This window comes from Physcomitrium patens, chromosome 11 (assembly GCF_059467195.1).
Source record: "Physcomitrium patens ecotype Gransden chromosome 11, ASM5946719v1, whole genome shotgun sequence".
Classification (NCBI taxonomy): Eukaryota; Viridiplantae; Streptophyta; class Bryopsida; order Funariales; family Funariaceae; genus Physcomitrium; species Physcomitrium patens.
This window is the reverse complement of record NC_143420.1, coordinates 2,466,791-2,610,969: the sequence shown is the minus strand read 5'-3', so window position 1 is coordinate 2,610,969 and position 144,179 is coordinate 2,466,791. Positions and strand designations below refer to the sequence as shown.

General features: G+C 36.7%; 6 protein-coding genes, 8 long non-coding RNA genes and 1 pseudogene across 15 annotated transcripts; 4 read left to right on the top strand and 11 right to left on the bottom strand.

Annotated features, from left to right (window-relative positions):
- The first annotated feature begins 6,333 nt into the window (after nucleotides 1-6,333).
- Nucleotides 6,334-8,510, top strand: LOC112278636 (mitochondrial uncoupling protein 5). The gene has a single exon (XM_024512244.3). It carries the CDS (start codon nucleotides 7,193-7,195, stop codon nucleotides 8,123-8,125), a length of 933 nt encoding a protein of 310 aa, XP_024368012.2. The 5' UTR covers nucleotides 6,334-7,192; the 3' UTR covers nucleotides 8,126-8,510.
- Nucleotides 8,511-38,946: 30,436 nt separating this feature from the next.
- LOC149988104 (uncharacterized) lies at nucleotides 38,947-40,220 on the bottom strand. Its single transcript, XR_016505381.1, has 3 exons — nucleotides 39,984-40,220; nucleotides 39,737-39,750; nucleotides 38,947-39,482 (listed from the first exon to the last, which is right to left on the bottom strand). It is a non-coding gene; the product is annotated as an uncharacterized LOC149988104 (long non-coding RNA).
- A 3,147-nt stretch (nucleotides 40,221-43,367) lies between these two features.
- Nucleotides 43,368-44,145, bottom strand: LOC149988103 (uncharacterized). Its single transcript, XR_016505383.1, has 3 exons — nucleotides 44,007-44,145; nucleotides 43,760-43,773; nucleotides 43,368-43,505 (listed from the first exon to the last, which is right to left on the bottom strand). It is a non-coding gene; the product is annotated as an uncharacterized LOC149988103 (long non-coding RNA).
- A 2,852-nt stretch (nucleotides 44,146-46,997) lies between these two features.
- Nucleotides 46,998-48,271, bottom strand: LOC149988102 (uncharacterized). Its single transcript, XR_016505380.1, has 3 exons — nucleotides 48,035-48,271; nucleotides 47,788-47,801; nucleotides 46,998-47,533 (listed from the first exon to the last, which is right to left on the bottom strand). It is a non-coding gene; the product is annotated as an uncharacterized LOC149988102 (long non-coding RNA).
- Nucleotides 48,272-51,022: 2,751 nt separating this feature from the next.
- LOC149988101 (uncharacterized) lies at nucleotides 51,023-52,296 on the bottom strand. The gene is made up of 3 exons (XR_016505379.1): nucleotides 52,060-52,296; nucleotides 51,813-51,826; nucleotides 51,023-51,558 (listed from the first exon to the last, which is right to left on the bottom strand). It is a non-coding gene; the product is annotated as an uncharacterized LOC149988101 (long non-coding RNA).
- Nucleotides 52,297-55,445: 3,149 nt separating this feature from the next.
- On the bottom strand, nucleotides 55,446-56,223 carry LOC149988100 (uncharacterized). The gene is made up of 3 exons (XR_016505382.1): nucleotides 56,085-56,223; nucleotides 55,838-55,851; nucleotides 55,446-55,583 (listed from the first exon to the last, which is right to left on the bottom strand). It is a non-coding gene; the product is annotated as an uncharacterized LOC149988100 (long non-coding RNA).
- A 2,849-nt stretch (nucleotides 56,224-59,072) lies between these two features.
- LOC141045051 (uncharacterized) lies at nucleotides 59,073-60,346 on the bottom strand. The gene is made up of 3 exons (XR_012216967.2): nucleotides 60,110-60,346; nucleotides 59,863-59,876; nucleotides 59,073-59,608 (listed from the first exon to the last, which is right to left on the bottom strand). It is a non-coding gene; the product is annotated as an uncharacterized LOC141045051 (long non-coding RNA).
- A 2,751-nt stretch (nucleotides 60,347-63,097) lies between these two features.
- On the bottom strand, nucleotides 63,098-64,371 carry LOC141045052 (uncharacterized). Its single transcript, XR_012216968.2, has 3 exons — nucleotides 64,135-64,371; nucleotides 63,888-63,901; nucleotides 63,098-63,633 (listed from the first exon to the last, which is right to left on the bottom strand). It is a non-coding gene; the product is annotated as an uncharacterized LOC141045052 (long non-coding RNA).
- Nucleotides 64,372-67,520: 3,149 nt separating this feature from the next.
- LOC149988099 (uncharacterized) lies at nucleotides 67,521-68,298 on the bottom strand. Its single transcript, XR_016505384.1, has 3 exons — nucleotides 68,160-68,298; nucleotides 67,913-67,926; nucleotides 67,521-67,658 (listed from the first exon to the last, which is right to left on the bottom strand). It is a non-coding gene; the product is annotated as an uncharacterized LOC149988099 (long non-coding RNA).
- A 7,666-nt stretch (nucleotides 68,299-75,964) lies between these two features.
- On the top strand, nucleotides 75,965-77,721 carry LOC112278637 (uncharacterized). Its single transcript, XM_073532081.2, has 3 exons — nucleotides 75,965-76,102; nucleotides 76,764-77,133; nucleotides 77,233-77,721. Exons 1-2 carry the CDS (start codon nucleotides 76,077-76,079, stop codon nucleotides 77,131-77,133), a joined length of 396 nt encoding a protein of 131 aa, XP_073388182.1. The 5' UTR covers nucleotides 75,965-76,076; the 3' UTR covers nucleotides 77,233-77,721.
- Nucleotides 77,722-87,214: 9,493 nt separating this feature from the next.
- Nucleotides 87,215-89,379, top strand: LOC112289059 (mitochondrial uncoupling protein 5). Its single transcript, XM_024534000.3, has one exon. The coding sequence runs from the start codon at nucleotides 88,074-88,076 to the stop codon at nucleotides 89,004-89,006; it is 933 nt and encodes a 310-aa protein (XP_024389768.2). The 5' UTR covers nucleotides 87,215-88,073; the 3' UTR covers nucleotides 89,007-89,379.
- A 1,548-nt stretch (nucleotides 89,380-90,927) lies between these two features.
- Nucleotides 90,928-93,195, bottom strand: LOC112289061 (large ribosomal subunit protein uL16). 2 transcript variants are annotated; one of them, XM_073537294.2, is made up of 5 exons: nucleotides 93,097-93,195; nucleotides 92,221-92,722; nucleotides 91,873-91,954; nucleotides 91,566-91,678; nucleotides 90,928-91,423 (listed from the first exon to the last, which is right to left on the bottom strand). In XM_073537294.2, exons 1-4 carry the CDS (start codon nucleotides 93,104-93,106, stop codon nucleotides 91,601-91,603), a joined length of 672 nt encoding a protein of 223 aa, XP_073393395.1. In that variant the 5' UTR covers nucleotides 93,107-93,195; the 3' UTR covers nucleotides 90,928-91,423; nucleotides 91,566-91,600. The 2 variants fall into 2 exon arrangements, with proteins under 2 accessions (XP_073393395.1, XP_024389769.1); XM_024534001.3 differs by lacking the exon at nucleotides 90,928-91,423 and having other exon boundaries at nucleotides 91,515-91,678.
- A 4,924-nt stretch (nucleotides 93,196-98,119) lies between these two features.
- On the top strand, nucleotides 98,120-100,626 carry LOC112288483 (glucan endo-1,3-beta-glucosidase pseudogene; annotated as a pseudogene).
- Nucleotides 100,627-104,211: 3,585 nt separating this feature from the next.
- LOC112288161 (universal stress protein A-like protein) lies at nucleotides 104,212-107,550 on the bottom strand. The gene is made up of 6 exons (XM_024532051.3): nucleotides 107,412-107,550; nucleotides 106,941-107,052; nucleotides 106,161-106,438; nucleotides 105,834-105,955; nucleotides 105,451-105,569; nucleotides 104,212-104,842 (listed from the first exon to the last, which is right to left on the bottom strand). The coding sequence occupies exons 3-6, from the start codon at nucleotides 106,435-106,437 to the stop codon at nucleotides 104,734-104,736; spliced, it is 627 nt and encodes a 208-aa protein (XP_024387819.1). The 5' UTR covers nucleotide 106,438; nucleotides 106,941-107,052; nucleotides 107,412-107,550; the 3' UTR covers nucleotides 104,212-104,733.
- A 3,087-nt stretch (nucleotides 107,551-110,637) lies between these two features.
- On the bottom strand, nucleotides 110,638-112,738 carry LOC112289116 (peptide methionine sulfoxide reductase A3). Its single transcript, XM_024534066.3, has 3 exons — nucleotides 112,261-112,738; nucleotides 111,428-111,534; nucleotides 110,638-111,312 (listed from the first exon to the last, which is right to left on the bottom strand). The coding sequence occupies exons 1-3, from the start codon at nucleotides 112,718-112,720 to the stop codon at nucleotides 111,061-111,063; spliced, it is 819 nt and encodes a 272-aa protein (XP_024389834.1). The 5' UTR covers nucleotides 112,721-112,738; the 3' UTR covers nucleotides 110,638-111,060.
- Between the last annotated feature and the right edge of the window lie 31,441 nt (nucleotides 112,739-144,179).

Here is a 144,179-nt window from a genome sequence, read left to right as displayed (position 1 = left end):
CTATAGAACGTCGCCACGTAGCCCCTAGTTAGATAGTATATATAGAGACAAGAGTGAAGGCTTCTTCACTCTTGTCAACTCCTTTCTTGCTTCTAGTCTAGTTTCAAGGGTCTCTAGTTTTCTTGTCTTTTGGCAATAGCCATTTTAGTTTCTCTTTCAATATATATACTTGTTTATTTATATTTTTTTACCTCTATTTGAGTAAAGGCTCACTTGTCTGAATTGTTTTTTCATCGAGTTCTTGTCCTTGAAAGTTAGTTAATTTCACATTATCTTTAATAAAAATCAAGTTTTAGAATTAATGAGATTCTAGTGGTGGAATACATATGTGAAAAATATAATAGGAAATCAAACTTTTATAAAGTTGATGCTATATCTAAAATAAAGACTTATAAAAGTATTACAAAAGCTAGAAGATTTTTAGAGGCATGTGTATTCTATCACATTTGGATGCTTTACTTTGTCCATATCTCAGAGCCTTTATTCAAATTATAAAAGACGATAAGAAATTTGTTTGGAAAGAAGAATAAGAAATAGCTCTAGGAAATTTAAAAAGGATATTGAATTCACTATTTATATTTAAAGAAGTAGATTATTAATATGAAAGACCAATAGTTGTAATAGTGGATACAAATTCTATAGCAATTTGTATCAAGAACATGAATTAGAAGAAAGATTCATAAAGTTTAAAAATCTGTATCAAAAGAATAGTAACAAAATAGAAATAAAGAAGTATGTATATTAAAAGAAAACAAGAATGGCTATTACTAAAAAAAAAAAAAAAAAAACTAGAGACTCTTGAATTTAGATTAAAAATAAAAAAAGAGTTGACAAAAATGAAAAAAAATTCACTCTTACTTCTATATATACTATCTACCTAGGATTTATGTAGCGACGTTCTATAGGATCTCCAAAAACGTGTTACCTTTGCATGACATATATCTTAACTTGCAAGGCAAGTTTTTTATATGGCCGCCACATAGTTAGCTTGTTTCACAAGCTACCAACACATGTGGTACATGAATAGCTTGTTGACCAAGTCTTTAAACAACCAATCAACTACAAACATATGTAAAGTCAAAGAAATATCTACAAAGCTTTTAAGAAGCTTTTCTAGAAGATATTATGAAATTAATCTACTTTTATTTAATTCTACCTATTTAGATAACAATTACAATAGGTATATATCCATTACAATTGAATGGACTATTAAACAAGTTGAAATAAAAAAAAAAAATTGCTATAAGGTATAAAGCCATGCTTTTTGTAGAGAGGCAAAGAACTTATTCACAAGTTAAAATAGAGCTTTGCAGAGTACTCACTGCTCTAAAGACTGAGAAAAATTATTATTTTGAAACAAGAATTATTTTAAAAATAGATTATTTGCCATTATTTGAAATAATAATTAACTACACTACTCCAAATATTGCCATGCTAGGATGGATAGCCTACATAAGAATATTGAATCATGTTTTAATACAAATTACTAATAAAGAGAATTTAGTAGTAGATATATTGTCCAAAGCTAAATATACCTTTACAAAGAGGTGAAGATTAAGAGGAGAAGAACTATGAAAATTCATTTTTTATTGGTAGAATGGATATTGGTCATAAGGTTCAAAATTTCTATAAAGGTTTATATGAAGGCAAATTGAAGAATAGTAAAATTTATTTGAATATAATAAAAAATCAAAAAGAATGTATGGATAAAATCTTTAAAGGTATTAAATATTAATCCTATGGTTATCTGTTTAGAGATAGATTTCTATAGAAGAGACCAAAAAGAGGTGTCAATCCTATTGAAGGTAGTAGGAGACCTTAAAATTAAATTCAAAGTTTTAAAAAAATATCATAATACACTTTGGATAAGACACAAAAGAATTTGAGCCACATATACCAAGATCAAGGAAAGGTATTGGTAGAAGAATTTATATAAGGATGTAAAAGACTTTATGAGTTTATATATAAAGTATCAACTAGACTATAAGATTAGCTATAAGAATTGATTATATTCTAAACCTATGATGCCAGCTAGAGAAATCTATCCTATATAGATGTTTTTATCTTAAAAAGATGACATTAATAAAAAAAAGTTTATTGGAATTTTGAGTCCAACAATTAAAAAGATTACCTGAAGACCTAAAAATTGTAACTAAAAGATTAAAAGAAGCAAGATTGAAAAATAAAGAAAGATTTGACATGGCTAATAGGTTGAGACTTAAGCTTATATGAATTAGAAATTGGATTCTAGTTTATGAAAGTAACTTTGAACATCAGCATAGTACTACAAAGAAATTTGTAAAATAATGGTTTAGATCATATGCAGTAGTTATAGTCCATGATAATGCTACATATACCTTATGTGAGTTAGATGGAACTATCATTAGAATTCCAATAGTATCGAAGAAGATAAAGGCTTTCAAAAGAAGAGATGTGTGGTTCAAAATAGAAGACCTTGGAAAATTCTTATGTCAATATTTGGACCAAAAATATGAAAAAAAAGAACCTATGAGTAATTAAAAGAAATCTTAAGAGGATGAGAAAGAATACCTTATAGCACATATTGGAGGATTTGTAGGTTTGGAAGGGGTGGATGTCGTATTATAATTGTTTATAGTATGTAAAAATTAATTAAAATATATAATATATTTATACATTTTGATATGTATTAAAATAGTTAGTAGGTGTCAAGGACAAGAACTTGATGAAAAAATAGTTCAGACAAGTAAGCCTTCACTCAAAGAAAAGTAACAAAATATGAATAATAAGTATGTATATTGAAAAGAGAAACTAGAATGGCTATTGCCAAAAGACAAGAAAACTAGAGACCCTTGAAACTAGACTAGAAGCAAGAAAGGAGTTGACAAGAGTGAAGAAGCCTTCACTCTTGTCTCTATATATACTATCTAACTAGGGGCTACGTGGCGACGTTCTATAGGACCTTCAATATGTGTTGACTTTGTAGGACACATGCCTTGACTTACAAGGCAAGTTTTTCTATGTGTGGGCCACATAGTTAGCTTGATCTTCAAGCTAACAACATGTGTGGCACATGGCCAACTTGTTGACCATGTTTCTAAACCAAAAAGTCAATTAAAGACAATTATGAAGTCAAAGTAGCGTCTAGGAAGTTTCTAGGAAGCTTCTATATTAAATATTATAGAATTAACTAACTTTTATCTACTTTTACTTACTTCTACCTATTTCTATATGTAATTATTAGCTTACATGATTATGGCCGTGACAGTAGGTTAATTTAAAGAGAATTAATATAAGAAAATTTATTTTAAAATTTATCAATTTTTATTATAGTATATTAATTATATAAGATTTAGATATTTTATATAAAGTTTTAAGAGAAGATAGGAGCTCAAAGATGAAGATTGAAACTACTAAGAAGCTTATTTGGAGGGATGAAAGCAAGTTATGGACAAATAAAGACAAGGAGTGAAGGTCTTCATCTCTATTGATTGAAGGCCATGCCTAATAGGCTTTCAACATTCTACTAGCAACCATAACAAGGATTTTGGTGACTTCAAAAAGGACATTTTGAAAATCATAAGCAAGGATTATAAGGTTAAAGGCTTGGATTATAATTTATGTGTAAAATTTAGAGTGTTTGGAGTTAGGATGAAGAAGTTATAGCCATTTGAAGTTAAGGGGTTTTTTAAGACATGTTGTTGTTTTTTTGAAGATATAAAGAATTATACGGCAATTTTTGGAGATAGAAAGATATAGCTGTAAGAGCAATTTCAAGACCTATCTTTTTTATGAAAGAATTGCTATATTTGGAGTTTATATAAAGAAATTATAAGATATTTAAAACAACATATATAATTCAAAGGCAATAAATAAGTTGTTTTATTGATAGTAATGGTTGAGGACATACTTCTTATACGATAGTTTTTATTTATATATATATATATATATATATATATATTTTTTCTTCATATATAATTAAATTTATTTGTAAAAAAATCAAAACATCAAAATATTTTGATACTTCAAAATATTGTGGTTTTATAAATTATTTTCTTATTAATATACAATCCTTATCTTCCATAGATTAAACAAACTTCTTAAATTGTTTTTCTTAGTCATCCTAATTTGCAATCAAAAATTCAATTTCTTCAATTCTTCAATATTAATATAAATATAACAATCCAGAAAGTAAAAAGACATCTTGCATTTAGTAGTACTATCACAAGCTCTAGAAAAGAATCTACCAGACTAAAAGGAGATAAGATCCTCACATAACAAAACAATTCTTATTGATCTTAGCTATACATTTTGTAGTGCCACAATTTTAAAGCATCACCTTTTTTTGCAAATACGTATTCAAGTAACAATTTGGAACATACACACACTAATTATACTCGAACAGAATATAAATGATACTTACAAGTGGTGCTCAAAATACTCCAAAATCAGTGAATATGGGACTGACGGACATGAAAGTGGCTGCTGCTGAAGCTCTTCCTCACCGAGGTGCTTTTCATTGTGTATCGAAGGCGGTGTCAGGTTTTAATCGCGACATCTTCACCACAAAAGCCTTGACCAGCGGCATACTCTAGTGGCTGCTCCAGTTCAAACTCAACCGTCAAAACAAAGAAAGCAGGTTGATAAGCAACGGACCTCAATCCAAACCTGGTCACAAGGCCCACAAATGTGAAGAGAGCCATCCTCTTGCAAAGAGTGCGCCACGAAATCAAGGCCCACTTCAGATTCCGAGGACTGAGTCGAACGGCGTTTGCAGGTGAAATTTCTTGGAGTAGCTTTGGAAAAACCAACTGGTGGGTCTGACGCAAATTGGTTGCGGACCAGGGTGAGAAATATTGGTGGCGGTATCCTGTTACGGCAAGTTGAATGGAGGAGGGAGGAGGAGAATGAGGAAGAGGAAGAGGAGGAGCTTGGCAATATCCGTGGAGCCGCGTGACAATCGCCATTCCCGAGGCAAGAACTTCGCCCGGTCTCCGCGGCCGCCGACTTGGAGACCCCCGCTTATTCGGACTTCCGACCAGTTTTCACAAATATTCAAACAGCCACTCCTCAGTTCTGTTCGTCAATGTGTCTGAATTCGCGCGGGGATCCACGAAGCTTCTGTTTCCAGTTCATTTTATGTAATGTGTTCTATGATACTTCGTGAATGACCATAACTGCATATTCAGATGTGAGGTAATAACGTTAAAAAGAATATTTTCATGTTTACCAAAAACGTTTCGATTCTCACCAACAATATGTCCACACACATACACACACACACATATATATATATATATATATATACACACTTTTGTGTATATTACTGTATGATACACCATCAGGTACAACAATGTTTTCTTCATATCCAAAAAAATGTACAGAACAAAATCACATTTTATTTGATATCCAATATTTTTACAACAAAGTCCAGTGGCTTTCTCCATGATGTGTTTTGATAGATATACAAACCAAGACACATGCCTCCAAAAATCCTATAATCGTGTAAACTATCCTCTCAGTAACACATGCACCTTTCAATATTGTTATCTATAATTAAAAAGAAAAAAAGAAAAAATAAGAGATTAAACAAGTTTCTTCAATTTTACTGTCATCCCAACTTGCAACCAAAATTTGCCTCTCTTAAACACATGAATAGTTATTTCAAGATTACAAAAAGAAAAACAAAAAGATTACTTGTGTACTACAAAATCATCACATAGACTTGGTTTCACTTGGCTTGTATAAACTAACATAGGCACAAATTTCCTCCTTAATAAATGACATGGAAGATAAACAATGTTCCACATTTTGATGAAATGTCATGCATTAGAAAGCCATGATCATGAGTTTCATAAATATATTTACAAGATTACAAGAAAACATGGTTCTATCACAACAAAGCATTTGTTGACATCTTATTTAAACATGTTGCAATCTTACATTTTCAGTGCTTAACCTCTTCACAACATACACAAATGCAATAAAGCTTAATATTATTAAATTTCTCACATTAAAAAAACAATAGACATAATTCTGATACAAATATATGCAATAATAACAATGAGCCAACAAACACATTACACACTAACAAGAACTCTTTAAGAAGTTGATACATCCACATTGAACCAAACCTACCTCTAAATACTCATGAGATGTATACATTCCAGGGCTTCAACTTTATTATGCAATGCAGGGTGAGAAAAACTATCCATTTTTGTACGTACAAGTCAACGCCCAAAAAACGTACAAACGATTACAACACTCACTTTACAAAATAAATCAACATTCACAGAGAGAACATATCATTGCCATGCACACTTCAAACCATACTTCTGTTAGACTTGACTGAATAACAAAACTGCACAATTGAAAACGAACCAATAAACAAACCAACAAATTTGATGCCAACTCAGGCAACTAAACAATTACTTCTTCTAATTTCATTTTCCTATTTGGATGCAACTCGGATGGCTTTGACCCTCAGAAAATTCATCCGGATTGCATCCAGAAGCTCCAGCGTTCAGGAGTCGGGAAGATCGCGGTTGGGCCGATCCGACAGGATGAAGGATGATCGAAACCGACGGCGATGGCACGCGATGGAGGACGAAACGAGTTCGTGTCGCGGAGTGGAAAGCAGGTCCGGAGCCAGACTCAGCGTTGAATCCAGGGTGACCCACCATTCCATTCCATTCCACGCATGCCCCGCATACGTCTCAGATAGTCTTCCACACTTCGCCGCGGTCTTGCCTGCTGACCGGAACCCGCGTCCCCATGGTGCGTCTCATATATAAAGAGGCAGACGACGTTGGTCTTCCCATCTGTGATCGATCTTCCACTCCTTGCGTTTTGTTCGTCGTGGCATCGATTCTTCGGGCGATTTAAAGAAGAGCTTGCAGGAGCGAGTTGGTGGATTGTTTGTTATTCCGCAACATCGTGCGTGGTGAAGGAGGTCTTGCCTTTCATGGTCAGCAGCGATCTTCGTCGTCGCACTGCGTGCGGTTCTGCTCAGGTTGCCGTTAGTCTTGGCAAGCAGGAAGTTGGCGTGCAGCGCGGGATAGACTTGCTGCTCGTGTCCGGTGTGCGCTTGCTGCATAATTGTAGTGGTCGACAGTGGGAGTTCGACGTGGACTGAGGCCCAGCGCTTCGACGCGTTGCGCAGCGCAAAGTGAAAAGAATTCTGAGATACTGTGTTGAGGTCCGAGCGTCCGCTATGGCCGGTCAGTGGAAGGGGTTCGCCGAGGGTGGGCTGGCGTCCATGATTGCCGGCTTCGCCACGCACCCGCTCGACCTCGTGAAAGTGCGTATGCAGCTGCAAGGCGAGGTGGCATCCCCGCCTCTTGCCATGGCCCTCGCCGGAAGCCATGCTTCCTCCGGTAGCGTTCGACGACCTGGCCCACTGGGTGTGGGGTTGGAAGTGGCAAGGTCAGAAGGCGTGCAAGCCCTGTACTCGGGTGTCTCGGCCACGCTCTTGCGGCAAGCCATGTACTCCTCCACCCGAATGGGCCTCTACGAATTTCTGAAAACCCAGTGGAGAGACGAGACCCAGGAAGGCTCGGGGCTTCCTTTGCACAAGAAGGTGGCCGCAGCTTTGGTTTCCGGAGCCACCGGTGCCGCGGTGGGGAACCCCGCTGATCTGGCGATGGTGCGGATGCAGGCCGACGGGAGGCTGCCCGTTCACGAAAGGCGGAACTACACCTCCGTCGGAAACGCTCTGCTCCGGATGATGAAACAAGACGGCGTGCTGTCTCTGTGGACGGGCTCAGCCCCGACTGTGACCCGAGCAATGCTGGTGACTGCGGCGCAGCTGGCCACGTACGATCAGATCAAGGACACCATAGCCCAGAACCGCGTGGTGCCGGAGGGGCTGGCGACGCAGGTGGTGGCGAGCGTGGGAGCGGGAGTGCTGGCGTCCGTGGCGTCGAATCCCATCGACGTGGTGAAGACGAGAGTGATGAACATGAAAGTGGCCGCGGGCGAAGCTCCCCCCTACAAGGGCGCATTGGACTGTGCCGTCAAGACTGTGCGCTCGGAAGGGCCCATGGCTCTGTACAAGGGTTTCATTCCCACGGTGACTCGCCAGGGACCCTTCGCCATCGTCATGTTTCTGTCGTTGGAGCAGATCAAGCGCGTGCTGGAAGGTTGATATCCCGGACAATGACGACAACGCTTTTCAGTTTAGAATTCATGAAGCAATTTGAGGCAATTTTTTTTCCTCCACAGGGAGCAAGGGAACTCGTTGCGTTGGATCGAGGCACGATCAGCGAGAGAGAGAAAGGAAATAGGAACAATTTTTTGCAATCTCAACAACCAGTCCAGCATTCTAGCATCCTTCCTGGGTGGCGGCTCACAATTTTCCGTTTAGCTATAAGAGCTTGCGAGGCAGTGGGCGATAGAACCGTGGTCGAGAACATGTGCATCTTTTGACACAAATATACATATACGTGAAACTTGGAGAAGCCAAGATTGTTATTTGTGAAGTAATGAATATACGTTTCAATGAAGTGCAATTATTGCTCCTTTGGTTGCAACTTTAGCAAACTGTGCTATTTTATGTTGTAAGTTGGAAGTGTCATTTTTATTGTGTGCATGATTGCACAAAATAGATTTGGAATCAATGAATCAATCACTTTGCATGATATAATCATTGGAATGAGAATTTTTAGGAAATGGATGTTGTTTCAAATTATTTTTGCATATAAATGCAGAGTACCATAGGCATGTGCCATTTTCGTTATCTAGGTTGACATACGTTTTTTTGCTTCATTTTAGACTCTTGTTGACTCTTCGGATGGTGGATGTTGCTTTAAAACTTCAGCAATGTCTTTGCATTGAGTAGAAAATTGAGTAGAGGTTTTCGCTGTGAAATCAGGTTAGGTCTTGAAGCAACAGTATATTATCACAATGTCAACAATATCACATTTAGCAGTTGTGCCAATATTTAGCGATGGGGGAGAAAGGAGCAGAAGAATTGTTATGACGGAGTCATTAGATCCAGCGGTAGTAAGAAAGTGGGTGTTGGTTTTAGAGAGATGCAGAAATCTGGTCTGGTATTCCTGCAGATGCTGGTTGAAGAAGTGGCTGGAACTCGTCACGTGTCTCAAACTGAATAATAGTATGGGAGATTCTTGTGAAAATTCATTGGCTGCAGCATCACCGATGTGTACTTAAACAGGCGTGAAGGGTGTTATGAGATCAGTTTGATGCTGAAGTGACGACTTTAGGGGTGTTGGAAAGAAGAAAAAAATCGCAGATCTTCAGTATCCAGAAAGGGCAATGTGGAGAGGCATAGACCGAAGTTTCTTGTCATATTATGTCTGACGAAAGTGCTAGTTCTGTGAAGCTCCACAACCCTTGCGCCTTTTAGCGACCTCATGATAATCAGCGTTAGTAACATTGTCCATGAAGGTGGCGTTGTGGCAAGAGAGGCTGACCTGTTTAACGGTTACACCCTCCACCACAAGGAAAATCTTTGTTTCCAAGATCTTCGAATAGAAGATGGAAACTCACAAGAATTGAATCAGAGTAGTAAATACGTCAAAGTGACTATTTGGGTTGAGAAGAGTTTGAGCACGATTCCGGTTCAAATGGGAGTCGGAGGCGAGTAAGTCTGTCAGTGCCGTAGTTGCACAGGAGGAGGTTGTTGAATCTGAGACAGAGCAAACGACAGCTTGGGTCAGGAAGTCTCTACACCATCGGAGAGAGAAGGTGGATGCTGAACCAAATACCAAAAGAGGATCAAAATGTGGAAGAACAAGTCCCAATGAAATCTACAAATAATGACGAGATATCAAACCAGGAGCCTGTTTTCGCCTCTCCTGAAGAAGAAACTCCAATTACCGAGTCAAAGAACGCGGAAATTTGGAAGGACTCTGATAACACTATGCAATCTAGTATCAGTCGAACTAGAGCGGAACAAGCTGAAGCTGAGTTAGATGCTGTACACCAGGCATAAAGATAGTGATGGTGGACTGAGGAGAACATGATGTTTATTTGAACCAACTGAGCACGACGACGTTGTGAAGAGCATGAATGATATGGGAGACTGGTTAGACGAGGCAGGTCGACATGCGGAGGGCGGCGCAATGGTAGACACTCTCGCCGGAAAATTACAGTGAACAAGGTAGGAAGAGTAGATGGGGCAGCGTATAAATTCAGAACCAAGGTTTTGTGATTTGTTTTTTATTTTTTTTATTGTGAATCAAGCCTGTCAGGGGTTATATCAGAAGTGCGGCAATTTGACTCTAGGATCTGTTAAGAATTGTTAGGATTTGTTAGTATTAACAAGAGAATACACTTATTCAAGTGAATTCAGCAAACACTTAAATTGATTTAGTCAATCCCGTTGAATTGATCAACCATATTGGTCAAGTTGACTCAAATCAAAGTTGATACTCAACATGAGACGGTGTTGGCAACAAAGTAGGTGTCTAGGCAGAAATGTTTAGGTACAAAGAAATTATTAGAAAATAGATATTAAAAAAAAAGAAAAAAAAGAAAAGAAAGGGACTAATAAAAAAATACATAAGAGTAGAACATAACCATTGAGGTGTTTTAGTTTAGTAGTTTAGAAAATCGCTGTTGGGACATGAGGTTTAATATTAAAAAAAATTGGTAGAGATTTTGAAGTTGTAATAGGTCTTGGAGTTTTTTTTTTTTCTTCTTCTTCTTTTTCTTCTTCTGCACAAGATTATATTGTTTTAAGAAGAATCAAGTAGAAAAGTATAACCTTGGTTTGATTTAAAATCAAACAAGAATTTATATACATTAATAATTTAATATGAAGAATTTCTTCTTTACATTATATTGTCCTCTTATATATTATATGTTAAGAATGCATTAATAGTCCAGATATCTACACAACATTTGCATGTCATTAATTTATTTAATGTATATAAATTTTTATTTTCTAATTTTTAAATTAGATTATCAAATAAATAAATAAGCTAATTTAAATTAAATAAGAAATTAAAAAAAAAATCTAAGAAATTAAGACAAGAAGGATGTTTTATAAATAGATTAGAGATATTAGGTACTTTTTTATTTTAACATTGCTATTGCTCCAAATATTAGCATTACATGCTTAAAGCCACATATAAAAAGATACACATTAATATAGAAAATAATGACGTCTTCTTCCAAAATTCTCTTTTTGATTTGTAAGGGGACTCTAGAGTTGCCATAGGTATATGGTTTTGTGCCTTGGAGTTTGATTTCAATCCAAGTTGATAACTAGTCTTCTTTGAGTATCAAGTTTTGATAATTTGAGATATGTTTTACTTTAATCTATTGTTAACTCTCTCTTTAATATGTCTAATTCAACTTTTTATCTCATTTAATTTGATTTTGTTTATTTTTGCCTCTACAAAGTAAATAGAAATTTCTTCTACAAAAGGCAGCATTAAGACTAAATATTTTACTATCTTTTTATCATTTATTCTTATTTTTCTACTATATCTTTCTATTAAAATCTTCTATAATAACATCCATATAATAACTTGGCATATGATTCTATGCTCAGTAGCATAGATAGGTTGATTGGGTAATGTAGAATAGATATTAGTTTGTTTTTGAAAGATATTGGTAAAATAAACTAATAGTCCATAGAATAGTTAGTTCATGAGGATGGATGATTGATTTAGTTATTAAAAGCGATTGATTACATGATTGCGGTTAGAATCTGGAAATCAAGAGCAATTATATAGGAGTTGTAGAAGTTTGTTGGGATGCCAGACTGTGATAGTTATGAGCTAAGGTAAGCTTATTGCTACTTCTTTGTTTCTTTATTGTTGAAGAATAATGGATAGTTTTTGGATACTGAGAAGTGAGTCTATGGAATAAATCAGAGATTGATTTATGAATTATCGATTATATAATTAGAATACTGTGTAATTGAATTATATGAGAAGTTATTAGAAGATTGATTATAGATGGAAGATTATGATTGTTGTTTATTGAGAATTGTGTGTGTGTTTTGATAATAGAAGTTTGTGATTATAGAAATTGTGTGAATTCAGATTGGTTGGAGTAAAGTCTGTTATTTCTAGTGTTGGATAGAACTTATGTGTTTTGAACAGTCTTTTAAGAGTGTAGGATTGTACATTGTGCTTATTAGTTGATGAAGGAGTATTGTTACTGGGAGAAAGTATTTTAGTATTTCTTGGTGTTTTAGTGGTTTGGATTACGGTTAATTGAATGACATTAACATATAAGCTCATGCGCTTAGTCTTTCCCTCAGTTTGAATCTCCCTCTACAGGTTTATTTTGAAAGAAATTTGTAGAATAAGTAAAACGATAATTATATTTTGGCGCCACTGTCGGGGATTGATAATAGTATTGAGTATTAGGAATTAACTGCCGGATGAGTAGATGGGAAATAGGAAGCAAATTCAGCAATATATAATGAAAGATTATGGTTATTAAGAATGAAAACATTGCAGTAAAGAAAACAGGTCAATTGAAAGAAAGATAAGACAGAGCGTAAGGAAGAAAACCGTTACAAAATGAGCAAGAACGCAAGTTACAAAAGAAGCGTTGACAAAGTTGAATTAAGCCATGGTTGCATGCTTGTTGGCATATCCGAGCATATTCAGAAGCTGACCAATCTCTAATATTTCAGACATATATACTGTTAAGAAAATTGCCTAGAGCACTCACAAGAAATTTTGTCAACAGCCCAGTGCATCTCTTGAGCTTGTTAATTACAAGTGGAGAAAACACAGAAGAATTGGGTACTCCGTTGGGTATCTTCTTAATAGCAGAAACTGCCGATTTTGTAAAAATTGGTTTCGTAGATTGGCATAAATTGCTTGCCAATAAAGGCCAATTCAACGTATTTCAAAATCCATCATTTTTACCTCTAATTCAACTAATAAACTTATTTAGGGATAATAATAGCAAATTGAGGAGGTTAAAAAGTCCGGAAAAGATAATTAGAGAAGACAGTGGTAATTTTAATAAGAGATTAAGCGGCACATTGTTCTCTTCAATGATGTCGAGTGGTCCAGCAATTCCAATAGCAATCCAAATGGGTGACGTGGACAATCGCACAACTAGCGTGGCTCCATTACCTACTTTTAGGGGCTTCCCGAGTGCGGATCTCGATCAACATTTATCTCAGTTTTTGACAATATGTATAGCCAATAATAGAAGAATCGAAGATATTTGGTTATGATGGTTGCCAACAACCTTAAAAGATATGACGTTTGAATGGTACAATTGCCAACCAATGGATCAATTTCCGAATTGGAAAGCATTGAAGAATACATTTTTAATCCATTTTCGGTCAGTAGGTTTTGAGAATCGTCTTCGAGAGAGGTTAATGAATAGCAAAATGATCCTAAGAGAGGCGGTGGAATCGTATTATGGCCGAGTGGCTGATATACTCAATAAGTGGTTGAATCACCAAATATTGGAGGCATTTATTTTATCCATATTAATCAATAGTTTGCACCCAACAGAGTTAAAAATGTTTGTGAAAGAAGCTCAACGCATGACAGTGTCTCCATCCCTTAATAGAGCCAAGCTTTGAAAGGAATGCCATTATGATTAGTTTTTAACTGCGGGAGCTACAATGATTCCAGTTCAATGCAGTTATCAAAATCTGACTTGGAACGGATCAGTGGGTAGTTATCCATGGATGTTAGAAATAGGGGCCAATTCCAATGCCAATATTCAGGGGCCAGTTAATGTCACCCCATTGCAAGCTATACCACTGAACGTGACAATAACGTATACTCCATATTTTTTGTATCAACAACAAGTATTAATTGCGGCAGAGTTACCAATAATACTAGTCCTAAAAGATTCCAATGAAACCTTGTTATTGAACATGACAAAGAAAATAGAAGAAATGGCCGTCAATATGGCCAAGGATAAGAGAAAGGTACAAGCCTACCAATACTAGGACCAATGTATGGTGCAGTAATTATAAGGACCACGGTCATTTGATAACAGAATATCCTTCACCCTCACAAATAATGGGTCAATGTACATTTTGCAGAGGAAAGCACTTAACAGCTAATTGTTGGAATTGGCAAAGGCAATAACAATTCAGTAATCAGACCATGATCCCACCGACTCATTGGGACGTCAATCAAGTTAAAATGAGAAATACGTATGGATGGAATAGAAATCGATCTAATTGATAAAATGGAACATTCAATAACTTTCAAAGTTCCAATTTTAATGAGAGGTCTACATCAAATCCTCAGAACTACATTGAAGAGCAGTAGAGATATCAGTAATATGCTCCATCGATGCCATCAAACCAAGTTCCTTCTATTCCAATGGGACTAGCAGGATCATTTTCTAACCCTACATGGAACAAGCCTAGTAGGTATGTACCAATGGAAACACCCAATATGCCTGATATGGGTGTAAGAAGACCACTTTGTTGTTTCAATTGCAGACAAATTGGTCATTATGCTAGTGAATGTCCCAATCCCAGAGCCAATGATGATTATGCGCCAAAATTGTGGAAATTGCAAGCAGTCGAGACATACTTATCAACAATATAATGTTCTATTCAATTTCAATAATGGAGATCAGCCATTGATGTTTTGATTGACGGTGTTATGATCTTGGGTGTTCAAGTGGATGGTGGTTCCAGCGACAATTTAATGAACGCTGATACAATGGATGCTTTAGATTTAGAACACTTAGTATCCACGACATTGGTATTACAGATGGCAGATCATAGCCAGGTTAAACCAATGGATATTTTATGGAGTATTTAAATTATAATTGCTCGTATTGCATATGAAATCGACTATATCATCTTTTCGCTACAACATTTGACTTTATTATATCTAATTTTATTCAGATGATCTTGGCTTTATCAAGCAAAGGCCAAGAACAATTGGAGTTGGGGTACTTTGACAATTGGCAAGGGTGGAGACAAAATGGTATTACAAATGTACCTAGTATACTATCACGGAGAGTCTTAATTGCCAACATGTGAATTGATGTCGGATGATAAGCTTAGCTCTGATAATGATACAATAGTAGCAATTACAAAGGCGCCCATGGAGACAGCACAATACCCTGGAGTGGTGTACCAATGTGGAGGTCCGAGGAAATACTTGATATAGTTGATGGACTCGGAAAACTCTGATTCCATTAGTATTGCTTGATTGACCAAGTATGATGTGCACTATATTAGTGCCCTGCACACAGGATTTAGTACTTCGCACATGTCGGACTTACTGATTCATTTCTAATTAGCGTGGAGATTGAAACAGGACATTGTCATTGCACCTTTATGTCAAACTATCAATTTGGCAACCACAGCAGAGCCTCGGACAATTAAGGTCTACGAAGGTATTAAGGAGCAAGAGTTGACCTATTGGACACAATTTTTCTTGCATCATAAGTCCGCTTTTGCTTGGACTTATGTTGATTTAAAAGGTATTCCCACTGAAGTCTGTGAGCATCATATCATTTTAGAAGAGAATGCTAAATCGGTATGGCAGAGGCAACATCGCCTTAATCTTAAATATTCCTTCATGGTGAAGCAGGAATTGGACAAACTTCTTGTGGTTGGTTTTATTTATCCAGTACCGAATAATGAGTGGGTTTTTTCAATCGTCATGGTGCCGAAAAAGAATGAAAAAATCCGCATTTGTCAGGATTTTTGAAAACTTTATGTGGTCACCAAGAAAGATTACTTCTCATTATCTTTCAAGGACATTATGGATAACATGTTGTCATTATCACCAGATAGTAAAAGAATAGAAGTGGGGCACTAGTTAAAGTCATTCTATGGTGTTGTTTTGGGTTGGTTGAAGTGCCATTTTCTTATGTTCCTTGCATTTTCGAGAGTAGTAGTTCTAATTAAGCACTTAACAGAGAGAGCGTCATGGCAATTGAAAGTGCAAAGCGAGCTAAGGATAAAGAAGACAGTGGCCGAAATGTGAAAGCTAAACGCTCATCAAAACCAATATGGAGCGTGAAGTTAGATAATCGTTACCAATATGGAGCCAAATGAAGTTAGATATCTACTGGATGCTAAGAAGAATAAGAGAATTTTGGAATACGTAGTTAGACTAGAGGAAATAGTAATTTTGTAGAATTCAATTATATAGTTTTTAGGAAGATAATAATTGTGTGTTTGTGAGGATGCTGCACAGATAGTAGTGGGACTATGTAGAATAGATATTAGTTCATTTTTGAAAGATATTGGTAAAATAAACTAATAGTCCATAGAATAGTTAATTCAAGAGGACGGATGATTGATTTAGTTATTAAAAGTAATTGATTACATGATTGCGGTTAGAATCTGGAAATCAAGAGCAATTATATAGGAGTTGTAGAAGTTTGTTGGGATGCCAGACTGTGATAGTTATGAGCTAGGGTAAGCTTGATGCTACTTCTTTGTTTCTTTGTTGTTGAAGAATAATGGATAGTTTTTGGATACTGAGAAGTGAGTCTATGGAATAAATTAGAGATTGATTTATGAATTATCGATTATATAATTAGAATACTGTGTAATTGAATTATATGAGAAGTTATTAGAAGATTGATTATGGATAGAAGATTATGATTGTTGTTTATTGAGAATTGTGTGTGTGTTTTGATAATAGAAGTTTGTGATTATAGAAATTGTGTGAATTCAGATTGGTTGGAATAAAGTCTGTTATTTCTAGTGTTGGATGGAACTTATGTATTTTGAACAGTCTTTTAAGAGTGTAGGATTGTACATTGTGCTTATTAGTTGATGAAGGAGTATTGTTACTGGGAGAAAGTATTTTAGTGTTTCTTGGTGTTTTAGTGGTTTGGATTACGGTTAATTGAGTGACATTAACATATAAGCTCATGCGCTTAGTCTTTCCCTCAGTTTGAATCTCCCTCTACAGGTTTATTCTGAAAGAAATTTGTAGAATAAGTAAAATAATAATTACAGGTAACATTAATATTGTAGTATTAAAAGAAACTATGTTGTAGTTTGGAAGTTGAGCACATCAAAACAACATCAGAATATAGACATTAGTTTGGTGTTCAGACAATTTTATAGTTTGGCACAACTAAGATATGGAATAAATGGACTTAGATACTTTACAACTTAATGCAACCTCAACAATGGTTGATCTGAAGCTAAAAAACTTCTTGGAGAGCTTATTTGAGCAAATATATGGTTAGATTTTGATTACATTTAGGCAAAATTTTGATTTCTTTATTAACTTAAATATCCAATATTTATACTAATTTTAATTTTTCTATTCCAATTGAATTAGAAAAACCTTAATAAAGGTTGATTTTTTATAGTTGTGCTAAGTTGGACTACAATGGTTCCATAATTAAGATACGTCATTTGAAGTTTTTTTTGTTGTACATAAGAACAAAAAAAGTACTCAAGGCTTCAACCATAGAAAAATCAAGATCTGATTTAGTGCCACAATATGGCTAAAGGCAAGCTCTACTTATAATCTAATGAAGTTTTTAGATGGATAAATTTCTATTAGGTCAAGATAAATAAATTTAAATGAATGTAGTTAGAATTTAAATAAATTAGAATTCAGCCAATTTATGGTTTGAACAAATTAAATTGGATGAAGTTTTAATAAAAGATGAAATTTAAAATATAAATAAAGTATATAGATGAATTATTATTTAAGGATGAGATGTTATTTAAAAATAAATTTTAATCAAAATAGAAATTAAAATAATTTAATAAAATAAAATTATATTTATAAGGATATTTTATTATATGGAATTTGTCAAGTGATTTATTAGTTATAAGTGTGGATTGATAATAGAGTTTTGGCTTCATTACTTGGATTATTTATAAAGAATAATGAGTGAGATAATTAAGTTTTGATTAATAGTTATAACTTTTAAAATTCACATAGTTGATTTACTTATTATAAATTAGAATAAACTTCTACCTAATAGAGGTTTATTTTATCTCACATTTTTGTGAATTTGCCAAAAAGAAGGTCTTGTTAATCTTAGGCTTACTTAGAAGGTAATTTTATAATTGTTTTATGTTTTTTTATTATTTTATCTTATACTAGAACAAACTTTTAGTGTTGTTATGGATTGTTGTATAGAAATTCAAAATAAAGAGAAAGCTTGAAGGAATTTAGGATGGAGTAGAAAGAAGCTTAGCCATAAGCTTAGGATTATTTGAAAGATTAGAATTACACTAAGATTAGTCAAATATCTTCATCAAAAGTGGAGCTTTTCTTCAAGATTTGGTTATTACTTCTCCTTTTCAATTTCTTATTGAAGATCCATTTCTAGTGGTTGAAGGAATTTAATCACCTTCTCCACTACATATATCCTTTCTTTTCATCTAATTATAAAACTCTTGTTAGTAGCAATTCTTTAGTGGTTAAGGAATTTAATCACCTTTTCCTTCCACTATAGTCTTCTTATTCACAGATATAGTATAGAAATAAATTCTTCAACAACATTTCAAGAGTTAATTTATTAATAATTTAAAAAAAACATAAAAAAAGAAAAAAAAGAAAAAATAAAAATTTAGTTGTGAAGAAAAAAAATGAACAAAAGTGAATTTAAAATAATATATTCTAAAATAAGTTTTAATAAAATAATTATTTAAGCTTTTTATTTAAATTATCAAATTAACATAAGTTGTAGGTTAAAAAGTAAGAAATTAAAGAAGATACTTGATACTTGAAAAGAATAAAATCAAAGAAATTTTTTAATTTTTGAATTATTTGAATTATTAAAATTTTAGTATATACACTTTGAACAAGGAGTTGGAGGATAGAACCTAGAATAAAGAAGAAAAAGAGGTAATTATGCATCCTTTCTTGTAGGACTAGAATGTAGTGTGGTAAGATTTAATCTTCACTTGTGATCTTATCCTTTAAATCTAGTTCATGATTAATTATGGAAATCATTTAGAAAAATATTGTGGTAATTTATTAATAAGTAATAAAGTGATTGATAATTTAGCTAATTTAATTTTCTTTCAAATTGAATTGATAAATACAAGAATATTTTTTATCCAATATACTCTATTGTTATCCAAGTAGTGAATAATTTTCTTACTATATTGGTATAAAAGATAAAAAAAAAGAACATAGGCTCTCTGCTAATAACAAAATGCCTTTGTACTAGATGTTATTTAGGGTCACTCCTACATAAGGTTGTTCCATATAATAGTCTAAAAGAATAAAAGCCTTATTTTGGATAATATTTAAGTAAGAATTCTTTTTTTAGGTTATTTTTGTTGTGATTTTATTCCCTATTTAGAAGTATGTTTTAAGTAGAATGTAGTTTGAAAAGTATAAAATTTTTAAAAATTAAATTCCATAGTTATCTTGTCATGCTTGTTTAATTTTTTAAATTTTTTTAAAGATGACATCATGATTGTAGAAGTTTAATGCACCATTCTACTAAATCCAAGAAATCCATATTAATATAATTTTTAGAAAATCTAAAATTCTTAAGACTTATTAGACCCCTCTTGCCAAAATATTAGGACTTCAACTTATGAATCTGATTTAAATATGCTTAAAATCCTATTCAAAGAATTTGAAGTCATTTTTTTAAAAGATCTTAAAGAAGATTCAGCTAACATGTCATTAAATCCTTCAATAGATAATAGAAGTTATTCGGATCAAAGAAGTAATTATTTGCATTAATTATAAAAAAATAGATATAAATAGAGAAAGAAAATACCATCTATACTAATTAATGCCTTAATTCAACCAAATAATTTATCTATTTGGGTTTCAAAGAGACTTAGTACTGTTCTTGTGTCTCTTAATCTTTCCATCTTTAGTAGTATAAGAGGTGAAGATCTTTTGGCCCATATAGAGTATTTTATAGAAAAACTCATTATATATTTGATAACAGATGGCTATTATTATATATTATGATTTTCAACCTCATTAAAAGAGGGGGCATAAAAGTGGTATTGAAATTACTTTCTTAAGACCTTCTCAAATTAGAATTTGATCTAATATTCTTTTTTAGAATATTTTTGATTTGAATTTGAGCAAAGTATGGCTTTTCTTAATTAATTTTTTTTAAGACATAAGAAAGATGAAGACATTATGTCATACATTTGATGTTTTGAATTATTAGTAATAAGATTTTTAGGAACTTTGTTTATTAAAGATACCTTAAAATATTTTTTTATTCAAGGATTTGCTAAAAAAGAAACAATTAAGGAAATCCTTCATGTACATCCTAAAGATCTTATAGTGGCCAAATATGCAGCAAAAGAAGTAAAACAAATAAATAAAAAGCATGAGATTATGGAGTAAAGAAGATCACAATATCTTTAGCTTCATATCCATAAATATTAGGATTTTTTATGCATCGAGCTCTTAGATGCATGAACAACCACCATTAGTTCCTACAACCATAGGAATCTATCTCTTAACTTTAAATACTAGGCCTCCACCTCCTTCATTGGCCCTAATATATCCTATTAAGGATAATAGATAGAAGAAAGATTTTAAAAAGTAGATGAAGGCATCCCAATTAGAATTTCAAATACAAATCTCTCATCAAATGAAATTGATGATAGAACAATTAGCTAGATTAGTTAGAAATTCCAACTCTAACCCTCTTCTACTTCCCATTAAATTAGAAAGATATACAATAGGATTTTGGTATATTTAATGTGTGAAATTAAGGAATTTGGTTCAACTTTACAACTCCATGCCCTATAAAATCAACATTTTCAATCATATGCCCCTCCACATAAAAGTTGATCCTTTCAAAGATATAATTAGTTGTAACAAGGATTTAATTCTAAGAACCAAGATTCTATAGATCAAACAAGACATCAAGTAGACTTCTACACATTTTGGAGAAAAAAAATCCATTTGGTCAATATTGGATTAAAAATTAAGTGGAATGTGAAAATTGTGGTAATAACTATTCTACAAAGTTTTGTAAAAAATCAAATAGAGTGGTTCTTTTTCAACCTCCACTTAGTAATTATATTCAAAAATCTTTTAATAATCATAAGAAAGTGAGACAACCTCCAATAGATAATAATTTGAGGCATTCAAATTTGTACTATGACTATGAAAATAATAGAAAAAGTAAAAATGTATCTAATAGACTTCAAATTAATTTTAGATATATTCCACTAAACCCAAATCAAGGTCAATTTTAAGATCAAAATCCTTTTAATCAACTAAAACATGGCCAAAGATCTTAGGATGTGAGATTTGTATTTCAATATATAAAAAAAATTTGAAGCTATTCAAAATCCCGCTGAACCTAATGTCAATTAAACTTTTTTCTTAGAATTGAATTTAATAACCTTTAAAAAAAATCAATCAAATAAAAATTTACTTATGATACTAAATTTGGTAATAATAATTAGATCTAAAGCCATATTTTTACCTATCTATTAAAAAGACAAGACTAGTATCTTTGATAATCCACATTGCTTCTTAGATTTTGAACAAATTATAAGAGACACAATTTATGCAACTCGGAATAACATTGCCAAATCTATAAGATTTGATTCCTTGATAGTGTCACCGACATACATATGTAAGCCAATAATTATATGTATAAATAGGTAGAAGTAAGTAAAAGTAGGTAAAAGTAAATTCTACAGTACTTGATATGAAAGCTTCTTAGAAGCTTCATAGACATTGCTTTGACTTTATAGATGTCTTTAATTGACTTTTTGGATTACAAACGAGGTCAACAAGTTGGCCATGTGCCACACATGTTTTTAGCTTAAAGACCAAGCTAACTATGTGGCCCATACATAAAAAAAACTTGCCTTGTAAGTCAAGGCATGTGTCTTACATAGTCAACACATATTGGAGGTCCTATAGAACGTCGCCACATAGCCCCTAGTTAGATAGTATATATAGAGACAAGAGTAAAGCCCTCTTTACTCTTGTCAACTCCTTTCTTGCTTTCAGTGTAGTTTCAAGGGTCTCTAGTTTTCTTGGCTTTTGGCAATAGCCATTCCAGTTTCTTTATTAATATATACATCAAGTTATTTCTATTTTGTCATCTTTCTTTGAGAAAAGTCTCACTTGTTTATTTATATTTATCATGTTCTTGTCCTTGACAGATTGACAAGAGTACACTTACAATATCAAAGCTTTGTCTAATCTTGATTAAGAGTGGATTATCCCTTTTTCTTGATAAGACATAAGCATATTAGAAGTTGTGGATTACCCTCTTTTGAACTGATATTGTCCTTAGTATTTCTTTGTTCTCAAGTCCTCTCTTCTATTTGTCTTGAGCAATATTAGACATCTTCTCTTCTTTAAGTGTTATCATGATAGAACTTGCTGAAATGAAGAGTATAATGGCACAAATACAAGAGCTATTGAGGGAATTAATGCTTGCAATGCATCAACTCAAATTACTACCACAAGGAGCAACAAGATTGATAGGAAGTGAAGATATAGAAATGATTGGAGTTGCTTCAACATCTGCACCAAATCATGTTTCTTCTCCTATGGTGGAACGCCCTTTCAGTATTAGAGAACCAAGAATTACCCTACCCGAGAAGTTTGATGGTACTAGATCAAAGTTTAGAGGATTTATCAATCAAGTACAACTTGTGATTGAACTTCAACCCCAAAGCTATCCAATTCCAGGATCGCAAGTTAGATTCATTGATACGCTTCTTTTAGGTTTAGCATTATCATGGTTTTCATCTTTTCTTGAATGATGAGATCCATTATTGGATAATCTAGAGATTTTTTTGGTAGAGTATTGATCCATGTATGAAGAACATGATACAATTTGTGTTGCAACCAATAAGATTCGTATTTTATGACAAGACAATCAATCAATAATGTTGTATGCTTCACAATTTTGACAACTTGCAATTAATAACAAGTGGGATGATGTTGCACTTATTAGCCAATTTCTCTACAAATCATAATATGAGGTAAAAAAATTAATGCTCACCTTACTTGATCTTCAAACATTGAGTCAAACAATTGACTTTGCTGTAAAGTGCGACAATCATCTTTTTGAATTTCGATCTGAGAACCGTACAAGTGGACCTCAACGTAACTATAATTTAATAGCAACACCAATATCTCTTCAACACATACATTCGGAAGTTGAGGATATGCAAACTGATGTAGTACGTTTCAAACCTCTTATTGAGCAAAAAAAGACTTGTCATTGTCAAGAAGGATTGTACTTATATTGTAGAGAACCTAAACACACTACTCAACATTCCCCAAAGAAGCAATGTAACCATAAAATGAGGAGTATGACGATCAAAAAAGATAGCATGTCGAAAAATGAATTTGTCCAGCTACAATAAGGACCGTACAATTGGAACCTTATACAATGCCTACTGAAGGTCCTATCTTCTCCTCAAAACCCTCTCCATGTTTTACAATAAATGTTACTCTAGGATCTAAACATCTCAAAGCCTGTGCCTTCCTAATTTCAGGAGCCTCAGCATGTTTTTTAGATGAAAAATTTGTTAAAAGACATAGCATATTTTTAGTAAAGAAAACTAAACCTGTTCATGTAGAAATCATAGATGGTCGTCCGTTGTCTTTAAGAGATGTTACTCATGAAATCCTTCCTATAGAAATAGCAACTAATGGTCATAGTAGCTTTATAATATTTAATATCATTAGATCTCTTTCTAATACAGTCATTTTAGGTTTATCATGGCTAAAAAAATATAATCCTAAAATAGATTAGACTTCTTGTAGTCTTGACTTTTCTGAAAGTATAACTAAGAGTGTAATTAATCAAGTAGAAAGTCATAAGTCTAGTATAATTAAACCTATATTTGTAGTTGCAAGTACTTTCTTGCATGCTGCAAAAGAAGGATCATCTTATGTCATTTATGCCACACCTGTTTCTATAAGTGGAAAGACTTCAAGTGGCATTCCAAGCCAATATTAAGATTTTCAAGATGTATTTGAGAAGAAGAATGTGGATACTCTTCCAGAATATCGTTCCTATGACTGCTTTATTGACCTTCAAGAAAGAGCACAACCCCCATTTGGACCAATCTACAATTTATCTCAAAATGAGTTGGCTAAACTCAAGGAGTATATTGAAGAGAATTTGGCCAAGAACTTCCTACGCCATTCCAAATCTCCAGTAGTAGCTCTAATTTTATTTGTGAAGAAAAAAGATGGATCATTGCGGATGTGTGTTGATTATTGAGGACTCAAAAAAATCACTATCAAAAATAGGTACCCACTACCTTTCATATCTGGACTTTTTGATCAGTTGAATCAAGCTAAGATCTATACAAAAATAGATCTATGGAGAACATACAATTTGGTATGCATCAAAGAAGGAGATGAATGGAAGATTGCGTTTCGAACAAGGTATGGACATTTTGAATACAACGTCATGCCTTTTGGACTTACAAATGCACCAACAGCATTCCAACCTTTAATGAATGATGTCTTTCAAGAGTTTTTAGATGATTTTATTTTCTGTTACCTAGACGACATCTTAATCTATTCTAAGAACCTAGAAGAACATGAACTTCATGTTCCCCAAGTATTATAAAAACTAAAAGATGCAAGACTCTATACCAAGATAAAAAAATATGTATTTCACAATACTCAAGTCGACTTCTTAGGATACATCATTTCAAATGATGGACTTATGATAGATCCTAAAAAAGTTCAAACTATTATGGATTGGAAGATCCCAAAAACGGTAAGAGATGTCCAATGCTTTTTGGGATTTGCCAACTACTATTGGATCTTCATCAAAGACTTCTCTCAAGTTGCAGCTCTACTTACACGATTGACTTGCAAAGAAAAACTTCAATGGAATCAAGAAGTAGAAGTAGCATTTGAAGCTTTGAAGACAACCTTTGTTTCTGCACCAATCTTGTATCACGTCAATTTTTCTAAGCCATTTTTTATGGAAACAAACACATTAGATTTTTCTTTAGGTACCGTATTGTCACAAATAGGAAGAGATGATAAACTTCATCTAATAGCTTTTTATTCTAGAAAATTTTAAGCAGCTGAGATCAACTACGAGATCCATGACAAAGAACTTCTTACAATTGTGGATTCATTTTCAGAATGGTGCCATTATCTAAAAGGTGCTTCTAGCCCAGTTACAAAGTATATGAATCACAAGAACCTTGAATATTTTATGTCAGCACGTGTTTTGAATTGTCACCAAGTACGTTGGAATATGTCTTTGTCGTGATTGGAATTCAAGATCAATTATCGACCAAGAAAACAACAAGGTTTATTAGATGCACTTTCTAGACGATCTTATCTTATACCAAAGGAAAGAGATGCTACTTTTGATCAACAACGGATAATTTTCTTGAAGCTAGAGCATCTTCATCTTCGAGAAATGAAATCAACATTAATTCTTAATTCAACTTTCATTAAGCAAGTTCAGTCAAGTATGTCTTTTGATCCTCTTATTCGTGATATTAAGGAAAATCCTTCAAAGTCTCATGATACTTTCAAGTTTGAATTCAAGAAGAATCTATTATATTTTGAAGGACGCCTATATGTTCTAGAAGCTGAAGCTCAATTATGTGTTCTTCAAGCTCGTCATGACTTTCCATCAGCAAAATATTTTGGGTACAATAAAACTTTGGAACTAATATCCAAGGACTTTTGCTGGCCCCAATTATAGAAAGCAGTTAAAGATTTTATACAATCTTGTGATGTTTGCTCGAGATCGAAAACTCCTCATCATTGACCTTACGGACTTCTTCAGCCATTATCCATTCTAGAACAACCATGGTCTTTTATTTCTATGGATTTCATCATGGACCTTCCAATCTCAAGTTCTTATGACTCTATATTCGTGATAGTAGATTGTTTTACTAAGATGGTACATTTTATACCATATACAAAATCTATCACATGTGAGGAAACAACTAAGTTCTTTCTTGACAATATCTATCGCTATCATGGATTACCCAAAGATATTATATCAGATAGGGGAACTCAATTTGTATCAAGATTTTGGCGGACTCTTTTCAAGATTCTAAAAGTGGATATAAAACTATCTTCGACATTCCATCCTCAAATTGATGGATAAACAGAGCATATTAATCAAGTTTTAGAGCAGTATTTAAGATGTACCATTAACTACTAACAAGATGATTGGACAACTCTTTTGCCATTGGTAGAGTGCTTACAATAACACGATACATTCTTCTATAAAATAAACACCTTTCTTTGCTAATTATGGTTATCATCTATGACTTGATACTTTTAACTTTTTAAAAGTTGATAATCTTGCTGTGATGGATTTGGCAATTCATTTGTCAAAGTTATATGCAATGATGAAGGCGCGGTTAAAAAAAGCCCAAAAACAACAAAAGGTCGATGCGGATGTCTATCAAAAGGAACAACCACCATTCCACATGGATGATAAGGTATGGTTACTTCATTGCAATATTAAGACCACTCATCCTTGTGACAAATTAGACTATTGAAGGCTTAGACTATTTTCTATTTTTATATAAATCAATTCAGTTACATATCGTTTACATCTACTGGAGTTAATGAAAATCCATCCAGTATTCCACGTATTTCTTTTTGAACCATACAAGATAGTGGACATACCAAGAAAAAGACAAGCTCCACCTCCTCCTATAGAAGTAGACAATAATGAAGAGTTTGAAGTGGAAGAAGTCTTAGATTCAAGGCGATGCCAAAATAAATTAGAATATCTTGTCCACTGGCACGGATATGATATTAGTGAATGCACATGGGAGCCAGTAAAGAATCTTACAAATGCAGCAAAGGCAGTGGAGGCTTTTCATCGACGACATCCATCAAAATTAAGATAAAAAACTTCTTTATAAAAGAAATAAGATCTTGGCAAGATATCATTTTACTTTCAATCCTTGTATATAGCTTCTTTGTAGTTGTGACGCTCAAGAGATGGAGAACCATTAACCGGCGGATTTGACTCAAGAACCTTTATTTGCTGGCTTGCTAGACGAGACATTATGATTGTCTCAACCTTCAAGACAATGCAATCGAGATGAAGATCTTTAAGAACAACATATTCTTCCTCGAATAGATGGCAAGATACAATGCATTTGGTATCACGACATTGGAAGGGACTCCCAATGTTTGGTGATTTTACTAGAGGTAGGAACAACTCTTGATGGTATTCCAAATGTTCTATTCGAAGGAAGTTATGAAGGCTTCAACAATGATTAAATAAGTAGGTGGTCTTCCCGCCCTGGTATAGGACACTATCGATGGTTGAGAGGCCCTATCAATCATCTTCGAAGAGAACAAAGATCAGAATATGTGGCAAATATAATTCGTCACATCATAGATTTCTTCAACATATGATTACCGCTTCTCATTGAACTCGTGTCTAGAAGGAAGGTAATGTCATGGATATACACGTGTAAGCCAATAATTATATGTATAAATAGATAGAAGTAAGTAAAAGTAGGTAAAAGTAAGTTAATTCTATAGTATTTAATATAAAAGCTTTCTAGAAGCTTCATAGATGCTACTTTGACTTCATAGGTGTCTTTAATTGACTTTTTGGATTAGAAACGTGGTCAAAAAGTTGGCCATGTACCACACATGTTGTTACCTTAAAGACCAAGCTAACAATGTAAAAAAAACTTGCCTTGTAAATTAAAGCATGTGTCCTATAAAGTCAACACATACTGGAGGTCCTATAGAACGTCGCCACATAGCCTCTAGTTAGATAGTATATATAGAGACAAGAATAAAGCCTTCTTCACTCTTGTGAACTCTTTTCTTCCTTCTAGTCTAGTTTCAAGGGTCTCTAGTTTTCTTGACTTTTGGCAGTAGCCATTCTAGTTTCTTTTTTAATATATACATCAAGTTATTTCTATTTTGTCATCTTTCTTTGAGAGAAGTCTCACTTGTTTATTTTTCTTTATCATGTTCTTGTCCTTGACAAATAGAACTACTATTTCAAAATTTGAAGGTTAAACATTAGTCAAGTGTTAATTTGGATAACTATAAATGAGAAGGTTCTAAAATCTCCATATATGAAATCCCTCAACATAAGGATGTGGAAGAATCCAATTTATAAGAGTATAATTTATGTGATGATCTTAGAAAGTTAAAGACTAATATCATGTTTGTTCAACTATTCGATATTTCTCTAATAATTAAGAAGGTACTAAAAAACCATATTTTGATAAAAAATCAAAGAAGGCCTAAAGTTAGGATGGAAAAAAACATAAATACTTATATTAAATGAAATGGGGTGAAAGTAATAAAAATTGAGGTTTTTATTTTGGACAAAATAATATCCTATATTATTATAGATGGTAGAAGTGATTTGAACATTATGTCTTTTTTAATAATGGAAAAATTAGGATTAAATATTACTAGCTTGTTTCTATTTCTTATAAAGATATAAAATCAAAGCCCATTATATCAATGGATCAAATTAAAAATTATAAGACTTGGATTGAAAGAGACAAATATGCCTTGATATATCATGCCATTTCTATGCATATGTAAAAGGATTCTTTTCTCTTACTGCTTGGTAGGCCATGGTTAAAGGATTCAAAAGCCATTATGAATTAGAGAGAAAAAAAACCTCACATTATCTTTGGTCTATGAAAAAATAGAACCAAACTTTTCATACAACTTATATTTGATCATAAAAAAATTAATTCTATTGATTCTAGAAAAGATATCTAATAATTTAAATCACAAGACAAATTAACAAAGGTAGTCAATTGAATTTATCAAGGTTCTAAGAAAATAGAATGCCTAAGTATCAACTTTTATCATTGAAAGAATAGTAGAGAATTGAAACAATAGCTAAATGATTATATAGACTCTAATTTTGATTATATTGAATTAGTTAATTTTTTGGAAATTATATTAAAAATTACAAAAGTTGAAGAAATTCAAGTCCTTATCATTAACATAGATGGAACAATAGAAGAAGAAATTGAGGTCTTTAAATAAGATGACTTAGTTCGATTTCTTAGATTTCAAAATACTTCATGGAAAATTTTGATTGGTAATAGAATTAAAAATTATCCTCCTATACCTAATCATTAGTATAAAAATTCTTTAGGATAATTTTTAATATAAGAATTTGAATAGAAATTTATTAATATTTTTTATAAAAGAGAGGAGTCCAAAGCCATTAAAATTGGGGTCCATTCAAATTAAGAAGAGAGATTTAAATATTGAAACATCTTAACATAATTATACAAAGATTTGAAGGATATACCACCTAAAGTGGTTTAATACCATATTTTCTTTATTATTAATGCTAAAAAAATCAAACAAAAATAAAAACATGAATTTTCAACTCCAATTGATTGTTAAAGAATAGTTACATAATTGTCATAAGTTGATTTTATCAAATTAGTGGAAATAAAAGATTTGGTCTCTTCTATTGTCCTTATGAAGAAAAAAAATAGTAAATTGAGAGTGTGCATAGATTATAGAAAATTCAAAAAGTATATCCAAAGAGACCATTTTTTCCTTTTTTTTATTAATAGTTCTTTAGATGAAGTAGCGGATCACAAAATCTATACATTTATGGATGGTTACTCAAATTATAATCAAATTGCCATAGCCCTAGAAGATTACTATAAACTAGCTTTTATCACTCTTTGAGGTACCTTCATTTTTTTAATCATACCTTTTAGACTTTATAATGCTTCTTCTACCTTTCAAAGAATCTTGATCTTTGTCTTTTTGGATTTGTTACACAAATCTATGATAGTATTCATAGATAATTTTAGCACTCAATTTAATACCAAAGACTATCTAAAACATGTAGAAAAAACCTTAGAAAGATGTAAAAAAAATGGAAATTCTTTTAAATCTTGAAAAAATATACTTAGCAATACAAAAAGAGATCTTATTGAATTATGTAGTTTCTAAAGTAGGAAGAAAATCCAACCTAAAAAAAATAGAGGTCATAGCTAAAATTTAAGCTCTTACAAATATTAAAGGAATAGAGAGGATCTTAAGACATCTTGAATGGTATTTAGAATAATAACATCATGAAACTCCTTCTTTGCAATTCCTAAAATCTCTTTCAATGTAAAGTCCATCTTAACATTTAATACACGTTCTTCTTATACCTACTTTAAATTTGTTGCTACTTCAATATTAGAAAGTAGTCTATAAGTTATTGATTTACCTTTATATTTTATCTTCTTTGTTTTTTCTTTCAAATGTTGATGAATTATCTTTTATAGAAAATTCTTATGAAGTCCCTTCATGAGCCTTATTTCCTTGAGTTTACTTCTTAGAAGTTTTTCTTATATTGTCAAAATTACCTCATTTCTTTTTTTCAATTAAGGCTTCATGTTGGCTCTTAGTAATATATGTATGAACTAAAAGAGCTTCTATAGGATCTTTTCAACTTATTACATTATATATTATAGCTACAATTTTTAATAATACTTTTTGAGGTATTTTTTTTTTTTATATTATAGAAATAAAAAAATTCTAGAATCTACTTATTTCTATACTTCTATCAAAGTCATCATCTATCTTAGCACTATAACTTGTATTTTTTTGTATTTCTACTCTATGTGCTATTAAATATTCTTGAATCAATGTTCTCATACCTCTTTTGCCAAAATTGATTTGAAGGAGGTACCTTCTATCTTTTAATACTACCTTTCTATCTTTGATCTGGTCAGGGGCGGGTACTACTTCTCAGCCGAATGTTGATGTTGCTTAATATATGAAGAAGCGAAACAACTATGTGCACACTCGGATAGTAGTGACAATGCATGGCAATCAATTTGGCGAGGATGAGGTCGTTGTAGAGATCTTTGGTTGCATAGCTCTTTGTCATGTTGTAGCTTAAAATATCAACAAGAATACCATATTGGTTGCTTATAGAACAAGCTAATTATGTGGCGTATATATATAAAAAACTTACCTTTCAAATTAAGATATATGTCTTATACAGTCAATATTTTTTAGAGGTCTTATAGGACACTGCCATGTAGCTCTTAGTTAAGAGTATATATGGAAGCAAAAATAAAGCCTTTTTTACTCTTGTCAATGCTTTTCTAGTCTTTACTCTTGTTTTAAGTCTTTCCAATCTTCTTGTCTTTGATAATAGCCATTCTTGTTTAATACTATATTATCTTTGATTGAATTTTTAGTTCTTTGAGTAACACAAGAGTATATTGAAGTTTCCTTTCTTTGAGCTTTATTTCCTTTATAGTTTGGCAAGAGTGCTAACTCATTGTTCTTATTTTGTTTAAGAACTAAGTGGATTATTCCACTTCTATTGTTGTATTTTGAAGGTTGCAGATTATCTACTTTTAAATATATTTTTTTATTTTCTAATACTAATATCTTTTTTAAAGAAAGCAAATTATTCTTCTTTGTAGAAATTTTCATTTGATATTAGAGGTTTCAGATTATCTTCTTCTAATTTGACTTGTGGATTTATTAAGTTGTTTGAAAGAAAAAAAAACATCATAAATACTCTACTTGGTAGAAGTAAGAATAGAGTTGCAACTTATGCTAATCTTCAAGAACTTGTCAATACTCTTAGGGTAGAAATTTCATGCATCACAAGCGCTAATCATGGAAATATTAATCCCATGCCTATAAAATAAAGTTGAGAGTCTATGTCAAAAAATTTTACAATTGAAGGAAGAAAGTAAATCAACCTCACAACCAACTCTAAGAAGCTTTTCTTCTACAAGTATGACAAGGATAAGGATTAATATGCCGAAGAAGTTTGATTGGACAAGATCAAAATTTCAAAGGTTTTTGCAATAAGTCAAGCTCTATCTAAGGTTGCATCTTTTCTAATATCCTAATGGATCTACTCAAGTTGGATTTGTAGGTACAATTTTACTTAGAAGTGCTCTCTCTTAATTTATACTTTTGGTGGAAAAAGATTCATGACTCCTTTATCATTTGAATTTATTCTTAGAAGTATTTACAGCCACATTTGGAGAAATTAGTTCTTATTTTTATGACAAGAACTACAATCAACTACTATATATATTTTTGAATTTCAAAACCTTCCATGTAATATAGATTGGAATGACAAAGCCCTCATCAATCAATTTTTATATGAGTTAAAGGATAATGCCAAAGTTTTACAATCAATAATGTCAAAAGTAGAATCTTTGAAATAATTTATTGCTCAAGCCATTGCATGTAACAATTAATTATTTAAAAGGTATCAAAAATAAAGACTTGTTTAAAGAAGAATTGGCCAAGTAATGATGACAATTTTCAAATTTTCAAAAACTTATTCATCAAAGCCAAAAGCAATACAAAATAATACAATAAGTGATTTTATTAAGAGGGTTATTACTTACATTTTAGAATAGCTAAGTGTAGTGCTTAGTATTATCCAAAAACGAAATGCAATCACAATATAAGAAGCATGATTGCCAAAGAAGATAAGGTATTGAAAAACAAGTTTTTTCAACTAAAAGAAAGATCATGGAGCTAGAATCACATGCAACAACTACTAAAGATCATATTTTCTCCTTAGATCCTTTATCTTGTTTTATAATAGATGGATATTTAGGATCTAAAAATCACAAGTCTTTACATTATTAAATTCAAGAGCCTCAACATGTTTTATAGACAAAGACTTTGTCAAAAAATAAGAAATATCTTTAGTCATAATAACTAAATTTGTACTTATAAAAGTCATAGATACTTGTTTGTTGTCTTTTGGTAATGTTATTGATGACATTGTTCATTTAGATGTAGCAATTAAAGATTATAGTAGTGTCATAATATTTAATGTGATAAGATCTCTATTTAATCTAATTATTTTAGGATTATTATGGTTAAAAAAATATAATTCTTAGATACATTTGATTTTTCATATTTTTATTTTTTCTTGTAGTTTAATTTAAAATTTTGATAGTGAAGTAGAAATAGATAAGCTTAATACATCCAAATCTTTACTAGTAGGTGCAAGAGCTTTCATGCATGCAACAAAAGAAGGGCCATCTTTTGCTATGTATGCCACATCTATTTTTGATGGTGAAAAGATATTAAGTGATATTCCTAACCAATATTAAGATTCCTATAATATTTTTGAAAAAAACATATAAAAATTCTTCCTAAGCATCAAATCTATGATTATAGAATTAATCAATAATAAGCTCAACCACCATTTAGATCAATCTACAACTTATTGCAAAATGAAATGGCTATACTAAAAGAGTAAATTGACATGAACTTGGCTAAGAACTTCATATGCCACTTGAAATCTCCAATATGAGCTCCTATCATATTTGTGAAGAAAAAAGATGGATCTCTATGGATGTATATAGACTATTGAGGACTTAATAAGATCACCATTAAAAATAGGTATTTCCTACCTTTAATTTCAAGACTTCTTGATTAATTCAATTAAGCAAAGATCTATGCAAAAATAGATCTACAAAGAGCATACAACCAAGTCTTCTTTAAAAAAGGATATGAGTAGAAGATTGCTTTTTGAATTAGGTATAGATATTTCAAATATAATATCATGCCTTTTGGACTCATGAATGCATCAAATACTTTTTAACATCTTACAAATGATATCTTTTGTGAGTTTTTTGATGATTTTATTGTCTATGAATTAAACAATATTCTAATCTATTCTAAAAATACAAAATAATATGAATTTCATTTTGACATATATTACAAAAATTTAGAGATACAAGATTATATGCCAAGATAGAAAAGTGTGTATTCCAAACTATTCAAGTTAATTTTCTAGGATATATCATTTTCAATGAAGGATTAATAATGGATTTTAAAAAGGTTGAGACTATCATAGTTTGGAAGGTTCCAAAAATAGTTATAGATATGGAATTATTTTTGAGATTTGTCAATTATTAATAAATCTTCAGCAAGAACTTTTCTTAAGTTGTAGCTGTTCTTACATGTTTGACATATAAAGACAAAATTAAATAGAGCAAAGAAGTTAAAACATCTTTTGAAGCCTTAAAGACAACATTTATTTTTGCATCAATTTTATATTTTTCAAAATTGGTACAATTTTGTATAAAAAAAAATCTCAATATTTGATAATTTTACTAGAGGTTAGAACAACTTCTTACATTGTTTCAAATGTTTTATTTAAAAGAAGTTATGAAGGCCTTAATAATGATTAAATAATAGGGTGGTCTTTCCACTTTAGTATGAAACACTATTGATGGCTAAGAGGACCTATCAACTATCTTTGAAGAGAACAAAGATCAAAGTATATAGCAAATACAATTCATTGTATCATGGATTTCCTTAACATATGATGAGTGCTCCTTCTTAAACTCGTCTCTAGAAGAATAGGTAATGTCACAAATATACATATTTATTCTAATATTTATTTATATGATTAAATAGAAATAGATAAAAGTAGATTTATTTCATAATATTTTTTAGAAAAGCTTTTTAGAAGCTTCATAGATCCTGCTTTAACTATACATGTGTTTATAGTTGATTAATAAGTGAGAAATTTGATCAACAAGTTAACTTTGTATTCGTAGCTTATGGAAGAAGCTAACTATGTGGTGTTCATAGAAAAAACTTGCATTGCAAGTTAAGATATGTGTCTTGCAAAGTCAACATGTTTTACAGGTCCTATAGGACACCACAATGTAGCTCCTAATTAAGAGAATATATAGAGGCAAGAGTGAAGCCTTCTTTATTCTTGTCAATGCCTATTAAATCATTAATCTTGTTTTAAGGCTTTTTAGTCTTCTTGAATTTGGCAATAGTTATTCTAGTTTAATACTATATCATCTTTGAGTGATTTTTTAGTTCTTTTGAATGATACAAGAGTTTATTCAGGATTTCTTTCTTTCAGCTTCATGTCCTTGATAGTTGCACTATATCATTAAATTTATTGTAATCTTTTATAATATAAAAAGTATCTTCATATGAAATGCATCTTTATAATATCCTTGTTTAGAAATTATCTTTAAATTATTTGTAGAAGTCTTTTCTTAAAGACTTTCTAATTTAATTTAAAGATCTTATATATCACATATAATATTTTTAATTCTTTTATCTCCTTTTTTTGATGTAGATGTTGGACATTAGACAACAGGTATTGTAACTTGTATTGTATATATTTGAATTTTAGGTGCTTTAATTTTTGATGTAACATATTTTCTTATCTCCAATACTATGGCAAGTTCAAATAGCTTAATCATTTTCTTCTCAGAAATTTGATATAATTTTATTTTTCACACATAACATCTTAAATACTTTGAGGTGTCTTATCCATCAAATTAGTCAACTTTGTTAATTATTGCTTGTAATACTTTGGTTACCAAAGCTTCTTTACAATCACTATTTTATTGTTGTTGCATAAACAATGTAAAAGCTTGAAATGTACTTACAATGATTGGATGTAAGTACATACATTGTCATCTAGTAGAAATTCTACTAGAAGTTCCGCTTGAAGCTCATCGTATAGTTCCTAAAAAATTCTTTCTCTCATTTTATATCACGTCCATATAAAAATAAAAATAAACCAACTCAAAGATATTCAATTTCAAGCTTCTTACATCAGATTCACCACATATGTCATATTACATGAAGTTAAGTTGAGAATGTACTAGACACCTTCCTATAAAAGAAAAACTGGACTTATATTAAGATGATCCTAACAACTCTTATAAAATACTAAACAAATTTGAAATAAAATATAATAATATTAATCAATCTTTAATTAAATCTAAAAAAAGTCTCAAAAACTTAAAAAAGAAACCTAAAGAAATAATGAATTAAACTTCAAAACATACATGTATTCTAAAAATCTTTACAAAATAACAAAATTAATATCCTAATTGAAGCTTAATCAAATTCTACTGTATCGTTTAACAAACCCTAATAAAATCTTACATCAACTCCAATCATACCTTGAATTAAAAACTAGGTCAGACTCCAAATAAAATCAAATAAAACTCTAATGAATCTTAAACAAAGTTGAGCAAGGCAGCTGGTTCTGTTAAATTCTTATGTGGAAAACACTTCAAAGTTGACATTCTCGTTGACATTCTAAGCCACGACATGACGAAGTGCAGCGAAGCCAGGGATCTCCACAACGACCTCATCCTCGCCGAATCGGTTCCCATGCGTTGTCACCGCCACCCTAGTGTGCACACAGCTGTTTCGCTTCCTCGTACATCAGGCAACATCAACATCCGGCTGCGAAGTGGTATCCGCCCCCGACCAGATCTAAGGTCAGAACCTATCTAATCAACTCCTGTGTGCCTGTCTTGTTTCCACCCGGACGGACTAAATCCGGTGCTGCGCAGTTCAGTTCCATGCTGCCACAATTCCACAACCCCTGCAGCGTGATGCCGTTTGCTCTGTGTCTCACACACACTCCCATGCACCGTATCCTGACGGGTACAACAACACACCACACGACTGGACCAGCGTTGGACGCATCGCACACCACATTACGATTACAAAGGCTGTCACACCAGCACTGCGTGCCGGATGTCACGGAAAGACGTTGTCACATTTATAAATAATTGTCCCGCTTTCACAGCGGAGTACACAATGCCACTCTACTCGGCTGCACGCTCAGAAGCTTTCCGTCCACTCCCACCCCACGTGGCCACGGCGGTGCTCCGGCTTGGACCCTGAGAGCTCAGCTTCCGGGGACGCGAATTCCTGCACAGCACGCAACTCAAAGGCGTGAGTGGCCGCCCATCATCGCGATCGGCTCCGCATCCAACGAGGCGGTGCACTCCCCGACCCACTGTCGCCAGCATGTTCACAGCCCACACGCCCAAGGCAACGCAACGCAGCGCAACGCAGCAGGAGCAAACACAACACCACATGACGCGGGGGAGATCGCTGCTACAGCCCACCCTCTGGGGCGCCCGGGCGGCTGGAAGGCACAGACACTGCATCAGCGCGGGAGGAGGCGTGAAAGCGTACCTTGGCACACGAAGCCCCTCGGGACGGCGATGCGGCATTTCTGGGGGATGCCAAGAGCGATCCGGGGAGCCACCCCTTGCGACCTGGCCAGAGGGTGGCTCAGGAGAGAACACAGACACTTGGCTCCCGGAAGCCCCTTGCCCATGCCGGCGATGTTGGAGCAGCATTGCCTGGACGGCATCACCTTGGCATTCCTGCTGGCTGCAACGCACGGCGTTAGTTTGAGGATGTCGCAGCCGGCTGCGTGGGATGTGACCACCATCTGAGAGGTCACGAGCAGGATCAAGGACACGGCTGCGACCGCGAGGAGCTTCATGGCGCTGGCGCTGGGACTGCGGCGCAGTGCAGATGGAACCCCGACACCCTGTCCGATTGGGGGAAGGGCGAAGATGGGGAGCTCGGGGTGGCGCAGCCGGGTGCTCAAGCAACGACAACGAGAGCGGGTGATGAAGGTGGAGAGGGAGCGCGGCGGCGGGGGGATGTTATAGCATTGAGTTGAGGTGAGGGACAGCGACACACACGGTGTGTCGTGTTGTGCGGCGGGGGAGGATGCTGCTGCTGGGCCGGGATGAGCATCCCAGGTTGGTGGTGGTAGCTGCAGGGAAAGGGGCTGCCGTGCCGCCATTTGGATTGCCGGGGGGCAGGTCTAATAATATGCCGGGGCTGGAATTGTCAACGTGCTCATATATTATTCGATGTTAATCCAGGAGGTGAAGATTAGGGGTGACTTTTCATGTCTTCATGGATGGGGCGGGGATGGTTGCAACTACCTACCAAACTACTTTGTGGGTAGTAACATTTATTTATTATTTATTACTGTTGTTTTCGGTGAATATGTGTTCTACCACCTCTCCTTATATGCTAATCAGCATAAACTAAGTTCATCTAAAATTTGTTGAAGTCAAATCAATCACACTAAGATGTAAAATGCTTTGGCTAAAGTAAATAATATTGGCCTTTAGTTTATTTTCAAGAAACATGTCATGTAATAACTTTATTTTTCATTGTGCTTTTGCATAAAATATTGTGGTATTGTACATCAACATATGTTGTTCAAGCATGAAAGCTAGGATTCTTAGTCATTGCAATGCAAGATTGGGTGTTACAATAAATTGTGTTTGGCAATAATACATTGTATACAAGCTGTTTTAATGATACTTGAAATCACATTGAGTAGCTTAAAGTTGTAGCTATGGTTTTATATTTGGCTTTGGTACAATATTAAACAACTATAACTTGTTCTAAGAGTGCCAACTCAAAAGAGAATAATAAATATAATATTAGTGCTTAAAAGTTGACTTTTTAGATTAAAGACATTTTATATAGTTTGCATCACACTATCCATGGAAGTGTGGTAAAGATGTAGTTGTATAAGAATTCTACAAAGGTAGAACATCCAAAACTCGTAGATATTGTAGATTGGATTTTATCCCTCTCCATCTTCTAAAAGCTTTGATGTTTGGAAGTGATGAATGATAAGAGATCTTTTGGATGCAACAAGCAATACAAACAACTTCCACTCAAAAATGATTATTTAGGTTGATAACATAGAGCATTATCTTGCCAAATTTGGTAATAAATAATATATATATATATATGTAAAAAAACTTGGTTTGTTTTTAGAAGAAATAAATGGTATTGTGTAATATCATATTTTGCCATTTTAGTCAAAATATGCATTAAAAATTATATATTGGTCATTTTTGCACCATTAATTATATAACACATCAACAAATAATATCCAAATTTGGATGTCACTTGGTACAAAGATGTTGGAAAATAGAAAAACCTTTCTAACATCTTTTAAAAACAATCAAATAATAGTAAATTGTAATAAGTCATTCATAAAAGAATAAATAATATCAAGCACCACAAAAAGAAGGAGTAGTTCTATGGCCACAAAGATTAAAATGGACTAATACAAGAAGTATTATCCTACAAATGCCATATGACATAGGAGAATGAATTTTATAATGTTTTTTTTTTTTTTTTTTTTTTTTTTTTTTTGTTTTGTAAAAAAAAATACAATCAAAACAAAATAGTGAACCAATTAGAAACTTTGTTCATAAATCAAAGTCCATATTTACCTTAGGCATTCTAGCTATAGCGAATAAATTCAAATTGCTCATTTGATAATGTCAAGTAGTTTTAGAAGGTGAAAAGACAATACTAGAGTGGAACGTTTATTACATAGGCCATAATTTGACTACAATGCTACTTGGATCGATCAACACCGTATAAAATGGGCAACAATTACACTTACTTAACTACTACTTCATAGCCACTCTCCACTTGATCGCTGTATTCACAGTTCTGTACACTGATTCCAATTTGTTTGTTCAACCCGGGCACGCAATTGTGTAACCTTTTTTGTGGGTTGGCACGCTCTGTTATGCCTTGCGCTTAATATTGATCAAGCCTTTGCTGCCGGTTATCAGTTGCAACCAAGTTCGCATCAATTCTCTTCCATCCAATTCTCACACGAGTTCGTCTCCCTGGTTGGATCAATATTACGTACCACAGGGAACCTTTCGCGTTGAAGCCTTCGCTTTGTCGTCTGGACGTGTGAATAACTTAGTTGTACTACTCTGCAGAAAAACATATCAGGGACCCTATTCGAAACATCTCGGTTCCACTTCATTGAAGTGAATTCCACAGAAGAACTTAACACAACCAGCTGCCCTGCTCAACAACAACAGAACATTCACATCTTAGGTCCACACTTCCTACACGGACATGTGTATCCTGCAATCTAGAAGGAATCTCCTGATTATCACAAACTGTGAATTACGATTGATTTCATTTCACACTTGCATGCTCTTTCATACTGCAATGATGTGTGCGTGGAAACTGTCACCAATTCAGAAATTACTTATCTTCGATCAATACATATGCAACTCAGATACATCTAAGATTGTGCCGGTCAAAATATATACCAGCATTTCAATTCCTGCGAGCATCGATCACACAAGTTGTAGGCATCAACACGGTTACAGTTTCCCAATGTGTATAACGAACGTCAACGCAGAGGGTTAAATCTACATGGAAACATCTATCCTGAGGAATGAGTGACACTCCGAAAACCTGATAAAGTTAGAATCGGCTGTGCATAGAACAACAAATCAATCCAACCAAGTCCACGACATGACGAAGTGCCACGCAGCCAGGGATCTCCACAACGACCTCATCCTCGCCGAATCGGTTCCCATGCGTTGTCACCGCCACCCGAGTGTGCACACAGCTGTTTCGCTTCCTCGTACATCAGGCAACATCAACATCCGGCTGCGAAGTGGTATCCGCCCCCGACCAGATCTAAGGTCAGAACCTATCTAATCAACTCCTGTGTGCCTGTCTTGTTTCCACCCGGACGGACTAAATCCGGTGCTGCGCAGTTCAGTTCCATGCTGCCACAATTCCACAACCCCTGCAGCGTGATGCCGTTTGCTCTGTGTCTCACACACACTCCCATGCACCGTATCCTGACGGGTACAACAACACACCACACGACTGGACCAGCGTTGGACGCATCGCACACCACATTACGATTACAAAGGCTGTCACACCAGCACTGCGTGCCGGATGTCACGGAAAGACGTTGTCACATTTATAAATAATTGTCCCGCTTTCACAGCGGAGTACACAATGCCACTCTACTCGGCTGCACGCTCAGAAGCTTTCCGTCCACTCCCACCCCACGTGGCCACGGCGGTGCTCCGGCTTGGACCCTGAGAGCTCAGCTTCCGGGGACGCGAATTCCTGCACAGCACGCAACTCAAAGGCGTGAGTGGCCGCCCATCATCGCGATCGGCTCCGCATCCAACGAGGCGGTGCACTCCCCGACCCACTGTCGCCAGCATGTTCACAGCCCACACGCCCAAGGCAACGCAACGCAGCGCAACGCAGCAGGAGCAAACACAACACCACATGACGCGGGGGAGATCGCTGCTACAGCCCACCCTCTGGGGCGCCCGGGCGGCTGGAAGGCACAGACACTGCATCAGCGCGGGAGGAGGCGTGAAAGCGTACCTTGGCACACGAAGCCCCTCGGGACGGCGATGCGGCATTTCTGGGGGATGCCAAGAGCGATCCGGGGAGCCACCCCTTGCGACCTGGCCAGAGGGTGGCTCAGGAGAGAACACAGACACTTGGCTCCCGGAAGCCCCTTGCCCATGCCGGCGATGTTGGAGCAGCATTGCCTGGACGGCATCACCTTGGCATTCCTGCTGGCTGCAACGCACGGCGTTAGTTTGAGGATGTCGCAGCCGGCTGCGTGGGATGTGACCACCATCTGAGAGGTCACGAGCAGGATCAAGGACACGGCTGCGACCGCGAGGAGCTTCATGGCGCTGGCGCTGGGACTGCGGCGCAGTGCAGATGGAACCCCGACACCCTGTCCGATTGGGGGAAGGGCGAAGATGGGGAGCTCGGGGTGGCGCAGCCGGGTGCTCAAGCAACGACAACGAGAGCGGGTGATGAAGGTGGAGAGGGAGCGCGGCGGCGGGGGGATGTTATAGCATTGAGTTGAGGTGAGGGACAGCGACACACACGGTGTGTCGTGTTGTGCGGCGGGGGAGGATGCTGCTGCTGGGCCGGGATGAGCATCCCAGGTTGGTGGTGGTAGCTGCAGGGAAAGGGGCTGCCGTGCCGCCATTTGGATTGCCGGGGGGCAGGTCTAATAATATGCCGGGGCTGGAATTGTCAACGTGCTCATATATTATTCGATGTTAATCCAGGAGGTGAAGATTAGGGGTGACTTTTCATGTCTTCATGGATGGGGCGGGGATGGTTGCAACTACCTACCAAACTACTTTGTGGGTAGTAACATTTATTTATTATTTATTACTGTTGTTTTCGGTGAATATGTGTTCTACCACCTCTCCTTATATGCTAATCAGCATAAACTAAGTTCATCTAAAATTTGTTGAAGTCAAATCAATCACACTAAGATGTAAAATGCTTTGGCTAAAGTAAATAATATTGGCCTTTAGTTTATTTTCAAGAAACATGTCATGTAATAACTTTATTTTTCATTGTGCTTTTGCATAAAATATTGTGGTATTGTACATCAACATATGTTGTTCAAGCATGAAAGCTAGGATTCTTAGTCATTGCAATGCAAGATTGGGTGTTACAATAAATTGTGTTTGGCAATAATACATTGTATACAAGCTGTTTTAATGATACTTGAAATCACATTGAGTAGCTTAAAGTTGTAGCTATGGTTTTATATTTGGCTTTGGTACAATATTAAACAACTATAACTTGTTCTAAGAGTGCCAACTCAAAAGAGAATAATAAATATAATATTAGTGCTTAAAAGTTGACTTTTTAGATTAAAGACATTTTATATAGTTTGCATCACACTATCCATGGAAGTGTGGTAAAGATGTAGTTGTATAAGAATTCTACAAAGGTAGAACATCCAAAACTCGTAGATATTGTAGATTGGATTTTATCCCTCTCCATCTTCTAAAAGCTTTGATGTTTGGAAGTGATGAATGATAAGAGATCTTTTGGATGCAACAAGCAATACAAACAACTTCCACTCAAAAATGATTATTTAGGTTGATAACATAGAGCATTATCTTGCCAAATTTGGTAATAAATAATATATATATATATATGTAAAAAAACTTGGTTTGTTTTTAGAAGAAATAAATGGTATTGTGTAATATCATATTTTGCCATTTTAGTCAAAATATGCATTAAAAATTATATATTGGTCATTTTTGCACCATTAATTATATAACACATCAACAAATAATATCCAAATTTGGATGTCACTTGGTACAAAGATGTTGGAAAATAGAAAAACCTTTCTAACATCTTTTAAAAACAATCAAATAATAGTAAATTGTAATAAGTCATTCATAAAAGAATAAATAATATCAAGCACCACAAAAAGAAGGAGTAGTTCTATGGCCACAAAGATTAAAATGGACTAATACAAGAAGTATTATCCTACAAATGCCATATGACATAGGAGAATGAATTTTATAATGTTTTTTTTTTTTTTTTTTTTTTTTTTTTGTTTTGTAAAAAAAAATACAATCAAAACAAAATAGTGAACCAATTAGAAACTTTGTTCATAAATCAAAGTCCATATTTACCTTAGGCATTCTAGCTATAGCGAATAAATTCAAATTGCTCATTTGATAATGTCAAGTAGTTTTAGAAGGTGAAAAGACAATACTAGAGTGGAACGTTTATTACATAGGCCATAATTTGACTACAATGCTACTTGGATCGATCAACACCGTATAAAATGGGCAACAATTACACTTACTTAACTACTACTTCATAGCCGCTCTCCACTTGATCGCTGTATTCACAGTTCTGTACACTGATTCCAATTTGTTTGTTCAACCCGGGCACGCAATTGTGTAACCTTTTTTGTGGGTTGGCACGCTCTGTTATGCCTTGCGCTTAATATTGATCAAGCCTTTGCTGCCGGTTATCAGTTGCAACCAAGTTCGCATCAATTCTCTTCCATCCAATTCTCACACGAGTTCGTCTCCCTGGTTGGATCAATATTACGTACCACAGGGAACCTTTCGCGTTGAAGCCTTCGCTTTGTCGTCTGGACGTGTGAATAACTTAGTTGTACTACTCTGCAGAAAAACATATCAGGGACCCTATTCGAAACATCTCGGTTCCACTTCATTGAAGTGAATTCCACAGAAGAACTTAACACAACCAGCTGCCCTGCTCAACAACAACAGAACATTCACATCTTAGGTCCACACTTCCTACACGGACATGTGTATCCTGCAATCTAGAAGGAATCTCCTGATTATCACAAACTGTGAATTACGATTGATTTCATTTCACACTTGCATGCTCTTTCATACTGCAATGATGTGTGCGTGGAAACTGTCACCAATTCAGAAATTACTTATCTTCGATCAATACATATGCAACTCAGATACATCTAAGATTGTGCCGGTCAAAATATATACCAGCATTTCAATTCCTGCGAGCATCGATCACACAAGTTGTAGGCATCAACACGGTTACAGTTTCCCAATGTGTATAACGAACGTCAACGCAGAGGGTTAAATCTACATGGAAACATCTATCCTGAGGAATGAGTGACACTCCGAAAACCTGATAAAGTTAGAATCGGCTGTGCATAGAACAACAAATCAATCCAACCAAGTCCACGACATGACGAAGTGCCACGCAGCCAGGGATCTCCACAACGACCTCATCCTCGCCGAATCGGTTCCCATGCGTTGTCACCGCCACCCGAGTGTGCACACAGCTGTTTCGCTTCCTCGTACATCAGGCAACATCAACATCCGGCTGCGAAGTGGTATCCGCCCCCGACCAGATCTAAGGTCAGAACCTATCTAATCAACTCCTGTGTGCCTGTCTTGTTTCCACCCGGACGGACTAAATCCGGTGCTGCGCAGTTCAGTTCCATGCTGCCACAATTCCACAACCCCTGCAGCGTGATGCCGTTTGCTCTGTGTCTCACACACACTCCCATGCACCGTATCCTGACGGGTACAACAACACACCACACGACTGGACCAGCGTTGGACGCATCGCACACCACATTACGATTACAAAGGCTGTCACACCAGCACTGCGTGCCGGATGTCACGGAAAGACGTTGTCACATTTATAAATAATTGTCCCGCTTTCACAGCGGAGTACACAATGCCACTCTACTCGGCTGCACGCTCAGAAGCTTTCCGTCCACTCCCACCCCACGTGGCCACGGCGGTGCTCCGGCTTGGACCCTGAGAGCTCAGCTTCCGGGGACGCGAATTCCTGCACAGCACGCAACTCAAAGGCGTGAGTGGCCGCCCATCATCGCGATCGGCTCCGCATCCAACGAGGCGGTGCACTCCCCGACCCACTGTCGCCAGCATGTTCACAGCCCACACGCCCAAGGCAACGCAACGCAGCGCAACGCAGCAGGAGCAAACACAACACCACATGACGCGGGGGAGATCGCTGCTACAGCCCACCCTCTGGGGCGCCCGGGCGGCTGGAAGGCACAGACACTGCATCAGCGCGGGAGGAGGCGTGAAAGCGTACCTTGGCACACGAAGCCCCTCGGGACGGCGATGCGGCATTTCTGGGGGATGCCAAGAGCGATCCGGGGAGCCACCCCTTGCGACCTGGCCAGAGGGTGGCTCAGGAGAGAACACAGACACTTGGCTCCCGGAAGCCCCTTGCCCATGCCGGCGATGTTGGAGCAGCATTGCCTGGACGGCATCACCTTGGCATTCCTGCTGGCTGCAACGCACGGCGTTAGTTTGAGGATGTCGCAGCCGGCTGCGTGGGATGTGACCACCATCTGAGAGGTCACGAGCAGGATCAAGGACACGGCTGCGACCGCGAGGAGCTTCATGGCGCTGGCGCTGGGACTGCGGCGCAGTGCAGATGGAACCCCGACACCCTGTCCGATTGGGGGAAGGGCGAAGATGGGGAGCTCGGGGTGGCGCAGCCGGGTGCTCAAGCAACGACAACGAGAGCGGGTGATGAAGGTGGAGAGGGAGCGCGGCGGCGGGGGGATGTTATAGCATTGAGTTGAGGTGAGGGACAGCGACACACACGGTGTGTCGTGTTGTGCGGCGGGGGAGGATGCTGCTGCTGGGCCGGGATGAGCATCCCAGGTTGGTGGTGGTAGCTGCAGGGAAAGGGGCTGCCGTGCCGCCATTTGGATTGCCGGGGGGCAGGTCTAATAATATGCCGGGGCTGGAATTGTCAACGTGCTCATATATTATTCGATGTTAATCCAGGAGGTGAAGATTAGGGGTGACTTTTCATGTCTTCATGGATGGGGCGGGGATGGTTGCAACTACCTACCAAACTACTTTGTGGGTAGTAACATTTATTTATTATTTATTACTGTTGTTTTCGGTGAATATGTGTTCTACCACCTCTCCTTATATGCTAATCAGCATAAACTAAGTTCATCTAAAATTTGTTGAAGTCAAATCAATCACACTAAGATGTAAAATGCTTTGGCTAAAGTAAATAATATTGGCCTTTAGTTTATTTTCAAGAAACATGTCATGTAATAACTTTATTTTTCATTGTGCTTTTGCATAAAATATTGTGGTATTGTACATCAACATATGTTGTTCAAGCATGAAAGCTAGGATTCTTAGTCATTGCAATGCAAGATTGGGTGTTACAATAAATTGTGTTTGGCAATAATACATTGTATACAAGCTGTTTTAATGATACTTGAAATCACATTGAGTAGCTTAAAGTTGTAGCTATGGTTTTATATTTGGCTTTGGTACAATATTAAACAACTATAACTTGTTCTAAGAGTGCCAACTCAAAAGAGAATAATAAATATAATATTAGTGCTTAAAAGTTGACTTTTTAGATTAAAGACATTTTATATAGTTTGCATCACACTATCCATGGAAGTGTGGTAAAGATGTAGTTGTATAAGAATTCTACAAAGGTAGAACATCCAAAACTCGTAGATATTGTAGATTGGATTTTATCCCTCTCCATCTTCTAAAAGCTTTGATGTTTGGAAGTGATGAATGATAAGAGATCTTTTGGATGCAACAAGCAATACAAACAACTTCCACTCAAAAATGATTATTTAGGTTGATAACATAGAGCATTATCTTGCCAAATTTGGTAATAAATAATATATATATATATATGTAAAAAAACTTGGTTTGTTTTTAGAAGAAATAAATGGTATTGTGTAATATCATATTTTGCCATTTTAGTCAAAATATGCATTAAAAATTATATATTGGTCATTTTTGCACCATTAATTATATAACACATCAACAAATAATATCCAAATTTGGATGTCACTTGGTACAAAGATGTTGGAAAATAGAAAAACCTTTCTAACATCTTTTAAAAACAATCAAATAATAGTAAATTGTAATAAGTCATTCATAAAAGAATAAATAATATCAAGCACCACAAAAAGAAGGAGTAGTTCTATGGCCACAAAGATTAAAATGGACTAATACAAGAAGTATTATCCTACAAATGCCATATGACATAGGAGAATGAATTTTATAATGTTTTTTTTTTTTTTTTTTTTTTTTTTTTTTTTTGTTTTGTAAAAAAAAATACAATCAAAACAAAATAGTGAACCAATTAGAAACTTTGTTCATAAATCAAAGTCCATATTTACCTTAGGCATTCTAGCTATAGCGAATAAATTCAAATTGCTCATTTGATAATGTCAAGTAGTTTTAGAAGGTGAAAAGACAATACTAGAGTGGAACGTTTATTACATAGGCCATAATTTGACTACAATGCTACTTGGATCGATCAACACCGTATAAAATGGGCAACAATTACACTTACTTAACTACTACTTCATAGCCACTCTCCACTTGATCGCTGTATTCACAGTTCTGTACACTGATTCCAATTTGTTTGTTCAACCCGGGCACGCAATTGTGTAACCTTTTTTGTGGGTTGGCACGCTCTGTTATGCCTTGCGCTTAATATTGATCAAGCCTTTGCTGCCGGTTATCAGTTGCAACCAAGTTCGCATCAATTCTCTTCCATCCAATTCTCACACGAGTTCGTCTCCCTGGTTGGATCAATATTACGTACCACAGGGAACCTTTCGCGTTGAAGCCTTCGCTTTGTCGTCTGGACGTGTGAATAACTTAGTTGTACTACTCTGCAGAAAAACATATCAGGGACCCTATTCGAAACATCTCGGTTCCACTTCATTGAAGTGAATTCCACAGAAGAACTTAACACAACCAGCTGCCCTGCTCAACAACAACAGAACATTCACATCTTAGGTCCACACTTCCTACACGGACATGTGTATCCTGCAATCTAGAAGGAATCTCCTGATTATCACAAACTGTGAATTACGATTGATTTCATTTCACACTTGCATGCTCTTTCATACTGCAATGATGTGTGCGTGGAAACTGTCACCAATTCAGAAATTACTTATCTTCGATCAATACATATGCAACTCAGATACATCTAAGATTGTGCCGGTCAAAATATATACCAGCATTTCAATTCCTGCGAGCATCGATCACACAAGTTGTAGGCATCAACACGGTTACAGTTTCCCAATGTGTATAACGAACGTCAACGCAGAGGGTTAAATCTACATGGAAACATCTATCCTGAGGAATGAGTGACACTCCGAAAACCTGATAAAGTTAGAATCGGCTGTGCATAGAACAACAAATCAATCCAACCAAGTCCACGACATGACGAAGTGCCACGCAGCCAGGGATCTCCACAACGACCTCATCCTCGCCGAATCGGTTCCCATGCGTTGTCACCGCCACCCGAGTGTGCACACAGCTGTTTCGCTTCCTCGTACATCAGGCAACATCAACATCCGGCTGCGAAGTGGTATCCGCCCCCGACCAGATCTAAGGTCAGAACCTATCTAATCAACTCCTGTGTGCCTGTCTTGTTTCCACCCGGACGGACTAAATCCGGTGCTGCGCAGTTCAGTTCCATGCTGCCACAATTCCACAACCCCTGCAGCGTGATGCCGTTTGCTCTGTGTCTCACACACACTCCCATGCACCGTATCCTGACGGGTACAACAACACACCACACGACTGGACCAGCGTTGGACGCATCGCACACCACATTACGATTACAAAGGCTGTCACACCAGCACTGCGTGCCGGATGTCACGGAAAGACGTTGTCACATTTATAAATAATTGTCCCGCTTTCACAGCGGAGTACACAATGCCACTCTACTCGGCTGCACGCTCAGAAGCTTTCCGTCCACTCCCACCCCACGTGGCCACGGCGGTGCTCCGGCTTGGACCCTGAGAGCTCAGCTTCCGGGGACGCGAATTCCTGCACAGCACGCAACTCAAAGGCGTGAGTGGCCGCCCATCATCGCGATCGGCTCCGCATCCAACGAGGCGGTGCACTCCCCGACCCACTGTCGCCAGCATGTTCACAGCCCACACGCCCAAGGCAACGCAACGCAGCGCAACGCAGCAGGAGCAAACACAACACCACATGACGCGGGGGAGATCGCTGCTACAGCCCACCCTCTGGGGCGCCCGGGCGGCTGGAAGGCACAGACACTGCATCAGCGCGGGAGGAGGCGTGAAAGCGTACCTTGGCACACGAAGCCCCTCGGGACGGCGATGCGGCATTTCTGGGGGATGCCAAGAGCGATCCGGGGAGCCACCCCTTGCGACCTGGCCAGAGGGTGGCTCAGGAGAGAACACAGACACTTGGCTCCCGGAAGCCCCTTGCCCATGCCGGCGATGTTGGAGCAGCATTGCCTGGACGGCATCACCTTGGCATTCCTGCTGGCTGCAACGCACGGCGTTAGTTTGAGGATGTCGCAGCCGGCTGCGTGGGATGTGACCACCATCTGAGAGGTCACGAGCAGGATCAAGGACACGGCTGCGACCGCGAGGAGCTTCATGGCGCTGGCGCTGGGACTGCGGCGCAGTGCAGATGGAACCCCGACACCCTGTCCGATTGGGGGAAGGGCGAAGATGGGGAGCTCGGGGTGGCGCAGCCGGGTGCTCAAGCAACGACAACGAGAGCGGGTGATGAAGGTGGAGAGGGAGCGCGGCGGCGGGGGGATGTTATAGCATTGAGTTGAGGTGAGGGACAGCGACACACACGGTGTGTCGTGTTGTGCGGCGGGGGAGGATGCTGCTGCTGGGCCGGGATGAGCATCCCAGGTTGGTGGTGGTAGCTGCAGGGAAAGGGGCTGCCGTGCCGCCATTTGGATTGCCGGGGGGCAGGTCTAATAATATGCCGGGGCTGGAATTGTCAACGTGCTCATATATTATTCGATGTTAATCCAGGAGGTGAAGATTAGGGGTGACTTTTCATGTCTTCATGGATGGGGCGGGGATGGTTGCAACTACCTACCAAACTACTTTGTGGGTAGTAACATTTATTTATTATTTATTACTGTTGTTTTCGGTGAATATGTGTTCTACCACCTCTCCTTATATGCTAATCAGCATAAACTAAGTTCATCTAAAATTTGTTGAAGTCAAATCAATCACACTAAGATGTAAAATGCTTTGGCTAAAGTAAATAATATTGGCCTTTAGTTTATTTTCAAGAAACATGTCATGTAATAACTTTATTTTTCATTGTGCTTTTGCATAAAATATTGTGGTATTGTACATCAACATATGTTGTTCAAGCATGAAAGCTAGGATTCTTAGTCATTGCAATGCAAGATTGGGTGTTACAATAAATTGTGTTTGGCAATAATACATTGTATACAAGCTGTTTTAATGATACTTGAAATCACATTGAGTAGCTTAAAGTTGTAGCTATGGTTTTATATTTGGCTTTGGTACAATATTAAACAACTATAACTTGTTCTAAGAGTGCCAACTCAAAAGAGAATAATAAATATAATATTAGTGCTTAAAAGTTGACTTTTTAGATTAAAGACATTTTATATAGTTTGCATCACACTATCCATGGAAGTGTGGTAAAGATGTAGTTGTATAAGAATTCTACAAAGGTAGAACATCCAAAACTCGTAGATATTGTAGATTGGATTTTATCCCTCTCCATCTTCTAAAAGCTTTGATGTTTGGAAGTGATGAATGATAAGAGATCTTTTGGATGCAACAAGCAATACAAACAACTTCCACTCAAAAATGATTATTTAGGTTGATAACATAGAGCATTATCTTGCCAAATTTGGTAATAAATAATATATATATATATATATGTAAAAAAACTTGGTTTGTTTTTAGAAGAAATAAATGGTATTGTGTAATATCATATTTTGCCATTTTAGTCAAAATATGCATTAAAAATTATATATTGGTCATTTTTGCACCATTAATTATATAACACATCAACAAATAATATCCAAATTTGGATGTCACTTGGTACAAAGATGTTGGAAAATAGAAAAACCTTTCTAACATCTTTTAAAAACAATCAAATAATAGTAAATTGTAATAAGTCATTCATAAAAGAATAAATAATATCAAGCACCACAAAAAGAAGGAGTAGTTCTATGGCCACAAAGATTAAAATGGACTAATACAAGAAGTATTATCCTACAAATGCCATATGACATAGGAGAATGAATTTTATAATGTTTTTTTTTTTTTTTTTTTTTTTTTTTTTTTTTGTAAAAAAAAATACAATCAAAACAAAATAGTGAACCAATTAGAAACTTTGTTCATAAATCAAAGTCCATATTTACCTTAGGCATTCTAGCTATAGCGAATAAATTCAAATTGCTCATTTGATAATGTCAAGTAGTTTTAGAAGGTGAAAAGACAATACTAGAGTGGAACGTTTATTACATAGGCCATAATTTGACTACAATGCTACTTGGATCGATCAACACCGTATAAAATGGGCAACAATTACACTTACTTAACTACTACTTCATAGCCACTCTCCACTTGATCGCTGTATTCACAGTTCTGTACACTGATTCCAATTTGTTTGTTCAACCCGGGCACGCAATTGTGTAACCTTTTTTGTGGGTTGGCACGCTCTGTTATGCCTTGCGCTTAATATTGATCAAGCCTTTGCTGCCGGTTATCAGTTGCAACCAAGTTCGCATCAATTCTCTTCCATCCAATTCTCACACGAGTTCGTCTCCCTGGTTGGATCAATATTACGTACCACAGGGAACCTTTCGCGTTGAAGCCTTCGCTTTGTCGTCTGGACGTGTGAATAACTTAGTTGTACTACTCTGCAGAAAAACATATCAGGGACCCTATTCGAAACATCTCGGTTCCACTTCATTGAAGTGAATTCCACAGAAGAACTTAACACAACCAGCTGCCCTGCTCAACAACAACAGAACATTCACATCTTAGGTCCACACTTCCTACACGGACATGTGTATCCTGCAATCTAGAAGGAATCTCCTGATTATCACAAACTGTGAATTACGATTGATTTCATTTCACACTTGCATGCTCTTTCATACTGCAATGATGTGTGCGTGGAAACTGTCACCAATTCAGAAATTACTTATCTTCGATCAATACATATGCAACTCAGATACATCTAAGATTGTGCCGGTCAAAATATATACCAGCATTTCAATTCCTGCGAGCATCGATCACACAAGTTGTAGGCATCAACACGGTTACAGTTTCCCAATGTGTATAACGAACGTCAACGCAGAGGGTTAAATCTACATGGAAACATCTATCCTGAGGAATGAGTGACACTCCGAAAACCTGATAAAGTTAGAATCGGCTGTGCATAGAACAACAAATCAATCCAACCAAGTCCACGACATGACGAAGTGCCACGCAGCCAGGGATCTCCACAACGACCTCATCCTCGCCGAATCGGTTCCCATGCGTTGTCACCGCCACCCGAGTGTGCACACAGCTGTTTCGCTTCCTCGTACATCAGGCAACATCAACATCCGGCTGCGAAGTGGTATCCGCCCCCGACCAGATCTAAGGTCAGAACCTATCTAATCAACTCCTGTGTGCCTGTCTTGTTTCCACCCGGACGGACTAAATCCGGTGCTGCGCAGTTCAGTTCCATGCTGCCACAATTCCACAACCCCTGCAGCGTGATGCCGTTTGCTCTGTGTCTCACACACACTCCCATGCACCGTATCCTGACGGGTACAACAACACACCACACGACTGGACCAGCGTTGGACGCATCGCACACCACATTACGATTACAAAGGCTGTCACACCAGCACTGCGTGCCGGATGTCACGGAAAGACGTTGTCACATTTATAAATAATTGTCCCGCTTTCACAGCGGAGTACACAATGCCACTCTACTCGGCTGCACGCTCAGAAGCTTTCCGTCCACTCCCACCCCACGTGGCCACGGCGGTGCTCCGGCTTGGACCCTGAGAGCTCAGCTTCCGGGGACGCGAATTCCTGCACAGCACGCAACTCAAAGGCGTGAGTGGCCGCCCATCATCGCGATCGGCTCCGCATCCAACGAGGCGGTGCACTCCCCGACCCACTGTCGCCAGCATGTTCACAGCCCACACGCCCAAGGCAACGCAACGCAGCGCAACGCAGCAGGAGCAAACACAACACCACATGACGCGGGGGAGATCGCTGCTACAGCCCACCCTCTGGGGCGCCCGGGCGGCTGGAAGGCACAGACACTGCATCAGCGCGGGAGGAGGCGTGAAAGCGTACCTTGGCACACGAAGCCCCTCGGGACGGCGATGCGGCATTTCTGGGGGATGCCAAGAGCGATCCGGGGAGCCACCCCTTGCGACCTGGCCAGAGGGTGGCTCAGGAGAGAACACAGACACTTGGCTCCCGGAAGCCCCTTGCCCATGCCGGCGATGTTGGAGCAGCATTGCCTGGACGGCATCACCTTGGCATTCCTGCTGGCTGCAACGCACGGCGTTAGTTTGAGGATGTCGCAGCCGGCTGCGTGGGATGTGACCACCATCTGAGAGGTCACGAGCAGGATCAAGGACACGGCTGCGACCGCGAGGAGCTTCATGGCGCTGGCGCTGGGACTGCGGCGCAGTGCAGATGGAACCCCGACACCCTGTCCGATTGGGGGAAGGGCGAAGATGGGGAGCTCGGGGTGGCGCAGCCGGGTGCTCAAGCAACGACAACGAGAGCGGGTGATGAAGGTGGAGAGGGAGCGCGGCGGCGGGGGGATGTTATAGCATTGAGTTGAGGTGAGGGACAGCGACACACACGGTGTGTCGTGTTGTGCGGCGGGGGAGGATGCTGCTGCTGGGCCGGGATGAGCATCCCAGGTTGGTGGTGGTAGCTGCAGGGAAAGGGGCTGCCGTGCCGCCATTTGGATTGCCGGGGGGGCAGGTCTAATAATATGCCGGGGCTGGAATTGTCAACGTGCTCATATATTATTCGATGTTAATCCAGGAGGTGAAGATTAGGGGTGACTTTTCATGTCTTCATGGATGGGGCGGGGATGGTTGCAACTACCTACCAAACTACTTTGTGGGTAGTAACATTTATTTATTATTTATTACTGTTGTTTTCGGTGAATATGTGTTCTACCACCTCTCCTTATATGCTAATCAGCATAAACTAAGTTCATCTAAAATTTGTTGAAGTCAAATCAATCACACTAAGATGTAAAATGCTTTGGCTAAAGTAAATAATATTGGCCTTTAGTTTATTTTCAAGAAACATGTCATGTAATAACTTTATTTTTCATTGTGCTTTTGCATAAAATATTGTGGTATTGTACATCAACATATGTTGTTCAAGCATGAAAGCTAGGATTCTTAGTCATTGCAATGCAAGATTGGGTGTTACAATAAATTGTGTTTGGCAATAATACATTGTATACAAGCTGTTTTAATGATACTTGAAATCACATTGAGTAGCTTAAAGTTGTAGCTATGGTTTTATATTTGGCTTTGGTACAATATTAAACAACTATAACTTGTTCTAAGAGTGCCAACTCAAAAGAGAATAATAAATATAATATTAGTGCTTAAAAGTTGACTTTTTAGATTAAAGACATTTTATATAGTTTGCATCACACTATCCATGGAAGTGTGGTAAAGATGTAGTTGTATAAGAATTCTACAAAGGTAGAACATCCAAAACTCGTAGATATTGTAGATTGGATTTTATCCCTCTCCATCTTCTAAAAGCTTTGATGTTTGGAAGTGATGAATGATAAGAGATCTTTTGGATGCAACAAGCAATACAAACAACTTCCACTCAAAAATGATTATTTAGGTTGATAACATAGAGCATTATCTTGCCAAATTTGGTAATAAATAATATATATATATATATGTAAAAAAACTTGGTTTGTTTTTAGAAGAAATAAATGGTATTGTGTAATATCATATTTTGCCATTTTAGTCAAAATATGCATTAAAAATTATATATTGGTCATTTTTGCACCATTAATTATATAACACATCAACAAATAATATCCAAATTTGGATGTCACTTGGTACAAAGATGTTGGAAAATAGAAAAACCTTTCTAACATCTTTTAAAAACAATCAAATAATAGTAAATTGTAATAAGTCATTCATAAAAGAATAAATAATATCAAGCACCACAAAAAGAAGGAGTAGTTCTATGGCCACAAAGATTAAAATGGACTAATACAAGAAGTATTATCCTACAAATGCCATATGACATAGGAGAATGAATTTTATAATGTTTTTTTTTTTTTTTTTTTTTTTTTTTTTGTTTTGTAAAAAAAAATACAATCAAAACAAAATAGTGAACCAATTAGAAACTTTGTTCATAAATCAAAGTCCATATTTACCTTAGGCATTCTAGCTATAGCGAATAAATTCAAATTGCTCATTTGATAATGTCAAGTAGTTTTAGAAGGTGAAAAGACAATACTAGAGTGGAACGTTTATTACATAGGCCATAATTTGACTACAATGCTACTTGGATCGATCAACACCGTATAAAATGGGCAACAATTACACTTACTTAACTACTACTTCATAGCCGCTCTCCACTTGATCGCTGTATTCACAGTTCTGTACACTGATTCCAATTTGTTTGTTCAACCCGGGCACGCAATTGTGTAACCTTTTTTGTGGGTTGGCACGCTCTGTTATGCCTTGCGCTTAATATTGATCAAGCCTTTGCTGCCGGTTATCAGTTGCAACCAAGTTCGCATCAATTCTCTTCCATCCAATTCTCACACGAGTTCGTCTCCCTGGTTGGATCAATATTACGTACCACAGGGAACCTTTCGCGTTGAAGCCTTCGCTTTGTCGTCTGGACGTGTGAATAACTTAGTTGTACTACTCTGCAGAAAAACATATCAGGGACCCTATTCGAAACATCTCGGTTCCACTTCATTGAAGTGAATTCCACAGAAGAACTTAACACAACCAGCTGCCCTGCTCAACAACAACAGAACATTCACATCTTAGGTCCACACTTCCTACACGGACATGTGTATCCTGCAATCTAGAAGGAATCTCCTGATTATCACAAACTGTGAATTACGATTGATTTCATTTCACACTTGCATGCTCTTTCATACTGCAATGATGTGTGCGTGGAAACTGTCACCAATTCAGAAATTACTTATCTTCGATCAATACATATGCAACTCAGATACATCTAAGATTGTGCCGGTCAAAATATATACCAGCATTTCAATTCCTGCGAGCATCGATCACACAAGTTGTAGGCATCAACACGGTTACAGTTTCCCAATGTGTATAACGAACGTCAACGCAGAGGGTTAAATCTACATGGAAACATCTATCCTGAGGAATGAGTGACACTCCGAAAACCTGATAAAGTTAGAATCGGCTGTGCATAGAACAACAAATCAATCCAACCAAGTCCACGACATGACGAAGTGCCACGCAGCCAGGGATCTCCACAACGACCTCATCCTCGCCGAATCGGTTCCCATGCGTTGTCACCGCCACCCGAGTGTGCACACAGCTGTTTCGCTTCCTCGTACATCAGGCAACATCAACATCCGGCTGCGAAGTGGTATCCGCCCCCGACCAGATCTAAGGTCAGAACCTATCTAATCAACTCCTGTGTGCCTGTCTTGTTTCCACCCGGACGGACTAAATCCGGTGCTGCGCAGTTCAGTTCCATGCTGCCACAATTCCACAACCCCTGCAGCGTGATGCCGTTTGCTCTGTGTCTCACACACACTCCCATGCACCGTATCCTGACGGGTACAACAACACACCACACGACTGGACCAGCGTTGGACGCATCGCACACCACATTACGATTACAAAGGCTGTCACACCAGCACTGCGTGCCGGATGTCACGGAAAGACGTTGTCACATTTATAAATAATTGTCCCGCTTTCACAGCGGAGTACACAATGCCACTCTACTCGGCTGCACGCTCAGAAGCTTTCCGTCCACTCCCACCCCACGTGGCCACGGCGGTGCTCCGGCTTGGACCCTGAGAGCTCAGCTTCCGGGGACGCGAATTCCTGCACAGCACGCAACTCAAAGGCGTGAGTGGCCGCCCATCATCGCGATCGGCTCCGCATCCAACGAGGCGGTGCACTCCCCGACCCACTGTCGCCAGCATGTTCACAGCCCACACGCCCAAGGCAACGCAACGCAGCGCAACGCAGCAGGAGCAAACACAACACCACATGACGCGGGGGAGATCGCTGCTACAGCCCACCCTCTGGGGCGCCCGGGCGGCTGGAAGGCACAGACACTGCATCAGCGCGGGAGGAGGCGTGAAAGCGTACCTTGGCACACGAAGCCCCTCGGGACGGCGATGCGGCATTTCTGGGGGATGCCAAGAGCGATCCGGGGAGCCACCCCTTGCGACCTGGCCAGAGGGTGGCTCAGGAGAGAACACAGACACTTGGCTCCCGGAAGCCCCTTGCCCATGCCGGCGATGTTGGAGCAGCATTGCCTGGACGGCATCACCTTGGCATTCCTGCTGGCTGCAACGCACGGCGTTAGTTTGAGGATGTCGCAGCCGGCTGCGTGGGATGTGACCACCATCTGAGAGGTCACGAGCAGGATCAAGGACACGGCTGCGACCGCGAGGAGCTTCATGGCGCTGGCGCTGGGACTGCGGCGCAGTGCAGATGGAACCCCGACACCCTGTCCGATTGGGGGAAGGGCGAAGATGGGGAGCTCGGGGTGGCGCAGCCGGGTGCTCAAGCAACGACAACGAGAGCGGGTGATGAAGGTGGAGAGGGAGCGCGGCGGCGGGGGGATGTTATAGCATTGAGTTGAGGTGAGGGACAGCGACACACACGGTGTGTCGTGTTGTGCGGCGGGGGAGGATGCTGCTGCTGGGCCGGGATGAGCATCCCAGGTTGGTGGTGGTAGCTGCAGGGAAAGGGGCTGCCGTGCCGCCATTTGGATTGCCGGGGGGGCAGGTCTAATAATATGCCGGGGCTGGAATTGTCAACGTGCTCATATATTATTCGATGTTAATCCAGGAGGTGAAGATTAGGGGTGACTTTTCATGTCTTCATGGATGGGGCGGGGATGGTTGCAACTACCTACCAAACTACTTTGTGGGTAGTAACATTTATTTATTATTTATTACTGTTGTTTTCGGTGAATATGTGTTCTACCACCTCTCCTTATATGCTAATCAGCATAAACTAAGTTCATCTAAAATTTGTTGAAGTCAAATCAATCACACTAAGATGTAAAATGCTTTGGCTAAAGTAAATAATATTGGCCTTTAGTTTATTTTCAAGAAACATGTCATGTAATAACTTTATTTTTCATTGTGCTTTTGCATAAATATTGTGGTATTGTACATCAACATATGTTGTTCAAGCATGAAAGCTAGGATTCTTAGTCATTGCAATGCAAGATTGGGTGTTACAATAAATTGTGTTTGGCAATAATACATTGTATACAAGCTGTTTTAATGATACTTGAAATCACATTGAGTAGCTTAAAGTTGTAGCTATGGTTTTATATTTGGCTTTGGTACAATATTAAACAACTATAACTTGTTCTAAGAGTGCCAACTCAAAAGAGAATAATAAATATAATATTAGTGCTTAAAAGTTGACTTTTTAGATTAAAGACATTTTATATAGTTTGCATCACACTATCCATGGAAGTGTGGTAAAGATGTAGTTGTATAAGAATTCTACAAAGGTAGAACATCCAAAACTCGTAGATATTGTAGATTGGATTTTATCCCTCTCCATCTTCTAAAAGCTTTGATGTTTGGAAGTGATGAATGATAAGAGATCTTTTGGATGCAACAAGCAATACAAACAACTTCCACTCAAAAATGATTATTTAGGTTGATAACATAGAGCATTATCTTGCCAAATTTGGTAATAAATAATATATATATATATATATGTAAAAAAACTTGGTTTGTTTTTAGAAGAAATAAATGGTATTGTGTAATATCATATTTTGCCATTTTAGTCAAAATATGCATTAAAAATTATATATTGGTCATTTTTGCACCATTAATTATATAACACATCAACAAATAATATCCAAATTTGGATGTCACTTGGTACAAAGATGTTGGAAAATAGAAAAACCTTTCTAACATCTTTTAAAAACAATCAAATAATAGTAAATTGTAATAAGTCATTCATAAAAGAATAAATAATATCAAGCACCACAAAAAGAAGGAGTAGTTCTATGGCCACAAAGATTAAAATGGACTAATACAAGAAGTATTATCCTACAAATGCCATATGACATAGGAGAATGAATTTTATAATGTTTTTTTTTTTTTTTTTTTTTTTTTTTTGTTTTGTAAAAAAAAATACAATCAAAACAAAATAGTGAACCAATTAGAAACTTTGTTCATAAATCAAAGTCCATATTTACCTTAGGCATTCTAGCTATAGCGAATAAATTCAAATTGCTCATTTGATAATGTCAAGTAGTTTTAGAAGGTGAAAAGACAATACTAGAGTGGAACGTTTATTACATAGGCCATAATTTGACTACAATGCTACTTGGATCGATCAACACCGTATAAAATGGGCAACAATTACACTTACTTAACTACTACTTCATAGCCACTCTCCACTTGATCGCTGTATTCACAGTTCTGTACACTGATTCCAATTTGTTTGTTCAACCCGGGCACGCAATTGTGTAACCTTTTTTGTGGGTTGGCACGCTCTGTTATGCCTTGCGCTTAATATTGATCAAGCCTTTGCTGCCGGTTATCAGTTGCAACCAAGTTCGCATCAATTCTCTTCCATCCAATTCTCACACGAGTTCGTCTCCCTGGTTGGATCAATATTACGTACCACAGGGAACCTTTCGCGTTGAAGCCTTCGCTTTGTCGTCTGGACGTGTGAATAACTTAGTTGTACTACTCTGCAGAAAAACATATCAGGGACCCTATTCGAAACATCTCGGTTCCACTTCATTGAAGTGAATTCCACAGAAGAACTTAACACAACCAGCTGCCCTGCTCAACAACAACAGAACATTCACATCTTAGGTCCACACTTCCTACACGGACATGTGTATCCTGCAATCTAGAAGGAATCTCCTGATTATCACAAACTGTGAATTACGATTGATTTCATTTCACACTTGCATGCTCTTTCATACTGCAATGATGTGTGCGTGGAAACTGTCACCAATTCAGAAATTACTTATCTTCGATCAATACATATGCAACTCAGATACATCTAAGATTGTGCCGGTCAAAATATATACCAGCATTTCAATTCCTGCGAGCATCGATCACACAAGTTGTAGGCATCAACACGGTTACAGTTTCCCAATGTGTATAACGAACGTCAACGCAGAGGGTTAAATCTACATGGAAACATCTATCCTGAGGAATGAGTGACACTCCGAAAACCTGATAAAGTTAGAATCGGCTGTGCATAGAACAACAAATCAATCCAACCAAGTCCACGACATGACGAAGTGCCACGCAGCCAGGGATCTCCACAACGACCTCATCCTCGCCGAATCGGTTCCCATGCGTTGTCACCGCCACCCGAGTGTGCACACAGCTGTTTCGCTTCCTCGTACATCAGGCAACATCAACATCCGGCTGCGAAGTGGTATCCGCCCCCGACCAGATCTAAGGTCAGAACCTATCTAATCAACTCCTGTGTGCCTGTCTTGTTTCCACCCGGACGGACTAAATCCGGTGCTGCGCAGTTCAGTTCCATGCTGCCACAATTCCACAACCCCTGCAGCGTGATGCCGTTTGCTCTGTGTCTCACACACACTCCCATGCACCGTATCCTGACGGGTACAACAACACACCACACGACTGGACCAGCGTTGGACGCATCGCACACCACATTACGATTACAAAGGCTGTCACACCAGCACTGCGTGCCGGATGTCACGGAAAGACGTTGTCACATTTATAAATAATTGTCCCGCTTTCACAGCGGAGTACACAATGCCACTCTACTCGGCTGCACGCTCAGAAGCTTTCCGTCCACTCCCACCCCACGTGGCCACGGCGGTGCTCCGGCTTGGACCCTGAGAGCTCAGCTTCCGGGGACGCGAATTCCTGCACAGCACGCAACTCAAAGGCGTGAGTGGCCGCCCATCATCGCGATCGGCTCCGCATCCAACGAGGCGGTGCACTCCCCGACCCACTGTCGCCAGCATGTTCACAGCCCACACGCCCAAGGCAACGCAACGCAGCGCAACGCAGCAGGAGCAAACACAACACCACATGACGCGGGGGAGATCGCTGCTACAGCCCACCCTCTGGGGCGCCCGGGCGGCTGGAAGGCACAGACACTGCATCAGCGCGGGAGGAGGCGTGAAAGCGTACCTTGGCACACGAAGCCCCTCGGGACGGCGATGCGGCATTTCTGGGGGATGCCAAGAGCGATCCGGGGAGCCACCCCTTGCGACCTGGCCAGAGGGTGGCTCAGGAGAGAACACAGACACTTGGCTCCCGGAAGCCCCTTGCCCATGCCGGCGATGTTGGAGCAGCATTGCCTGGACGGCATCACCTTGGCATTCCTGCTGGCTGCAACGCACGGCGTTAGTTTGAGGATGTCGCAGCCGGCTGCGTGGGATGTGACCACCATCTGAGAGGTCACGAGCAGGATCAAGGACACGGCTGCGACCGCGAGGAGCTTCATGGCGCTGGCGCTGGGACTGCGGCGCAGTGCAGATGGAACCCCGACACCCTGTCCGATTGGGGGAAGGGCGAAGATGGGGAGCTCGGGGTGGCGCAGCCGGGTGCTCAAGCAACGACAACGAGAGCGGGTGATGAAGGTGGAGAGGGAGCGCGGCGGCGGGGGGATGTTATAGCATTGAGTTGAGGTGAGGGACAGCGACACACACGGTGTGTCGTGTTGTGCGGCGGGGGAGGATGCTGCTGCTGGGCCGGGATGAGCATCCCAGGTTGGTGGTGGTAGCTGCAGGGAAAGGGGCTGCCGTGCCGCCATTTGGATTGCCGGGGGGGCAGGTCTAATAATATGCCGGGGCTGGAATTGTCAACGTGCTCATATATTATTCGATGTTAATCCAGGAGGTGAAGATTAGGGGTGACTTTTCATGTCTTCATGGATGGGGCGGGGATGGTTGCAACTACCTACCAAACTACTTTGTGGGTAGTAACATTTATTTATTATTTATTACTGTTGTTTTCGGTGAATATGTGTTCTACCACCTCTCCTTATATGCTAATCAGCATAAACTAAGTTCATCTAAAATTTGTTGAAGTCAAATCAATCACACTAAGATGTAAAATGCTTTGGCTAAAGTAAATAATATTGGCCTTTAGTTTATTTTCAAGAAACATGTCATGTAATAACTTTATTTTTCATTGTGCTTTTGCATAAAATATTGTGGTATTGTACATCAACATATGTTGTTCAAGCATGAAAGCTAGGATTCTTAGTCATTGCAATGCAAGATTGGGTGTTACAATAAATTGTGTTTGGCAATAATACATTGTATACAAGCTGTTTTAATGATACTTGAAATCACATTGAGTAGCTTAAAGTTGTAGCTATGGTTTTATATTTGGCTTTGGTACAATATTAAACAACTATAACTTGTTCTAAGAGTGCCAACTCAAAAGAGAATAATAAATATAATATTAGTGCTTAAAAGTTGACTTTTTAGATTAAAGACATTTTATATAGTTTGCATCACACTATCCATGGAAGTGTGGTAAAGATGTAGTTGTATAAGAATTCTACAAAGGTAGAACATCCAAAACTCGTAGATATTGTAGATTGGATTTTATCCCTCTCCATCTTCTAAAAGCTTTGATGTTTGGAAGTGATGAATGATAAGAGATCTTTTGGATGCAACAAGCAATACAAACAACTTCCACTCAAAAATGATTATTTAGGTTGATAACATAGAGCATTATCTTGCCAAATTTGGTAATAAATAATATATATATATATATGTAAAAAAACTTGGTTTGTTTTTAGAAGAAATAAATGGTATTGTGTAATATCATATTTTGCCATTTTAGTCAAAATATGCATTAAAAATTATATATTGGTCATTTTTGCACCATTAATTATATAACACATCAACAAATAATATCCAAATTTGGATGTCACTTGGTACAAAGATGTTGGAAAATAGAAAAACCTTTCTAACATCTTTTAAAAACAATCAAATAATAGTAAATTGTAATAAGTCATTCATAAAAGAATAAATAATATCAAGCACCACAAAAAGAAGGAGTAGTTCTATGGCCACAAAGATTAAAATGGACTAATACAAGAAGTATTATCCTACAAATGCCATATGACATAGGAGAATGAATTTTATAATGTTTTTTTTTTTTTTTTTTTTTTTTTTTTTGTTTTGTAAAAAAAAATACAATCAAAACAAAATAGTGAACCAATTAGAAACTTTGTTCATAAATCAAAGTCCATATTTACCTTAGGCATTCTAGCTATAGCGAATAAATTCAAATTGCTCATTTGATAATGTCAAGTAGTTTTAGAAGGTGAAAAGACAATACTAGAGTGGAACGTTTATTACATAGGCCATAATTTGACTACAATGCTACTTGGATCGATCAACACCGTATAAAATGGGCAACAATTACACTTACTTAACTACTACTTCATAGCCACTCTCCACTTGATCGCTGTATTCACAGTTCTGTACACTGATTCCAATTTGTTTGTTCAACCCGGGCACGCAATTGTGTAACCTTTTTTGTGGGTTGGCACGCTCTGTTATGCCTTGCGCTTAATATTGATCAAGCCTTTGCTGCCGGTTATCAGTTGCAACCAAGTTCGCATCAATTCTCTTCCATCCAATTCTCACACGAGTTCGTCTCCCTGGTTGGATCAATATTACGTACCACAGGGAACCTTTCGCGTTGAAGCCTTCGCTTTGTCGTCTGGACGTGTGAATAACTTAGTTGTACTACTCTGCAGAAAAACATATCAGGGACCCTATTCGAAACATCTCGGTTCCACTTCATTGAAGTGAATTCCACAGAAGAACTTAACACAACCAGCTGCCCTGCTCAACAACAACAGAACATTCACATCTTAGGTCCACACTTCCTACACGGACATGTGTATCCTGCAATCTAGAAGGAATCTCCTGATTATCACAAACTGTGAATTACGATTGATTTCATTTCACACTTGCATGCTCTTTCATACTGCAATGATGTGTGCGTGGAAACTGTCACCAATTCAGAAATTACTTATCTTCGATCAATACATATGCAACTCAGATACATCTAAGATTGTGCCGGTCAAAATATATACCAGCATTTCAATTCCTGCGAGCATCGATCACACAAGTTGTAGGCATCAACACGGTTACAGTTTCCCAATGTGTATAACGAACGTCAACGCAGAGGGTTAAATCTACATGGAAACATCTATCCTGAGGAATGAGTGACACTCCGAAAACCTGATAAAGTTAGAATCGGCTGTGCATAGAACAACAAATCAATCCAACCAAGTCCACGACATGACGAAGTGCCACGCAGCCAGGGATCTCCACAACGACCTCATCCTCGCCGAATCGGTTCCCATGCGTTGTCACCGCCACCCGAGTGTGCACACAGCTGTTTCGCTTCCTCGTACATCAGGCAACATCAACATCCGGCTGCGAAGTGGTATCCGCCCCCGACCAGATCTAAGGTCAGAACCTATCTAATCAACTCCTGTGTGCCTGTCTTGTTTCCACCCGGACGGACTAAATCCGGTGCTGCGCAGTTCAGTTCCATGCTGCCACAATTCCACAACCCCTGCAGCGTGATGCCGTTTGCTCTGTGTCTCACACACACTCCCATGCACCGTATCCTGACGGGTACAACAACACACCACACGACTGGACCAGCGTTGGACGCATCGCACACCACATTACGATTACAAAGGCTGTCACACCAGCACTGCGTGCCGGATGTCACGGAAAGACGTTGTCACATTTATAAATAATTGTCCCGCTTTCACAGCGGAGTACACAATGCCACTCTACTCGGCTGCACGCTCAGAAGCTTTCCGTCCACTCCCACCCCACGTGGCCACGGCGGTGCTCCGGCTTGGACCCTGAGAGCTCAGCTTCCGGGGACGCGAATTCCTGCACAGCACGCAACTCAAAGGCGTGAGTGGCCGCCCATCATCGCGATCGGCTCCGCATCCAACGAGGCGGTGCACTCCCCGACCCACTGTCGCCAGCATGTTCACAGCCCACACGCCCAAGGCAACGCAACGCAGCGCAACGCAGCAGGAGCAAACACAACACCACATGACGCGGGGGAGATCGCTGCTACAGCCCACCCTCTGGGGCGCCCGGGCGGCTGGAAGGCACAGACACTGCATCAGCGCGGGAGGAGGCGTGAAAGCGTACCTTGGCACACGAAGCCCCTCGGGACGGCGATGCGGCATTTCTGGGGGATGCCAAGAGCGATCCGGGGAGCCACCCCTTGCGACCTGGCCAGAGGGTGGCTCAGGAGAGAACACAGACACTTGGCTCCCGGAAGCCCCTTGCCCATGCCGGCGATGTTGGAGCAGCATTGCCTGGACGGCATCACCTTGGCATTCCTGCTGGCTGCAACGCACGGCGTTAGTTTGAGGATGTCGCAGCCGGCTGCGTGGGATGTGACCACCATCTGAGAGGTCACGAGCAGGATCAAGGACACGGCTGCGACCGCGAGGAGCTTCATGGCGCTGGCGCTGGGACTGCGGCGCAGTGCAGATGGAACCCCGACACCCTGTCCGATTGGGGGAAGGGCGAAGATGGGGAGCTCGGGGTGGCGCAGCCGGGTGCTCAAGCAACGACAACGAGAGCGGGTGATGAAGGTGGAGAGGGAGCGCGGCGGCGGGGGGATGTTATAGCATTGAGTTGAGGTGAGGGACAGCGACACACACGGTGTGTCGTGTTGTGCGGCGGGGGAGGATGCTGCTGCTGGGCCGGGATGAGCATCCCAGGTTGGTGGTGGTAGCTGCAGGGAAAGGGGCTGCCGTGCCGCCATTTGGATTGCCGGGGGGGCAGGTCTAATAATATGCCGGGGCTGGAATTGTCAACGTGCTCATATATTATTCGATGTTAATCCAGGAGGTGAAGATTAGGGGTGACTTTTCATGTCTTCATGGATGGGGCGGGGATGGTTGCAACTACCTACCAAACTACTTTGTGGGTAGTAACATTTATTTATTATTTATTACTGTTGTTTTCGGTGAATATGTGTTCTACCACTTCTCCTTATATGCTAATCAGCATAAACTAAGTTCATCTAAAATTTGTTGAAGTCAAATCAATCACACTAAGATGTAAAATGCTTTGGCTAAAGTAAATAATATTGGCCTTTAGTTTATTTTCAAGAAACATGTCATGTAATAACTTTATTTTTCATTGTGCTTTTGCATAAAATATTGTGGTATTGTACATCAACATATGTTGTTCAAGCATGAAAGCTAGGATTCTTAGTCATTGCAATGCAAGATTGGGTGTTACAATAAATTGTGTTTGGCAATAATATATTGTATACAAGCTGTTTTAATGATACTTGAAATCACATTGAGTAGCTTAAAGTTGTAGCTATGGTTTTATATTTGGCTTTGGTACAATATTAAACAACTATAACTTGTTCTAAGAGTGCCAACTCAAAAGAGAATAATAAATATAATATTAGTGCTTAAAAGTTGACTTTTTAGATTAAAGACATTTTATATAGTTTGCATCACACTATCCATGGAAGTGTGGTAAAGATGTAGTTGTATAAGAATTCTACAAAGGTAGAACATCCAAAACTCGTAGATATTGTAGATTGGATTTTATCCCTCTCCATCTTCTAAAAGCTTTGATGTTTGGAAGTGATGAATGATAAGAGATCTTTTGGATGCAACAAGCAATACAAACAACTTCCACTCAAAAATGATTATTTAGGTTGATAACATAGAGCATTATCTTGCCAAATTTGGTAATAAATAATATATATATATATATGTAAAAAAACTTGGTTTGTTTTTAGAAGAAATAAATGGTATTGTGTAATATCATATTTTGCCATTTTAGTCAAAATATGCATTAAAAATTATATATTGGTCATTTTTGCACCATTAATTATATAACACATCAACAAATAATATCCAAATTTGGATGTCACTTGGTACAAAGATGTTGGAAAATAGAAAAACCTTTCTAACATCTTTTAAAAACAATCAAATAATAGTAAATTGTAATAAGTCATTCATAAAAGAATAAATAATATCAAGCACCACAAAAAGAAGGAGTAGTTCTATGGCCACAAAGATTAAAATGGACTAATACAAGAAGTATTATCCTACAAATGCCATATGACATAGGAGAATGAATTTTATAATGTTTTTTTTTTTTTTTTTTTTTTTTTTTTTGTTTTGTAAAAAAAAATACAATCAAAACAAAATAGTGAACCAATTAGAAACTTTGTTCATAAATCAAAGTCCATATTTACCTTAGGCATTCTAGCTATAGCGAATAAATTCAAATTGCTCATTTGATAATGTCAAGTAGTTTTAGAAGGTGAAAAGACAATACTAGAGTGGAACGTTTATTACATAGGCCATAATTTGACTACAATGCTACTTGGATCGATCAACACCGTATAAAATGGGCAACAATTACACTTACTTAACTACTACTTCATAGCCGCTCTCCACTTGATCGCTGTATTCACAGTTCTGTACACTGATTCCAATTTGTTTGTTCAACCCGGGCACGCAATTGTGTAACCTTTTTTGTGGGTTGGCACGCTCTGTTATGCCTTGCGCTTAATATTGATCAAGCCTTTGCTGCCGGTTATCAGTTGCAACCAAGTTCGCATCAATTCTCTTCCATCCAATTCTCACACGAGTTCGTCTCCCTGGTTGGATCAATATTACGTACCACAGGGAACCTTTCGCGTTGAAGCCTTCGCTTTGTCGTCTGGACGTGTGAATAACTTAGTTGTACTACTCTGCAGAAAAACATATCAGGGACCCTATTCGAAACATCTCGGTTCCACTTCATTGAAGTGAATTCCACAGAAGAACTTAACACAACCAGCTGCCCTGCTCAACAACAACAGAACATTCACATCTTAGGTCCACACTTCCTACACGGACATGTGTATCCTGCAATCTAGAAGGAATCTCCTGATTATCACAAACTGTGAATTACGATTGATTTCATTTCACACTTGCATGCTCTTTCATACTGCAATGATGTGTGCGTGGAAACTGTCACCAATTCAGAAATTACTTATCTTCGATCAATACATATGCAACTCAGATACATCTAAGATTGTGCCGGTCAAAATATATACCAGCATTTCAATTCCTGCGAGCATCGATCACACAAGTTGTAGGCATCAACACGGTTACAGTTTCCCAATGTGTATAACGAACGTCAACGCAGAGGGTTAAATCTACATGGAAACATCTATCCTGAGGAATGAGTGACACTCCGAAAACCTGATAAAGTTAGAATCGGCTGTGCATAGAACAACAAATCAATCCAACCAAGTCCACGACATGACGAAGTGCCACGCAGCCAGGGATCTCCACAACGACCTCATCCTCGCCGAATCGGTTCCCATGCGTTGTCACCGCCACCCGAGTGTGCACACAGCTGTTTCGCTTCCTCGTACATCAGGCAACATCAACATCCGGCTGCGAAGTGGTATCCGCCCCCGACCAGATCTAAGGTCAGAACCTATCTAATCAACTCCTGTGTGCCTGTCTTGTTTCCACCCGGACGGACTAAATCCGGTGCTGCGCAGTTCAGTTCCATGCTGCCACAATTCCACAACCCCTGCAGCGTGATGCCGTTTGCTCTGTGTCTCACACACACTCCCATGCACCGTATCCTGACGGGTACAACAACACACCACACGACTGGACCAGCGTTGGACGCATCGCACACCACATTACGATTACAAAGGCTGTCACACCAGCACTGCGTGCCGGATGTCACGGAAAGACGTTGTCACATTTATAAATAATTGTCCCGCTTTCACAGCGGAGTACACAATGCCACTCTACTCGGCTGCACGCTCAGAAGCTTTCCGTCCACTCCCACCCCACGTGGCCACGGCGGTGCTCCGGCTTGGACCCTGAGAGCTCAGCTTCCGGGGACGCGAATTCCTGCACAGCACGCAACTCAAAGGCGTGAGTGGCCGCCCATCATCGCGATCGGCTCCGCATCCAACGAGGCGGTGCACTCCCCGACCCACTGTCGCCAGCATGTTCACAGCCCACACGCCCAAGGCAACGCAACGCAGCGCAACGCAGCAGGAGCAAACACAACACCACATGACGCGGGGGAGATCGCTGCTACAGCCCACCCTCTGGGGCGCCCGGGCGGCTGGAAGGCACAGACACTGCATCAGCGCGGGAGGAGGCGTGAAAGCGTACCTTGGCACACGAAGCCCCTCGGGACGGCGATGCGGCATTTCTGGGGGATGCCAAGAGCGATCCGGGGAGCCACCCCTTGCGACCTGGCCAGAGGGTGGCTCAGGAGAGAACACAGACACTTGGCTCCCGGAAGCCCCTTGCCCATGCCGGCGATGTTGGAGCAGCATTGCCTGGACGGCATCACCTTGGCATTCCTGCTGGCTGCAACGCACGGCGTTAGTTTGAGGATGTCGCAGCCGGCTGCGTGGGATGTGACCACCATCTGAGAGGTCACGAGCAGGATCAAGGACACGGCTGCGACCGCGAGGAGCTTCATGGCGCTGGCGCTGGGACTGCGGCGCAGTGCAGATGGAACCCCGACACCCTGTCCGATTGGGGGAAGGGCGAAGATGGGGAGCTCGGGGTGGCGCAGCCGGGTGCTCAAGCAACGACAACGAGAGCGGGTGATGAAGGTGGAGAGGGAGCGCGGCGGCGGGGGGATGTTATAGCATTGAGTTGAGGTGAGGGACAGCGACACACACGGTGTGTCGTGTTGTGCGGCGGGGGAGGATGCTGCTGCTGGGCCGGGATGAGCATCCCAGGTTGGTGGTGGTAGCTGCAGGGAAAGGGGCTGCCGTGCCGCCATTTGGATTGCCGGGGGGCAGGTCTAATAATATGCCGGGGCTGGAATTGTCAACGTGCTCATATATTATTCGATGTTAATCCAGGAGGTGAAGATTAGGGGTGACTTTTCATGTCTTCATGGATGTCTTTCATGTCTTCATGTCTTTCATGTCTTCATGGATGTCTTTCATGACTTTTCATGTCTTCAAATCAATCCATTTGCATATTGTTTATACCTACCGGTGTCAATATAAATCCATCTTGTATTCCACGTGTCTCTTCTTGAACCATACATGACAATGGACATACCAAGGAGAAGACAAGTTCTACCTCCTCCTATAAAAGTGGACAATAATCAAGAGTTTGAAGTAAAAGAAGTCTTAGATTCAAGGCGACGCCAAAATAAATTACAAGATCTTGTCTATTGGCACGGATATGAAATTAGTGAACACACATGGGAGCCAATAAAGAATCTTGCAAATGCAGCAAAGGTAGTGGAGGCTTTTCATCCACGACATCCATCAAAATCAAGATGAAAACCTTATTTATAAAAGAAACAAGATTTAGGCAAGATAACATTCTACTTTTAATACTTATTTATAGCTTCTTTGTAGTTGTGACGCTGAAGAGATGGAGAACTAACAACCAACGGATTCAACTCAAGAGCCTTCATTTGCTGACCTGCCAAACGAGACATTACGATTATTTCAACCTTCAAGATGATGCAATCGAGATGAAGATCTTCAAGAACAACAATTTCTTCCTCAAATAGATGGCGAGATATAATGTGTTTGGTATCACGACTTAGGAAGGAACTCCCGACATTTGGTGATTTTATTAGAGATAGGAACAAGTCTTGATGGTGTTCCAAATATTTTATTCGAAGGAAGTTATGAAGACCTCAACAATGATCAAATAATTGGGTAGTCTTTCCGCCCTTGTATGGGACACTACCGATGGTTGAGAGGCCGTATCAATCATCTTCAAAGAGAACAAAGATCAAAATATGTGGTGAATATAATTTATTGCATCATAGATTCTTCAACATATGATGACCGCTCTTCATGGGACTTGTCTCTAGAAGGGGGGTTATATCATGGACATACTCATGTAGCTAATAATTACATGTATAAATAGGTAGAAGTAAGTAAAAGTAAATAAAAATAAGTTAATTCTATAATATTTGATATGAAAGCTCCTGAAAAGCTTCATAGACATTGCTTTGATTTTATAGGTGTCTTTAATTGACTTTTTGGATTAAAAACATGGTCAATAAGTTGGCCATGTGCCACACATGTTAGCTTGAAGACCAAGCTTACATTGTGGCCTACACATAGAATAACTTGCCTTGTAAGTCAAGGCATGTGTCCTACAAAGTCAACACTTATTGGAGGTCCTATAGAATGTCGCCACATAGCCTCTAGTTAGATAGTATATATAGAGACAAGAGTGAAGCCTTCATCACTCTTGTCAACTCCTTTCTTGCTTCCATTCTAGTTTCAAGGGTCTCTAATTTTCTTGTCTTTTGGCAATAGCCATTCCAGTTTCTCTTTCAATTTACATACTTGTTTATTTATATTTTGTTATCTTTCTTTGAGTGAAGGCTTACTTCTTTGAATGGCTTTTTCATCAAGTTCTTATCCTTGACACCATCAACAGTTCAAGAAATGAATTCAAATCATAAAAAAATCATGAATCTTTTTCAACTTGAGAGAAGTCTTTCATGAAGATCCGATAGTAGTTGGCTAATCCCAAAAAACATTTGACATCTCTTACCATTTTTGAGATCTTCCAATCCATAATAGATTGAACTTTCTTAGGATCCATCATAAGTTCATCAATTAAAATGATGTAAGCTAAGAAATCGACTTAAGTAGTCTGGAATACACACTTTTTTATCTTAGCATAAAGTCCTGCATCTCTAAATTCTTTTAAAACACGATAAACATGAAGTTCATGTTCTTTTGGATTCTAAGAATAGATCAAGATGTCAGGTAAATAACAGACCACAAAATCGTCTAAAAACTCTCAAAAAACATCATTCATTAGATGTTGAAATGCAACTTGTGCGTTTCTAAGTCCAAACGCCAAGACATTGTATTCAAAATATCTACACTTAATTCGAAACGCAGACTTCCAATCATCTCCTTCCTTGATGCATAATAGATTGTGTACTCCCCGTAGATCTATTTTTGTATAGATCTTAGATTCATTCAGCTGATCAAGAAGTCCAAATATTAAAGGTAGAAGATACATGCATATTTTGACTAAAATGGCAAAATATGATATTACACAATATGATTTATTTCTTCTAAAAACAAACCAAGTCTTTTTACATATATATATATTATTTATTACCAAATTTGGCAAGATAATGCTCTATGTTATCAACCTAAATAATCATTTTTGAATGGAAGTTGTTTGTATTGCTTGTTGCATCCAAAAGATCTCTTATCATTCATCACTTCCAAACATCAAAGCTTTTAGAAGATGGAGAGGGATAAAATCCAATCTACAATATCTACGAGTTTTGGATGTTCTACCTTTGTAGAATTCTTATACAACTACATCTTTACCACACTTCCATGGATAGTGTGATGCAAACTATATAAAATGTCTTTAATCTAAAAAGTCAACTTTTAAGCCAACTTTTATGATCCAAACCCTTTGCATAAGAAAGATTGTAACACTTCCAAAATTGATTATAATCCTCCTATAAAAAAGAACAACCATAAAAGGGTATTCTTTTGACTCTCATGTCAACTTTGTAGGATACAAAGAAAATTCCAAATGGCAACCTCACAAATCAACCCGAAAAGACCATAAGCTTTCAAAACCGTATATCAAACCTACCACATCTTGCCTCCAATGCAAGAAAATGAAACACTAGGATTATGAATATTTTAAAAATAAAATTAAATTTGCTACAAATTTAGCAACAACAGATCTTAAAAATAGGAAAAATACACCTACATAGAAGCAAGAATAAGTAGAAGAATTACCTCCTTCTTTCTATGTCTATTTATATTATACATAAGTATTTTTCTTGGAAAAATCTCCTACACTTGGAACTACAAAAGACACATGGTGATTCATTGACATTAGAGCTATATACTACTTTGTACATGATAAAAATCAATTTATCAACTTCAAACCATTTTTATATGGTGAAAATAAGGTCCATCTTGGCAATAATCTAACTTTATCCATCTATGACTAAAGAGAAGTGGAAATTTCAATAGTCAATGGTGAAACACTTTGACTCTCCAATACATTATATGTATTTGATTCACATAAAATTTTATTTTCAATAAATGATTATGATCTAAAAAAAAGAAGTATTTTAATTAAAAATCAAATTTATAGTCTTCTTGTAAGAGACAATATAATCTTTGCTTCTTGTCTTCTTTGATCTAATCTATATTTACTTGGATTAACAAAACTATAGCAAAAAGTGAAAGCTCATACCAGCTATATTTTTGTAGTTCCAATGTCTTTACTAGGCCTATCTTTTCTACTCATATTAATACTTTTATTTAAATATCCACCCTCTCTTATTCTTAATATTGCCTATCTTTGCGATGTCTCTCTATATAACTACCTCCATCTTAATGGCAAAGTTCCAACTTACTAGCCAAAGGTACTTCAACATGATCTACTAACAACTTCAACTCTATTCAATGTATTGCAGCCGGCTGTCACTCTTTTAAGCCCACTTTCTACCTTGTGGCATCACCAACTTGGTTACTCCAATAGTGATCGTCTCTAACAACTCGTTCATATCATTATTGTCATTGGATTATATCTCAAGATCATCTTTCATGTTGTTTGCTTAATATACCTTTATTGCAAACATACAACCATAAAGTTCTCAAAATAAGCTAATACAAGAGTTACCTAGTCTCTTGAAATAATTCATTCTAACTTAAGTGGTTGCATAGTCATACTAATATTTTTTGACTATAAATATTATGTTATATTTATAGATAATTTCTTAGATATACAATGGTTCAATTCTTCTATTGAAAAAGTGAATGCATTCATATGTTCAAAATCTTTTACAAATGGACTAAAAATTAAACTGACTATAAGCTCCGCATCCTCTATTTCAATGAAAGAGAAGATTATTTTTCCTTTGAATTTAATTAATACTTAAAAATACACGAAATTCAACTCCAACTAATCATAGCTTATACACGACTCTAAAATGGTATTGTTAAACATAAGAATCATACTCTTCTCAACTCTATCCAATGCATATTTTATGAGACTCAACTATCTAAGCCGTATTAAGGTGAAGTAGTCATCTACATGACTTATCTTCAAAATCAACTTCCAACCAAAGCTATTCTTTTTCACTCTATCTTATTTAAACTATGGCACAAGAAGAAACCTAATATAGCTCACATTTATGTATTTAAAAGTAGATGTTTCTTAAAATTCCTTGATCCACTTCATGTCAAGCTTGATAAAAAGACTCAAGCATATATTTTTCTTAGATATAGCTTAGTTAAAAAAGGCTATAAAGTCCAATAAGTTTACATTGGTATCATCTTGATTTCACAGGATGTTATATTTTAGGAAGGGAGTACTCCTTGTGAAACTCATATTGCACTTTACTTCCAAAGTGATGTTGTATTCTAAGCCAACTCCAGCTTTTATCACCTTAATAGGTCATCTGTATTTATTACTTTAACTTTGCTACCAATTTCGACTATTGAAGTTGATCTATTACTATTTTTATTCCGAACAATGGTATTACTTCTCACTTTATGGATTCCTGATTCGCTTGCCTCTGCTATAACACAATCAATGTCTCTTAGTGTTTCTCTTTTGATACTAAATCTTTGCTCGTTGAATCTACTTGAGATCATTTACCTTCCTTTGGCCTCAACTAAACCAATCCCTGGCTCAGCCACACTAGAAGATGTGTTCCTTGTAGATTTTGAGATATTACCAATGACTTCACACCTTGAGCCACTAACTCTCTTACATAATCCACTTTTCATGGTATCATCCAATACGAGTTCTCTATCATCACCTTGATCTTTTTTATATTGCATCGTAATGTCTTTAATCAGCTTAATCTTCATATTGCATTTAGAACATCATATTCATGGATACCTTTTTGATGCTTTTAATCTCAATTTGTCATCAACCAATTTTTCTCTTGTATTAGTTTGATAGTCCGCTTCTATTAACAAGGCCATCCCGCTTTTATGTAATTTGCTCAAAAACTATGATCCATACTCTCTCCACTCATAATTTACTTCAAATTGTGCTTCTTGCATGAAGTGCGCTATTGTATTACATATTATCTTGTTTGAAAATGCACCAAATACTTGGCTATGGAAGGTGAAGTTGTGTTTTATAAGTATTCAAAAAACCTTAATAAGTTTTATATATATAGAAAGCATGCAATTCGAATTTTAATTCAAAAGTGCTTAAAGCTAATACAAAGTACTCAAAAATACTCTTCTTAGTAACCTCAAGTACACACAAACTCTAATTGCCTTATTACTTTCATAATTAGGTAATTTTGATTTTATTTTGCAAGCTCTAATTCTAATTAGTGAACTTTAGTAAGATATAACTCCTAATTTGACCATCTACTTGATACAAAATCTTGTATACAAATGCTACTATAAATCTTTTATATGTTCAAAAAATATTCAGTCTAATTCAAATTATAGATTGTGAAAAAATGTCCAAAAAACTACACTATTATCACTCAACTGCCAACTTGAAAGTTGATGCAAATGTTCTAGTAGTAATTTCTCCTTCTCCAACTATGAATTGCAATTCAAATTTAGTGTGTAGGTTGATCTTTAAGTCTTCTAATACCATGCCAAATTTCACCTTGTTTCAACTAATAGATCTTCAGATATCATAGAAATCCTACTCTATTCCAAACTGCCAACTTCCAATACCTTCTTGTACCAAAAACTAAATATCTTCCAACCACATCGTTAGATTAATACAAAATTTTATGCACACTTAGCACACCCAATCAAAGAATTTCAAAGTTATAGTATTTTTTCAATTTAGCTACTATAAGTCTTGATGTGATTGTAGTGGTTTTTATAGACACTAAAACAAAAAATTCAATTATATTAGAAGGTGAGGTAGATTCCTAGATTTAAAACTATCCAACTAGGACAAAAGAAAGAAAAGAAAGAAACAAAAACAGAAAGAAGAGTGGGAAAGCAGAGAAAAATAAAAGAAAGAGAGAAACGGAAAAAAAAAAAAGATGGGAGGCCAGTGGCTGCCCTTGAATTTCTGCAGCCTCTCTGCCGATAGGGATTCGGGCTGCCCCGGACCCGCTCTCTCCTCTTAGTTCCGTTTTTTCTTCTCTTCACGAGCTCCAAGCGCTCCGGAACTAGTTTCTGTTCTCCTTCGCATTGTAGGAGTGTTGCAGGCAGGACTTCTTTGTTCTCTTGGTTTTCTTTCCCTTCTACGATTGCAGTGGCGATGGTCAAGGCGGAGCTTCATTCTGGGTACTGATTTCCTTGTTGTCGACAGTTGATATTGTGGCGACTAGAGCTACGATAGCAAAATTGTCCCCTTAGGCTTTGTTTTTTTTGCTTTGTGAGTTGGACGGAGTTGCGGTGCAGCAACGCATCTACGTCTTTTCGGAGCTGCGATGTTAAAGACTCCAAGTCATTAACCATCGCTGTCTTGTCTTCTTCAATGCCTACGAGGACTTTTGTCCATCTTGTTCTCACGTTGTTGAATGTGTTATCTTGATTGTTTCTTTCTTCCGCCTTGGTTTTCTAGTTTTCTTGAGCTCCGTAGATTGCGGTTCCGATGCGGCTGAGTAGTGCTGTGGCATTACGGCATCGTGGATTTATGAAACTCTCTTATTTTTTCGTGCGTGAGCTTCGTTTTCCACGGAGTTGCTCTCTTGTTTTTTTTCTATCATGATTAGTGTTGCAAGAAAGAAGCTTCGCGCCTAGAGTCCTTGTTCCTCTTAGCTGCGGTGCAGCAATCTGGTGTTGGAGAAGCTCTGGAAACCAGGGTGGTGGTGGCTGGGCAAAAACAAACAAAAGTGGTGTTCAAATTTTCTCTGTTTGATCTTTCGCATTCCTCGTTCCGTTGCTGCTCTTCGACGGGCTAGGTTTTGCTGCGGTCCTGTTCATCTTCTTGTTCTTGTGGAAGTGCTGCAGTGCGGTGTGCTGGTGGTAGCGTGCGGCTGAGCAGCTTGATACTGGACTCAGTCCTTGTTAAAGCACTTGGGCATCAACTCAGCTCCGTGAAGTGGCAAAGGCGTCCAACTCCCAATTCACAAATTCCCCCTCTTATTTTAGTAGTAATTGTAAGGGTGTCAAATCGTCTTGCAACCACAATGGTCGACTACTTGAATTCTCGGAGGGGTGCAATTCTTATTCTGGATCAACCTAGTGGATGTCCTTCTGGTGGCAGGCATCTCAATACTCTCCGACCGTTCTATCGTCTTGGTGTAGGATCTTGTTGCAGAGCAAGGAGTGCTCTACATTGTCGTTCGACCAAATCTTCCAACTCACCCTAGGTATAGCTAGCTTGCGATTACATTAAATTACTTTTCTTTTAATTTCTTCTTGTTATTAAGTGAGTTTAATAACATTGGATTGGAGTGTTTAATCACCAGGAAATAGATCCAGTGCGGTCTCTGATGCATTTGGAGCAAGAACCAAGAACATTAGAATTGCGATTATGCAAAAGGCAGGGAAAATGTGTTACTCAATAGAACTTCCAGTAGTTAATTAGTACCAAGGCTTGCTGAGATTAGTGTCCATCTACAAGGCGTGCCAACTAGTTTAAAATTCATAACCGTTTCCTCAAGCTACAATGGAATTGGCCCAGATGGTGGATTAGGTGTTGTAAGGAAGCTTTGGTTGTCCTTAGCAACTCGTCTGAGGAAGTGCTGGAGCCGTAGTGGCTAGACGCTGAGACGTCGGATGTTGGAGAAGAAAAGAACTAGGCTAGTGGTCGTTGTCTTCTTCTTGCTGCGGTACAGTCAACTTCAGCGAACTCACCTTCAACCATCCAATTGCTTCTATGAGAATTTCTAAGGAATAGTTGTGTGTAGGCAACCAAGTTAAATTAAATACAATTTAAGACAAGCAATTAGGATTGATATCAAGTTAGATTTTGGATGAACCATTTGAATGAAAAATTGTGTAGGATTTTTAACATGAGATGAAAAATTACTTTGGATAAATTTTTAATTCTGGGTGATATTTAATACTAGATAAAAGATAAAAAAATTTAAATTAAAATTAATAAAAAAAATCTACAGACTTGAATTAAAGTAGATAAAAATTTGTCTTCAAAGGTGAGTTTTTGTTGGATTATTGGAGTACCTTGTCTTGTTTTTGAAGTGTGTGTGAGTGGTTTTTTTACTAGTCAAGTACATCAAGAATTGAAATGAAGTAGGCACCTTAAGTAATTAAATTAGAAGCTGGTTAATAGTGGTTATTTAGAATAGACTTCCAACTACCAAGGGTTTATTTTACTTTATATTTTGGTGCATTTGCCAAAACTGAGGCAATTCTAATTGTTTGGAAGGCGAGTAATTTTGTTTTATTGGTTGGTATTTGTGTGTAGGATTACCAAGTGAAATGTAATCTTGAAAGTGCCAAAGAATTGCATTCTTTATAGAAAGAGTTCTTCTACAAGTGTCATCTCTCCTCTTCTTAATAAATTTTCCCATTGAAGATAATTTTCTAGTAGTAGGAGGATTTAATCACCTCATCCACCCCTCATGCTACTTCTTCTTGTCTTATAAAACTCCAATGGAGGGTCTTTCTCTAGTGGTAGGAAGATTTAATCATTCTTCCATCTTTTATATCTCTTTTATTTACAAAAGTAATATAGAAGGAGCTAACAAGGTTCAAGAAGAATTTCTTCATCAACATTAATAGAAGAAGAATTTTAAGAAGAAGAATTAGGTAGAAAAGGTAGATAGAAGAATTTTAGAAAAAAATAGGAAGAAAGATAAGAAGAATAGAAAATATCCACAATTTCAAATCACAATTCAAGCTAAATATTTTCTTAATAAAATTCATTAAGGTTTTTATTAATTTTGCTAACATAGATTGTGGATTGAGAGGAAGGAGTACAAGAAGAAAGGAGTGGCATTGATAGCTAGCAAACAAGTAAGTTTCTAAACTCTAGTCAATTATTTCCTTCCTTAAATTTTCAACAAATTGCTAGAACATAAGAAGTAGAAGCTAGAAGTTGGAGGGTAGAACCTAAGAAAAAGATGGAAGAAGGGATAACTTCTTGACTTTTTCATAGATTTTTTTGAGATTAATAGAGCCTCAAATCCTTTTTTTTCTTCAATTCCAAAATAACTTTTTAATTGTTTAGTTTGAAATCAGTTAGAAAGAAATCATGTATTTTATAAATTCTTTAATAAGTGACAAGTTAGTTGGAGATGCAACCAGGTGAGTTTTTTTATAACATATTGTGAATTGGTTGCAAAGAATTATTTTTGTAACCTAACATTTGTGGTTAATTATGGTAGTAGATAATTTCTTAACTACCGTATTGTAAAAAGGCAAAAAAAATGGAGAGCTTGGACTTCCTATAGTCTCGATATAGAATTCTTTTTTACAACTAAGATTGCTTAAGGTTACTCCTATACAATAGTAGTTTTGTATAATAATCAAGGACAAAAAAAAAAAAAAAAAAAAAAATCATACCTGAGGAGTCACTCAAGCAAGAGATTCTTCTTTAGTTGTTCTTGTTTTGTTTTCATTTCTTGTCAAAAGGTACTTTAAGTCGGTTAGAAGTAGAGGAGCCAAAACTTAAATTATTATGGTTTGATAGATAAAATTGCATTCAATTAAATGATAGGTTGATAGTCATATAAATGTATTATTCTATTAGATTTAAGCAATTCGACTTATCACCAACCATCAAAAACTCTGGAGCTACTATCAAAAAAAATAGACCAAAGATCAAATAAGTAAAGACTCAATAGCTAAGTAAACAACCTGCACCTCCAATATTAAAAGATATTTTTGTCTTAAATCCATTTGAAGCAAATCTAGACAACAAAGTAGGAAGAAAAGGATTGGAACTTGATTCAACTTGTTTGTAGAGATAAATCAAGAAAAAAAAGAATCAAATTTTTCTTTTCTTCTAATAAAATGCAAGAGACAGAATAATCTCAATCTTATATTCATTAATTCCTTAGTTCAACTAAGGAATTTTTTAATTATAATTCCAAAGAATTTACAAGCAGTTGTTATATCTTACAACCTCCCTATATTAAAATAAACTAGAAATGATGATCCATAAGTATACATGGAGAGATTTGTGGAACTTCTTATTATATGTTTAATAACTGACCAAGATTATTATTTTGTGTGGTTTTCAAGTACTCTAAATAATGGCGGTTATGAATGGTATAGAAACCACTTCCTTCTAAACCTTTAAAAATTGGGATATATTTATGAGAACATTTTTAGAAAAATTTAGATCAAAAGTAGGGCAAAGTAATACCTTAATGGCCTTTTTTTTCTTTGAAATAAGGAAAAAGGGAAGAAATCACCAAATATATTTGGTAATTTGAGCTTGTAGTAATCTAATTTTTGAAAACTCTTTTAATAAATGATACATCTTATCAATTTTTTTATTCAAAGATTTTACAAATAAACCTATAACATCTTCAACATTTCTCTATTTTAGTATCAATTCTTCATCTTTTTTTTTTTTGTTTTCAAGAAGCAATTCCAATTTTTCTTATGCTTCTTTATTAACAGCTTGAAAAAATAATTTAATCTTCTTTTTCTTCAATGTTAACTTTTCTATCGTTGATAATTGAAAATATTATCTTTCAAATTCTTCTAAAAGCTCTCTAGCTTACAAACTCTTATTAAGCCGCTTAATCCATTCCAAAAATGATTTCTTGGTAACTTGATCAATATTCTCCAAAATATATTTTTTCTTTAATGCATATAAAAATATCTTCCATGAATCTCCAAAATGCTCTATAATTGATTTAATATATTTTCTTATATCAAAAATTATAGCAAGTCCAAATAGCTCAATTATCTTTTTTTTGAAAATCCAATCCAATTTCATTTCTTATTTGTAATATCTCAAATACTTTGAAATATATCTTTTATCAAATTTATCAATTTTGTTAACCATTACTTGCAATGCTTTGATTGCCAATGCCTCTTTGCAATTATTGCTCTATTGCTATTGTATAAATATTATAAATGCTTAAAAAATATTTGTAATATTTGGGCCAAAGTATAAAACTTGTCCACCACTAGAAAATCTACTTGAAGATCCACTTAAAGCTTTATCCAAAGTTCCATTAAAAACTCCAAATTCAACCTTCTTACCTTCTTATATTATCACTTTTAAATAATAAATACAATCCAATACCTTCTACCTAAACTTTCATATCAAATTCACCACTTATGTTATATTATGTGTTATGTTGTTTGGAAATGCATTGAACACTTAGCTATAGAAGGTGAAATTGTGTTTTACAAGTATCCAAGAAATCCTAATAAATTTTATCCTTATAAGAAGAATTTAATTCAAATTTCAATTCAAAATTGCTTAAAGTCAATACAAAGTACTCAAAAGCACTCTTCTTAGTAACTTCAATCATATACAAACTCCAATTGCCTTATTACTTTTATAAGTAGGCAATTTTGATTTTTCTTTGCAAGCCTTAATTCTAATTAGTGGGCTTTAGCAAGATGTAACTTCTAATTTGATTGTCCACTTGATAAAAAAAAAATTATTTAAATGCCACTATAAGTCTTCTAAGTACTTAGAAAAATTCAGCCCAATCTAACTTACAAATTGTGAGAAAATGTCCAAAAAACCACATTGATGTTACTCAATTGCCAGCTTTAAAGTTGATAGAAATATTTCAGTAGAAATTTCTCCTTTTCTAACTATTGATTTCAGGTCAAAATTGGTATATAGCTTGATCTTTAAGTCTTCTAACATCAAGCCAAATTTTACCTTGTTCCAACTATTAGATCCTCAAATCTCATAGAAATCCTATCCAACTCCAAATTACCAACTTTTGATATCTTCTTACATTAAAAACCAAATATCTTCCAATTGCTTTATTAGATCAATGCCAATTATATGCACACTTAATATTTTTAATCAACCAAGTATTATCCAATTTTGAATTGTATATGTGATACCAATTGCATGAACTAGTCAAGAGTGTTAGCTCTAATTGTATTACATAAATTCAAAGTCATGAATACAAATCCTAATTTTGAATAATAATTTCAAAGTCATTTCAAACCTTATGAAAACAAGCATTATGCTTCTAAAACGAGCTTAAAGCGAGTTCTTCAATCTCAATTGCCAATCCTCAAATTCTGTCGTATTTTGCCCTAGGCAACCATTTTAATAGTTGGAGGTCTGATTTCGACCTTGTTCTACAAATTCTCAATCCCCAAGTATCAATCCAACCTATTGTAGGGATTCTTTAGCCTAATTCTATCTTCAACTTAATCCTAATATTAACCATATTAATTATTTATCTCATCTATCCTATGTTTATCAATTTATGGCCTTTCTAAAGCAATAAAAGAGTTTCTACAACCTAAAAGATAAAAATACTAACCAATCTTTAATCTGCTAAATATTAAGATAAAAAAATAAACTAAAAGGCTTTTATAAAAATCTTGTTTAAATGATTTGAATTATTATTGAACTAAGATAATTAGAAGTGATTTAGAAATTTATTTTGATTATATTCTTACCATATAATTATATTATAATATAATATCACTCTCATCATGTTTGTTGTGGTGCCATTGGTACGTGAATAGCTTGTTGACCAAGTCTTTAACCTACCAATCAACTAAAAACATATATAAAGTCAAAGAAATGTCTACAAAGCTTTTAAGAAGCTTTTCTAGAAGATATTATGAAATTAAACTACTTTTACTTAATTCTACCTATCTAGATAACAATTACAGTAGGTATATATCCATTACAATTGGATGGGCTATTAAATAAGATGAGGTAAAAGAAAAAAGATTTGCTATAAGGTTTAGAGCCATGGTTTTTGTAGAGATGAAAAGAACTTATTCACAAGTTAAAAGAGAGCTTTCTAAAGCACTTGCTGTTCTAAAGGTTGAGAAAAATTATTTTTTTGAAACAAGAATGATTTTAAAAATAGATTGTTTGCCATTATTTGAAATAATAATTAACTACACTATTCCAAATATTGATATGCTAAGATGGATAGCCTACATAAGAATATTGAAACTTATTTTAATACAAATTACTAATAAAGAAAACTTAGTGGTAGATATGTTGTCTAAAGCTAAATATACTTTATGAATTTATATACAAAGTATCAAATAGAGTCTAAGATTAGGTATAGGAATTGATTATATTCTAATTATCTACCTTCTATACATTTCTAATGGATAATTGATTTAGTAGCTATGCCATCATGACTTTGAGATATAAAATATTTGATTTTGGCAAAAAAAAGATCTATTAAATTATGTTGAAGGAAGGGCTTTGAGGACCAAGACCACAAAAGTAATATGTAGATTTATACTAGAAGACATTTTCACTACATGTAATAGCATTGAAAGGATGAGAGTTAATAGAAGAGAATTAGATGTTGTTGTAGTAAGAATTATTTTTCAATAGATATGGAGTTCAGCTAAAATTGACTACTTCATATAATCCTAAAGCCAATGGAAAGAATAAGAAGATTCATCTTCTTATCTTTTATGCATTAGTTAAGGCATGTAAGGATAAGCCAATTCAATGGCCTAAATTACTTCCATTTCCTTTATGAGATAATAGAACTACTCGCAGTATTATCACTAGTTATATATCCATGGAGTTAATATTAGAATAAAAACCTATGATGCCAGGTAAAGAAATCTATCCTAAATAGATGTTTCTATCTTTAAAAGATGATATTAATAGAAAAATATTATTAGAATTTTGAGTCCAATAATTAAAAAGATTACCTGAAGACCTACAAATTGCAACTAAAAGATTAAAAGAAGTAAGATTGAAAAATAAAGAAAGATTTGACAGGGCTCATAGGTTGAGGCTTAAGCCTATAGGAATTGGAAATTGGATTCTAGTTTATAAAAGCAACTTTGAACATCAACATAGTACTATAAAAAAATTTGTATAATAATGATTTAGATCATATGAGGTAGTTATAGTCCATGATAATGCTACATATACCTTATGCGAGTTAGATAGAACTATCATTAGAATTCCAATAGTAGAGAAGAAGGTGAAGGCTTTCAAAAGAAGAGATGTGTGGTTCAGTATAGAAGACCTTGGAAAATTCTTATCTCAATATTTGGACCAAAAATATGAACTAAAAGAACTTATGAGTGATTAAAAGAAATCTTAAGAGGATCAGAAAGAATACCATATAGGACATATTAGAGGATGTGTAGGTTTGAAGGGGATGGATGTCGTATTATAATTATTTATAATATGTAAAAATTAATTAAAATATATAATATATTTATAAGTCTTTATATATATTAAAATAGTTAGTAGGTTAATTTAAAGAGAATTAATATAAAAAATTATTTTAAAATTTATCAATTTTAATTATAGTATATTAATTATATAAGATTTAGATATTTAGTATAAAGTTTTAAGAGAAGACAAGAGCTCAGAGATGAAGATTGAAACTACTAAGAAGCTTATTTGGAGGGATGAAAGCAAATTATGGACAAATGAAGGCAAGGAGTGAAGGTCTTCATCTCTATTGATTGAAGGCCATGCCCAATAGGCTTTCAACATTCTACTAGCAACCATAACAAGGATTTTGGTGACTTCAAAAAGATATTTTGAAAAACATAAGCCAGAATTATAAGGTTTAAGGCTTGGATTATAATTTATGTATAAAATTTAGAGGGTTTAGAGTTAAGATGAAGAAATTATAGCCATTTGAAGTTAAGGAGTTTTTTAAGACATGTTGTTTTTTTTGAAGATATGAAGAATTATACGACAACTTTTGGAGATAGAAAGATATAGCTGCAAGAGCAATTTCAAGTTCTATCTTTTTTATGAAAGAATTGCTATATTTGGAGTTTATATAAAGAATTTATAGGACATTTAAGACAACATATATAATTCAAAGGCAATAAATAAGTTGTTATATTGATAGTAATGGTTGAAGACATACTTCTTATATGATAGTTTTTATTTAAATATATATATATATATATATATATATGTTGACTTGATATATAATTAAATTTATTTGTAAAAAAATCAAAACATCAAAACATTTTGATACTTCAAAATATTGTGGTTTTATAAATTATTTTCTTATTAATATATAATCCTTAACTTCCATAGATTAAACAAACTTCTTCAATCGTTTTTCTTAGTCATCCTAATTTGCAATCAAAAATGCAATTTCTTCAATTCTTCAATATTAATATAAAGATAACAATACAGAAAGTAAAAAGACATCTTGCATTTAGTAGTACTATCATAAGCTCTAGAAAAGAATCTACCAGACTAAAAGGAGATAAGATCCTCACATAACAAAACAATTCTTATTGATCTTAGCTATACATTTTGTAGTGCCACAATTTTAAAGCATCACCTTTTTTTGCAAATACGTATTCAAGTAACAATTTGGAACATACACACACTAATTATACTCGAACAGAATATAAATGATACTTACAAGTGGTGCTCAAAATACTCCAAAATCAGTGAATATGGGACTGACGGACATGAAAGTGGCTGCTGCTGAAGCTCTTCCTCACCGAGGTGCTTTTCATTGTGTATCGAAGGCGGTGTCAGGTTTTAATTGCGACATCTTCACCACAAAAGCCTTGACCAGCGGCATACTCTAGTGGCTGCTCCAGTTCAAACTCAACCGTCAAAACAAAGAAAGCAGGTTGATAAGCAACGGACCTCAATCCAAACCTGGTCACAAGGCCCACAAATGTGAAGAGAGCCATCCTCTTGCAAAGAGTGCGCCACGAAATCAAGGCCCACTTCAGATTCCGAGGACTGAGTCGAACGGCGTTTGCAGGTGAAATTTCTTGGAGTAGCTTTGGAAAAACCAACTGGTGGGTCTGACGCAAATTGGTTGCGGACCAGGGTGAGAAATATTGGTGGCGGTATCCTGTTACGGCAAGTTGAATGGAGGAGGGAGGAGGAGAATGAGGAAGAGGAAGAGGAGGAGCTTGGCAATATCCGTGGAGCCGCGTGACAATCGCCATTCCCGAGGCAAGAACTTCGCCCGGTCTCCGCGGCCGCCGACTTGGAGACCCCCGCTTATTCGGACTTCCGACCAGTTTTCACAAATATTCAAACAGCCACTCCTCAGTTCTGTTCGTCAATGTGTCTGAATTCGCGCGGGGATCCACGAAGCTTCTGTTTCCAGTTCATTTTATGTAATGTGTTCTATGATACTTCGTGAATGACCATAACTGCATATTCAGATGTGAGGTAATAACGTTAAAAAGAATATTTTCATGTTTACCAAAAACGTTTCGATTCTCACCAACAATATGTCCACACACATACACACACACACACATATATATATATATATATATATACACACTTTTGTGTATATTACTGTATGATACACCATCAGGTACAACAATGTTTTCTTCATATCCAAAAAAATGTACAGAACAAAATCACATTTTATTTGATATCCAATATTTTTACAACAAAGTCCAGTGGCTTTCTCCATGATGTGTTTTGATAGATATACAAACCAAGACACATGCCTCCAAAAATCCTATAATCGTGTAAACTATCCTCTCAGTAACACATGCACCTTTCAATATTGTTATCTATAATTAAAAAGAAAAAAAGAAAAAATAAGAGATTAAACAAGTTTCTTCAATTTTACTGTCATCCCAACTTGCAACCAAAATTTGCCTCTCTTAAACACATGAATAGTTATTTCAAGATTACAAAAAGAAAAACAAAAAGATTACTTGTGTACTACAAAATCATCACATAGACTTGGTTTCACTTGGCTTGTATAAACTAACATAGGCACAAATTTCCTCCTTAATAAATGACATGGAAGATAAACAATGTTCCACATTTTGATGAAATGTCATGCATTAGAAAGCCATGATCATGAGTTTCATAAATATATTTACAAGATTACAAGAAAACATGGTTCTATCACAACAAAGCATTTGTTGACATCTTATTTAAACATGTTGCAATCTTACATTTTCAGTGCTTAACCTCTTCACAACATACACAAATGCAATAAAGCTTAATATTATTAAATTTCTCACATTAAAAAAACAATAGACATAATTCTGATACAAATATATGCAATAATAACAATGAGCCAACAAACACATTACACACTAACAAGAACTCTTTAAGAAGTTGATACATCCACATTGAACCAAACCTACCTCTAAATACTCATGAGATGTATACATTCCAGGGCTTCAACTTTATTATGCAATGCAGGGTGAGAAAAACTATCCATTTTTGTACGTACAAGTCAACGCCCAAAAAACGTACAAACGATTACAACACTCACTTTACAAAATAAATCAACATTCACAGAGAGAACATATCATTGCCATGCACACTTCAAACCATACTTCTGTTAGACTTGACTGAATAACAAAACTGCACAATTGAAAACGAACCAATAAACAAACCAACAAATTTGATGCCAACTCAGGCAACTAAACAATTACTTCTTCTAATTTCATTTTCCTATTTGGATGCAACTCGGATGGCTTTGACCCTCAGAAAATTCATCCGGATTGCATCCAGAAGCTCCAGCGTTCAGGAGTCGGGAAGATCGCGGTTGGGCCGATCCGACAGGATGAAGGATGATCGAAACCGACGGCGATGGCACGCGATGGAGGACGAAACGAGTTCGTGTCGCGGAGTGGAAAGCAGGTCCGGAGCCAGACTCAGCGTTGAATCCAGGGTGACCCACCATTCCATTCCATTCCACGCATGCCCCGCATACGTCTCAGATAGTCTTCCACACTTCGCCGCGGTCTTGCCTGCTGACCGGAACCCGCGTCCCCATGGTGCGTCTCATATATAAAGAGGCAGACGACGTTGGTCTTCCCATCTGTGATCGATCTTCCACTCCTTGCGTTTTGTTCGTCGTGGCATCGATTCTTCGGGCGATTTAAAGAAGAGCTTGCAGGAGCGAGTTGGTGGATTGTTTGTTATTCCGCAACATCGTGCGTGGTGAAGGAGGTCTTGCCTTTCATGGTCAGCAGCGATCTTCGTCGTCGCACTGCGTGCGGTTCTGCTCAGGTTGCCGTTAGTCTTGGCAAGCAGGAAGTTGGCGTGCAGCGCGGGATAGACTTGCTGCTCGTGTCCGGTGTGCGCTTGCTGCATAATTGTAGTGGTCGACAGTGGGAGTTCGACGTGGACTGAGGCCCAGCGCTTCGACGCGTTGCGCAGCGCAAAGTGAAAAGAATTCTGAGATACTGTGTTGAGGTCCGAGCGTCCGCTATGGCCGGTCAGTGGAAGGGGTTCGCCGAGGGTGGGCTGGCGTCCATGATTGCCGGCTTCGCCACGCACCCGCTCGACCTCGTGAAAGTGCGTATGCAGCTGCAAGGCGAGGTGGCATCCCCGCCTCTTGCCATGGCCCTCGCCGGAAGCCATGCTTCCTCCGGTAGCGTTCGACGACCTGGCCCACTGGGTGTGGGGTTGGAAGTGGCAAGGTCAGAAGGCGTGCAAGCCCTGTACTCGGGTGTCTCGGCCACGCTCTTGCGGCAAGCCATGTACTCCTCCACCCGAATGGGCCTCTACGAATTTCTGAAAACCCAGTGGAGAGACGAGACCCAGGAAGGCTCGGGGCTTCCTTTGCACAAGAAGGTGGCCGCAGCTTTGGTTTCCGGAGCCACCGGTGCCGCGGTGGGGAACCCCGCTGATCTGGCGATGGTGCGGATGCAGGCCGACTGGAGGCTGCCCGTTCACGAAAGGCGGAACTACACCTCCGTCGGAAACGCTCTGCTCCGGATGATGAAACAAGACGGCGTGCTGTCTCTGTGGACGGGCTCAGCCCCGACTGTGACCCGAGCAATGCTGGTGACTGCGGCGCAGCTGGCCACGTACGATCAGATCAAGGACACCATAGCCCAGAACCGCGTGGTGCCGGAGGGGCTGGCGACGCAGGTGGTGGCGAGCGTGGGAGCGGGAGTGCTGGCGTCCGTGGCGTCGAATCCCATCGACGTGGTGAAGACGAGAGTGATGAACATGAAAGTGGCCGCGGGCGAAGCTCCCCCCTACAAGGGCGCATTGGACTGTGCCGTCAAGACTGTGCGCTCGGAAGGGCCCATGGCTCTGTACAAGGGTTTCATTCCCACGGTGACTCGCCAGGGACCCTTCGCCATCGTCATGTTTCTGTCGTTGGAGCAGATCAAGCGCGTGCTGGAAGGTTGATATCCCGGACAATGACGACAACGCTTTTCAGTTTAGAATTCATGAAGCAATTTGAGGCAATTTTTTTTCCTCCACAGGGAGCAAGGGAACTCGTTGCGTTGGATCAAGGCACGATCAGCGAGAGAGAGAAAGGAAATAGGAACAATTTTTTGCAATCTCAACAACCAGTCCAGCATTCTAGCATCCTTCCTGGGTGGCGGCTCACAATTTTCCGTTTAGCTATAAGAGCTTGCGAGGCAGTGGGCGATAGAACCGTGGTCGAGACCATGTGCATCTTTTGACACAAATATACATATACGTGAAACTTGGAGAGGCCAAGATTGTTATTTGTGAAGTAATGAATATACGTTTCAATGAAGTGCAATTATTGCTCCTTTGGTTGCAACTTTAGCAAACTGTGCTATTTTATGTTGTAAGTTGGAAGTGTCATTTTTATTGTGTGCATGATTGCACAAAATAGATTTGGAATCAATGAATCAATCACTTTGCATGATATAATCATTGGAATGAGAATTTTTAGGAAATGGATGTTGTTTCAAATTATTTTTGCATATAAATGCAGAGTACCATAGGCATGTGCCATTTTCGTTATCTAGGTTGACATACGTTTTTTTGCTTCATTTTAGACTCTTGTTGACTATTCGGATGGTGGATGTTGCTTTAAAACTTCAGCAATGTCTTTGCATTGAGTAGAAAATTGAGTAGAGGTTTTCGCTGTGAAACCAGGTTTGGTCTTGAAGCAACAGTATATTGTCACAATGTCAACAATATCACATTTAGCAGTTGTGCTAATATTTAGCGATGGGGGAGAAAGGAGCAGAAGAATTGTTATGACGGAGTCATTAGATCCAGCGGTAGTAAGAAAGTGGGTGTTGGTTTTAGAGAGATGCAGAAATCTGGTCTGGTATTCCTGCAGATGCTGGTTGAAGAAGTGGCTGGAACTCGTCACGTGTCTCAAACTGAATAATAGTATGGGAGATTCTTGTGAAAATTCATTGGCTGCAGCATCACCGATGTGTACTTAAACTGGCGTGAAGGGTGTTATGAGATCAGTTGGACGCTGAAGCGACAACTTTAGGGGTGTTGGAAAGAAGAAAAAAATCGCAGATCTTCAGCATCCAGAAAGGGCAATGTGGAGAGGCATAGACCGAAGTTTCTTGTCATATTATGTATGATGAAAGTGCTAGTTCTGTGAAGCTCCACAACCCTTGCGCCTTTTAGCGACTATGTGGGTTGAGAAGAGTTTGAGCACAATTCCGGTTCAAATGGGAGTCGGAGGCGAGTAAGTCTTTCAGTGCCGTAGTTGCACAGGAGGAGGTTGTTGAATCTGAGACAGAGTAAACGACAGCTTGGGTCAGGAAGTCTCTACACCATCGGAGAGAGAAGGTGGATGCAGAACCAAATACAAAAGAGGATCAAAATGTGGAAGAACAAGTCCCAATGAAATCTACAAATAATGACGAGATATCAAACCAGGAGCCTGTTTGCGCCTCTCCTGAAGAAGAAACTCCAATTACCGAGTCAAAGAACGCGGAAATTTGGAAGGACTCTGATAACACTATGCAATCTAGTATCAGTCGAACTAGAGCGGAACAAGCTGAAGCTGAGTTAGATGCTGTACACCAGGCATAAAGATAGTGATGGTGGACTGAGGAGAACATGATGTTTATTTGAACCAACTGAGCACGACGACGTTGTGAAGAGCATGAATGATATGGGAGACTGGTTAGACGAGGCAGGTCAACATGCGGAGGGCGGCGCAATGGTAGACACTCTCGCCGAAAAATTACAGTGCACAAGGTAGGAAGAGTAGATCCGAACCGGTGCAGACAGCACACTGGGCAACGAATCTCTACCGATTGCAGTTATCTACACTAATCAAAATCGCCTCTGTCTCATCACATCGCATGTTGGAAACAAGTTTTTGATACTGGAGGCCCGATTTTACGGTCTCCTTCAAAAAGAAGTCAGTTGGTTTTCGTGGTTATTATGATTCATGACTACACTGTTTTTTTATCAAAATGTGCCTGCAGAGTAATGGTTCTTAAATCAATGTCGTTAAAAAAATTACAAATCTTGAAATCGCTTCGTTCACATTTGGGCAATCTTCCGTAGTGTACATAATTCGAAAGTGATCAAATTTGTTGATTCCATTACCAGCCTGCACCTATGCGTATTTTACTGTTTCGCCACTGAGGTCACACAAGTGCAAAAGTATGCTTGGTTCGGCTTCTCAATTGAGGAGATATCTGGTTTCAATAACTTGAATTAAATGAAGTTTCAAGTCGTTTTAGATTGATCACATATTCTAAGCGACGGTTTTTCTGCAGCAGTAGATGACTTGCACCAATAATCTGTTGTCCACAAAGGTTTAGGGACTTCAATTGTTTAACCGAATCTAAAAAGATGACCAATACCTGGTGGGCACCCACGCAAGTAAGTTAGAAGTAAGGATCAAGAGCTTCAATTCACAAAAATAAATTTCGTAGGACGTTCCAACTTCGAAAATCCGCATCAATTTCACTCTTAGTTCATTAATGCCCAAGCTCAAGTACATACAATCCGGATAACGTGAGACAACTAGATGAAAATGCCTAGTGAGTTGCAACAGCAGCATCAATGAAAGCCCTTCCAGCAGTGCGGTTGCCCAAAGGTCCGTGGCATCCAAGAAGCTGCAGCGAAGGCAAAACAAATGTAAGTTGTTTACACAAAAACGAGATTGGTATCTACTCAAAAATGAAGTGGATGAAATAAAGCCATTTGAAGACCGATAACAACTAAACATGTTTAGTACAAATTGTTTACACAGCCGAAAAAGGACAAAGCTGGCAACTTGGGCCTTCGTACTCGTCACCATGTGAATTACCTTGGCAGTGACACCATCGTTGACCAGACGGTTTTCTTCCTTCCATTTGACGTAATCGACCCTAGCAAACTTGGTGAATCCCCTGTAGGCATGAAACAAGTTGACAGGAGTGTCAAACTAAACTATATTCGATTACGCAGAAAAAATATACACGCCTAATTCCTCCATACGATTTTACTAAATACATTGAGGATAAAATAAAAAGTGACATGTCGACGCTATTCTAGCCGAAATAGACGCGTGGCAGTATAACACAAAGACTGAGCATATACTCCCACAAAAAATGTGGCGATCTACAAAAAGCACCAGGCCTGCATGCATTAGGTTACAGTCAAGCATTAAACTCACCACTTTCTGCTGACGATGATCTTTTGGCGACCAGGGAATTTGAACTTGGCACGACGAAGCGCCTCCTGTGCGTGAACACCGTTCTGGTCCTTGCAACGAACGGAGAGTAGAACCTGCCCAATGGCCACACGGGCGCACACACCCTGAGGCTTGCCGAAGGCTCCCCTCATACCTGTCTGAAGCCTATCGGCTCCGGCACATGAAAGCATCTTGTTGATACGAAGCACGTGGAAGGGGTGCACACGCACGCGCAGGTGGAAGGCATCCTTTCCGGCATACTTGGTCATGTACTTGTTGCAGGCAATACGAGCAGCCTCGAGCGCCTCACTGGACACATTCTCCTTTTCCCAGGAGACCAAGTGCACACAGTAGGGAAATTCATCGACTCCTTTCTTCTTCATACCCACATCGTAGATACGAATTTTAGGGTCTGGCACACCCCGGCAGAACCGAGACTTGGGGTATGGCTTGTTCTTAATCTGCCTATAGCATCTAGCCGGACCTGCAAGCCACCAAATACCATCATATCAACATCCATGACCCAACAAAACCCAGACCTAACGAAAATTCAATAGTCAACACAAGTAAATCCGAAGCTTAAACCACACCGACAAGCCGCAACTTTCGCATCAAAACCCTAAAAAATGGAAGCCCAAATTTACTGCAAGAGACATAGAAGCATGAACCAGAAGAGCCCTGGACAACTTAAAATGAGTAGAAGAGGTTGAATTTAAAATGAATGAAGACATAAATCAACAGAGTAGCTCCAAGAGGTGAAAGAAAGAACAATATTACACACGGAGAGGAACAGCAGCAAGAGCAGCGACAGAACCAAGCGAAAGGACGATTTAGATAATGAGAGGTTAGAGAGCATACGGCGACCCATTGTGACAAATGTGATACGAGCGCTCAGCTCAGCGAGACGTCGACGGAGACGCCAAAATGGGAATCACGAGCTTGCTTCCTATACTTTGGAGTGACAATTCCTTCTTCTTCTTCTCCCGTGCGTCCTTGTCCCTCTCCCCTAAAACCCTAATCCACTAGACCCGCGATCCGGCACCCGTCCTTTCATAGGGGTGCCCCGTGATTTTCTCACACCCCCCCCCCCGTATTTGCATTCTTAAAATTTGTCCCTCATTAAGTGGGTGCTCCAAGGTTTAATAATATTTATCCAAGGGTGATCATACTGATTTGTTTGAGGCTTAAATTGAAGAGTTTAAAGTGTTTCAAAGGTTAATGTTTGTAAGGATTTTGAATTACTGTGGTATTATCTCCAAAGAACAAATTCCAATATATGTTTATATATTTTTATTCTTATTTTTAAAATTCATGAGAATAAAATCAAAAAATAAATAAAAATGAAAATAAAATACTGAAAATGGTTTCTTATTACTGCATAATTACTATTTTTGTATGTGTGTGTATATATATATATATAAATATATACATATTCACTCAATTCTATCCAGAAGAGAAAAAAGAAGAAGAAAAAGGAAAAATTATGAGTATCAATTAGTTATGTTTGTATCATCATCTTCCAAAAACACATTTTTTAATCATTAAGAAAAAAAATCCTATGAACCACAAGAATGTCTCATAGTGCAATGGACATGATTACTTATCTCTAGAGTAGTAGCTTATTCAAATAAATGAATCATTTCTTTCTCAGTAAAATGATTCAGCTCATTTATTTATATATATATATATATATATAACATCTTAAATGTTGTGTAATATCTTTGCTTTCAAACTGGTCAATTTTTTCAACCACCTCTTCTAAAATTCTATTTGCCATACCCACTTTGCAATCTTTATTCTATTGTTGTTGCATAAATATTGCAAATACCTTAAACATACTTGCAGAATTAGGATTAAAATATATACATTGCCATTCAAAAGAACCTCTACTTTTAAAGTTACTTCCAATTCTATTTAAAGCTCTAATTGAACCTCGATTTATAACTCAATCTTCAACTTTCTTGTCTTTTTTTGCTATAATTAAAACAAACAAATAAATAAATGAAAATACATTCTACTTGAAGCTTCTCATGTTGGGTTCATTAAATATATTGTATTATGTATTGTCTTGCTTGAAAATGCACCACACACTTGGTTGTAGAAGGTGTACTTGTATTTTGTAACAAAAAAGAATTTAACAATTTTAATAAATTTCTAAACAAATCCCAAATGAACCATAACAATCCTCATTAAACCTTATTTAAATTCTAAAGAGATTTTAAAAAAAAATCCTCGAAAATAATCATAAAAAATCCTTAATGTTTTTATAAAAATATTTTAACAAAATTTTAAATAAATCATAATCAAACCTTAGGTAAATCCTAAAAAATCCTAAAAAATCCTAAATAAATTTTAATAAATTCTAATATAATCTTATATAAATCTTTAAAATCTTAATGAAATCTTAATGATACTATGATCAAATCTTAAATATATCCTAATCAAATCCTAACTAATTTCTACAGCAATCTAAAAACTTTAATAATTATAAATTAAATGGCTGGTCTTTCTTTAAAATATGCATCCATTTCAATCTACAAGCTAATAGCAAGCACACAAATTTTAAGAAAAATCAAATTTACCAAGTAGATTGAAAAGCTCCTAATTTTCTCAAGTATTGATTTTTTTGCTATTTTAACCTAAATATTATTCTACTAGCACTGATAGCTCTTTATTAAATTGATTACTAGACTTCAAAATTTGCAAAAATATTGTAAACCAAGTTCACTAAATATTTATAAAAACTTGTTTTAATCCAACTAGCATATTGCTTAAGTTCAAAGAAACTCACATTCACCTTTAAAATCCAAATTCTAAGATTCTATTCCAATTAAATTTTAATTACCTTTGATCCTACCATTTGATTTAGTTCAGATTCACATCACATTTAATACATCAACTTTCACAAACTCTCAAATTTTCATCCTTAAATTTGCCACATAATTCACAAATTTTATCATAGTGTAAACCTTTTTTGAATTCAATATAAAATATTGTAACTCAAAACAATTCCAACTTTGTAAAGCTCTCACAAAGTCAATATAAATTCAAAGCACTCAAACCAATGCTCATAAAAACCTTATTAGGTTTTTTCTCAAACAACACACTTTAATCAATTAAAAAAACAATTCATCTGCCATAAGCATGTAGTTTTGTGCCTCAAGATTCAATCCTAGTTCATAATCAAATCTTCTATATAGGTATTGATCTAAGGATTGTCTAAGTAATTTTAATTGATTGCTACTCTTTACTTCTACCTAAATATTCCTATGATACTATTTTTGCTGATATTTCTTATTTTACTTTGTTTATGGCTCTACAAAATAAATAGAAGCAAAAGAAGTATGAACTTTGACTATAGATAGGATGACACAAAGTCAAGACCCTTCCTTAAAGTCTTATCTTGGAATGTGAGAAAGTGTATATAAATTTAATGACTTATAAGAGCAATTTGAACATCTATTGAATTTGTCTTTAAATATTACAACCATAGAATAGAATCTTTTTACTTTTTAAGGTACATTGGCCATGAGTTTAATTCCATCACTTTATGATACCATATATATTTAGAATTATATTGTACAAGAGTATTGAGTAATAATAAAAAAGATTATCTAAATACAAGAAATTTGTATTATTAATGTCAAATATAGAATTGTCATATTTTGTCTTGACTTTCACTTCATAGAAACAAAACAATAAAAAAAACTTGAATATTTTTATTGATTTATTTTAAATAGAGTGAAAAGATTTTTTTTTTTTAAAAAAAAAAGAGTTATTAAACTGAGTTGCAAATTCCATCATTGTTATTTTAAATGCCACTCTTCTTTATGCATTAATCAAACCTTCATTACCAATATCAATGCTCTATTGCTTTAAAATATATGAAGTGTAGAATACATAACTATTTAATCAATTTTTTGACTTAGAGTTATTAAATAAATAAGCAAATATTATAAATAAAAATATTTATATATAAATACAACCTCAACATTGTAAAGAAATATACATCATATTGTTTCTTTTTTTTTTAAAATTAGTTTGAGGAGAATATTAAATTGATCCCTAATTTTATTAAATTAATCTACCTATCAAAACCAACATTCTATGCTCTTGTCCTATGTCCTTGTTTCTCTCATTCCTAATCCCTGTCCCCATTTTCCTTGTTCTTAATCTCCCATCTCTTGTCCATGTTTCTAGTCCCCATGTGTCATCTCCGCTTCCTTTATTTCCAATCCTCCATCTCTTGTTCTTATTTCTAGCCCTCCACTCTCGTCTCTATTTTCATCCCTTGTTCTTGTTCCCTATCTCAAGTAAGTAAGTTGACTTCAAAAAAATAAACAAATATTTAAGATTATGAAGAAATAAATCTTGTAGTTTAATAGTGAATAACTCATTGTTGTGAACAGATTAGAGTATTCCTCAATAAGTTGTGCAAGAGAGATTTGCTAAGATGTTATGCATAAATAGAGATAAATTTTAATTGTCAAAATATTTTGCTTGCATCTTGTTGTCAATTATATCTAATATTTTATCAAAGTATTTCTAAATATCATAAAACCTAAGAAAATTTCATTTAATATTCAGATTTATGAAAGTCACAAAAGAATTAACAAACATAAAATTATTGTTGACCAGTGATTTTTCAAACCTATTTCAACTAGGAATAAATTCTATATATTTATAAAATCAAATATGATTTGGTATGTTTTATAATAATTCTTTAAGTTTCATATGTAATTTCTCTCTCTCATTTGTGACATGAATAGACAAGCTAGTATTTCTTAAAGACACTTTTAGTGCTCTTCTGCAAGTTTATTGTATTTTAAATATTCGAAATACCTTGCATTAGGTTGCATAGTCTAAGTAATACATTTTGTTTTATTCATATTTGGCTCTTTTGTGATTTTAAATAAATATTTTGTCTATTATAAATTATTTTTTAGTAAATCTTATAGGTGATACATAAACCATTGAAAAACTTCATTTTTTTGTTTTTAACAAAATAAAAATAAAAAATAAAAATATCATAATATACTTTTTTTTCAATGGTTTAATTTTGCTGCAATTAGAATCTTAAATTATTTTTTATTAAAATAACATAGAGAATGTAAAACAAATGGCTTGCATATAAGAAGAGTGATTACTTAAGTCATTAATTATTAGCTTTTTAATGTAGAAGAGTGGCCAAAACAAAATAAATAAATAAAAAAGACTAGAAATGGGGACAAGGAACATGGAGCTAGGAATTGGAGGAATGGAAGGAATAAAGATAATTGGGACGAAGGTTAGAAACAAGCACAACTTTAATTGTTCAAAACTTGGCAAATGTTGGAATTTGAGTAAAACCTAGGTGTGTTATTAGGTGCTCTACATTTGTTTTTTTACATTTAGTACTTAAAAGAGTTTGTATTATTGATTGTATTGTTGACACAATCTCAGGACCATGACAAAAACAATACACCAACTTTGCAGTGATGATCATACTCTAATACAAATATTTGTAGATACTAAAGCTTTGAATGTGAACAAGGATGGGAGATGAGGGACGAGAGATGGGAACAAGGGAGGGGTGCTGGGAATGGAGATGGGGGACTATGACATGGGGTATAATGATGGTTTTGATAGATGGATCAATTTGATAAAAGCAGGGGTCAATTTAACATACTCTTAGTTTTTGTCTTTGTTCAGTTTTACAAACTCATAGGAATCGAAGCATTTCCATCTCAATCATGTTGAATAACCAGATTAGTAACGGTGCAGAACAGGTTTAGGGTTAGCATTTCAAACGTTTTCACAATGTTCAATCATTTCAATCGTATAAGACTAGACCTCCCTCTGCCGAGACGTTATCATATGTTTGTCTGTTTTTGATTGTTGATGTGTGTCTGGGAATAGGGACGAAGTGTTGCAGTTGCGATGGTCTCCGGTGAAGTCGGACCAGGGGTTCCGGATCTGTATTGCGGTGGTGGTAGAGGCAGCTGCTGCAACTGCCCCCACTATCAGCATCTGCTACGGGCGAGTCGCGGACAATCTCCTCTCGCCTCCCGAAGTCGTCTCCCTCCTCCGAAGTCGAGGTGTGACTGATGTAAGGATCTATGACGCGGGGGGCGATGTTCTCCGCGCATTCGAGAATTCGGGTATCACTTTGTTGGTCGCCGTTCCGAATGGAGAAGTCGCTGGCATCGCCTACAGCCAACAGATGGGTGGAGAATAACATCCGCCCGTACCCGCAAACCAAGATCGGGTCGCTGGGAGTGGAGAACCAGTTTCTCAGCAACGGCAGAAACGATGCTTCCAAGCTCGTGCTTGCCATGAACAACATACAGCAAGCGCTAGAATCTGCAGGCCTGGACCACATCAAGGTGTCCACGCCGCTGGCTTTCCATCTGAGTGTCTCCTATCCCCCTTCGGCTGAAAAATTCGCGGACAAACACCTATCCGTGGTGAAAGGTATCCTGGACTTCGTGCTAAGGAAGAACTCCGTCTTCATGATGAATATCTATCCATTCTTCTCCTATCGGCTTGATTCCGTCAACATAGAAATTAATTATGCTCTCTTCAATCCCAACGAGCCCACGATCAACGATTCTGGGAGAGAGTACCGAAACCTCTTCGACGCTCAGGTGGACTCTGTCTATGCCGAAATGAGTCGCCTTGGGTACGCGAACATGCCGCTGATGATAACAGAGGTGGGATGGGCTTCTGAGGTGGCGGAGTAGGTGCAAATCTGCAGAACGCAAAAACATACAATTACAATCTCGACCAGCAAAAGCATTTGCTACGCAACCGCACCCCTGTGCGGCCGAATGTGAAGATTCAAACCTTTATATTTGGTCTATTTAACGAAAATCAGAAGCAAGGAGATCCGACCGAGAAGAACTTCGGACTGTATTACCCAGATAAGAGTCCCATTTACGACATTACGCTGCAGGCGTAGCGCCTCTTGCACAGACTTGCGACGACTCTGTCGAATATTGATACACCAGAAGACGTCGTTGAAACCAGACTAGCATCTGCGTGGTAATTTCATTTATGACATGTTGTAGATGATTTGCGTAGTTGCGTGTTCAATATGGCTGCAGAGCTATCAGTACAGCAACAATTTGCGGTCATGATTTTTGAGTTCAATTCAAAACTGGATTTCCTGAATTTAAGAGCTTAGATCACGTGAGATTTATAATCATTCTTTGTAAAGCCATGGACAATCGCATCAATTTCGCTATCCAAATGTTTGATTATAGAGAACCTTCTCTTCTCCATCAAGACCGTGCTTGACATCAGACCAGAATGAAAGAGCAATTTGATCAAACCTCCTGAGCTGAACACCCTGAATGAGATGGACAATACATCAGCACTCGAATTAAACTTCCAACTTCATCAAACTCAACTTTTATACATGAGACTATCAGCAACTTTTGCGATGAGTAGAAACGCTGTCTCCCAAAAGATACTTGCGTGGAAATGCCCTTTTATTCTTTGTTTCAATCGAGGGTTTAGCCGTGCAGCCAGTTAGGATTACTTCTGACATAAAATTAATCATGAAATTAACTCGGCTAGTGTAAGTTGCAAATAATCGATACTGAACTTGGAAGTTCACTTGCTTCTAATGTGACCAATTGTGCTGCACTCGACACGAAGAGATAACTGTGTTAAGTGCCTGGAGAGGTACTGCCAAAATCCTCCCAAAGGGCATGACAACAAGAGGAAAGCCAATCCTACACAGAGCGACGAAATGGTCACTGGAATTGCGTGAAGACACTGGAAAAAATGGAGAATACCGCAGCATGTAGATTTGGGACTCAATGTGGTTTGCTCATAGATGATCATTGAATCTACAAGATAGTTTGTCAAGGGAGAAATGATGGTCGAGAGAGCAGGTTGTTTTCAGGTTATGAAGCAAAAATTGTACCCATTTTGGAACCATTTGTCATAAAGCCCAGCACGTTGTCTGTGGAAGGCCGGCAGGAAAGTTGCTTACATGCCATCCTTCCACATGAGAGCTGCTTACATACCAGCATTCCACACGTACGAAGGGTTTGATCGAGATGCAGGAGCAAAACTGTGAGGCGGATTACTTTTAACGCAAACGAGACGACTCGGTCTGGTTTACAGATACAGAGTATGTTAGGTAAGGCTAACCTCCTCACCAAAATTTGTACAAACCCTGTCATTAATTTGTGTACCTGCTCTACATCAAAGGACATATGTCTTAGCTATTTGGCTACCCCTATTCTTTGTCAATGTGTACCAATTAGAAAAACTTGCAAAATTTTAAGCAGATGTGATCAATATGAATGACTGTGGTAGTATTAGTACAAAGGTTTAGGCTATATGCACACCTTAAATTGCAATATATACATCCATTATGTTTATATTCATATTTAAGGGCTTTAATTGGCTATCTTACTTATTTTCTATAAATAGATTTAGAAATGACTTCTTTCCCCTCTTCTTTGCCTCTATATAAATCCCAAATTTACTTCTCTTTCTTCCTGTCTTGGTGTGGGTCTTAGACCTCCTCCTTCTCTTTTTTATTAATTACTAGTCAAATTAGCAAATCAATAAATATGCTATTCTCTAAAATATATGCATAACATCTTGGGATGTGCATGTAACAACTTTGGATGTCCTAGTAGCCGAGCCTTATTTTGATACTACTTGACATGAAGTATTGTATAATTGAATCTAAGCTATAATCTTTGAGGTCTTAATCAAAAAATAGAAGATGTAGTATCTTTAGGTATAAAGGCTAGAACCAAGTTTTTTATTATTTATATTAAAAATTACTAATTAAATAAAACAAAGCTTATAATTTTATAGACTTGTATATCTTTTTTTATTTATAATAAATATTTTTTTATAAAATTTAGTTTTTTTTATTTAAATTCTATTTTTTGATTAAATAATTTTTTCTTTATGGATCTTATATAAGCAAATCAAAGCTTAATCCAAGAATATATCTATGTATTAATTTATTCATTATTGATGTCTTTGTAACTTCTTTTAAATAAAATATTTGAAATACTATCAAAAGTGATTCATAATTTTAATAATATTATCAAACATTGAGAGTCTCTTCAAAGGTCATGATACCAAATGTGTTATATCTAGCCATTTATTTAAAATTAAAAAAAATGTCAATCTTAAGATTCTTCATTTCTATTACGTCATCATAAAAGCTATGATAATCTCAATATTTTATATGATAACTCAACAAATGATAGTTCTTGAGTTGAATTTATTAGTTGTTTATTTTCCATCTCATTAGTATCATAAATACAAAAAATCTATAAACAAAAATAGAAGAAAGAATACAATCTTTATTGAATCCATTTTTCTTTTTAACAAAGTTTTTTTAAACTCATTATCTTTATTTTGATACATGTTGTTGATAAAAAAGTATTAACATACTGTATTGTATTTGTAAGATTCCCAGATGGCTTCTATGTGTGTTCACTCATATCTTATCTTCATCAATGTATAAGATATTCCAACTTGTTTTGGTGTCACTTTGAATCTTAGAATCTTAGATCTATTCTACTTCAAACTCATGATTATTTTCCATTTTCATAAAAAGAAGTGGCGTCTATTTTTATTTTGGTATATTTATTGTCTTGTATGGCTCTAAAAGAGAGACATTAAATATAAGACATATCTTCATAGACTTTGGTATAGGTAATTAATATGAAATTTGATTAATTTATTTACAAATAAAAAATGATCTAATTTTATGGTCATCCAATTAATCACAAGGAGAAATAATCTTGATATTGCAACAAAACAATTATATGTTATTGATGATGTATAATTGAGATCATTCGTTGCAATAAGCAGCTTCATTGGTCTACATTGTTCTTAAACTTTTATCACTTATACATTTATTATTGCATACATCATTGATAAATAATTTGCCAAATTCTTAGCAGTAGGATTATTAATTTTAGAAAAGTCAAAATCATCAAATTATGGATGTTAATCATAATTAGCATAGAATAGTAATTATTGAAGAGAAGAATTCATTGTAGTATTGTAGGCAAACTTTGATAATAGAAAAAAAGTTGTCAAATCATCTTGATGGCAATTAATGGTGCATCTCAAATATTCCATAAATACTTGATTTATCAATTATATTTTTTTATAAGTTTAAGGATGAAAAGCCAAAGATACTTTTATATCTAACTTTAATATCTTAATTTTTTTTTTTTATAAAATCTAGATATAGATTGAGATACTATATTTGATATAATATCTTTTAGGAATCCATGACAATAATAAATATTATCAATAAAAAATTTAGTTATTTTTATCTATCATTAATTTTGTATATAGAATAAAAATGTGCCATCTTAGTGACACAATCTACTATCATAAATAAGAACATACCTATATTAAAAATTGAAAGATCCACAATAAAATCCATGAAAAATAAATAAATATAAAAAACTATTTTTTTAATATTTATAGCAATAAAAAAATTGTTTAAAGGTGTTAATAAGGAATATTTAATATTGAACAAATATCACATAATTTTACAAAGTCTTTAATTGCTTTTCACATTTGATCTCTTGGAACTAATTCTAGCTTCTTCTTGAATCTAAAATAACCTACAACTTGAAATATATGACTAGCTTAAAGAGCTTGTAATGTCACAAATATAATAAATAATAGTAATTATTTAAATAAGAAAATTAGATATAAATAAATAAAATTAAATAAATTACATAATATCTTGTAGATCCACTTATTAATAAGAATTTAAAGAAGTTTTCATCATCTTTTATGATTTTTATTTTCTTTTTTATTTTTATTAAATGATTAAAAATAAATAGATGTCATTTTATCAAAGGATGCAATATATGTGGAATTTCATAAAATGACATCTATTGATTTTTAAGTATTTTTTTATAAATTTATATATAAAAATTTGATTTTTGATTAATTATTTATCAAATATTAATATTCTCAATATAATATATTGTATTATTTGCATGATGATCTATCAACATCACTTTTTATTATATTTTTCTTGCTAGTAGATTATCTATAAATTTCAATCTATTTATTAACATATTATCAAAGAAATATTTTAGCATTTAAAAAGTTTATGCTTTTATGTTATTTTTTAAAAAAGGTGATATTCTACACACGACATTTATAGTCACATACAGTTTGTATGATTTTGAAACAGTGAACTGGTTGATAAATAATGAAGTTTACATATATAATAATTACTTGTAATTTTTTATCAAAAAGAAATTATCTTTTTTGAAAATTACCAAACTGCTTTTGTTGATACTTGCTAGTTTAATGCTATATGAGAAGCCATGAGAGTTGTTCATAACTGTTACCTTCATAAACCTGAATATTTCTTAGTTAAAACTGGTTTCTACAACAAAATTTGAAATTTAGTGCATTTGTATCCCTAAAAATAATTGTTAATTTGACTCTTGTTTTAATAAATATGGTTTCTATCCATAATTTTGTAGACATCCTTTAATGATGTTACGTACAATTCAAAAACATCTGTCCAAATATTTTATCGTCATTTAGCTATGAAAATAATAAAAGAGTGATATACTTTATCATTTGATTGAATTTACATTGATAATTCTAATGATTCTGATTAATTGACGTTGTGTGTATGCACCTGTAACAAGATCAACCTTGCCAAAATAAGAAAATTCTCAGTTGCTTCAAACATATTGCAATAGAATTCATTTTGTTTTGTAAATTTACTTTTTAGTTCGTCTATTTAAAGAACATAATTGAAAATCAATGAAAATATGTTTTCTAGTAAATCCCTCAGTCGAACTAACTGCATGCTAATAGTTAGTAGTTTGTCACTTTTAAGGACAACGCTTATTGAAGGTTGTATTTATTGTGAATCTTTTGTCATACACTTCAAACAGGACATTTGTTATACAAATCATACAACTTTGCAGTGACTGGAAAGAGATGTTTACACAGTAATCCTGAAAAATTGTAGAATAGTTCATTTATTCTAGTTTTGGTATCTGAAATATCCAGTACATCTCTCTGGTTGATACAACTTCAAAGTGGTGTTGTGAAGGAGCTAAACAAACTGTGCCAAGTGGCTACTACGTCGACAATCTAGCAATTGAACAAACTTCAAGGACACATTTCTTAAGATGCCGGAATGGATCAAAAAGCTTACGTCAGACATGACTTGCTTGAAGAGAACTCTAATTATTATTCTTTGATATCACATTACAAAGTACATAAGAAACCACTACACGAGTATCTCCTGTCAGCAGAGACTATGCGGAATCTTGAACTTCAAGGACAACCCTCTTATTAAACCTCTTTGAGTTTAATTATACGCGATTTTTACAATGTGGAAGGTCCAATACAACGTAAAGCAGTGAAAAAAAGCAAAATAAAATATTGACCGATGAGTAGCGATGATTTATAATACAATTCACATCCAAAATGAACTAAATGCCTAAATGAACCTGGCTGAGGTGAGGGAAATCAATCGTCCATCGGATCATCAGGAATCTCCTTAGGATCTCGCTTGATCACAATTACAGGACATTGGACATGTTTTGCGACGTAAGCGCTCACTCCAGCCACAAACAAACTGCACAGAGAGTTAACTTCTTAGACTTGCTTTCAACATTGAGTTCATCAAAAAGCAAAAAAACTGGAATTCCTCATCAGACCTATGGGGACCACATAAAAACCTAGTATATGTCCTTGAACTATTCAATATGCATAAAGAAGTACACACACACACACACACACACATATATATATATATATATATATACAAATAAATAAAGAAGTATCTGTCCCTAAAAAAATTAGTACTTTTGTCTTTCTGTAGGAGTAGAAATTCATTGAATTCATGCCACAAATTACACTAAGTTTGATTGGCAAGTGAATACAGTCAGTCTCACCCACCCCAGGGTTTGCTGCGCCGATTCAATAGTGGACATATTCTGCTCCAGGCAGAGGATAAATTGTTCGTGTATGTACTTCCTTACAAGCAATTCTACTAATTCAACAGAAAGGTTCGCATTCAATTTCTAGTGGTTTTAGCTCTGTTAGATAATCAATAGAAACGTTCGCGACCCGTTTCTAGTGATTTTACATGAATAAGCTGGATAAAAACTAAAAACAGCCAAATACCAGAATGTACGCAAGTCTTGGTATTATTCAAAGAAGTTTCAATTCATTTTCCCTTACCTTTGTATAGTACCAAGCCCACGACTGCCCAGAACAAGTAAATCAGGCTTTCTCTTCTCAACATGCTTGCAGATAATTTCCTTTGGATCTCCGTTCTTTATATATCCTTCGCACTCAATCTGCAACCATTACATTTAGCTAGTTCTCGGGTTGAGTATACACTCCACAAAACGACCGCCAAAAGCAGTTAATTTGAATATTATTCTTCACAGCATAACAAGCTCAGGCTTATTCTTTTCGAAACATGTTACATAAAATAAAAACTAGCTGTCCAATCTTCCCACAGTAATGGAGACATGCATAGGGAACTATTGACAGAAAGATTAAGGAGGACGTTACTTTGGAAGCCCAAATATCATAAATGTAGTTTTAGAGAGCAGTACCTCCAAATCGTTGCACTTCTTGACAAATATTTGAAGTAGAGCTAATCCTCTACACAGTTCCTTGTGTTTCAAGTGCTGGAAGTCACTCTGGCTTGCATACACGCTGTCAAGTTCTTCCAATCCTGATCATACCAGGTAATAAAATATTATACACAACACAGCTAATTGGAAGAAATGAAATTTAGATGAAACAACGCAATTAATAATTACAAGCATGTGATATTAAATTCTGCAATGTCATAGATGATATAAATCAATCTTAATTTTCAATCAGTGTTGACTGGCAGCGTCTTTTGTACTTTCATACAAGGGAAGTAGAATACTCACCATCTTCATCGGCCACTTGAACATGTAGAATGATCACTTTGTACTGCTTTCTACAGCAAGGCTTGATGAGGTTCTTTAAGACCCAATCGAAAGCATGGCGACTACTGATGGAAGGCTTCGGATAGCCTTTGCTACACTGGTTCACGGCGATCATCAGTCTTGTCTTGGGTACATCTTCTGTCACTGATGTAATTTCTTTCGTGAGAGCATCTTTTTTCCCAGGTTCATCTCCTGTCGTGTCTAGCTCCTTTACTTTTGGAGTTTCGTTTTCTGCCATCCTGTTTGACCATAGAGTTTCTACTTCTGTCATTTAAGACTCTCCCAAAACCAAGTTCTGGAATCAGATGAACACTCAAAATATAATGAAACGAAGATCATTTTTAGATTAACAGCAACCTGACGATCATTCATGAATACAAGCAATCTTGACCAGGAAAAGAAGTTAATAAATGGACACGTTGACTCTCTCAATTCCCTTTCCTGTCCTGGACAATCAATGATACAAAGAATACAACTCTAATCTAGCCAGAATAATCCATGAGATGTCACTCAAGATTTTCACATTGTAAGCCACTGGTAGCAACCAGTAAACTGAACAATAACAGATCAAGTTTCCATCACAACCAAGACAACTGTAAACACCCAAATTGTGTGCTTAAGGAATTGTCCGACGACCAGCGATCACCATACCGGGTGTACACTAGTCAACCATTGTAGACACCGAGCAATTCTTCGTAAAGTAGATGAGATTCCATAGCACAATCAAATGCCTAAAAGCACCTTAAAGTATTTGAGAAAAATGGACTGGAACCGCCTGCAAAAGCGGAATTCAGTAGTTTGGCCGATTCTGTGGTATCGACTTGAAAGTTGAATGCGCCAAGTCCGCTATGAGCTGCAAATCAGACATGCTTAAACTATTTTGAGCTAAAACTACTGTGAGCACATACTTGTTAGAAATTTTATAAAGTAAATCGCCCACGTAGTCAGCACCAGACACTCATCCTCTCCACCTTAGACTGCGACATATCGTAACTCCAAAAGAACAACGAACAGAGCCCAGTGAGCAAATTACTCAAACACACTCACTCAGCGTCAAACAATCGCAAATTTTAACGCGATCGAGACACAGCCACACCCCCACGTCGACACACCTCGACCCGACAACAACAAAGTCTTCCACGTGACAATACAACTGCGACACAATGCACAATTGGGAGTGCCAGGGGATTGAGGATCAGGGCCGAGACTCACCGGTATCAAGACGGGAATTGACCCACGAGCACCCGAACTCCGACCTTGAAACCTCCGCGCTGTGGTTCACACCATTCGTGCTGTCCCGCTGCTGAGACTGCACACGAACCTGTGCGCTCCACACCCACCTCACCCCGACTCTGCTGGGCTGTGCTATGCGGCAAGTGGAGTGTGTGTTTTGGCCGTTGCAGGCAGCTGCACGAAGCGTGGGAGACAGATGGCGGCGAAGAGCATCCCGGAGTAGGTCCACGTCAACTCAGCACCACAAGTCGCGCCGCACCGCGCCGCGGCATGCCGGGGATTGCCGTGACGCGCCGACGACAATGCTGCGCGAGCGCCATCTCGTCTCATCGCGTCACTTAGCGTCGTCGCGACGCAGTCGCGCTCTTCGAAGAGAGCAAGAGGGCCTATTTTTAGGCTTTGGGGACCTGATCCATACCAATGGCTGGGTGAAGATTACAACGTCTGACTATGAAAGCGCATGTTGTGATAATTCTTTTTTTTGAAATGAATAAATAACTGCCTTTGATACATGAAGGTGGATGTGTCTTGTTTCTAAGTTCCAGAGTTTATTTAATGAAAAACTGTGAGAATTTTAGGTGTTGAATATTGTTTCATTTGAGTGATTAAAGGATATTTTGGAATTTTTTTACTTTTCTGATATTACGTCATGAGCATACAGATAAATATAGATAAAGTGAAATCAAATATTTTATAAACATGACATAATGTAGTAATAATATGCATAACAATAGTTTATGTTTATATGTATTTAAACATTAAATATATATATATATATATATACTCAACTACATGAGATGATTTAGAGTTGATTAATACAACACCATATAGTCACAAAAGAATTAAATCACAAGCATTTCATGTTAAAATTTGGCATTGGTCATTTAAAAAAAAAAAAAAAAGAAAAAGGATAATAATTTCTTACCATTAATATAGAGTCACATGAGTTTTTATTGTTTATGATTTTTATGTTTGGTGATAAAGCATTCTTTTAATGAAATATTGGGTCAAAATACAATAAAATATCATATTCTATACTCTAAACAACATATTGTATACTTACAATAATCAAATTATGAACAGTAAATTTCCAAAAGTTTTATGAAATTTTAAATTTACAGTCACTTTAAATGTGCAAAATTCATATGCTAAAAATAGACATTTCTGTTTTATACATATATCTGTATTTGAAAATCTATGTGTCTGAGCTTTGAGTTGATGCAACGTCTATTGTGGTTCTTTTTGCTTCTCTTGTGGTAATGATTTTGTTGATTTACATTGAGGTGTTGAATATGTGATATATAAAAATTATTGAAATAATACTTTTTAAACTTAATTTTAATTTACGTTATTGTTTAATTTTAAAATAAATTATATGGTAATAGACCCAGAGATCTTAATATGAAAATTGTATGAAGGATAAAGTTTTGATTGACAAGTGGAGTGGACATTTATATATAAATACGTATACACAACAAGACAACACTCAAACATATCTTAAACTAACTGTAAGATCTGATTATGTGATTTTGATATCAAAGCAAATGCAATCTTTAATTTGAATGTATTTGCATACAGAATAATATCTGAATATTCAATCGCAAAAATCAAAATTCTCAAAATAGTTCAGAAAATATTCCTCTACATTATGGTTATATACTTAAATTAAATGAAAATTCAGGGCATAATATTCTTTGAGTACGTGATGTTTGAGTGAAGAGCAATATTTATTTCCTGATATTGTTGTATTGTCTCTGAGCTTCTGGAGACTTTTGTTACAATGTGGTTTGTTTTTGCTCTAAGCATGAAGTTTGATTACTTGACTTGTTTAGTTATTTTCTTTCATGAGAGAATTGTGAGTTGCTTTCAATTGCAAGTAACACAGCCCTAGGAGATAAAGCAGCTTTGGTTGGAGCCTACTGGTGAGGTTAGTGAGGGGTGGAAAATCAAGGAGAAGACTCAGAACTTTGCTGAGGTTGTGCATTCGGTGGAGTGGATCCCGTCGCCGGGAGCGAGAATGAGAATCTGCGGTTGAATTGTTTTTGATGTGGACATTTGCAGTACAAGGACGGTGTGTGAGAAATCGGCGCATGGTGACACGGAGGAGATGCGGCGTTATGGGTTGGTTGACGAATGGGTTCCTTCCCGAGGCGAAGCTGGTGTAGTGGTATCTTAGTACCCTCCCACGGTACTGACCGTGGTTTGATTCCCCGGCTGCGCACAGACTTGGCTTGTAGTCGCGGCCGCAGCCGTTTCTGGCCTTTCTGCTCCAGCATTTCTCCTGCAAGGAAGCAAAAGGGAGGGATCATGCGGCACTACATTTTTCATTGAGTCAAATGAAGAAGGAGCAGGTTGCACCCTAAAACCGTGCCCAATCATATCACCGCCCACATACATGACGCGTCCCCCAGCGGCCCTATGATCCAGTTCCGAGCACTCCCCCGCAAACGCTATGGCTCATCTGCCCACCGTCCATGGGCAGAAAGGATGAAACATAGTACACAACAGATTAAGTGGTAAAGACAAACTGCTGATTTTTGTTAGTAGCTATAGGTGTTGGCATTCATTTATAGCACTCCGACTGTAATTCTTGAATAACTTACGAAAACTAAGTTTCAATTAAACACCGCAGCAGATGATTCCATTATAGTCGTTATCAATGGCTTAGAAGACTATCTGACTGTCTAAATACGGATTAGAGGATGAATTAATAATGTAGCCCATTCCACAACTTCGACCATTTGCATTCACTCAACTTCATCTCATGAATCAGAAGTATGTAGAAATGTCCTGAGTTTGTTGCAATTAGGAGTATCCTAGCACTTGTGAACCCATCTTTAAAAGATCTTACCTGTCAGAAACTTCTTCCAAAGCTTGTCGGTGTTTGATCAAGCAATCAGGATTCTACTACAATGAGCGTCTTGGCATTCCTATGCGCAGGAGCTACAACTGCCATTGGAGCTGCAGCAGTACTCTCCTCTAAACACCCCATTAGGTGAAACCTAATCGACATTCTTGCAAGGATCTGCTATACTCAGTCGCATCTGAAGAGAGCATCAATTATTAAGGCCGCGGAAATGAACAATGCTGGCATGAAGATGAAACAAACGGGTTCTTTTCCACACAAAACGAGAAGAACAGGCACAGAACAAAATAACAATACATGTAGGAAGTGCACCTAAACTAAGGTGAGTACCCTACGGCATAACATGTCAACAACGTATTGATAACATTTCCATTATCAGCACAATTCGGCGTTGAAAGCAGCCCCCAACGTCGCGGGCAATTTTCTCATGTGGGTCATTCCAGTCAGCTTGAAAACACACAACTAGTCGACAGACGAATGCTGCAGATTGGATACAGTTGCAAAAATTGGTCTTCCTGCATCTGAGTGAAGGAGGATGCGTATCAAAAGATGCCTACGAGGGACGAAGAACGCAACTCGGTCCTGAGTTCTACCGTATGAAGCTCGTTTAGAACTATGTAACTGGACGAAGGATACACATTGCTACTCCAAACGTCTGAGGAGAGACACCTGACAATAGAACTCCTCAGCTCCAGCGAAAACTCAACAATCCAAAAATCCTCATACAAGGAACGTATAAAACAGCATAATATGTACGTAAGCTTAGCCGTAGCACCGGATTGGGTCCTTGCATCCCTTCTCTGCGGACTGCTTAAAGCCCATCCTGCCACCCTTAGCCAAATACTGCTGGTGATAGTTCTCTGCTCGATAGAACTTTTTGGCCGGAAGGATCTCGGTCACAATTTTCCGGTTCAAGGACCTCTGGTGGTTTTCGAGTGACTGCTTGGCTATTCTCTCTTGCTCAGGCGTGTAGGTGTAGATACCAGATCGATATTGAGTTCCAACATCACCACCCTGTGCAAATATATCCTCAAAACTTAAGTTGAAGTAAAATTCCCTGAAGAAGAACCACAAACAAGGAAAGAGGTTGCGAATGTAGTAGTATATAGATATAGAATAAGTAGAATACCTGTCGATTTAGGGTTGTGGGATCATGACGATCCCAGAATACACCGAGCAGAGTCTCGTAACTGACCTCCGCAGGATTATACTGCACCCTAACAACTTCAGAATGACCTGTTTTCATCAAATCATTTGCCCAGTGAGAAAACTGTTTACATGTAGCGTAATCTCTCCAACGAGAGAATGGTCAGGATTAACAATACTAAGACAACACTGCAATAGGAGCGCCCCAGATGTAGAATAAGATGCAGAAATTCCTCCCAGAAGAGAAAATATCCGGAGATATAAATATAAAGGCAGATCAAATAACATCCCAAAAGAGGACGGACCTAAACGATGTTGGAGATTAATTATAAGTCTAGGATGAAAATGTCTCTACGGTATGCTGTAACACTGCGTAACAGAGATGAAGTGTTCCCATACACTAACTTCATGAGAGATTTTGGCCATACGTACAAATGTTTTATTATTCCTCCGTTGACAGAGTGCAACATTTGAAATCAGCTGAGAGAGAAATAGTAAGCTACGACGTACAATCAGCCATATTGGAAACTTAAATAACTTCAATCTGCTACACCTACATTCCAAGAGACAAAATTCGTACACACCGTAACAGCTAGAGAGACACTTCTGCGTAGAAAACAAGGAGGCAGATCATCGACTACATGAAAACGAATACACGCACGAGCGCATTCATCATATTTCATGAATATTCGTGATTACTCCTTAGCGCGCAATCAGTCTCCAATCGTTCAAATGCAGCTTCAAATCAACGACCCACGAATAATTCATCGAATTGGAGAATGACTAAGAAGAGAATCAATTTCTACACCAACATACCTGTCATGCCCGAGCAGACGGCCTCATATGTGGGCATGTGCATTTGCCCTTGCGTGTAACCCACTTCTGTCTTGTACACACCTGGCACACGCTGATACGCGAGCTCCACGCCCCAGAAGCACCCAGCTCCAAAACATGCGAACTCGCATCCACTCACGGGTTTGTCATCGTCCGGACCCTGCGCAATCGCAACATCAGCAGGGTCGAAGTTCGCAGGGCCGTGCGAGCCGAGTCCCAACATTCCCAGAAAGCTGTCCATGGCTCTCACAGCAGTGACCTCCCTCTGCGACCCCTTGGCGAGAGATCCCTTAGTAACTTGACGGATCTTCAACCTCCGGTCGAAGAAGGAGGAACCCAATTGCGAGCTGCGAGTGGTGGAACAGGAAGAGCTGGCGTTGGCCCGCGCCGAGGCTACCACGAGGGTGCCTGCTGTTGCAGCGAACGATGTGGCCTGCGACATGGCTGCCAGTTTGCAACTACAACAAAATGTAACAAAACCGGCTCAACCGTGATTCACAAAGCAATTCAGAAACGTGTAGTGGTGTTTTTTTTTTCATGGATACAGTTTGATCGGCTTTGTTGGCGGTGTTTCTGCACCGCGAAATCTGGCTGGTTTTTGTGACTCAGATTGCACGGCATGTCGCTCTTGACAGGCCCTCGAATGGTGGATTTCTGCGACTAACCTGCAACATTCTGTCTTGCGACCACCAAATCTTTCTTAAAAGATAGATAGGCTGCAATACATACTTCCCATTGGTCCCATGAATTCACAGATATTGTGCTCCTGGAACCATTCCAGAACGTTGGCTCACAATAGATTTTTCATGCGTCGCATATAAAGTGATGGATATAATTTGCGTTGTACGTGGAGCTAGCATTTACCGCACACCAAAATCGATAAATGATGAAGGAAAACAAAATGGTTCTTACAAACAAGCATGGTCATCCATTCATTGGGTTCGTTTGATTGGCCACACAGAGTCAACAAGAGTAACATATTTTTTTCTGATCAACACCTTCGTTTCTTTCTGCTTGTCTAAGGCAAAGCACACAATCACAAAAACAAAAGATGCCAAATCAGCACTGGAACAGTTCTATAAGATTCAGTTGCAAAACATTATGATTGCTGCTCTACACAATGCCTCACCATTGAAATTAAAGGGATTAGACTCAGGATTTCGTTGCAACGTACAAAAAAAAGTTACAAGTGCTTTCTCAACAAGCGAGACTGTATGACAGCAACTGGGTACCATTCAAAATCCATTTTGGAGCCCATTTCCACTCCAAGGTTGGTAGCTACTAAAAAATGGTTGTCAAATGTGTGTTCACAGATGGGGGTAGTGATAAGATTGCAATGACACATTTGGTTCTAATCTGGGCTTTACACATGATTGCATAGAGATAAATAATAATATTAATTACAACCAATAATGGCAGATTTTTTTTGTATTCATAGAGGATTACTATCTAAAGCAACAAAGTGTACTATTTGGTAATTAAATTCAAAGGGCATAATAAATTTGCTTAATAAATGTAAGTATTATCAAAAATAAAAATAATTATAAGTGATTGGCACCTAATATATACTTACTCTCATTCTTCTTAATCTAAAGAACATAACTAAAGCATATATATATATATATATATATACATATATTTCACAAATGTACTAATTGCGTTTTAATATTCAATAAATGATATTTATTGAGAATTTTTAAATGATCTTATTTTTTGTTGTTTAAACAATATTATAATCTACTCTATGAACATAAAAGAGCATGAATTCCATATTTGTTATGTGTTACAAAAACTTAGACATATAAGATTATACATCAAGATGAAAAAGTTTATATTTTATGCAATTCAAGTTGACTTTTTAAGATATATTATTGCAAATGATGACTTTATGAGGAATCTTAAGAAAGTTCAAATTATTATATATTGAAATATTCCAAAAACAATAAGATACATCTAATATTTTTTGAAATTTTTTAATTACTATGAAATTTTTAAGTAGTTGAAATCAACTACAAAATACATAATAAAGAGCTTCTTGCAATAGTCAATTCTTTTAAAAAATAGTGTCAATATCTATGAGGTGCTTTTAGTTTAGTGATTGTTTATATAAATTATAAGAATCTCAAGTATTTTATATGAATATATGATTTAAATTCTTGTCAAGCTTTTTGAGCCTATTTTTATTAAAATTTATATTCATTATTACTTATCATTTGATTTATAAATTCTATATTTGTGATAGTAGATTGTTTTATAAAGATGATACATTTGGTTGTATGTACAAAATCTATAATAAATGAAAAAACAACTAAATTTTTTCTTGACAATATTTATTACTATTATGGATTCTTAAAGAATATTATATCAAATACAAGGATTCAATTTGAAACCAGTTTTTAAAAAATTCATTTTAAAAAACTAAATGTAGATATAAAACTATCTTTGGTTTTTTATTCCTAACCTAATAAAAAAATAGAATAGATAAATCAAGTATTTGAGAAATATTTGAAATGCATTATTGACTACCATCAAGATGTTTCAACAATTCTTTTGTGATTAGTAGAATTTATTTATAATAATATGGTATCTAATTCTATTTAATAATCACAATTCTATGGTAATTATTGTTATCATCCACAATTTGATATTTTTGACTTTTTTAAAGTTAATAATTTTGTGATAAAAGATTTAAAAATTATTTATCTAAACTACATGCAATAATGGAGGCTATCATAGTCATATACATTTATTTCAATAGTTACTTATATGATTAGGCAAAAAGAGGTAAATATAAAGGAATTTTCTTAATATCTTTTAAATAGCTTTTTAGAAGCTTCATAGATGCAATTTTGATTGTACACTTATTTATAGGTGATTGATAGGTTAGAAACTTGATTAGGAAGCTAACCACGTACCACACGTATTGGTAGCTTATAGAACAAGCTAACTATATGGCATACATATAGATATCTTGCCTTCCAAGTTAAGACATGTGTCTAACAAAGTCAACACATGTTATAAGTTTTATAGAATATTTTTATATAGCTCCTAGTTAGAAAGTATATATGGAAGCAAGAACGAAGCTTTTTTTACTCTTGTGAATGCTTTTTTAGTCATTAGACTTGTTTCAAGATATTTTAGTTTTCTTAGCTTTGGCAATAGTCATTCTAATTTAATACTATAACATCTTCAAGTGATTTTTTAATCTTTTGAGTGACATAAGAGTATATTAAACTTTTAGTTCTTTGAGATTTATATCCTTAACAATTTCATAAGAGTGTTAACTTATTGTTCTTATATTGTTTTAGAAGTGATTGAATTATCCCACTTCTAAAACAAATAGTTTAATTTTTAATACTATTTTTTTTCTAAATGAAAGTGAATTATCTTTTTTTATGGAAATTTTCATTTGATATTAGATGTTGTGGATTATCCTCTTTTAATTACACTTGTAGATTTGTTAAATTATTTGAAATAGAAGGAAAAATCATGGATGCTATATTTGATAAAAGTTAAAATAAATTTGTAATTTTTACAAATTTTTATAAGCTTGTTAATACTCTAGGAGTAGAAATTTCACATATTTCTAACTTGAATCATAGAAGTACTATTTCTATACATATAAAAGAAGTCTAAAGTCTATGCTAAGAAGTTGTACAATTAAAGAAAGTGAGTAGATCAGCCTCACAATCAAATTTAATAAGTCTTATTTTTTCAAGCAGCTAGAAGGCAATGATTAATATGCTCAAGAAGTTTGATCGAAGAAGATCAAAATTTTGAGGATTTTTGCAATAAGTTAAGCTCTATTTAAGATTGCATTCTTTCCAATATCCTAATGGATTTACTCAAGTAGGATTCATAAGTGTACTTCTATCAAAAAATGCTCTTTCTTGGTTTGTACCTTTAATGGAAAAAAATTTAAAACTATTTTTTAATTAGAATTCATTCTTGAAAGTATGTATGACTATATTTGAAGAAACAATAGAAAAAACTAAATTTATATTACTATGACAAGAATCACGTTCAACCACCATATATGTTATTAAATTTCAAAATCTTGCTTGTAATTTAGATTGAAAGAAAAAAGTCCTTATCAATCAATTCTGATATGGATTAAAGATAATGTAAAAGATTTATTATTAATAATTCAAAGAACAAATTTATTAAAGCAATTTATTACTGAAGCCATTGCATGTAATAATTGATTCTTTGAAAGATGTTAAGAGTAAAGATTTGGTTGGAGAAGCACAAATCAAGCTATAGTGATACCTTCTAAGTTTTCAAAAACTTACTTCTTTAGACCAAAGCCTATGCAAATTGATATAATACATTTTAAATCTCTTATTGAGCCAAAAAAGACTTCTTATTGTTAAAAAGGTTTTTCCTTATATTGTAGAGAATTCAAGCATATTATTCAATATTATCCAAAAAAAACAATGAAATCACAAAATGAAGAGCATGGTTATCAAAGAGGATGATATATCAAAAAATAAATTTCTCCAGCTATAATAGGAATGATATGATTGAAATCTTACTTAATACCTAATAAAGATCCTATTTTCTCCTCAAATCACTCACTTTGGAAGTTTATTTAGAACCAAAAAATCATAAAGTCATCTTTATTAGATTCAAAAGCCTCATCTTATTTTAGAAATAAAGACTTTGTCAAATAATAATAGATATTATTAGTCAAGAGTATTAAATCTATACATGTAGAAGTCATAGATGGTCATTTGATATCTTTTAGAGATATTATCTATGAGATTATTACTTTAGATGTAGCAATTAAAGATCATAATAACATAGTAATATTTAATGTGATAAGTTCTTCTTTTAATTTGATTATTTTAGGATTATTCTAGTTTAAAAAAATAATCCTTACATAGATTGGATTTTTCATAACCTTAACTTTTTTTGTAGTTTAATCCAAAATTTTATTAATCAAATAGAAATATATAAGTCTAATATATCCAAATCCTTACTAATAGGTGTAAAAGCTTTCATTACTATAGCAAAAAAAAGATCATCTTTTGTTATATACAATGATTCAAAAAATTGTTTCAATGTAAACATATTTTAGAAAGAATGATATATTATAGATGAATTATAGTGAATAATGACATATGGTTTGTATAGAAAATAAAATTTTCTTTTACAACTACCAAATGAGTCCAGATTGAAAAAAATCCTTTAGGTAATTGTAAAGCTATAACCAATCGAATTTGGAGTAGTATTGAAATAATTTTTTAAGTGTGATATCTAACTTTTAGATTCTATCAATCATTCAATATTACAGCATTCTAAAATCATCAAATTAACTATGAAAATATTATTACTAATCTAATGACATCATTAATGCTTACTAGCAGCTATAAAGTATCATTCTTAATCACAATTTCTAGCATAGACATATTCCAAATTATTACATTTTGGGACCTTCTAAAATCTTCTAAATTTTTTTAAAACCTTCTAGATACTTGTAGAATCTTCTACAATCTTTTAGAAAGTTCTACAAGCTTCTAGAAGCCTTTTTAGACTTCTAGAAGCTTCTTTAGACTTCAAAAAACTTCTATAGAAAGTACCATAAACTTTTATAATCTTCATTATTGTATAAATAGAAGTCTTTGGAACCACTTTTGCTATCAATTTCATTCTTTGTCTTTAATCTTGACATATTTCTTTGTCAAATTCTTATGTCCTTGACAATTCCTTGAACAACTATGAGATCCATTCCCAGCTCTCTCCAAGACAACATGACCTCTATTCTTCTTCATTCTCAAAAATCTTATGATCAAATTGCTTCAAAATTGGCTGTAATAAAGCTACTATCTCTAGACTAGTAAAAAAGATTATTTTTAATAGAAAGAATTTTAAATTATGTAGACCAAAGAAACTTATTGTAGTAAATGAAAAAACAATCATTTTCTAAATCAATACTATGAAGGTTGAAAATATTGTTGAAGTTGTTAAAAACCTTAATAATATTATTAGTAATCTTGTGTCAACCTAAACCATTTGAAATATTCTCAAAAAACAGAATATGAAAGCCACAGTGGAGAAAAAAAAAGCCATTATTATCTAATTGCTATTGAAAACAATACTTGGATTTTGCTCTAAAGTACAAGGAATGGACTATGAAGGATTGAAAGAGGGTTATTTAGTCAAATGAGACAAAAATCAACAGATTTGGATCAGATGGCAAAAAGTGGGTGTCGAAACAAAAAGATTAGTCTTTACTTGATAAGAAGATACAAAAAATAATTAAGCATGAGGTTGGAAATATAATGGTATGGAGTTATATGGGATGGAATGGAGTTGAGAGGATGGCAAAGGTTGAGAGGGAGATGGATGCCAAGCAAATAGTGGAAATTCTTGATTAAAAAATAAAACCTGCTCCCTAGTATTGAAGAATTTGGCATTTTTGAAGAGGAGATGATTTTTCAGCAAGATAATGATCCCAAGCATATCTCAAAACTAGCATAGAAGTGGTTTGATCATCATGGAATTAAAGTAATGAATTGGCTTGCTCAATCCCTTGATCTTAATTCCATTGAACATCTTTGAGAGTACTTCAAATGCTAGTTCAACATCTGGAAGATAAAACCAAAGGAAGTTTGGAAATTATAAAAAAAAAATAGCTGCAGAATAGAATAATATTAAAGCAATTTTGTGCCAAAATTTAATAGAAAATATACCTATGAGGTTGAAAGTAGTTATCAAGGCCAAATGAGGTCTTACAAAGTATTGATATATAATTGGATACTACAATCAAAATAATATTTTAATATTATTATAAATTAGATTAGTTATAGGTCCACAAATATCTAATGGATTCTTTTCAAATTGGACTCATTTAGTACCTGTAAAAGAATATTTTATTTGTTATATAAATCATCTGTCATTATTCACTACAATTCATCTATAATATACTACTTTTTTTTAAAAATATGTCAATACTAAAATAGTTTTTTGAGTCACTATATGCTACATCTAATTCTAATGGTGAAAAGATATTAAGTGATATTCCAAGCCATTATCAAGATTTCCAAAGCAATCTTGAAAAAACAAATTCACATATTCTTTCACTGCATCAATCTTATGATTATTCAATTTATTTGGGAGAAGAAATTCAACCATTATTTAGATTAATCTACAACTTATTACAAAATGAGTTAATCGCATTAAAGAAATAAATTGATAAAAACTTAGCTAAAAACTTTGTATATCATTCAAAATCTCTGGCAAGAGTTCCTATTCTATTTATGAAGGAAAAAGATGGATCTCTATAGATGTTCATAGACTATTCAAGATTTAACAAGACTTCCATCAATAATAGGTATCTCTTACATTTGATTTTAGGACTTCTTGACCAACTTAATCAAATAAAGATCTATATGAAAATAGATTTACAAAGAATATACAACCTAGTCCGTATCAAAAAAGAAGATGAATGGAAGATTGCTTTTCAAATTAGGTATGAACATTTTGAATATAATGTTATACCTTATGGACTCTTAAATGCACCAATTGCTTTTTAACATTTCATGAATGAAGTTTTTATGAATTACTTGATAATTTTTTTGTCTATTTTTTATATAATATTTTAATATATTCTAAGAATATAAAAGAACATGAACTTCATGTTTTTTGTGTATTAGAAAAACTTAGAGATATAGGATTATATTCTAAGATAGAAAAGTATGAATTTTATACTACTAAAATTGTCTTTTTAGGATATATCATTTTTAACAAAGGACTAATGATAAATCCAAAGAATATTTAGATTATCATAGATTGGAAGATTTCAAAAACAGTCAAAGATGTGCAATATTTTTTGGAATTTGTCAATTGTTATAGTATCTTCATCAAGATTTTTTTTAAAGTTGTAACTAGTCTTACATACTTGACATGTAAACAAAAACTTAAGTGGAGCAAAGAAGTTGAAGCATCTTTTGAAGCCTTTTATGTCAAGTTTGTCAGAATATATTATTATCAAGATTTGATTTCAAAATCATTTATAGATCTAAAAAATAATAAGATTTATTAAGTGTCATTTCTAGATATTTTTATTTTGAACCAAAAGAAGAAAATACAACTTTTGATCAACAAAAAATGATTCTTTTAAAGTCAGAGCATTTTTATCTTTCAGCAATAAATTAACATTGACTATTGATTTAACCTTTGTCAAGAAAATTCAATCATCTATATCATCTCATTTTCTTGTTCATAATATCAAGAGTATTTTTTCTAAGTCTCATGATACTTCAAAGTTCAAGAATAATCTATTTTATTTTGAGATATGATTATATATTGCAGAAGATAAAATACAATTATGTGTTCTTCAAGTTCATCATAACTTTTTAGTAGCCAGATATTTTGGATACAATAAGACTTTGGAGCTAATATTGAAATTTTTTTAGTGGCCTTATATGTGGAAGGCAATTAAAGACTTTGTACAATCATGTGATAATTATTCAAGATCAAAAACTTCTTATCATCAATCTTATGGACTTTATAAGTCATTATCTATTTTGAAATAATTATGGTCTTTTGATTTTATAGATTTTATCATAGATCTTTCAATATTAGGTTCATATGATTCTATATTTATAATAATAGATTATTATATCAAGATGGTATATTTTGTATCATATATAAAATCTTTTACAAGTGAAGTAATTACTAAGTTCCTTCTTTACAATATCTATTGTTATTCTAGATTGTCTAAAAAAATTATTTTGAATAAAAAGACTCAATTTATAATAAGATTTTAAAGAATCCTTTTTAAGATTCTAAATGTGGATATAAAGTTCTAACAAGATAACTACCTATCTCTATGCATCAATAATACAATTATCTTATCCATATCTTTTTAGAGCTTAGAAGTTTTTAAAAGTTTCCAGAATTTAGATTAAGTTGGTGGTCTATATAAGATCCACTATGGACCATTTTAGAAAAGACTTAGAATAGTTATTTAGATAGGTCCTATTATTAAGAATATTCTAAAATATCTCAGCACGTTAAATAAGGTATAAATAGGACTAACCAAGGCTATTTGGATATCTAATTAAATATGGTTTTGGTTCCTTTTTCTTAATTAAGTTTGGTTTTATACTTTTTTATTCAATTTTTTTCTATTCTCTTTTACTTTCTTCTATCTTTTAAGTTCTATTCTATTTAGTTTTATTATAGTTTATGCTATCCTATGTTGTGACGGGATTTAGATTGCTATGATTTGAAAGGGTCTTAGATCTAAGATCTTAGAAATAATCTAATCTCGTTTCACTACTATCTAAGCAAGTATTAGTCTATTCTTTGGTAGTTTATTAATAGCCTCCATTTAGTTGAAGGTTAGTTATTATTTTTACATAGATATTTTTTTGGAACTATCAAGAGATATTTTTAAGAAGTCAATTAAAAGGAGAGAAGGTATTACACTAGCAAAATTTAGTTAGAAAATTGCGGCATGAGAGATATGGTGAAACAATCCCATATAGAAATTTTGATACAAGAATTTATAGGCAAATAGCTACTCTGCAAGGACAAATAGAAGTCTCTATGATAAGGGAGTCGACATCTATTAGGCTGAAATTGAGTAAGCTTGATACATATTTAAAGACTTCTAGGTGTCACAGACATACATATAATTACCTATATGAATAGATAAAAGTATGTAAAAGTAGGTTAATTGTGTAATATCTTCTAGAGAAGCTTCTTAGAAGCTTCATAGATGCTGCTTTGACTTTATAGGAGTCTATAGTTGACTTTTAGGTTAAAAACTTGGTCAACAAGTTAGCCATGTGCCACGCATGTTGGAAGCTTAAAGAACAAGCTAACTACGTGGTCCATCCATAGAAAACTTGCCTTGCAAGCAAAGGCATGTGGCCTAGAAAGTCAACATATATTGGAGGTCTTATAGAACATCGCCACGTGGCTTCTAGTTAGATAGTATATATAGAGGCAAGAGTGAAGCCCTCTTCACTCTTGTCAACTCCTTTCTTGCTTCTAGTCTAGTTTCAAGGGTCTCTAGTTTTCTTGTATTTTGGCAATAGCCATTCCAGTTTCTTTCTTAATATACATATTTCTATTTTGTCCTATTTCTGTTTGAGAAAAGTCTCACTTACTCTTTAGCTTTCATCGAGTTCTTGTCCCTGACAGATTGACAAGAGTACACTTACAATATCAGAGCTTTGTCTTTTCTTGATTAAGAGTGGATTACCCCTTTTTCTTGATAAGACATAAGCGCATTAGAAGTTGCGGATTATCCTCTTTTAAACTGATATTGTTCTTAGTATTTTCTTTGTTATCAATTCCTCTCTTCTATTTATTTTGAGCGTTGTTAGACATCTTCTCTTTTCTAAGTGCTACTATGGCAGAGCTTGTTGAAATGAAGAGTGCAATGGCACAGATGCAAGAACAATTGAGGGAGTTAATGCTTGCGATGCATCAACTCAATTTACCACCACAAGGAGCAACAAGAATGGTAGGAAGTGAAGATATAGAGATGATTGGGGCTGCTTCAACATCTGCACCAAACCATGTCCCTTCTCCCAGAATGGAACACCCTTCGAGTGTTAGAGAACCGAGAGTTGCCTTGCCCGAGAAGTTTGATGGTACCAGATCCAAGTTTCGAGGATTCATCAATCAGGTCCAACTAGTGATTGAACTTCAACCCCAGAGCAATCCAACTCCAGGGTCACAAGTAAGATTCATTGGTACACTTCTTTCAGGTTCAGCATTGTCATGGTTTTCATCTTTTCTTGAACGACAAGATCCAATATTGGATAATCTGGAGGCTTTTTTGGCGGAGTTTCGATCCATGTTTGGAGAACATGATGCAATTCATGTTGCAACCAACAAGTTCCGTATTTTGCGACAAGGCAATCGATCAGTAACATTATATGCTTCGCAATTTCGACAACTTGCAACTGATATCAAGTAGGATGATGCCGCACTTGTGAGTCAATTTCTCTACGGATTACAATATGAGGTAAAGAAATTGATGCTTAATTTACCTGATCCTCAAACATTGAGTCAAGCAATTGACTTTGCTGTGAAGTGCGACAATCGACTTTTTGAATTTCGATCCGAGAGTCGCACAAGTGGGCCTCAACGTTACTACAATTCAATGGCAACACCGACGTCTCCTCAACACATACCTTCGGAAGTAGAGGATATGCAAATTGATGCGGTACGTTTCAAACCTCTTACTGAGCAAGAAAAGTCTCGTCGTCGACAAGAAGGATTGTGCTTATATTGTGGAGAACCTAAGCACACTGCTCAACATTGTCCAAAGAAGCGACGTAACTACAAAATGAGGAGTACGGCTGTCAAAGAAGACAGTATGTCGGAAAACGAGTACGTCCAGCTACAATAGGGACCGTGCGGCTGGAATCTTGTACAACTTCTAATAAAGGTCCTATCCTCTCCTCAAAACCATCTCCTTGTTTTATAATAGATGTGCGTTTAGGACCTAATAATTACAAAGCCTCTGCCTTGGTAGATTCAGGAGCCTCATCTTGTTTTTTAGATGAAGAATTTGCTAGATGTCATAGAATATCATTAATACAAAAAACTAAACCTGTACACGTAGAAGTCATAGATGGTCATCCGTTGTCTTCTGGAGATGTAACTCACGAAACACTTCCTGTAGATGTAGTAATAAATGGTCATAGTAGTTGCGTAATTTTTAATATAATTAGATCTCCCTCTAATCCAGTAATTTTAGGCTTATCATGGTTAGAAAAGTATAATCCTCGAATAGATTGGATTTCTCGTAAACTTGATTTTCCTCAGAGCATTAGTAACAGTTCTATTAACCAAGTAAAAAACCATGAGTCTAGTATAGTAAAACTCACACCTATAGGTGCAAAAGCATTTATACACGCAGCAAAAGAAGGATCAACTTTTGCTATTTATGCTGCACCTATTTCTGAAAGCGTAAAGACTTCAAGTGGCATTCCAAGTCAATATCAGGATTATCAAGACGTTTTTGAGAAAAAGAATGCAGATATTCTTCCTGAGCATCGCCCATACGATTGTTCAATCGATCTCAAGGAAGGAACTCAGCCACCATTTGGACCAATTTACAGTTTATCGCAAAATGAGTTGGCTGAACTCAAGACATATATTGACGAGAATTTAGCGAAGAATTTCATACGTCATTCAAAATCTCCAGCAGGAGCTCCAATTTTATTCGTAAAGAAAAAAGATGGATCTTTACGAATGTGTGTTGACTATCGAGGACTCAACAAGATCACAATCAAGAACAGGTATCCATTACCTTTGATATCAGGACTCCTTGACCAGTTAAATCAAGCTAAGATCTATACAAAAATAGATCTAAGAGGAGCATATAATCTAGTACGGATCAAAGAAGGAGATGAATGGAAGACTGCGTTTCGAACCAGGTACGGGCATTTTGAATATAATGTCATGCCTTTTGGACTCACGAATGCACCAGCTGCTTTTCAACAACTCATGAATGATGTATTTCGTGAATTCTTAGACAATTTTGTCGTCTGCTACCTAGACGATATCCTGATTTATTCTAAGAATGTTGAAGAACATGAAATACATGTTCGTCAAGTATTACAAAAACTCAGAGATGCAGGATTGTACGCCAAGACAGAAAAGTGTGTATTTCACACTACTCAAGTTGACTTTTGAGGATACATCATTTCAAATGATGGTCTTATGATGGATTCTAAGAAAGTCTAAACAATCATGGATTGGAAGATTCCAAAAACTGTAAGAGATGTCCAATGTTTCTTGGGATTTGCCAATTACTATCGGATCTTCATCAAAGACTTCTCACGAGTTGCAGCTCCACTTACACGCTTGACTAGTAAAGATAAATTCCAATGGAATCAAGAAGCGGAAGCAGCATTTGAAGCCTTGAAGACATCGTTTGTCTCTGCACCAGTCTTATATCGTGTTGACTTTTCCAAGGCATTTTTTATGGAAACAGACGCATCGGATTTTGCCTTGGGTGCAGTTTTATCACAAATGGGAACAGATGACAAACTTCATCCGATAGCTTTTCATTCAAAAAAATTCTCAGCAGCCGAGATCAATTATGAAATCCACGATAAAGAACTTCTTGCAATCGTGGATTCCTTTCAAGAATGGCGTCATTATCTAGAAGGTGCTTCTAGTCCAGTCACTGTGTATACAGATCACAAGAACCTCGAGTATTTCATGTCAGCACGCGTGTTGAATCGTCGTCAAGCTCGTTGGAGTATGTCTTTGTCAAGATTCGACTTCATTATCACTTATCGGCCAGGAAAACAACAAGGTTTGTCCGATGCCCTGTCTAGACGTTCTTATTTTGCACCAAAAGAAGGAGATGCAGCTTTTGAGCAACAAAGAACGATCCTCTTGAAACCGGAGCAATTTCATCTCCGAGCAGTGAAATCAACATTGACTGTTGATTCAACTTTTCTCAAGCAAATCCAGTCCAGTATGTCCTCAGACCCTCTTGTTCATGATATCGAGAATAATTCTTCCAAGTCTCATGATTCTTCTAAGTTTGAGTTCAAGAATAATCTATTATATTTTGAAGGACGCCTATATGTTCCAGAAGGAAAAGCACGTTTGCGTGTTCTTCAAGCACGTCATGACTTTCCAGCAGCAGGGCACTTTGGATATAATAAGACTCTGGAACTCATATCAAGAGATTTTTGGTGGCCACAAATGTGGAAGTCAGTCAAAGACTTTGTACAATCATGTGATATTTGTTCAAGATCAAAAATTCCTCGACATCGACCTTACGGACTTCTTCAGCCATTACCTATACCAGAACAACCATGGTCTTCTATTTCTATGGATTTCATCACAGATCTTCCAAACTCAAGATCTTATGATTCTATATTTGTGATAGTAGATCGTTTCACCAAGATGGCACATTTTATGCCATGTACAAAATCTATCACAGGTGAAGAAACAGCTAAGCTTTTCATTGATAATATCTATCGCTATCATGGATTACCTAAAGATATCATATCGGATAGGGGAACTCAATTTGTGTCGAGATTCTGGAGGACTCTTTTCAAGATTTTAAAAGTGGACATAAAGCTATCTTCAGCTTTCCATCCTCAAACTGATGGACAAACAGAGCGCGTAAACCAAGTCTTGGAACAGTATTTAAGGTGTACCATCAACTACCAACAAGATGATTGGACAATCCTTCTGCCATTGGCAGAGTTTGCTTATAATAATACGGTACATTCCTCCACGCAACAAACACCTTTCTTTGCCAATTATGGCTATCATCCACGACTTGATACTTTTGATTTTTCAAAAGTTGATAATCCTGCAGCAGAAGATATGGCAAATCGGTTGTCAGAGTTACATGCAATAATGAAGGCGCAGTTGAAGAAAGCTCAAGAACGACAAAAGATAAATGCAGATGTATATCGTAAAGAGCAACCACAACTCAACGTGCGTGATAAGGTATGGCTACTTCGTCGCAATATGAAGACCACTCGACCTTGTGACAAATTGGACTATCGTAGGCTTGGCCCCTTTTCTGTTTCTGAACAGATCAACCCAGTTGCATATCGGTTACATCTACCGGAGTCAATGAAGATCCATCCTGTATTCCACGTGTCTCTTCTTGAACCATATAAGACAGTGGATATACAAGGAAGAAGACAAATGCCACCGCCTCCTATAGAAGTAGATAATAATGAAGAATTTGAGGTGGAAGAGATATTAGACTCAAGGCGGCGCCGAAATAAGCTGGAATATCTTGTTCATTGGTGCGGATATGATATTAGTGAGCGCACATGGGAGCCATCCAGGAATCTAGCAAATGCATCAGCTAAAGTCAAAGTTTTTCATCAACGACATCCATCAAAACCAAGATGAAAACCTCTCTTATAAAAGAGACAAGATTGAGGCAAGATAACATTCAATTTCCTATCCTTGTTTGTAACTTCTTTGCATTTTGTGACGCTAATTAGATGGAGAGCCAACAACCAGCGGATTCAACTCAAGAACCTTCGTTTGCTGACTTACCGGATGAGACATTGCGATTGTCACAACCTTCAAGACGACGCAACCGAAATTAAGACCCTCAAGAACGACATGTTCTTCCTCGAATAGATGGTGAGATACAACGCGTTTGGTATCACGACCTTGGAAGAGATTCTCGATGTTTGGTGATATTATTGGAGATAGGAACGACTCCTGATGGTGTTTCAAATGTATTATTTGAAGGAAGTTATGAAGGCCTCAACAGTGATCAAATAACAAGGTGGTCTTCTCGCCCTGGAATGGGACACTATCGATGGCTAAGAGGACCCATCAACTATCTTCGAAGAGAACAAAGATCAGAGTATGTAGCAAATACAATTCGCCGCATATTACATTTTCTCAATATATAATCACCGCTCCTCATGGAACTCGTCCCTAGAAGAGGGGGTAATGTCACGGACATACATATAATTACCTATATGAATAGATAAAAGTATGTAAAAGTAGGTTAATTGTGTAATATCTTCTAGAGAAGCTTCTTAGAAGCTTCATAGACGCTGCTTTGACTTTATAGGAGTCTATAGTTGACTTTTAGGTTAGAAACTTGGTCAACAAGTTAGCCATGTACCACGCATGTTGGAAGCTTAAAGAACAAGCTAACTACGTGGTCCATCCATAGAAAACTTGCCTTGCAAGCAAAGGCATGTGGCCTAGAAAGTCAACATATATTGGAGGTCTTATAGAACATCGCCATGTGGCTTCTAGTTAGATAGTATATATAGAGGCAAGAGTGAAGCCCTCTTCACTCTTGTCAACTCCTTTCTTGCTTCTAGTCTAGTTTCAAGGGTCTCTAGTTTTCTTGTATTTTGGCAATAGCCATTCCAGTTTCTTTCTTAATATACATATTTCTATTTTGTCCTATTTCTTTTTGAGAAAAGTCTCACTTACTCTTTAGCTTTCATCGAGTTCTTGTCCCTGACAGAAGTTGACTTTTAGGTTAGAAACTTGTTCAACAAGTTAGCCATGTGCCACGCATGTTGGAAGCTTAAAGAACAAGCTAAGTACGTGGTCTATCCATAGAAAACTTGTCTTGCAAGCAAAGGCATGTGGCCTAGAAAGTCAACATATATTGGAGGTCTTATAGAACATCGCCACGTGGCTTCTAGTTAGATAGTATATATAGAGGCAAGAGTGAAGCCATCTTCATTCTTGTCAACTCCTTTCTTGCTTCTAGTCTAGTTTCAAGGGTCTCTAGTTTTCTTGTATTTTGGCAATAGCCATTCCAGTTTCTTTCTTAATATACATATTTCTATTTTGTCCTATTTCTGTTTGAGAAAAGTCTCACTTACTCTTTAGCTTTCATCGAGTTCTTGTCCCTGACAGATTGACAAGAGTACACTTACAATATCAGAGCTTTGTCTTTTCTTGATTAAGAGTGGATTACCCCTTTTTCTTGATAAGACATAAGCGCATTAGAAGTTGCGGATTACCCTCTTTTAAACTGATATTGTTCTTAGTATTTTCTTTGTTATCAATTCCTCTCTTCTATTTATTTTGAGCGTTGTTAGACATCTTCTCTTTTCTAAGTGCTACTATGGCAGAGCTTGTTGAAATGAAGAGTGCAATGGCACAGATGCAAGAACAATTGAGGGAGTTAATGCTTGCGATGCATCAACTCAATTTACCACCACAAGGAGCAACAAGAATGGTAGGAAGTGAAGATATAGAGATGATTGGGGCTGCTTCAACATCTGCACCAAACCATGTCCCTTCTCCCAGAATGGAACACCCTTCGAGTGTTAGAGAACCGAGAGTTGCTTTGCCCGAGAAGTTTGATGGTACCTGATCCAAGTTTCGAGGATTCATCAATCAGGTCCAACTAGTGATTGAACTTCAACCCCAGAGCTATCCAACTCCAGGGTCACAAGTAAGATTCATTGGTACACTTCTTTCAGGTTCAGCATTGTCATGGTTTTCATCTTTTCTTGAACGACGAGATCCAATATTGGATAATCTGGAGGCTTTTTTGGCAGAGTTTCGATCCATGTTTGGAGAACATGATGCAATTCGTGTTGCAACCAACAAGATCCGTATTTTGCGACAAGGCAATCGATCAGTAACATTATATGCTTCGCAATTTCGACAACTTGCAACTGATATCAAGTGGGATGATGCCGCACTTGTGAGTCAATTTCTCTACGGATTACAATATGAGGTAAAGAAATTGATGCTTAATTTACCTGAGTCTCAAACATTGAGTCAAGCAATTGACTTTGCTGTGAAGTGTGACAATCGACTTTTTGAATTTCGATCCGAGAGTCGCACAAGTGGGCCTCAACGTTACTACAATTCAATGGCAACACCGACGTCTCCTCAACACATACCTTCGGAAGTAGAGGATATGCAAATTGATGCGGTACGTTTCAAACCTCTTACTGAGCAAGAAAAGTCTCGTCGTCAACAAGAAGGATTGTGCTTATATTGTGGAGAACCTAAGCACACTGCTCAACATTGTCCAAAGAAGCGACGTAACTACAAAATGAGGAGTACGGCTGTCAAAGAAGACAGTATGTCGGAAAACGAGTACGTCCAGCTACAATAGGGACCGTGCGGCTGGAATCTTGTACAACTTCTAATAAAGGTCCTATCCTCTCCTCAAAACCATCTCCTTGTTTTATAATAGATGTGCGTTTAGGACCTAATAATTACAAAGCCTCTGCCTTGGTAGATTCAGGAGCCTCATCTTGTTTTTTAGATGAAGAATTTGCTAGATGTCATAGAATATCATTAATACAAAAAACTAAACCTGTACACGTAGAAGTCATAGATGGTCATCCGTTGTCTTCTGGAGATGTAACTCACGAAACACTTCCTGTAGATGTAGTAATAAATGGTCATAGTAGTTGCGTAATTTTTAATATAATTAGATCTCCCTCTAATCCAGTAATTTTAGGCTTATCATGGTTAGAAAAGTATAATCCTCGAATAGATTGGATTTCTCGTAAACTTGATTTTCCTCAGAGCATTAGTAACAGTTCTATTAACCAAGTAAAAAACCATGAGTCTAGTATAGTAAAACTCACACCTATAGGTGCAAAAGCATTTATACACGCAGCAAAAGAAGGATCAACTTTTGCTATTTATGCTGCACCTATTTCTGAAAGCGTAAAGACTTCAAGTGGCATTCCAAGTCAATATCAGGATTATCAAGACGTTTTTGAGAAAAAGAATGCAGATATTCTTCCTAAGCATCGCCCATACGATTGTTCAATCGATCTCAAGGAAGGAACTCAGCCACCATTTGGACCAATTTACAGTTTATCGCAAGATGAGTTGGCTGAACTCAAGACATATATTGACGAGAATTTAGCGAAGAATTTCATACGCCATTCAAAATCTCCAGCAGGAGCTCCAATTTTATTCGTAAAGAAAAAAGATGGATCTTTACGAATGTGTGTTGACTATCGAGGACTCAACAAGATCACAATCAAGAACAGGTATCCATTACCTTTGATATCAGGACTCCTTGACCAGTTAAATCAAGCTAAGATCTATACAAAAATAGATCTAAGAGGAGCATATAATCTAGTACGGATCAAAGAAGGAGATGAATGGAAGACTGCGTTTCGAACCAGGTACGGACACTTTGAATACAATGTCATGCCTTTTGGACTCACGAATGCACCAGCTGCTTTTCAACAACTCATGAATGATGTATTTCGTGAATTCTTAGACAATTTTGTCGTCTGCTACCTAGACGATATCTTGATTTATTCTAAGAATGTTGAAGAACATGAAATACATGTTCGTCAAGTATTACAAAAACTCAGAGATGCAGGATTGTACGCCAAGATGGAAAAGTGTGTATTTCACACTACTCAAGTTGACTTTTTAGGATACATCATTTCAAATGATGGTCTTATGATGGATTCTAAGAAAGTCCAAACAATCATGGATTGGAAGATTTCAAAGACTGTGAGAGATGTCCAATGTTTCTTGGGATTTGCCAATTACTATCGGATCTTCATCAAAGACTTCTCACGAGTTGCAGCTCCACTTACACGCTTGACTAGTAAAGATAAATTCCAATGGAATCAAGAAGCGGAAGCAGCATTTGAAGCCTTGAAGACATCGTTTGTCTCTGCACCAGTCTTATATCGTGTTGACTTTTCCAAGGCATTTTTTATGGAAACAGACGCATCGGATTTTGCCTTGGGTGCAGTTTTATCACAAATGGGAACAGATGACAAACTTCATCCGATAGCTTTTCATTCAAAAAAATTCTCAGCAGCCGAGATCAATTATGAAATCCACGATAAAGAACTTCTTGCAATCGTGGATTCCTTTCAAGAATGGCGTCATTATCTAGAAGGTGCTTCTAGTCCAGTCACTGTGTATACAGATCACAAGAACCTCGAGTATTTCATGTCAGCACGCGTGTTGAATCGTCGTCAAGCTCGTTGGAGTATGTCTTTGTCAAGATTCGACTTCATTATCACTTATCGGCCAGGAAAACAACAAGGTTTGTCCGATGCCCTGTCTAGACGTTCTTATTTTGCACCAAAAGAAGGAGATGCAGCTTTTGAGCAACAAAGAACGGTCCTCTTGAAACCGGAGCAATTTCATCTCCGAGCAATGAAATCAACATTGACTGTTGATTCAACCTTTCTCAAGCAAATCCAGTCCAGTATGTCCTCAGACCCTCTTGTTCATGATATCGAGAATAATTCTTCCAAGTCTCATGATTCTTCTAAGTTTGAGTTCAAGAATAATCTATTATATTTTGAAGGACGCCTATATGTTCCAGAAGGAAAAGCACGTTTGCGTGTTCTTCAAGCACGTCATGACTTTCCAGCAGCAGGGCACTTTGGATATAATAAGACTCTGGAACTCATATCAAGAGATTTTTGGTGGCCACAAATGTGGAAGTCAGTCAAAGACTTTGTACAATCATGTGATATTTGTTCAAGATCAAAAATTCCTCGACATCGACCTTACGGACTTCTTCAGCCATTACCTATACCAGAACAACCATGGTCTTCTGTTTCTATGGATTTCATCACAGATCTTCCAAACTCAAGATCTTATGATTCTATATTTGTGATAGTAGATCGTTTCACCAAGATGGCACATTTTATGCCATGTACAAAATCTATCACAGGTGAAGAAACAGCTAAGCTTTTCATTGATAATATCTATCGCTATCATGGATTACCTAAAGATATCATATCGGATAGGGGAACTCAATTTGTGTCGAGATTCTGGAGGACTCTTTTCAAGATTTTAAAAGTGGACATAAAGCTATCTTCAGCTTTCCATCCTCAAACTGATGGACAAACAGAGCGCGTAAACCAAGTCTTGGAACAGTATTTAAGGTGTACCATCAACTACCAACAAGATGATTGGACAAACCTTCTGCCATTGGCAGAGTTTGCTTATAATAATACGGTACATTCCTCCACGCAACAAACACCTTTCTTTGCCAATTATGGCTATCATCCACGACTTGATACTTTTGATTTTTCAAAAGTTGATAATCCTGCAGCAGAAGATATGGCAAATCGGTTGTCAGAGTTACATGCAATAATGAAGGCGCAGTTGAAGAAAGCTCAAGAACGACAAAAGATAAATGCAGATGTATATCGTAAAGAGCAACCACAACTCAACGTGAGTGATAAGGTATGGCTACTTCGTCGCAATATGAAGACCACTCGACCTTGTGACAAATTGGACTATCGTAGGCTTGGCCCCTTTTCTGTTTCTGAACAGATCAACCCAGTTGCATATCGGTTACATCTACCGGAGTCAATGAAGATCCATCCTGTATTCCACGTGTCTCTTCTTGAACCATATAAGACAGTGGATATACAAGGAAGAAGACAAATGCCACCGCCTCCTATAGAAGTAGATAATAATGAAGAATTTGAGGTGGAAGAGATATTAGACTCAAGGCGGCGCCGAAATAAGCTGGAATATCTTGTTCATTGGTGCGGATATGATATTAGTGAGCGCACATGGGAGCCATCCAGGAATCTAGCAAATGCATCAGCTAAAGTCAAAGTTTTTCATCAACGACATCCATCAAAACCAAGATGAAAACCTCTCTTATAAAAGAGACAAGATTGAGGCAAGATAACATTCAATTTCCTATCCTTGTTTGTAACTTCTTTGCATTTTGTGACGCTAATTAGATGGAGAGCCAACAACCAGCGGATTCAACTCAAGAACCTTCGTTTGCTGACTTACCGGATGAGACATTGCGATTGTCACAACCTTCAAGACGACGCAACCGAAATTAAGACCCTCAAGAACGACATGTTCTTCCTCGAATAGATGGTGAGATACAACGCGTTTGGTATCACGACCTTGGAAGAGATTCTCGATGTTTGGTGATATTATTGGAGATAGGAACGACTCCTGATGGTGTTTCAAATGTATTATTTGAAGGAAGTTATGAAGGCCTCAACAGTGATCAAATAACAAGGTGGTCTTCTCGCCCTGGAATGGGACACTATCGATGGCTAAGAGGACCCATCAACTATCTTCGAAGAGAACAAAGATCAGAGTATGTAGCAAATACAATTCGCCGCATATTACATTTTCTCAATATAGTATCACCACTCCTCGTGGAACTCGTCCCTAGAAGGGGGGCTAATGTCACGGACATACATATAATTACCTATATGAATAGATAAAAGTATGTAAAAGTAGGTTAATTGTGTAATATCTTCTAGAGAAGCTTCTTAGAAGCTTCATAGATGCTGCTTTGACTTTATAGGAGTCTATAGTTGACTTTTAGGTTAGAAACTTGGTCAACAAGTTAGCCATGTGCCACGCATGTTAGAAGCTTAAAGAACAAGCTAACTACGTGGTCTATCCATAGAAAACTAGCCTTGCAAGCAAAGGCATGTGGCCTAGAAAGTCAACATATATTGGAGGTCTTATAGAACATCGCCATGTGGCTTCTAGTTAGATAGTATATATAGAGGCAAGAGTGAAGCCCTCTTCACTCTTGTCAACTCCTTTCTTGCTTCTAGTCTAGTTTCAAGGGTCTCTAGTTTTCTTGTATTTTGGCAATAGCCATTCCAGTTTCTTTCTTAATATACATATTTCTATTTTGTCCTATTTCTTTTTGAGAAAAGTCTCACTTACTCTTTAGCTTTCATCGAGTTCTTATCCCTGACAGATTGACAAGAGTACACTTACAATATCAGAGCTTTGTCTTTTCTTGATTAAGAGTGGATTACCCCTTTTTCTTGATAAGACATAAGCGCATTAGAAGTTGCGGATTACCCTCTTTTAAACTGATATTGTTCTTAGTATTTTCTTTGTTATCAATTCCTCTCTTCTATTTATTTTGAGCGTTGTTAGACATCTTCTCTTTTCTAAGTGCTACTATGGCAGAGCTTGTTGAAATGAAGAGTGCAATGGCACAGATGCAAGAACAATTGAGGGAGTTAATGCTTGCGATGCATCAACTCAATTTACCACCACAAGGAGCAACAAGAATGGTAGGAAGTGAAGATATAGAGATGATTGGGGCTGCTTCAACATCTGCACCAAACCATGTCCCTTCTCCCAGAATGGAACACCCTTCGAGTGTTAGAGAACCGAGAGTTGCCTTGCCCGAGAAGTTTGATGGTACCAGATCCAAGTTTCGAGGATTCATCAATCAGGTCCAACTAGTGATTGAACTTCAACCCCAGAGCTATCCAACTCCAGGGTCACAAGTAAGATTCATTGGTACACTTCTTTCAGGTTCAGCATTGTCATGGTTTTCATCTTTTCTTGAACGACGAGATCCAATATTGGATAATCTGGAGGCTTTTTTGGCGGAGTTTCGATCCATGTTTGGAGAACATGATGCAATTCGTGTTGCAACCAACAAGATCCGTATTTTGCGACAAGGCAATCGATCAGTAACATTATATGCTTCGCAATTTCGACAACTTGCAACTGATATCAAGTGGGATGATGCCGCACTTGTGAGTCAATTTCTCTACGGATTATAATATGAGGTAAAGAAATTGATGCTTAATTTACCTGAGTCTCAAACATTGAGTCAAGCAATTGACTTTGCTGTGAAGTGCGACAATCGACTTTTTGAATTTCGATCCGAGAGTCGCACAAGTGGGCCTCAACGTTACTACAATTCAATGGCAACACCGACGTCTCCTCAACACATACCTTCGGAAGTAGAGGATATGCAAATTGATGCGGTACGTTTCAAACCTCTTACTGAGCAAGAAAAGTCTCGTCGTCAACAAGAAGGATTGTGCTTATATTGTGGAGAACCTAAGCACACTGCTCAACATTGTCCAAAGAAGCGACGTAACTACAAAATGAGGAGTACGGCTGTCAAAGAAGACAGTATGTCGGAAAACGAGTACGTCCAGCTACAATAGGGACCGTGCGGCTGGAATCTTGTACAACTTCTAATAAAGGTCCTATCCTCTCCTCAAAACCATCTCCTTGTTTTATAATAGATGTGCGTTTAGGACCTAATAATTACAAAGCCTCTGCCTTGGTAGATTCAGGAGCCTCATCTTGTTTTTTAGATGAAGAATTTGCTAGATGTCATAGAATATCATTAATACAAAAAACTAAACCTGTACACGTAGAAGTCATAGATGGTCGTCCGTTGTCTTCTGGAGATGTAACTCACGAAACACTTCCTGTAGATGTAGTAATAAATGGTCATAGTAGTTGCGTAATTTTTAATATAATTAGATCTCCCTCTAATCCAGTAATTTTAGGCTTATCATGGTTAGAAAAGTATAATCCTCGAATAGATTGGATTTCTCGTAAACTTGATTTTCCTCAGAGCATTAGTAACAGTTCTATTAATCAAGTAAAAAACCATGAGTCTAGTATAGTAAAACCGGCACTTATAGGTGCAAAAGCATTTATACACGCAGCAAAAGAAGGATCAACTTTTGCTATTTATGCTGCACCTATTTCTGAAAGCGTAAAGACTTCAAGTGGCATTCCAAGTCAATATCAGGATTATCAAGACGTTTTTGAGAAAAAGAATGCAGATATTCTTCCTAAGCATCGCCCATACGATTGTTCAATCGATCTCAAGGAAGGAACTCAGCCACCATTTGGACCAATTTACAGTTTATCGCAAGATGAGTTGGCTGAACTCAAGACATATATTGACGAGAATTTAGCGAAGAATTTCATACGCCATTCAAAATCTCCAGCAGGAGCTCCAATTTTATTCGTAAAGAAAAAAGATGGATCTTTACGAATGTGTGTTGACTATCGAGGACTCAACAAGATCACAATCAAGAACAGGTATCCATTACCTTTGATATCAGGACTCCTTGACCAGTTGAATCAAGCTAAGATCTATACAAAAATAGATCTAAGAGGAGCATATAATCTAGTACGGATCAAAGAAGGAGATGAATGGAAGACTGCGTTTCGAACCAGGTACGGGCATTTTGAATATAATGTCATGCCTTTTGGACTCACGAATGCACCAGCTGCTTTTCAACATCTCATGAATGATGTATTTCGTGAATTCTTAGACAATTTTGTCGTCTGCTACCTAGACGATATCCTGATTTATTCTAAGAATGTTGAAGAACATGAAATACATGTTCGTCAAGTATTACAAAAACTCAGAGATGCAGGATTGTACGCCAAGATGGAAAAGTGTGTATTTCACACTACTCAAGTTGACTTTTGAGGATACATCATTTCAAATGATGGTCTTATGATGGATTCTAAGAAAGTCCAAACAATCATGGATTGGAAGATTCCAAAAACTGTAAGAGATGTCCAATGTTTCTTGGGATTTGCCAATTACTATCGGATCTTCATCAAAGACTTCTCACGAGTTGCAGCTCCACTTACACGCTTGACTAGTAAAGATAAATTCCAATGGAATCAAGAAGCGGAAGCAGCATTTGAAGCCTTGAAGACATCGTTTGTCTCTGCACCAGTCTTATATCGTGTTGACTTTTCCAAGGTATTTTTTATGGAAACAGACGCATCGGATTTTGCCTTGGGTGCAGTTTTATCACAAATGGGAACAGATGACAAACTTCATCCGATAGCTTTTCATTCAAGAAAATTCTTAGCAGCCGAGATCAATTATGAGATCCACGATAAAGAACTTCTTGCGATCGTGGATTCCTTTCAAGAATGGCATCATTATCTAGAAGGCGCTTCTAGTCCAGTCACTGTGTATACAGATCACAAGAACCTCGAGTATTTCATGTCACCACGCGTGTTGAATCGTCGTAAAGCTCATTGGAGTATGTCTTTGTCAAGATTCGACTTCATTATCACTTATCGGCCAGGAAAACAACAAGGTGTCACGGACATACATATAATTACCTATTTGAATAGATAAAAGTATGTAAAAGTAGATAAAAGTAGGTTAATTGTGTAATATCTTCTAGGAAAGCTTTTTAGAAGCTTCATAGACGCTGCTTTGACTTTATAGGAGTCTATAGTTGACTTTTAGGTTAGAAACTTGGTCAACAAGTTAGCCATGTGCCACACATGTTGGAAGCTTAAAGAACAAGCTAACTACGTGGTCCATCCATAGAAAACTTGCCTTGCAAGCAAAGGCATGTGGCCTAGAAAGTCAACATATATTGGAGGTCTTATAGAACATCGCCACGTGGCTTCTAGTTAGATAGTATATATAGAGGCAAGAGTGAAGCCCTCTTCACTCTTGTCAACTCCTTTCTTGCTTCTAGTCTAGTTTCAAGGGTCTCTAGTTTTCTTGTATTTTGGCAATAGCCATTCCAGTTTCTTTCTTAATATACATATTTCTATTTTGTCCTATTTCTTTTTGAGAAAAGTCTCACTTACTCTTTAGCTTTCATCGAGTTCTTATCCCATACAGATTGACAAGAGTACACTTACAATATCAGAGCTTTGTCTTTTCTTGATTAAGAGTGGATTACCCTTTTTTCTTGATAAGACATAAGTGCATTAGAAGTTGCGGATTACCCTCTTTTAAACTGATATTGTTCTTAGTATTTTCTTTGTTATCAATTCCTCTCTTCTATTTATTTTGAGCGTTGTTAGACATCTTCTCTTTTCTAAGTGCTACTATGGCAGAGCTTGTTGAAATGAAGAGTACAATGGCACAGATGCAAGAACAATTGAGGGAGTTAATGCTTGCGATGCATCAACTCAATTTACCACCACAAGGAGCAACAAGAATGGTAGGAAGTGAAGATATAGAGATGATTGGGGCTGCTTCAACATCTGCACCAAACCATGTCCCTTCTCCCAGAATGGAACACCGTTCGAGTGTTAGAGAACCGAGAGTTGCCTTGCCCGAGAAGTTTGATGGTACCAGATCCAAGTTTCGAGGATTCATCAATCAGGTCCAACTAGTGATTGAACTTCAACCCCAGAGCTATCCAACTCCAGGGTCACAAGTAAGATTCATTGGTACACTTCTTTCAGGTTCAGCATTGTCATGGTTTTCATCTTTTCTTGAACGACGAGATCCAATATTGGATAATCTGGAGGCTTTTTTGGCGGAGTTTCGATCCATGTTTGGAGAACATGATGCAATTCGTGTTGCAACCAACAAGATCCGTATTTTGCGACAAGGCAATCGATCAGTAACATTATATGCTTCGCAATTTCGACAACTTGCAACTGATATCAAGTGGGATGATGCCGCACTTGTGAGTCAATTTCTCTACGGATTACAATATGAGGTAAAGAAATTGATGCTTAATTTACCTGAGTCTCAAATATTGAGTCAAGCAATTGACTTTGCTGTGAAGTGCGACAATCGACTTTTTGAATTTCGATCCGAGAGTCGCACAAGTGGGCCTCAACGTTACTACAATTCAATGGCAACACCGACGTCTCCTCAACACATACCTTCGGAAGTAGAGGATATGCAAATTGATGCGGTACGTTTCAAACCTCTTACTGAGCAAGAAAAGTCTCGTCGTCAACAAGAAGGATTGTGCTTATATTGTGGAGAACCTAAGCACACTGCTCAACATTGTCCAAAGAAGCGACGTAACTACAAAATGAGGAGTACGGCTGTCAAAGAAGACAGTATGTCGGAAAACGAGTACGTCCAGCTACAATAGGGACCGTGCGGCTGGAATCTTGTACAACTTCTAATAAAGGTCCTATCCTCTCCTCAAAACCATCTCCTTGTTTTATAATAGATGTGCGTTTAGGACCTAATAATTACAAAGCCTCTGCCTTGGTAGATTCAGGAGCCTCATCTTGTTTTTTAGATGAAGAATTTGCTAGATGTCATAGAATATCATTAATACAAAAAACTAAACCTGTACACGTAGAAGTCATAGATGGTCGTCCGTTGTCTTCTGGAGATGTAACTCACGAAACACTTCCTGTAGATGTAGTAATAAATGGTCATAGTAGTTGCGTAATTTTTAATATAATTAGATCTCCCTCTAATCCAGTAATTTTAGGCTTATCATGGTTAGAAAAGTATAATCCTCGAATAGATTGGATTTCTCGTAAACTTGATTTTCCTCAGAGCATTAGTAATAGTTCTATTAACCAAGTAAAAAACCATGAGTCTAGTATAGTAAAACTCACACCTATAGGTGCAAAAGCATTTATACACGCAGCAAAAGAAGGATCAACTTTTGCTATTTATGCTGCACCTATTTCTGAAAGCGTAAAGACTTCAAGTGGCATTCCAAGTCAATATCAGGATTATCAAGACGTTTTTGAGAAAAAGAATGCAGATATTCTTCCTAAGCATCGCCCATACGATTGTTCAATCGATCTCAAGGAAGGAACTCAGCCACCATTTGGACCAATTTACAGTTTATCGCAAAATGAGTTGGCTGAACTCAAGACATATATTGACGAGAATTTAGCGAAGAATTTCATACGCCATTCAAAATCTCCAGCAGGAGCTCCAATTTTATTCGTAAAGAAAAAAGATGGATCTTTACGAATGTGTGTTGACTATCGAGGACTCAACAAGATCACAATCAAGAACAGGTATCCATTACCTTTGATATCAGGACTCCTTGACCAGTTAAATCAAGCTAAGATCTATACAAAAATAGATCTAAGAGGAGCATATAATCTAGTACGGATCAAAGAAGGAGATGAATGGAAGACTGCGTTTCGAACCAGGTACGGACACTTTGAATACAATGTCATGCCTTTTGGACTCACGAATGCACCAGCTGCTTTTCAACAACTCATGAATGATGTATTTCGTGAATTCTTAGACAATTTTGTCGTCAACTACCTAGACGATATCCTGATTTATTCTAAGAATGTTGAAGAACATGAAATACATGTTCGCCAAGTATTAAAAAAAACCTAGAGATGCAGGATTGTACGCCAAGACAGAAAAGTGTGTATTTCACACTACTCAAGTTGACTTTTTAGGATACATCATTTCAAATGATGGTCTTATGATGGATTCTAAGAAAGTCCAAACAATCATGGATTGGAAGATTCCAAAAACTGTAAGAGATGTCCAATGTTTCTTGGGATTTGCCAATTACTATCGGATCTTCATCAAAGACTTCTCACGAGTTGCAGCTCCACTTACACGCTTGACTAGTAAAGATAAATTCCAATGGAATCAAGAAGCGGAAGCAGCATTTGAAGCCTTGAAGACATCGTTTGTCTCTGCACCAGTCTTATATCGTGTTGACTTTTCCAAGGCATTTTTTATGGAAACAGACGCATCGGATTTTGCCTTGGGTGCAGTTTTATCACAAATGGGAACAGATGACAAACTTCATCCGATAGCTTTTCATTCAAGAAAATTCTCAGCAGCCGAGATCAATTATGAAATCCACGATAAAGAACTTCTTGCAATCGTGGATTCCTTTCAAGAATGGCGTCATTATCTAGAAGGTGCTTCTAGTCCAGTCACTGTGTATACAGATCACAAGAACCTCGAGTATTTCATGTCAGCACGCGTGTTGAATCGTCGTCAAGCTCGTTGGAGTATGTCTTTGTCAAGATTCGACTTCATTATCACTTATCGGCCAGGAAAACAACAAGGTTTGTCCGATGCCCTGTCTAGACGTTCTTATTTTGCACCAAAAGAAGGAGATGCAGCTTTTGAGCAACAAAGAACGATCCTCTTGAAACCGGAGCAATTTCATCTCCGAGCAGTGAAATCAACATTGACTGTTGATTCAACTTTTCTCAAGCAAATCCAGTCCAGTATGTCCTCAGACCCTCTTGTTCATGATATCGAGAATAATTCTTCCAAGTCTCATGATTCTTCTAAGTTTGAGTTCAAGAATAATCTATTATATTTTGAAGGACGCCTATATGTTCCAGAAGGAAAAGCACGTTTGCGTGTTCTTCAAGCACGTCATGACTTTCCAGCAGCAGGGCACTTTGGATATAATAAGACTCTGGAATTCATATCAAGAGATTTTTGGTGGCCACAAATGTGGAAGTCAGTCAAAGACTTTGTACAATCATGTGATATTTGTTCAAGATCAAAAATTCCTCGACATCGACCTTACGGACTTCTTCAGCCATTACCTATACCAGAACAACCATGGTCTTCTGTTTCTATGGATTTCATCACAGATCTTCCAAACTCAAGATCTTATGATTCTATATTTGTGATAGTAGATCGTTTCACCAAGATGGCACATTTTATGCCATGTACAAAATCTATCACAGGTGAAGAAACAGCTAAGCTTTTCATTGATAATATCTATCGCTATCATGGATTACCTAAAGATATCATATCGGATAGGGGAACTCAATTTGTGTCGAGATTCTGGAGGACTCTTTTCAAGATTTTAAAAGTGGACATAAAGCTATCTTCAGCTTTCCATCCTCAAACTGATGGACAAACAGAGCGTGTAAACCAAGTCTTGGAACAGTATTTAAGGTGTACCATCAACTACCAACAAGATGATTGGACAATCCTTCTGCCATTGGCAGAGTTTGCTTATAATAATACGGTACATTCCTCCACGCAACAAACACCTTTCTTTGCCAATTATGGCTATCATCCACGACTTGATACTTTTGATTTTTCAAAAGTTGATAATCCTGCAGCAGAAGATATGGCAAATCGGTTGTCAGAGTTACATGCAATAATGAAGGCGCAGTTGAAGAAAGCTCAAGAACGACAAAAGATAAATGCAGATGTATATCGTAAAGAGCAACCACAACTCAACGTGAGTGATAAGGTATGGCTACTTCGTCGCAATATGAAGACCACTCGACCTTGTGACAAATTGGACTATCGTAGGCTTGGCCCCTTTTCTGTTTCTGAACAGATCAACCCAGTTGCATATCGGTTACATCTACCGGAGTCAATGAAGATCCATCCTGTATTCCACGTGTCTCTTCTTGAACCATATAAGACAGTGGATATACAAGGAAGAAGACAAATGCCACCGCCTCCTATAGAAGTAGATAATAATGAAGAATTTGAGGTGGAAGAGATATTAGACTCAAGGCGGCGCCGAAATAAGCTGGAATATCTTGTTCATTGGTGCGGATATGATATTAGTGAGCGCACATGGGAGCCATCCAGGAATCTAGCAAATGCATCAGCTAAAGTCAAAGTTTTTCATCAACAACATCCATCAAAACCAAGATGAAAACCTCTCTTATAAAAGAGACAAGATTGAGGCAAGATAACATTCAATTTCCTGTCCTTGTTTGTAACTTCTTTGCATTTTGTGACGCTAATTAGATGGAGAGCCAACAACCAGCGGATTCAACTCAAGAACCTTCGTTTGCTGACTTACCGGATGAGACATTGCGATTGTCACAACCTTCAAGACGACGCAACCGAAATTAAGACCCTCAAGAACGACATGTTCTTCCTCGAATAGATGGTGAGATACAACGCGTTTGGTATCACGACCTTGGAAGAGATTCTCGATGTTTGGTGATATTATTGGAGATAGGAACGACTCCTGATGGTGTTTCAAATGTATTATTTGAAGGAAGTTATGAAGGCCTCAACAGTGATCAAATAACAAGGTGGTCTTCTCGCCCTGGAATGGGACACTATCGATGGCTAAGAGGACCCATCAACTATCTTCGAAGAGAACAAAGATCAGAGTATGTAGCAAATACAATTCGCCGCATATTACATTTTCTCAATATATAATCACCGCTTCTCATGGAACTCGTCCCTAGAAGAGGGGGTAATGTCACGGACATACATATAATTACCTATATGAATAGATAAAAGTATGTAAAAGTAGGTTAATTGTGTAATATCTTCTAGAGAAGCTTCTTAGAAGCTTCATAGACGCTGCTTTGACTTTATAGGAGTCTATAGTTGACTTTTAGGTTAGAAACTTGGTCAACAAGTTAGCCATGTACCACGCATGTTGGAAGCTTAAAGAACAAGCTAACTACGTGGTCCATCCATAGAAAACTTGCCTTGCAAGCAAAGGCATGTGGCCTAGAAAGTCAACATATATTGGAGGTCTTATAGAACATCGCCACGTGGCTTCTAGTTAGATAGTATATATAGAGGCAAGAGTGAAGCCCTCTTCACTCTTGTCAACTCCTTTCTTGCTTCTAGTCTAGTTTCAAGGGTCTCTAGTTTTCTTGTATTTTGGCAATAGCCATTCCAGTTTCTTTCTTAATATACATATTTCTATTTTGTCCTATTTCTTTTTGAGAAAAGTCTCACTTACTCTTTAGCTTTCATCGAGTTCTTGTCCCTGACACTAGGCAAGAAGATGTATACCAATGGCTATTCAACATGTGACAATACCTCCAACTATCTAGAGCAAATACCTATAAAAGAATTATGTATGCAACCAATTATTTGAGTGGTACAGTAGTCATTTGGTGGCAACATCAAGCTCAAAGCTATGGAACTTAAGGTGAATTTTGTGATTAGAAGGAGTTTGAAACCAAGGTAAGGAGTTAAATTTAGTATATCAATGCAAAAAAGATTAGTTGGCTAACCTTACACA

Excerpts from the sequence above, each read along its gene's own strand:
- LOC112289116 (XM_024534066.3), bottom strand. The coding sequence starts at position 112,720 with ATGTCGCAGGCCACATCGTTCGCTGCAACAGCAGGCACCCTCGTGGTA. Across the intron at positions 111,535-112,260 it reads CGTCTGCTCGGGCATGACAG|GTCATTCTGAAGTTGTTAGG; the intron begins GTATGTTGGTGT and ends TGATGAAAACAG. Across the intron at positions 111,313-111,427 it reads CCACAACCCTAAATCGACAG|GGTGGTGATGTTGGAACTCA; the intron begins GTATTCTACTTA and ends ATATTTGCACAG.
- LOC112289059 (XM_024534000.3), top strand. The coding sequence starts at position 88,074 with ATGGCCGGTCAGTGGAAGGGGTTCGCCGAGGGTGGGCTGGCGTCCATG.
- LOC112289061 (XM_073537294.2), bottom strand. Across the intron at positions 91,955-92,220 it reads ATCATCGTCAGCAGAAAGTG|GGGATTCACCAAGTTTGCTA; the intron begins GTGAGTTTAATG and ends TCATGCCTACAG. Across the intron at positions 91,679-91,872 it reads ACGATGGTGTCACTGCCAAG|CTTCTTGGATGCCACGGACC; the intron begins GTAATTCACATG and ends CCTTCGCTGCAG.
- LOC112288161 (XM_024532051.3), bottom strand. The coding sequence starts at position 106,437 with ATGGCAGAAAACGAAACTCCAAAAGTAAAGGAGCTAGACACGACAGGA. Across the intron at positions 105,956-106,160 it reads TCAAGTGGCCGATGAAGATG|GATTGGAAGAACTTGACAGC; the intron begins GTGAGTATTCTA and ends TGGTATGATCAG. Across the intron at positions 104,843-105,450 it reads GGGCTTGGTACTATACAAAG|TTTGTTTGTGGCTGGAGTGA; the intron begins GTAAGGGAAAAT and ends CTCTCTGTGCAG.
- LOC112278636 (XM_024512244.3), top strand. The coding sequence starts at position 7,193 with ATGGCCGGTCAGTGGAAGGGGTTCGCCGAGGGTGGGCTGGCGTCCATG.
- LOC112278637 (XM_073532081.2), top strand. The coding sequence starts at position 76,077 with ATGGTCAAGGCGGAGCTTCATTCTGG. Across the intron at positions 76,103-76,763 it reads AAGGCGGAGCTTCATTCTGG|TGCTGCAGTGCGGTGTGCTG; the intron begins GTACTGATTTCC and ends TTCTTGTGGAAG.